The sequence below is a fragment of the Glossina fuscipes genome, unplaced genomic scaffold (genome assembly GCF_014805625.2).
Source record: "Glossina fuscipes isolate IAEA_lab_2018 unplaced genomic scaffold, Yale_Gfus_2 257, whole genome shotgun sequence".
Classification (NCBI taxonomy): Eukaryota; Metazoa; Arthropoda; class Insecta; order Diptera; family Glossinidae; genus Glossina; species Glossina fuscipes.
In genome coordinates this window covers 1,133,739-1,275,748 of record NW_023998600.1, presented here as the reverse complement: position 1 = coordinate 1,275,748, position 142,010 = coordinate 1,133,739, and the positions used below count along the sequence as shown (strand labels likewise).

Below are 142,010 nucleotides of genomic sequence, written 5' to 3'. Positions count from 1 at the left end.
CACGAGCATAGCAATTTTTACAGATATATCGCTACAGAATGCAACAAGAGAGAGGGGAAACCGTCTTCCGGCAGAATAGTGCTCAACCGCTGTTAAATTGGAACGGAACTTATTTTGGCATATATGATGATTTTTCGCAAAGACTAATTGAATTGATGTATATTAAAAACGGAACGAAGTATAGTGAACACTTGGACGTTACAATATCGCATTCATTCATGAACAGTGCAAGGAAGGCTAAGGGGACTTCTAAGAGTAGAAGGTTGTTCATGATGTTCATCTGATGGAAATGCATCAAAAAGCTAATAAAACTAGTGTTTTATAATGACAAAGCTCACACACACTCAAAAATCGCTAAGAATAGGAGAATTTTGTGGGTACCTTGTGGAGTGGTTATTTAGAATATCAAACGTATAGTAGACTGTAGCCCAGAAATTTTAGCGAAATATACCGTTGTCGCGATGTCACATTTCCCCCATCAAACTATTTCTCAGTTTCTGAACTAAGAAGAAATGAGATAAAGATTATTTATGAGTAAATAAAAAGCAGGGGAACTTAAGATGACATCGCAAAAGGCGTTTCGGCAATATATCTCGAACTTAAAAATGCGGCCACAAAAATGTATGGCATCAGATGGGCTATTTCGAAGCGAATGAAACATATGTTAAAGAAAGACACACAAGAAGAATTTTTAATTTTTATCCACTTCTTGTGTTATTTTAACTACTTAGACGACATTTGATTTTATTTTAGAAGCAAATGCTCTTCATGTCACTGTAAATAGTACAACCGATGATGTGTTCACGGTTTGAATTAAAAAGGATACCGAAATTTATATTTTAATCTTTTAGAAGAAGGCAAGTTAAAAATATTATATGTAAACTCAAAATGACTTAACTTAGCCGTAAATAAAACAAACACGTCGCATCAGTAACAGAAGGTTAAGAGGACGATGTGTTTTTAAGATAGTAAATTAGCAAAATTTGTAAAATAATTATCTGCGATTTTATATATTACCTCTTGTACCTTTTTGTGTAAAACAAAAAAATTTGTATTCATTAAAAAAAGTCGAATGTCGGGGACTGTAGATGGATTAATGCACGTATTATTGAGAAGCTACCTAGTAGTGGGGTGGTTTCTATCTTTATTGGATATAGACTACACAGACGGTTCCCCTAAAGAAATATACGCTAAAATCCTTATGAACATAGATAGATACGACGGGCTGTTCTTGTGCCCTGGGCCACTCTCTACTCTGTCCTACCTATGGGCCCCATTGACTTCCGATTTTACAAGTGGGGTCTACAAGATTGCAATTGCAACAAATGTTGCGACTTATTTAGTTGAAGTTCTATGAAAATGAAAAAAAAGCTCGTTGAAGTTCTATGAAAATGAAAAAAAGGCTGCAGTTCAGAAATCAGTAAAGGGATCTGTGTAGGGTAGGGAGACGATGCGTCCATAATTCTCTAGTGAATCCAGTGATCTATATAAAAACCTTAAAGAGACCTCTTTCATTGACAATGAACGTATGCAGGGTTTGCAGATCATGGGTTCACTTAATACATATGTGCATGCTTGGTTGTGCGGAGAAGGGTTATACTAGTTTTTATAAATGTAAGCCCGCGTTGTTGTTGTTGCTTCAAACAAATTACCGCACCAATTCTAGTTAAATTGAAATCTAACTGAATCTAGTTCGAAGATATGTTAGCATTGTGCATATGTACGACGTATGTAGCCGTAACCAACTTCCTTGCGAGTGTGAACATAAAAATTTGTTACCAATCAAAACGCAATTACATGCGAGCTTACATTTTCTCATTGTATCCACAAGCAAAAGCTATAAAGGACATAGCCATGTACATATGTGTAGTGAGAGGCGTTAATATTCGGTATTCCCCTCAACAACAAATAAACGGTCGTTAAGCTTAGTCCATTGTCCAAACACTGACTGCGTACTAATTAAGATGTAATAAAAAACAAACAAAATGTTATTTCAGTAAATGAAAAAATTACATACCGCCCCACATTGATATTCGATATTTATCATATAAGGAGCGATGCGAAGAAAAAAACAACATATTATTAAAATTTGATATCTAGCGGGGTATCCTTTTTGCTTAATGATGTCATTTAGATGGTCTGGCACTTTGTGTATAATTGTTTTCTCGTGTAGGAAGGAGGGATGTTATTCCATTCTTCTTGTAATCTATTTTCCAGATCTTTGAAGGAGGGGATTGACTATTTTCGTGAATGGTGATCTAATTCTTTCTACATATTTTTGATGGGATTCATGTCTGGTGACTGGAAGGGAGGATGAAGCATTTTGGGTCAGTTGTAAAAGAGCCACTTTTGAATTAAGCGGGACTTGTGCTTGGTGTTGTTGACTTGGGAGAACTTGAATGAATGCAAATCACCAAGTTTCTCTCCATTTTCTTTAAAATTTCCCTTGAATATCCTTAAATAGTCCTTCCTGGCCAGCATGCCATCTGTGGGCAGCAGTTTATCGACTTCAAACTATAACATGACCGGTGCCATGTTTTACGATAGGCCTCAAATTTTTTGGTCGTAGGTTTTCGCCTACTTTTCGCCTACTTTTCGCCAAGCCTTTATTCGTCCATAGAATGCAAAACTTATCGTCACCAGCAAATATAACGTAGATCCACCGGAAAATGAGCTTCGAAACGTTCTCTCTGGCAAATTCTGGTCTTAGCTTTCGATTACGTTCTTGTGCCATCATACCACTTTACGTTAAGAGTCCTTCTTATTGTGGATGCTGATATTTCCTTTTCGTAATCCTTGGTAAACTCTGCAGAAATTTCAGATGCACTTAATGGACGATTTGCTTTTATTTTGTAAAGTCGGTATATCGATAACTACATTAAGTGAAATGGTGAACCTTGGTCCGCTACAAAGTTTTCGCTAGCTATGATTATTCGCTACCAACGGACATATCACCTGACACTGAGATGAGTTCCTAGAAAAATTCTTAAGTATGGGCCAAGAATTCACTCATTGTAACAGCGGTTCTGCGGTAGTACCAAGTCAGATCTCCGGATGAAAAGTCATATGGATGCGGCATCAACGGCAAAGATAAATAGGAGAGAAACGAAAACTATATGAACTATGAAGTTGCGTTTATTGTATGTGAATGAATTAGGATGGAAATGACGAATCAATCACTTTTTCGGAGAAAACCAATACATTAGCAGCGTATGCGGTATAATAAGGAAAACGTGTGGAATTTCATGTCTAGATATGCAGATATACATATAATATATACATAAAAAAAATCTTTCCATTTTGAGCTGAAATTCAGTGCCAGACAGATATATATGGAACTAGAGTTGGCTTGGTAGAAGGTTCTAAGTAATACATAGCTTGGACATTTGGCAACAATAACTAATCGTAATACCAATCTACATCGCAGCATGAAGATATCAGTTCTAAAAACGAAGATTTCGGTTTCGGCAAGTAAAGAGCATTCGCCGACACGAATTTTTATGTACCAGAACAAAAGTCACACGTTTTTGCACCACGACGTTACCGGGGATGAAAAGCGAAGTTATTTTGAAAAACCAAATATCCAAAATTATAAGCCGTACTACACTAGTATAGACTAAAAGGCTGAATGACAGGAAGACTGTACTGGCAATATAGCAATTCGTAATCAGCGTGCAGTTCTAATTCGACTTGGCCAGGTCTGCCAGTCTGTAGGGTCTCTACCGAACGCAAAAATTCCCCCTCAACTTAGATTGAAATGTTGGAAGTTGTTGCACGTAGCATGCTATGGAAAATTAGGTAATCAAAGTGCAAGCCCACAGTAAAGCGTAAACTGAACGAACCTCTGCTAGAAGTTTTTGTTTATTATTCATAAATTAAGAATGATAGAAGAGTGAAAGTTTCGGTCACAAAAGAGAGAGTATACGACTAGAGAATGTCTTATGCAGTAATTAAAGTGTTTCAAGGAATGCATACGTCGTACCATCTTGTTGAGATCTCATGTCGATCACATCAATATCATCCGATTCAGGCAGAAAGAATTCGATTATCAGAGAGCGATATCGAGCATTAGCAACATTCAATGCTTCACCAGCCTCATTTTTGAAAGGTATGGCCAAACTTTCATTACTTTCGGAATATTTTTCAACAATGAAAACGTGTTGCTCTTTCTTTTAAAGTTCCAGTGTTACTAATCCTTTTTCTTTTGTGAAGTGCCAAATGGCCGCAAATTTATTCGTACGTAATTTTTGGGACACTGTCTATATGTAAATAGCAACTGGAAGGGAGAATTTGATTATTATACGTAAAATCGGTTAATAATTTACTTAAAACTTATAAAACTCCTGCTACTATACACTAATTTACTAATAAGTTGCAGTACTAGTGGGATAATCAGGTACGAAAAATTTTGCTTTGACTGCTGCATTCAGAAGCGAAAGCTAACCTGCAGCTGCGTGTTTACCTCCAAATTTTATACTACTATAACGTGACAGACGAATGGTGGTGGATAGGCAAGATTCGACCACAGCCGGAATAATTTTCCTATTTGCTACACACCAGTTTGGGATTTTCGCAACTAACAAGCGACAAAGTGCTCCTGGAGAGTTATTGTGTAAATATTTGCTTTGGAATACCAAATTTCACACAAAGTGACAGAAACGATGGAAAGCAATTTTGTGACCGTTGAACGATAATAACGACGGAATAAAGCTATTAGACTTATGTTCGCTTATTATTATTTGTTACATTATTATTACGTCCCATGGTAATACATTTGCTTGTAGATGTTAGCTCTTCGAGTTCTTTTTTTAGAGCATCTGGTATAATGTCTGTAGAAGGGGGCGACATTGTTAATTGTGTCATCAGTATTATTATAAATTGTTTATCGTAAAGAAATAAATTCCGTATAGAAACTATGAACTATATGTATTGGCAATACATATTGACAATATTGGCTGTTGCAATTATTCTTCTTTTGTTCGCATTTCCGCGTGAGTGATAAGACGGTTATGCCGCTTTGCAACATCTACTTTAGAGTCAATTTTATCATATCTCTTTGCCCACTTCATGGTCCGAATTAAAGATTCAAATTAAACTCAGTGTTAAGCTATTTAAACAATCCAAATGCGGTAGAAAATTGCCGATTTCGAGACAAAATAACCACCGACCCATTTTCGCACATCCTCAGCTTTTGCGAACTATGGGTTTGAAGAATACACGGAGCGCGGCAAAATTTCTGACCTTAAGTTGAAAATTATTTCCGTGTTTAGTTTCGCGGAAGACGGCCGAAAGTATGTAAATTTCATCGTTTTCACCACTAAGAATTTTTGCCCGAATTCTCGTAAATCGATTTCTGACTGCTTGGATTACTGTATATTCACTCTAAGCTCTATTTCATTCCAGTTTAAACGCAGAAAACCGCAGTGCCCTGAAAGGCACCCATCTCTTTAAACTTTGATATACACTGAACGACAGCTTGTCAACAATTGGGACATACATCATTCAAACATCAATATCTAAATTATCTATATTTGAAATTTCGGAAAAGTTAAACGCGTCAGGTGTGTTCTACGGAACGAACTCGTTCACACACCTAATATTTGCACTTTATTGCATTTCAGACCGTCTCAATGTTCAACTGAAAATTTATAGAAGCGCAAAACTAATTACTTTGAAGAGCAAAAAGCAAGAAAACTTAGGTAGAAATTGAGTGCATGTGCGAAAATACACATAATCTGCCTGCTGCGCCGAAATTCCTTTGCGTAAAAGAGTGATAGCCGTCGACATCTTCCTCTCCTATACTTTCTCGTATTTTTGTTGTTTACTATCGGATTCCAATTCCTGCCAAGGCAACATGCCCCGTATAAAATACATCATAACATAGTCTAAAGATTCCCTATCATCCTTTCGTGATAGTTCAATACCAAGATGAGCATTAAAAGCTCTTATCTGCATGGTAGATCATTCAGGGTTTTGTTTAACCTCATTACCTCGGATGAATTCCCCGTGACGTCTGGCGTACCTCAAGGTAGCCACTTGGGACCTATTTTATTTAATTTATACATCAATGATTTACCCTCCGTGATTAAATTCAGTGAGATTTTAATGTATGCTGATGATGTGAAACTGTTTTCTTCTTTTTCCGTAGAATCGCAATCACATCATCTTCAAAGTGATTTGAACAATTTGGTTGCATGTTGCTCTCTCAATTTTCTGAAACTAAATCTAAATAAATGTAAGAAGCTTTCTTTCTTAAGAAGGAAGTCGTTCAGTACTCAATACTTCATTGATTCGCACAGGTTGGAAGACGTCGATTCGTTCATAGATTTAGGCGTTCTATTCGATTATAGGTTACGTTTCAATTTACATATTGAGTCCTCGTTAAGCAAAGCTAGGTCCGCGCTTGGTTTTTAAAGAGGTGGTCAAAAAGGGCTTGATGATCCTTATATTACGAAAAGGCTTTACACGTGTTTGGTTAGACCTATACTTGAATATGCCTCTGTTGTGTGGTCTCCTTCATATAGGTGCCACGTAGATTCAATTGAATCTATACAAAAGCAATTCTTGCTGTTTGCCCTTAGGAATTTGGGTTGGGACCCGATTTCCCCTCTTCCACCCTATGAAAATAGGTTGCTTCTGCTATCCTTACCGTCACTCGAGAAACGTAGATTTGTTCTTGGGGTTTCCTTCTTAATCAAATTAATAAATGGTGCAATTGACTCGCCCGCATTACTTCGTGAGATAGGCTTTAATGCCCCTAACCGCTTCTCTAGGCACTTTATGTTGATAAAGCTTAATCAATGCAAATATAATTTTGAACTGTTTAACCCGCTCAGAGTTGTTTGCAAGAACCTAAATGACGTCTATCATTTATTCTCATTAACGGACTCTTTAAAGTCCATTAAAGCAACATTGCTTAATACGCGCGATTTACCTATGTCGTACTTAAACTGACTTAACCTTAAATATGTCATTATGAGTCGAAAATTAATTTGTTGTTAACTATTATCGGTTGCCAAGCTTATGCATGTTTGCGATGGCTTAGGGGTTCACTTGCAATTTAGTCTTGTATCAGTTGTGGGTGTGGCTCTATGCTAATTGTGTACATGCTTTTTTTTTTTTCTTTTTTTTCCTCCTTATTTGTTTTATTGTACTTATACTAAGTTTTATTATTAATTAATTTTAAGATTTACTTAAGAGTCAATTGAACCCGACTGCCATTTTGTTTTAGTTGAGTATCTTGTATAAGTGGAATAAATAAATAAATAAATAAATAAAAGAGGCGTAACGAGCTGTATCTGTTAAATTTTTGCCTGCACGAAATCTGCTTTGGGGATTACAATACCTTTTGGCTAAACCAAAATCTATTAAAAATAATTGATGAGAATGACGGTTTAACATCACGATGTGTACACCATTGAGAGTGAATAAACTCCAAGCATCCAATCATTTGCTCGACCAGCGTTAAGATAGTTTTAACAGCAATGTGACAATTGCACACATCAAACAAATGTGTTAATGATGGTCCCAACAAATCCATAACAAGAATATCAAGATTTTCTCTTCGCCATAATGACCCGTGCGTAGAATGCCCACATCACCACTTAGGATTCGATATTATCTCGCCCTATATTCAATCGTGGATGATGTGCGGAATTGCTTTCTTTATTTTAGCTCCGACTTCTTCATCATTTTGCATATGTATGCCGAAATAGAAGTCTCCGCCAGAAATGCTTCCGATTTTCCAACATAGTTGGTACTTATCATAAACTATAAGATCAAAACGTAACACAGTAAAATTTGTTGATATTGCTAATGGAAACAGTTTACTTTCTATGTCCATAAGAAATTGTATCATTGAAAAAAATTACAAATCTATTGGCTTAGTCCATCTCCACCCAACTATTCAAAAAACAAAAAAATAAAATTTTTCATTCAGATGTGCATGCTTTGTAAGAGTGGACTTGGAAATCGAATCGACTTTATTGCGTAAAGGTATAATGTGAAGTACGAAAGTTAAAAACAGAAAGAAAACAAGGCAAATTCTTGTTCACTTAATTCCTCAAGCTAATAAAAACGACTAAACATCGTCTCAAAAAAATCTAAATTTATTGCAGATTGCTTTCCTTGAAAACGGAAATGAGCGAAGCCAATCTAGAATGACTCAATTTTGTGACTTGGAAAAGGAAGCTCTACTAAGAACCGTAGGGCTACAAGACAACACATATGCAAGATTCCACCTCAGACAGGTGCTAAACTTCATAGAAACAATGAAACATTAAATTGCAGGTCTGTAAGGAAAACTCTTAAAAAAAAGGCTTTCATGGGTACCCTGCCTTTACTAGCGGCTTGTGCGTTCAAAATTTTGGTATAATAAAACTTTTTCTTGCCCAAATTGAGACAACATTACAACAGAGACTAAAAATCCTTTTGCATCATCCTCGGGTTTACAAACACTGACAATCAAGCTGGACCCGGGGTACGGGTAGAAATAGTCAAGAGGTTTAAAATGTGACTCGTACGTTTAATCCGAATTATCCGTTGTGGCAGCGCCAGTAATAACAGCAAATGTAACAGTCATACATATTTTCTCAATATATACATTCTTTGCGTTGTAGGCACACAAACCAAAAACCCTATGAAAAATTGTAACTGAAGCTGCAGAACCAAGAAAGAACTTGGCAACATTCTCACTTAGTGCGTTAAGGCAGTAGTCACAACAAGGGCATAGGATAATTCATTAGACGATGGACGCCAACTTGCCAAACAAATCCTATGAATGTGTTTAAGGATAATGTCTTTTTAGGTTCTGATGTGATGCTTCATTTTTTCCCGATAGGCAAGTCGATCTACTACGCTCTCTAGTCTTTAGCTGAAATTTATCTAGAATCTAGAGAGGTCTACAATCATTTACTACAAAATATTCTGAAGGATGGCAAGAAAATATATTATGGACATGTGTCAAAAATGGCGAACAGGCGACTGCTGTACAAGCCAGTGGTTGTGTGGACAATGAAATTGAAGTAGTTGAAGAAAATACAGCTGTTATTACTTTTGGCTCAGATTGCGATGATGCCATTAATGATGACCATTAGGCGACCTTCGATCGTCAGCCGAGCCTCTTCTTAATTCTACGGTCACTATTGACAACAATGGCAAAAATACTAGGCCAACGAAAGCAGCAGTGACACCGACACTTAATTGCTTTTGTCTCCTCTTGTATTCTTATTATGATTCCCAATTACTACATTTCTGATTCAAAAGTTATTTATCCTTATAAACCTTATAAATGCTGTCGTCAGATGTCATTTTTCTATTTTTTCAATGCTTACGTGAAAACTGGCAAACCTTTCGATAAAATGCCGATGCATGAGAAAAACGTCTACATTGAAAAAGCGTGTCAGGCTGATTATGTTTACTAATTATCCTCCTTATCCTTGTATGCGGCCTGTTCCGTCTCGTCATGACAAAGTTTGCAGGTTTAAAGGCCAAAGCGTATGCATACACAGTCGATGATGGGAACAATGAAGAAAAAGAAGTGAAAAAAGTTAAGGGGATAGAAAAATGAGTAACCGACAAATTAAAATATAGCGATCATAAACACTGCGTTATAAATAGACAATCTTTTTATGTTGAACAGAGAATTATAAGAAGCAGATCTCACAGATTGTATACAGAGATCTGCAAAAAATAGCGTTAGATTATTTAGATGATAAGCGGTGTGTTTTAGATGGTAACATTTCCACACTAGCGTGGGGAAATTATAGAGTAGGTAATCAAATAATAAATAACGATGTATAAATACTATGTATATATGAATATATGTAAAGTAATTATAAAGTAAATAACAGAAATATGTAAATGATATGTAGTTACAGTGTATGCCAGAATAAATATAAAAATTAATACGCAATGCAATTTTTTTGGATTTCCATTTTTATTTAGATTTTAATAATAATAATAATAATGGCAAACATTTTCGGTTGGTCTTATACGTATTTATCGAATTAATTGAGTTTTATTAATTCATGAATTATGAGTTTGATCAAACCCTAGCCACTTCACAAAAAATTTGTTTCCCTGTTTCTTCAATATTTTTTCCACTAAATAGGCATTTTCGTCACGAACTTTTTGCATTTCGTAGTCATAAAATGATCCTAATATTTCATTTTCCTTATAGTCTTTTAGAATGTAAGTAACAGGATTCGTCACTTTTATTCTACTGATCTGAAATATTTCGGTAATCCAGTTTTGTTCATAGCCTTTAAAAAATACTCCTTTAAATTTGCTAATTCTAACATAATCCCCAACTTTAAACTTTGGCCTTGGAAATGTTTTAAGGAAATTATGTACAGTTTGTAATATCTGCTTCTCGTTGTGTTTATTGACTTCATTCGGTTTCATTTTTATTATTCTGTGATATGTATTATTGTATTTGGCTAGTAATGTTTGCAGGTTGTTTATCCATTTGTAATTACCATTTATACTAAACATTTTCCACATTAAGTTTTTTAATGTTCTATTAAATCTTTCACATATGGAGGCTTTCATATGAGTATATGTGTGATAATGATTAATTTGATAATATTTCATCAAACTTTTAAAATCTTTATTGATAAATTCCTTTCCCTGATCAGTTTGAATATTTCTTGGAGATGTATTTCTTCTTTCCAATACCTGTTTCATCGCTTCAACTATGTCTGAAGAACTTTTAGATTTTACTGGTTCCGCGAAAACATATTTAGAAAATACATCAATTCCAACCAAAAGGTATTTATAGCCATTGTTTAGTTTATAAAATGGAATTAACTCAACTAAATCTATTTGCCATGTATCATTAATTCCTTTTTGAATAAATCGCCTTCGAACAAAATTTTTTCTGACTGGTTTGTGAATCTCATTAACAACTTGAATTTTACTCATTTTTATACATTTATTTTTTTATCATTCTCAAATGTAGCTTATGTATCTTAACATCCTGACTAATCTTTATTGACATTTTCCGAGAAAATTGAAAACATAATCTTAACAAATCAATCTCAATATCAGGGTCGATGGACATGGACATTTCAGCCAATTGAACATCAGTCTTATTTAATTCCACGCAGTTTGGTAAAAAATGATTGTAATAAAAGAACGAGATTTGCTTTTGTAATATAGTATTCCAGCATAGGAACGTTGATAAAAAAATTCCAACGCGAGTTATTAATCTCCACGTTTCAGCATCAAGTTTTATTCTACGCCCTTTTTGTTTAATAATCAAAAGACATTGTCCATCTCGATTATATTTAAAATTACACCCAATGTTGTCTAGAGTTGGATGATCTAGAATGCTCTCAGGTTCTATAAAGTCTATTTGATCCAATCTTAGTTGTATGTATTCCTTGTAGGCCATTAAATGAATCCATTGATCACGAGTCAAACTAATAAAATTACATTTATTATCTAGCAGCCATAAAAGTGTTTTAAAGTTTCTTGAGGGTGAAAAACCACATTTCATTTTAGTTTTTAAACCGACGAAATATTCCAAACCAAATATTAATTGATGGTCTTGATTTCTTTTTGGTAAACGCGGAGTTTTTTGAGCATTTGGCGATATGTGATCCATTTATTGAGACGACACAACTCGTGCTGACAGTGATATGAAATCTTTTAGAATATAAACTCAAAGATTATAGTAGTTTGGGGAAAAAGAAATCCATTATTTTTTCGGTAGATGGCTGCACTGATAGATTTCTCGTAAAGTATCGATCACACAATTTCCGATACTGTACATTTACATACTGTACATTTCGCAGTAAAAAAAATTCTTTTGCTGTTTATTGTTTGGTGCATTCAGTTGTGAGTTACAGCGTGTTAGAAATGGAAGTGAACAAAGAGAAAATTCGGTACATTTTACAGTTTTTCTTTGACAAAGGCGAAAATGCAAGCCAGGCGGCTAAAATTGTGAATGGTGTTTATGGTTCCGATACTGTAACAGCCAATTATGTGCAATTTTGGTTTCGTAGATTCCGTTCAGGAATTTTTGATGTTAAAGATGCACCTCGCACAGGTAGGCCGGTCGTCGAAAATGTCGATAAAACTGAGATATGATCGAAGTTGACCGGCATGTTAGCAGTCGTAACATAGCCCAGGAGCTAAAAATCGACCATAAAACAGTTTTAAACCATTTACACAAAGCTGGATTCAAAAAGAAGCTCGATGTTTGGGTGCCACACCAGTTAACAGAAAAAAACATGATGGATCGAATTTCCATCTGCGAAGCCTTGGCCAAACGGAATGAGATAGACATAATTTCTTAAACGGATGGTGACTGGAGATGGGAAATGGATTATATACGATAACCCTGTGCGAAAACGATCGTGGTCAAAGAGCGGTGAAGCACCTCAAACGACCAGGAAGGTTTTGCTATGCATTTGGTGGGACTGGAAGGGGATTATTTATTATGAGTTGCTTCCATATGGCCAAACGCTAAATTCTGATCTCTACTGTCAACAACTGGACCGTTTGAAGATAGCGATTGACCAGAAACGGCCAGAATTGGCCACTAGGAGAGGTGTCGTGTTCCACCAGGACAACGCTAGGCTACACACATCTACAGTGACTCGCCAGAAATTTCGGGAGCTTGGTTGGGAAGTTTTGATGCATTCGCCATACAGTCCGGACTTGGCACCAAGCGATTATCATCTTTTTCTTGCATTGCAAAATTTCTTTAATGATAAAAAATTGGAATCTCGGGAGGATTGTGAAAATCGACTACTAGAGTTTTTTGCAAATAGAGACCAGGACTTCTATGAGAGAGGCATTTTGAAGTTATCAAATCAAATCGGACAATCCGAAGCACGTTAAATAAAGTCCTGAAGTTCATATAAAAATAATGGATTTCTTTTTCCCCAAACTAATATAATTTTCGTGATTCCATTACACATACTTAAATTACTCTTCACTTTAGAAAAAAGAAACGTAATTAAAATAAACTGGTATAAACGAGAGCGCAAATAATATTTCATTCAGAAGTGTGACGGAATGACATGGAGCAAGTGTATACTTCATACTACTCTAATCAAATCGGAAGTGGATTAAGTCACATAGGATCATTATATGTGTCACCACGAGCCGTATAACATGGGCGTGGCCTTGGTTCATTCTTCGCGTCTTTTTTTAGAAATTTGAAACCGTTGTTTCTATCAGGTTTGAATGCGATTAAAGACCAGGCTATGGATACGGGCAAATCTATTCTCAATGATTTCGGTTGCAAACCACTTAGAAATATTTTGGCAGAGCAAGGCAAACAGGCTTTAAGTAATTTAACACAAAAAGCAATCAACAAGATATCGTCTAAATTTCAAAAAGGTTCTGGCAAAAGTAGTAGTCGAATCAAAAGGAAACGACGTCAGTCACAAAAGAGATCTACATCGAAATGCACGAAAAAATTCAATCTACGTAACAAAGTAAAAGACATATTTGCTTAGAAACTATGAGCACTCATATAGAATGTATGAAAAGTGAATTATGAAAAATGGTGTTAGAAAGAGATTGAAGATATAAAATTTGGTTGGTAATAGTGACTTTTGTGATGCGCTACAATGTAAAAATTTTTTGTTTGATTTGGTGTTGTTTTTTTGTGGGATGTGTCACGCCTTTTTTGTGGGATTTGGGTTGAAAAAAGGGGTGGTTCATCCGATCCGAGGGGGATTTGTGTTGAAAAGAGGTGTGGTTTATCCGACCCGAAGGGTTGAATCATGCCTATTTTGGTGTTTGCGCCCACCCGAAGACGTTCAGATGTTACCCGAATTGTATTCGTGTGAGTTTTTTTGAACCCGGAGGTCCGAGATGTATGTTCGTGTTTGGGTTCTCGGGGGTGCTGTTTTGATGGCGTTGCAAACCTATTTTAGAAACTATGTATACCCTACCCTGGTATGTAGTTAATTGTGCTGAGCGTTGTGCAGTTCGAGTCAACTTTTATACTATGAGAATATCTTGCGGTTTTGACTTGTGCATTTCTAGTTGATTTTGTACTATGGGAATATCTTGCGGTTTTGACTTGAGCATTTCGAGTTTGATTTTTTACTGACCTATCCTAACATTATGAATGGACGACCTATATATTATATATATATATATATATATATATATATTTTATACGCCTAGAACCTAAAATTTTTATATTAATTTATGTTTTATAGAATATAATTCTCATTCAATTTAAATATAATTCAATATATAATATTCAATATTCGTTTGAAATATTTAAAAATAAGGGACTCGATTCAACAAAAACAATACAATTATTTTTGATACGATATGCTGTGTTGTTGAATGTTTTGTTATAATAACAGAACCCACGAGCACTTAATCAGCCATACAATCCAAAAAATACGTCAGTAAAAAATCAACTTGCGTAGTTTACTGCGAGTATGATTCGATGTTAGAGATTGATAGAAACAGAAACGTGAAAATTACGCTTTAAAATGAATACGATACAAATAGATCAAGCACTTAAGGCAAATCAATCTACAAAGAAGTATTTTCAAGGTGTTTTCCCAGCTAATAATTTACCACGGAAAGTGAGCTCTAAACCTGCTATTATAGTAGCAAATGCAGACTACTCTAATCAGCCAGGAGAGCATTGGGTGGCGTTTTATTTTAATTCTAAGTTAGGAGCGGAATACTTCGATTCATATGGTCAACGACCATTGAAGAAAGAATTTTACAGTTTTTTAAAGAGCAACAGCGACACGTATGTATGTAATAAGCAGCAACTCCAAGGATACTTTTCAAGCACTTGCGGACATTATGCCTTGCTTTATAGCTTATATAAGAGTCAATAAACAAGTTTAAATGCTTATCTCAAACAATTTAGTAAAACTGACTGCAGCTTTATTGATAAGAAAATACTCCAACTATGTAAAAAAGAATTGTTAATAAAATAAATTAAAATTTCATTTTAGATATCGAATTCTTTATTTTCATTTGGAATAAACTCAAAAATAGGTGCATTACCTATATAGATTTGTCTCTTCCGCGAAAGATAATATGTTGGATATTATTTTCCTTTAACTTTTTATACGGATTCTTGGATGGGAATACTTGACTAAGACGCTTCGGAAGAAATATCCAGAGTAACTTTCCCTCTGGTGATTCCAAATAAAGGGCAATCTTTTCTGCATATTGTGTTGCTTTTGCCTTACATCCGACTATTTTATAGGCTGCGTCAATTGATAACTCATCTATCTTTGTATATCCTTATCCTGATGTTTTCCAGGCGTCATTCAGAGTCTGCAGAAAGGTCTATTAAAAATATTTAAACAAATTATGGAATTTTTAGAATAATTATATGAAAAATATTTCTCTTGTTTCTTGCTTCTTACCATGGCTTTTATTGTATTGATCACGTAGTTCTTTTTCCAATCACGAGTTTGAAGCTACTAACTAAAATTCAGTTTATAATTGATTTTTATAGATTTCTGGTCACATTCGCATCACAATGGCTGTAGTTATCAGAAGAATAAAAATAAAACATAAGCTTAATTGTTATTTATTTGTTTAATGCTTTATTGTAGTAAACTCTCCAAATTAATCTTAAAAATTTCATTATTGAAACTATCGTCTAAAAGTCTGTTGTAGTCCGTAGTAACTCTAGGTATACTAATATTTAACAATTGATCATCGAAACTATCGTTGAAATAATGATCAAAGCTTTTAATTGGATCAGAAAGTTTGATATCTGGGGTCGTAATTCGAAGTCTCGCTTTGAAGGAATTGGTCCATTTGATTATTCGCCGTGAAGATTGATTGGGAGACGGTTGCCTAATTAAAGTCCGACCCTCCAGAAACTTGAGCAATTTGCAGAGACGAGATTGCATTATATGTACTAGGTTGCGTTGATACACAAATTTCCAGATTGTCTTTATTATCATCAGAAAGAGAAATAATTTCGAAAGTTTGTGACGGTTAAAAGATTACAGAGTCCAATGTCATCTGAGAATCGTAAATTTCGGTCATCATCATTTCCGCAGTAGATTCGCTTGATAATATTGATAATGATGATATGATATGGTTGTTCTTTGGTTCCATTTTAATTTTTTCTATTTTTTATTTAAAGTAATTAACTCACTAACCGATTTGGTGGTTTTAGTATTTTTGAAAATAACTAAAGAGAAAACTCTGCTTATATAGGATAGAAATGTTGGTGAACTTACCTTCTAGCGTTATCTGTAAAATCCCATCTGTCTTTTATTTTTCTCTATAAATACTTTTAAGTGTGGTCATAAATACTGTTTGACCTTTTTTTTATGACTTATAGTGCACCATAATAATAGTTCTTTTTCCATTCTCAGCGTGGTATTAATACGAATGGAAATAGTGATAATTAAAAATGTAAATGAGAAAGGATCATAAGACGTATAAGTGTTCTGAAATGCGATGTGGTGAAATAAAATTCGTCACCCAGAGTGCACTTTATCTTATTTTTCGTGGAAATTTGTGTAGACATGTGTATGCACGACCGTGTCCCTTTTTTTTATATCAGAATAATAAATAATGTATGTCCTTGAAAGAATCCTTTTTCGTTTGGTCATTAAGATGTGTATAATGAAGAGAAGTGTTCGTAGAAATTTGTGTAGATTTGTGCATGCACGATCGTGTTTCCTTTTTTATATGTTTTTTTTATCAGAATCCTAAATAATGTATGTCCTTGAAGGAATCCTTTTTGGTTTGGTCATTAAGAATTGTGTAATGAAGAGAAGTGTTCGTGTGAATTTGTGTAGACATGTGCATGCACGATCGTGTTTCCTTTTTTATGTCCTTTTGTAATGGAAATCATATATAATGCAAATGCTTGAAGGAATCCTTTTTCGTTTGTTCAGGAGGATGTGTGTAATGGAGGGAAGATTTATAGGAGGTAATTGTTTGTTAGCGTGATATGAGGGAGTGTGATTCAAAAGGGACGCATGTGATGAAATGGGATCGTTCGCATTGGAAGGAATAATCCGTGTTGTGAGGGGAAAAAGAGTTTGATGTGAAATGTTTAGTAGGTATGAAGGATGGTATTATGTGGGTGTGTGTGTGGGCGGTGAGGGGTTATTGTACATCGGTGGGCATGCGTAGTTGATCGTGTGTGTGTGTGTGTGTGTATGTCGCCATGTGTGCATGCGAAACAACTGTGATGAGAAAAAAAAAAAAAGGAAAAAAGGTCCTTTTTGTTGCGGGCTAAGATTCGCGTCGACGTTCCCCATATACATACTACTCATATAGAATCATTTCTTATAGGAAACAGCGGGAGACTCTCAACTTCCTTCGATGAAACACAATAAGAGGTTATCTACCTAATAACATTTTCAAAGTAACGGAAAACAAATTGTTCATGCAAAAAGTGAACAAAGTCCTGGATCGTTACGCATATGGCAAGTAATATCAAAAAACCTCAAAAGCGTACGATCACCAATGTAAATGTGCAGTGTATATTTCTTCGTATACAATATATGGAGAAAAAGGATAAATTGTCCTTTTTATTACAGACTTACCAGTGAGGTTCCCTACAACAGCTTGTCGTTGTGGTGTGTCGGGTTTCCAAGGATCACGCCGACAATGTGTCGGGAAAATCATAAAACACTCAAAAATGTAATCGTGAGAAATGCTGACACTATAAACTAGCATTTTGTGTACAGCGTGAGCAGGTTAACCTGTCCCTTAAACGAGACGGTATTATTAAATAGATATGCGAAGATAGATACTATGTCGTAAAAGCGTCCGCCTGCATTTGCATCACAACTAAGTTCTCTTTTACGACTTATGAAAATAGGAAAGCAACGTTACTTTTTGAATTCCATCGTATGATTGAAATTTTTTCCATAATATTGTAAACTTTTAAAGAAAAATCAGTCTCGAAATCAGTTGAATGTATCACTATAATATGTATTTCCTACTTCAGGTGATCATTATTGTGTTTATGTTTTATGATTGCTTTTAAAAACACTGCAATTAATGCAGGTCATCTTTTAGTTAATCTCGCAGTCCCATCAGTAGAATTTATGGCTTCGCAAAAGCAGACAGTACTTCCGTAACTAAATGTGAATGCGTTGTTATCACACCTTGCCCTACTTCCGTTTGCATAACATCGTTAGCAGGACTGTTGAACGAAGCGGGAGGATTAAAAAAAAATTCAAATCAAAAACATATTAACACATTCGTAAAAGTTAAATGTCGGCAGTGGCATTGAAAAAAAAAATTATGTTGTTTAACATAAAATTGCTTTCCAATATGAACATTTCGATCTTACTTTGCTCTATTCAAAAACCTATAATAAATACCATGTGCGAGTTGAAGGGCAGCGATAAATATTATGATTCTATTATTATCAATTCTTTTATTCCTTTCCTCAGTACTAGTAGCAAGTGTCACATATATCGTATATGTTCTATTAAGAGTGTAAAGCTCAACATTTGCATTCAGAAAGCGTTACCTCCAAATACCTCTAACAACGCCTTTGTGCATCGGTATGTTTTTAGAGAGAGGCTTTTAAAGGCATAAATTTCAATGCAAACATCTGCCAGATACACCTAAAATTTTCACTCTCTACCTCTACTTTCGAACGCTTCTTAGCAGATACATCAGGAGATGTGAAATTTTTTTCAATTTAATTTTAGTCATGCAACAGAGTCAATTTGCTTTCAAACAATATTTTTTATAAAATTCCGCAAGCAAACATGAACGTGTGGCTTCGTCGCAGTGGCGAGAAAAATTAGTAATTAGTTTACTGACTATGCTCTTCCTTTCATGACAGATCCTTAAAAATACTATCTAACTCATCCCATTCTGACGAAATTCCTGCCACACCGGCATTATCTTAAGGTAATCACATAAAGGCTAATTTGTTTGTTCTGTACTTTTCTGTCCAATTATCCCACATCGTAAAGTGTATTGGTGATGTTAAAATATTCTCCTACGTTAACAGAGAGCCCTAACAATCTCATTTAAATAATTTCATTACATCATCAATTCCACGATATTATATCAAAAGATATATAAGAAGCTGTCTTTCGGAAGACGAAATTCCTTTTGAATATTTAGTTGTAATCATTGTTTGTACCAAGGACACGCCCACCAAGTTACAGCAAACATAATATAAAGCGATCACGAGCAAATTAATTTACTACAGCATAGCAAACACTGCGATAGTAAATCTCTCTCGTAAAATTATATTATGCCGTATATAGCAAAACCAAGACAATAAAGAGTAAATTAATTGCTAAGTGGCAAAATCTAAAGTCTACAGATGAGAGCAAAATTAAATCCGCGGAGTTCTGTGTAAGACTCCACACGTTCTACATCTAAAACTTGTTGTAACTTCTCGCTTGATATTTCTGTGCCGAATATGATACACTTTAGCGTTATTTTCCAAATTCATTACAACAAACTCCGCTTGTCTTATTAGTGGTTTACCTATTCTATACTTATAGTTTCTAGTTGCTAAGCAGTTGCAGGCATCATTTAAATTACAAATCTATCAAATGCTATACAATAACAGTGACCATGAAAAAATTTCTTCTATAACTTATTGATTAGTCCTCTACTTGATAGTGACTAATACCGAGATTCGATATTAAGCAGGCGTCGAGCAGTCAAAAGCCTCGGCCAGTTGGCCTAACCTAACTTTTATGGATTGGACTATAAGCGACCAATGCTCGATTATGGGTTGTTCTCTGCGAATTGTGGCGAATCTAATTTTAGTGATGCACAATGTGACTCGTGCGGTGGTTCGATCTAGAACAGAGAGAAAGTGCCATATTTTTTTCCTCATAATGTGATAAATCTGTGATTTTTTATCTTAGTCCTCGCTTTTAAAAAAATATAAATACACAGCAAGCAACGTTGCCTCCTCAATTCACAACATATAATAAGTGTTGGCTCAAAACGAACTTGAAACTTCGATTCTCAGAATAAGCGCCTAAAAGTAGTACACGAAATATATGCGACAAATTAAAAACATTTGAAAGCTTATGACTTGGCTCATGTGACAAAGTTCAACAATATCAGCAGAGGCATCGGTGTCTCACTTGTCACTGCTTTGGTTTTTCTTAAGAGCTGTCTTTTGTGCTATAAATAATCAGACCTTCTATGAAACGAAAACATATTGTACGTAATTTACAAGATCCACAACTCATGCACGTCACATGCTACTTAATAAGAATTCAGCGATTTCCTCAAATGTATTAAAAATGCTTGGAATGACATTATAGCGCTAAGGGAAAAGAAAGCATTAGTTAAAAAGCAAAAGACTTTGCGTATTAATAAATAAATATTTTTGAAAACACAGCTTCGGTAGAGGAATGGCCCGTGTCATCAAAATGGCTCAGTTTTATCAAGTTTAGTGAAAATATTTGGAATTATTTATATAACCTCTTAGTAACAAGGACACTAGCTAAGAAGTAAAAAATTATATTTGGTCGTGCTCAAATCTTTTATACCCATCGCCGGGATTCTACAAAAAAAAAAAAAAAAGATTCAATTGTCATATTCTATAACATTTGCAGGGTGCGGTTGATTTTTTTCCATTTTTCGAACAAAAGTGGAAATGTATATGATGGATGCGTTGCACCTTATGAGTAATAAGCAACAAACACTCGAAAACAAAGGTGTTCGCAGTTTTTCTTACATAGATATTGTGGGCGTGTTCTTTGAAAAGTGTTTGTCGTTTTCAAATTCTTTTGCAAGTTTGTGAGCGACATCTTCATTTTTTTGAAATGGAGAACGTTTACTACAGATACAACGTAGTTACGCAGAGGGACAAGTCGACAAATGAATGGATAAACATGCTTAGGTGGATTCCAAATTTGAAAATGGCCAAGAGTTTATAAAATATTTTATGATGCTTTTGAACTTTGATTTGAAAAAAAGAGCAAGTAGAGGTTTCTACAGAATATACTTTCAAATCTTTGTAAATTTATTTGTTACAATTTAGGAGTAATGAAAAAGCAAAACATTTTTATTTATTTTGAAAACAGACGTGTCCTCACTTTACGTAGTATCGCAGAGGTGTCCTTTGAACGATTTGCGCCATTTTCATTACCAGCCTGCGCGCAAAAACTTTCACTGCCCCCGCTAAATTTGAAGTCGATACCTTGATGTTTAAAACGGATATTACACAGACGGACATACTTAAGTCGATTCAAAATTTTATACTGGTCTAAAGTACATATACTTTGTGACGTCCTTCTGAGCGAAACGAAATATACCCGTTCTTTGTTTGTTTGTCAACAAAAACAAATTTTGTAAACAAAGTTTTCGGGTTAAACGCTAGGATAGGTTTTATTTGATAAGCATTACACGGGTTTTTTAAGTTTATTGAAAACATTTGGAATTATAGTAACCCCCTAGAAACAAGGGCATTAGCTAAAAACGAAATATACTTTGTTTGTTAATTTGTTTGTTACCTTTGTTGTTTATGCGTCACGACACGACAACCGCTAATTTATAGAAATACGACGGTTTTTCCGAACATATTGGAAATACCTGAAATGGGTTAAGGCCTCACAGATAATAAAGACATTACTCTAAAGGAAAAGCATAAGTTCTCTTGGGTGTGTCTTGAGTGTGTTTTTAAAGTATATTCTTCTGTAATAAATATATATTTATAGAAAAATTTCGTTGCATTTTTTTATTAAAATTTCCAGTCATGTCTGTTTACATTGACGACGTTTCTGCGTGCATTCATTCATTACTTCTCTGTTCCATGCTTCTGTGTTGTTTTAGTAGCCTAACTAAAGTAACCATAGGCAAGCTTGTCGACCAGACTTTACCCCTTGTGGTAAGTTATTATTATGCCCATAACAATAAGTCGATGTAAAAATTAATTGTGCTGAGTTTTGAACACGTGCCACAATTTTTGAACCTCTTGGGCGCAGCCGTGCTTACGAAGAGGAAGCCCTTATTTCCAAAGAGGTCTAATTTTCAACACACAATTGTGTAAGTAAGTAAGTTCATATAAAAACGGGGAATAATTTTTGTGTTCTACGGCAAAATAACAAACGTGTAGGACAATGTGGTGTAGAATAGGTACAGCCAGTGGTCGGCACAGGCCGACTACAATGTTTCAAGATGTTTCTCAATTATGATAGTGAGGAGCAAAGTGTCTGACATGTCGAACACACATTATTTTTAGCAATTTCGATGTGGACATGGTGTACAAAATAGTTTCGAAAACGAAGAAGAAGATGAATGCAATTTGTTTGCCTGCTCGAAGGATTCTAAGGTTGAATCGTTTTCTGCTAAATTCAAACAATTTTTAGAACATAAATCGGTTTATTATAAGGTTTTAAATCAACTTACAACTGTATAACCAACATTGTTTTATTAGATGTGACCAAAAGCAGTAAACAGGTAAAGCTTACCTTATGGCAAGGATTAATATAAAATTGCCCGATATTATCCTTAATTGAAATTGCTTACCTGTTGATAGCTAACAATTGGTATATAATCGAATCACTTTACTTCAGAATGACACATTTGCTCAGAAAAACTGAAAGTGTTTAACTCGCGCTTTTCCACAACGTTTGTAATTTGAAATATTTTGAAACACAGCCTCAGAAGAAGAAAATGGGGATAAAAAATAGTACTCAAAGAAAAAAAACCCTCAGAGTGAATTACTTGCAACAAATAGCAAAAGTATTTTCTCAAACCGAGAAGCAACAACACGACAGTGCCGCTTGCTCCTTTTGCAGCTCGTGTCACCCTAGCATTGATGAGTTAAGCGAGACGTTATCGAAGATGGTGCGGTGCTTAAGAGACACTAAGTGTTCGCAGTTACGACTGCAACTTTCAAGTGCCCTTTTTGCAATCTCAGCCTTATCAGAGCAGCATAGAGTATTGGTCGCTCAGTCTGGCGCCTTACCATGCCTTGTGCGTACATTATATTGTGATGATTTAAAAACATGCGAAATGGCAGCTTGGGCTTTGGCCGCTATTATCAAAAATAGTCCTCGCGAACGCGATTTGGTCGCTGCATACGGGGCCACGCTACCGTTGGCGACCCTGATGTGCAATCCTAGAGCTGAAATACAGAGAGCAGCTCTTGAGGTGTTACAGCAATTATCGCTCGGTTCATCTTCCCGTATTGGTTTGCTTCTTAAAAATAACATATTACCTAATATCCGGCTTGTGTTGTTTCAACCGCGAAGCGATCCAGATGTGCTTATCCGCACCTTCATTCTTCTCTGTTACATTATTCAAGAGGGTAATCGATCGCAAAAATTGGAAGTAATAAATGCTGATTTTCTCCCTGCTTTAATTGATGGTTTATGCCGGAGCGAAGCTCACGTGAAAAGGGTAGCCGCTGACACCATTTTTGAACTCCTTTCAGCAGCTCTTCCTTTTGTACCATGTTCAACGAAAAGAATTGCTCATGTTTTGATTCTCCTCTGTGATCATCTAGCCACCGAAGAGTTATGGGTCTTGCAAATTATTTATGATGTGCTCGTCTTGTTGGAAAAATATGCCATCGATATGAAATATGTTGTTAGATATTGTGATGGATTCAAAAAACTCGAGGAAATGCAAAGAAGCGCGAATAAGGAGATCTCTATAGGGGCCATTGAGATTGTCGAGCTTTGTAATTCAAACTTAATCTGAAACTGTTGCGAGTATCTTCCAGCACTTTTTAGAACTTGATGTAATAACTTTAGGCATTTGTATACGAATTTATTTTTGTTTTGATAAATAATTCAAATAAAGTCGGATTTTCAACACACTTTTCGTGACGTTTTGATTGTTTCCGCTTCAGTTTGAAGTCTCCCACAGTTCTTTCATGGCAGATGATAACATCAAAAACAATAAATCTTTTGGAAACATATTTATTAAAATCCTGTACAAAGCTGGGCAAGGCCGTGGTAGAATACACATATGATAATTTGTTTTTGAATAAAGACTCGCTTCTCATAGAGTCCGTATATGAAAGGCCATTATCTAAATTTAGCAAAATTAACTTTGTTTCAAAAATCTTCTTTTGTTTCTTCTTCTGTTTTTGTCATATAGTAATAATGACAAAATTATTTTCTTATTAATTTCTTCCTCATTAAAAAGCTTACTTCACATAAGAAGCCTTACAATTTGCCATACCTAGTCCAAATCTGGGACAAATATGTCAAGTTAGTGTTAAGGACGCCTATTGGTCGTACTACGTCGTAACACGAAACATGTCCTGGAGGATGGACGCAAATTCGATTGATAGACATTACGCAGAATAAATCAATAAAAAGAAGGACAGAAACGAATAAGAAGAAAGACAGGCCGGCAGATAAGCTTTTTCATTCAGAATATGATTCTGCTTCAGGATGCTATATATATGTGCATATACTTAATGCGCCATGTACCAATGTTTAATATGAACATCGTCATGTCCGACTCAATATTTTACTAGAGCGCTTCCACAGCGATTGGTGACAGTCGATTCTGAACATAAAGTATGGAAGACCGGAACATCCCGTTTCATGATGTTGCTGCGAAACTCAACTTGCTATAGCTACTACCACATGTCAATCGTAATTAAAGCAAGGTGTCCCGCCAGAGTTGAAGAGCGCTTCTTAACTACTTAGCCTGTTATAGCCCATCTAAAAGAAATCTAAATATTTGAATATCATTCAAATTGGAGATGAACATTTTAATGGACTGAATTTCCATCTGGTTTGCTTTCTTCAATCATGATATGAATGGCAGACCGTACACTTGGCAAAAAGTAAGAAACCTTAGCTAAGAAGTTTTGATCCATCTACCCTATGCCGCAGGCAAAGGGTTTATTTTGGATAATTCCGAAAAACATTTTGAACAAGCTTTTTGTCTTTTTATCTTTTAAATTAGGGATTTCTGCCGGTCCATGTTGTTGACTGGTTGTCGCAGGGGAAAACTTGTTGAATTTATTTGGAAGAAGAATACATAAATGTTAGTTGCTACTTTAAGAAAAACAATTTCTAGTTTTTGCTTTCTTGAGTATTATTGGTTGATTATATAATATTGCACCTCACACAGCTTGTGTACTTGTGTGTGGTACAAGCTGTATTGAGTTTGTGGGAACGTATGTTACACGCAGAAGCCTTAAGATTGACCTAGCTTTTATTATACCGATCGATTCAGAATTATTTTCTGAATATATAGTGGACAAATATTTTGGACAACTATGCCGCTGAAAAGTCATTTGAATGAAGGTAGTCTTCAATTTGCTTTATTTCGTTGCGGACAGTCACGCAACTTAATTGGGTTGTTTTCATTGTTAACAGGCTTTGAATTGTTTGATGATTTAAAAAGAAATTGAAAAAGTTGTAACATTTGTTAAGCCTTGCTCATCTAAATTACTTTGAATGCTATTTAATATGCGCTATTAGGGCTATTGTTGATTGTATAAGTTAAATAAGTTTTCACATTTTGAGTTTATCCTTTGGGTGTTTATTTTATTGAAACACAATTTTAATTTTATTTTATTTAACAATATCTAATTTTTATTGCGGAACTTAACGATACTGGACTTATTAATGAAGTGACTAACTTAGGAGAAACCTTTGGGTTAACCAGTAATTTACAGTCAACACTTTAGCGAAACCGGAGGAATGTTTACAGTAGGGTGCAATGCGGGACCATGGTGAGAAGTGTTTAAAACGAGTTCGAATGACGCCAGTTGTTTATGGAAATCTATATTTGTTTATTTTATTCGTTAGGATGCTTCTTGAATTGAATGGTCTCGGTTAGGATGGTCCCTAATTTACACTCATGATATGAGATTATGGTTTTCTTAGGTGGAACAATACTGGGAGCTTAAACGTTTCGAGGTGATTAATTTGACAGCAAAGGAAAATTTCGAAACATTTCAGAAGTCTTCGGTATTAAATGTAAACTTGCGGTGTTTGTGTTGGGATGAGCATACTAGTTCTACAGAAACCTAAGGGGCGTTAACTTAAGATTTTTTGCAGGGTCTTTCTTTGTTTTAGGATTTTTTTTTGCAGATCGACCAGGTTTTAGAATTAGAAGTATGGTCAACTTAGCAATTGATGCATTCTTTCTCTCGAGGACAGCCATGAGCCGTGGACCTGAGAAAGGACAAAGCGCATTTTATCTTCAACAAACATAAACAATAAATTCCCCGCGAAGCATACGCACAAAGCGCGGAGATCTAGCCGAATTTACAAAGAGAACAACATTTGCTAAAGCGTGCCATGCCATGGCGCGAATCTGTGCAGATTTTTGGCAGTAGAATTATATTCTTGCTCTTGTAAGAGAAGAGAGAAGAGTCAGCCGTAATTAGCCGTCAATATATTTTTTGGGATAATTTCAATTTCTTTTTTTTTTTTTTTGGAAAAGAAGATGTGTATATTTTTATACTATTATTGTTTAGACTGACAAGTTGGAATGGAATGTTTTTTCTTAATTGTAAAAAGAATGCTTATGCACTTGGCGTGGCGAATTCTTGCAATTCTAATTTTTCGCTTTCACTTACTTCAATACTTTATGGCCAAAGAATGTTTCGTCGATTGCTTGTTATATTCTGGGCAAAGCAAATTTCGATGCAGGGACGTTGTTTCAGTAAATATAAAGGCATCATTAACTAGTCAATTAATCAATAAATATTTCAAGGAAAAGGTAAAAGAATATTTAAAGTTTTGAACATGAGAAAATTAAACTTTTTATTTATTATCCATTTCTTTTTAAAAGTATCGGCGGACCTAAAATCGGGCTTCGAAACTTTTACGTTCTGATCTATAAATTGAAAACATGGCATTGCGAGCAAATACGTGCTCCGAGCTGCAGCTGATTTACTGCAAATACTTAATTATTTCTTCAGTTCATAGTCTCTTGATTATCAATCAAGATGGATGCTTTTGCTTCACTATTTTTCAAACCTCAAGACAATTTTTTTTCACAAATGACTACAATTCTCTTTATACGTCAAGAATCAAAGCGTACTTCGTTTGAATTTTCAAATATTGTGTTGTCAACTTTTTGCTTCAAGTAATCTTTGCTTCAATTTTTTATACGAGAAATGTTTTTTTTAATAACAAAATGTTTGAATTTGTTCAAAAGTGAATAGTTTAACTAAAGGAAGAAACGCAAATTTGAAAGCGTGCGTGCCAAAATAATAAAATAAATGTAAGGATATAATCTTTGGTTACTGTCTTAATGATAGTGGTGATATCGGGACATAAATTTTTCACCTCGAATAAAGGGGGACATTTTTTCTTTATGCTTTGTAAAATCCAATATTAGTGAAATTCCCATTCTTGCCTTAATGACTGGTTGAAGATAAATAATCATCAAAAAGCTTTAGATTTGTTTAATTCTTAATTTTCACTTTTTTATTTGTCATCATTTCGAATAGATACGATTTATAGCACTTGAATGCTGGTGCTTCCTCATTTTCTTCTGTTAATGCGTAAAAAAGACATCAATGATTGGACGGTTTAAAGAAAATAAAATCATGAAAATTAATAAGAAATGTTTTTGAATTGATTTTTAAAGGATCGCAGTTTTTTTTTTTTTATAACACTAAGGTAGTAACAAACATTGCACGGGTTGAAGTCTATTGCTATCTAACCATTATCTAAAGCAGGGGATTGATAATCTGAATTGTGCGCCACTATCATTGCATCAGTATCTAATAAGCAGATATGATTACAACCTTAATTTACTTATCTCCTTTAACAGGCAGCAGCTCTAAGAGCAGAAATTCTCTATACAAGAAATAGAAAAGAACTCGTCAACGTAACATTCTCCATACAAGAAGTAGAAAAGAAATCATCAACATAATATAGTTGATTCCATTTCGTTTATGAGGGTTTTTAAGTCTGTTACTAGAACCCGTGAAAGGCAAGTTGCAGATGGTTTTCGATATAGAAAATAAGTTCCGGAGTTTACTCAATTTTAACAAGTCTTCCAGTCCTCAATCATCGAAACCGGAAAATAAACGTAAAAGAAAATCTGAGGATTGCTCAGCCGAGTTGGATAGTTGCCATAATACTTCTCTTTTTTCTGTGCCAGAAATGGTTCATCGAGTTGTTAAAAATACTGTTTATGCCGATGTTGAGTTTTCTGATGATGACGATTTAGTTGAACCAAAATCTTCTGGCAGCATTAAAAAGGGATTCGCATCAAGATTGTTTGACATTTCAAGGCATTTGCATAGTAAAAAAGAGCCAAAGTTCCAGGATAAATTGACATCGTCTGCCACATCCTCAAAGCACATTGACAATCTTTCAATGCTTGCATTGTTGCCTGCTGAGAATATGAAACCTTCGTATGCCTACTGTCAACCGGGTGGCAATCAGAAGTTAAGCCTCCGAGCCTCTAATAGTAGTTGTAATTCTTCTGAAGTTCCAACTTTTGCTTCATTCCCTCCACTGCACGATTCAGAGTATTTACCCAACACAGGGCGACTAAGTCGTCGTTCTGTTGTGGCAGAGACCGAAAAGAGTCAACATTCAGAAAAATATGTAAGTTTATGGAAGCAAGCCGAGCCAAGTCGAACCGAGTGTGATGCACCAGCCGCTATATATGAACCTAATAACCAATCCCAAGTGAAACGTACAACGTTGTTGCCAATTTCCATTTCATCGGCCCGTGGTTTAAAAGATATGTCAATTTCATCCCTTAAGCTTCGTTGCTCGTCAAATGCAATTGCTCCAGGAACTACTAAAAATAAATCACTTTTACCTACAAAACAAAGGAACATTCGTGAGTACACTCATAGTGATGAGGAAACTCATATTCTTCGATCTCACGACGACCGTGAATTCATCAAACAAAGTCCGCAGAAGACAGAGTTGAAGTTTTTTGATCCGATTAACAATCTGCGGGATCGGGCGAATTCCTCAACAGAATATAAAGACAACTGGCATGAAAATTCCCCGTCAAAATCGTCTCTATGCCGGAATAACGTATTTTGGAAGGATCACAAAACCGACGCAGTCCGTAAACAGTCAATTAATCGGCGACCTGATCCTGAGGTAGAAATACAAGATCGCTTGCGTAACATTCAAATTGTTGAACACAAAGCACTGCTAAGCGATGATTATGAGGAGAATACTACTAAAGCCAAGTGTATAGAATTCGCAAAAGAGCATCGCGACCGTATTAATGCTGCTATATTTGGGTCAACGGATGAAATCTTGACATCAAAATTTAATCTGAATATAACCAGGCGAGATTTACGTACTTTGTATGGTTGTAATTGGCTCAACGATCAAATCATAAATTTCTATATGAATCTTCTTATCGATCGCGGTGAGCGCAATAACAGCAAATCTAACGGTCTGCCTTCGGTATACGCCATGAACACCTTCTTTTTTCCACGTCTCTTACAAGCTGGTTATGGAGGGGTTAGGCGGTGGACGCGCAAGGTGGACATTTTTACTAAAGATATTTTGCCAATTCCACTTCACCTGATTGGCATCCACTGGTGTATGGCTATTATTCACTTGAAGAACCGTAGCATAAAGTTCTACAACTCAATGGGTACTCCTTGTCCGAAGATATTAAAAGTTCTTGAACAATATCTGAAAGATGAGTCGATGGACAAGCGTAAAAAAGCATTCGACACGAGTCAGTTCACAATTGAATCGGTAAACGATCTGCCGCAACAAAAGAACGGCAGTGATTGCGGTGTGTTCAGTTGTATGTTTGCCGAGTACGTAACTCGCGATAAGAAGATCGACTTTTCGCAAGCGAATATGAAGTATTTCCGAGAAAAAATGATTTTAGAAATCATTGAAGGAAAACTGTGGCAATGAGGGCCAAGTTTAAAATTTCCGCACCAAATCTTTATGTAAAATTCCTTGTTCTTTTTAATACATTTAAAATTTTCCAAATCATAATTAGTTAATCCCTATTCCCACTATTAGTATTAGTCGGCATAAGTGTGAATCCAAGAATTGAGTTATGTGGTGCAAATTCACTACCTTTTCCCACTCCTATTATAATGACTTTGGGCCCACAAGCGAATTCTTAAAACAAACTTAGTAAGTATACGATTATCATCGTAATAATGCACACCAAACTTACTTTCTTGACAATTGACTGTGTCCTCGTTATATTTAACATTAGTTTCCCATCGGACTTATCCCCTGGCTTGCCCACATGCGAAATGACTTTCAAAAAGACTCCCCGTGAATACGAACCGAAGGGAGTTAGCTCTGATCGCTTGTTGCGAATTTAAAATGTGGAAAGAACGTTTAGGTAAAATTCTTCCTAAAGTCTGGCAAAAATTAAAACAAGTAAGAAGCCTATGGGGTAAGACGCGTATTATACATTTTTTAATGTGGGTGTACAGGCTAATCAGCTGGCAGTAATAAATAAGTTAAGAACCAGGTTAATTTGCCATTCTCAGTAAAAATTCAGTAACTTAGTCATCAGGGCATTCCCACAATTAAACATACTCAAGTTGATAGGGGCATAAGGTTAAGTTGCTATCGAATCTTTCGTTGAGTAATAATGAATCGTCTTTATGGGCACTCTCATGCGTACCTCTTGGTGCTACGAGTAGGATAAAAATTTGACTGGTTATATCAGGACTGGTTATAAAATTTAATTACTCATAACTTTATGTGTGCATGGTTGATTGTTTCCATGTTGCTTTCAGTTTACGTTCCACTGCGCGCTTCTGCTCTGGCCAATTTGGCCCATTTTCAATACCGTCCTGCGTGCACAAACTCTCAATGTTTTTATCAAATTTGAAGTCGATATCTTCATTTTTGGAGAGTGCCAACAAAACGTACAGACATAAAGACACACAAACAGAAAAACATGGCTAAATCAACTCAGAATTTCACGCTGATCAAGAAGAGTTGTACTTTGTAAGATCTCTCAGGATTCCGTCTGGGTGTTATGTACATTGTGGAAAAAACATAATTAGTATACGCCCATCTTGCAGTGGTGGGTTTGAAATAAAAAAAAAAAGAGTCATTTGCTTCCCTGGACAGGAGTATTGACTTGCTGAGTAAGTAATGCATGAATGACCTGAATGCCAAGTAATAAACTTGTATTCGGAGGTGGATGAGTCTCCTGTGTCGAATGTAGCCACCGTCTTTACTTAAAAAGAGATTCGAAGAAAATGATAGTTCAATATTCCATAATGTTGTTGTGTAGTCGTAGGCAATCTTTACCATGTTTATGCATATATTCCAAGGTCATCAATAGAACATACATGCAAATTGTCATCGTGGATGTGTTTACATGGATGCATTCTTGAGACATTGTAGACACTCTGTTCGACGAACGTGGCCCCTTTTCATTATCAACCTGCATTCGTGGACTTGCGTGTTTTTGCGACATTTAAAGCCGACATTTTAATTTTGCTTACCAAAAACAGTTACATGGATGGGTGGACAAGCAGGGCCATATCTATTCGGAATTTATTACATTACAAGATTTCTGAGGCCTACTGCAACCACTTGGACCCTCACATCCTTCAATAGTGGGTATAATGAACTATTTCATGGAAAGTATGTTGTTGAAAGGGAGAAACGTAAAGTTTGAAATGCTTTTTATATATATTGCTCTCGAATTGCAATTAAAAATTAAAATCAAATAGCGAACTGTTAGAGAAATGCAGTGATTTATCTCTGGTGATTAAGAATTCACTCTTTCAATTTTTCGACTAATCGTTACAGAGAAATGACAAAATAACTGCAAATAAAAGGCAAAATTTAAACGTGGTATGTGCGTGCAAGGGGTAGAATATTTAATATTTCTTTTCAAGGCTTTCTAAGTAGTTCGTTTATTTGCTTTCCATTCTTCACATTTTCACATGTTCGAGCATTGCGCTATTTTGTTCCATCACTATTTAGAGTCGCTAGTAGTGGCAATCAGAAGAAAACATTCGAAATTGTAGATGGAACATTGCATGTTCTCTATAGAAGAAAAGCTGCTTTCAGGAAATCAATATATCTTCCACTATTAAAGAATTCGTTAAAGATATTATTTATAAGAAGATACTGTTTTCCTGCCTGTTACTCGGGAAACTTCGTTAGAATAAACATGTTGCGCACAAATTACTAAATATAAACAGTTCTGAACACCGTGAAGACAGGGAAGCAAACATATTGAAACTGAAGATTGATTGAGATAGGTCTAGGCGATTCTATAATGTCTTTGTCCTCCATAGAGAATTCGCAATTGAAAAAATCTCATCTTTTCTGCATCAGAAATCGCTCAACAATTTTTTCAGCAAACTAGTTATGCCGATGAAGAGTTCTGTCTGACGATGATGATGATGGCTATCCTATTGGTACAGAAATCTTTAATCAAAAGCGGTATTGCATTGCCGCGCCTAAATCAGCAACAAAGCCATTCACGTTTCTGATGAACGTAGTGAACAGTGTCAAAAATTCCAGGTGAAGCAATCCCTTGGTTATCTTAATCGTTCTTATAAAGATGTTTTAACAGCTCAAATAATAAAAAGTAAAGTCATTAATAGCATTTTGCTCTTCCTGCGGCTCGAATCGCGCTCAGTTCCTGATCAGAATTTCTTAATTGTTTTTTAAGTTCTCTCATAAGGGAATGAAGAAGATAAAAACTCGAAAATATGATATTTAAAGTTTCCTTCACAAGAAGCAAATTAAGGAAAAAATAATTCAAAAATATGTCATTAAATGTGCATTCCGGCAACAAATAGTCGATAATATAAATTCAAAAAAAACAAAAAGGTATTTATATTCAGTTTGGTTTAAAAGAGAAAAGATTAATAGTTTTTGCAAATGCAAACACAGAGGAATTCATCTGTTTATTAAGTTATGCAAAAAAGCTTTTGGAATATTCTCTGCATAGAGAATAGAGAAGTACATCTATGTCGACGTATTACTTGCTTTGACATAAAACTATCAATCGACTGTCTGACACAGACCAACTTAGTTTCGTTACTACATTTTTCGTAGTTTACTAAAAAGTAAGACTTTTTACAAAGTTCTTTGCTCAAGAACAAAATTAATTCTCGATGAGCCACAGTTGTGATAAGAGTTATGATGAAAAGAAAAGCAATTGAAGAAATATGGCCTCATCCGTTATCTCTCAAGAATTCATGTCCAATGTTCGTTTATTTTTCGTCTCCAGGAAAATGTTTCTCCAATATTACGGATGTGTGTCCGTTTGTTACGTTATTGTATATTTGGTGTACATTCCCATTATTTATTATTTCCCACTCACAAAATTTTGTACTTATATATTAGTTAATAATATATAATCGTCTCCTGGACCGCTACTGTTGCGATGCCCTACAGTGGACACACGTCGATTTGTCACTTCTTCTATCGTTAAGCAAATTTGCTTGAAGTTAAACGCACAACACCCTTTCAATTCTTATCTTGCGTTAGATGTATTGATGAAAAAGAAACCGCATAAGACCTTTTTTTTTCTTCTTGCACGCATTGACATGAAATTTTATATACTAATGATTAAGAGATTGACTTCATTGGCCATGAAACATCATCTGGAAATTTCATGATTTCATGAAAGATTTTGATGAGCATTCGGCTTAAGCCTTAAAATACCATAAACTCGTTGCAATGTGTTCGTCGTCTTGAATGGTCTACGGGACTTCTTAAGTTATTCGCGAAGTTGTGATGGATTGAATATTACATTTGTTCGGTATCCGTGGATATAGAACTAACAGTTTTGATAGTATAGTGTTTAGTATCACCCGCCAAGCAGAATTTGTGGCAAGGGTTTAACGTGGGTTCCTGCCTGTAAGGCTTAACCCCACGGTGGCCCAAACCACTTTTTAAGCGTACTACGCCCCCTGGCGAGTTAGACAATCCCCACAGAGTAGGGGCCTAAACAGCACCAGAGTCCAGATCAGTTTATTGTGTATGGAACAATAAACCCCACTCTGGTGAGTGGCGAGGGCCTAGCTGCACTCGATTGTTCCACTTTGGCTTGGAACTGCCAACCACAACCACCACGAGTACTCCCCGAAGGGCCGCACCCAGTAGTCAGGACTCACCAATTGATCAACTGACTGCTTCCGCCATAAGGCTTCCACTGTGCTTGTTGATCAATTACCACCTTTACCCGCAGGCATTCATGACATGTGTTCAAAAGTAAAAATAGGTAAAAGGGGAGAACTTATTCGTCATACCCCTTTTCCATTCTTGCATGTATTAATTAATTTACCAGACATTTTCTTTCATTCGGCCAAAGGGAAAGCCGTCCATCAATTCCTTTTTGCATGTATTAATTCATTTACCAGACATTTTCTTTTATTCGGCCAGAGGGAAAGCCGTCCGTCAATTCCTTTAGCATAAATAGTGTAATTAATTTATTTATTTGTTACGACTTAAGAACAAGTCCATCATATACCCGCAGGCATACGTGGCTTAGTGAGCGAGCTTCCTGACCCCCGTGGCTCCCAGTTTATTTTGCAAAGCCTTATGGCACACTTTGGGCGTTTGTTAAAAACAACCGTACTTGCTTCGGATCCTCCATACTTTCCTGGTAGCTAACACCAATGAACTACTTTTCTTCAAGATATATAGGTCTCGGGTATTGCACTGAACATGGTAGACTAGTCTAATGCACTCTACCATGCACTCGCTAGATTACTACCCGCCAAGCACGCCAAAGACTGGGGTACAATTCGCCGACGCAGAATTCGTACTCATTAGGGACCTATAAGATACGATCTCCACGTACTTATTGCAGCCACCAACAGATGGAGCATGTATAACTTTGTTAAATGTTAGTAATACATAGAGTAAAATTTCAAAAAATTTATGTGTAATGTGTAATATGAGTTTTTTTCACAATCCCTTTTCATCTCTTTGTATTGTAAAGCAAGAAAGCAACCATTTGCTGAAAAAGAGATTGTGAAGCTCGCGCTCGTGAATGTAAAAATTTTGAGACGGCGAGAGCGATGACTGTATGGGACGGAAAGAAAGGAGGAAGGGGGAATAAATACGGTGGGTGGTGAAAACGTGTACTAAAACTTGAAAGAAGCAGTCGGGAAAATTAAATATGTTTACGATAATTAAGCGAAATACTTATTACGGATTCAAAAGCCATTATGGAATTGAAAAAAGTGCTTTAAGCGATGTATTTGTGCGATCTCGGAAATATTAAATGGTAATAATTAGTTTTGAAACTTAATCGTGAGCTTTTCTTTAATCATGCGATAATATACATATATTAAAGAAACTATAATGTCATCGGGAAGAACTAACAAGTTTCCTTATTAAATTACGTTTGCTATAATATAAAAATTTAGGGCAAGTTTGCCCTAAATCTTTTGTAGATAGAACAGCTTTACACTTTAGAGGGCTGACAGGACAAATAAATATTTATTTTATTTAAATATTACAATCGATATGGCCGCGTCCGTCGGCCTGTCTGGGTAATGTCAGTTATAAACACTCCAAACAAATCCAAAGAGACGTGCGAACTGTAAAACTCAAATCTATAAAAGATATACATACTCTATGAGGTGTTTAAAGCTTCCGTTTGAATGCTGTACGCATTTTGATAAAATGATGATACTTTCAACCCTCACCGGTAGCTATAAAAATATTCATTTGCTTGCAAACGTACAATACACGTATAATATGAATGGAACCGCTATAAATGTATGACGAAGTAAAAAGCAATAACTTTTAAATTTTGAAAATGATGTGTTCAATTTAATGGAGGCCATGTGCCTGATAAAAACTATAAGTTGCGTATGCTTTTTAGTATTATCTGCTGATCATGTTTGTATATATGCATACCGTACATTGATTTTACTGCAATTTTAGGGTTATTATTGTTCCAATTGGAATGTTATTTTTATACAACATTTAAGAAATTTTTTATCTTTTATACCTATCACCGAACGATGAGGGGTATATTCATTTTGTCAAAATGTTTGCAACATTCAGAAGGAAGTTTCAAAGATACCACGAAGTGTACATATTCTTGATCAACATCAAATTCTGAATCGATTTAATGCCTGGCTGTCCGTATATATAATGTCTACTGCTGACCGCAAAATTGAAAGTATCGACTTCACATTTGCTAAAAATATTGGAAGTGTTTGCACGCAGGTTGGTATTGAAAATGGGCCAACACGTTCGAAGGGTACGTAAAGTGAGAACACCCATGCATTAAAAAATTGGTTTATGGCCACTACTCGCAAACTACAGCGAATATATCTATAAGAATTTGGACGTATATTCTGGGAGCGATGCTACAGTACTTGTACGAAAATGGGAAAAACTGACGATGTCTACTCAATATTATGGCGCGCATAAACTTTTTTTTAAATTTCTTTATAACAGTTTCAATTTCGGAATACAACTGAACTTTTTTGTTTGCTCGTCCGTCCATCCGTCCATCTGCCCAACGGTGTTGTATCTGTGGTAAAAATTCTTCCGCATAAATGAAGGTATCGTTCAAATTAGCAAAAAATTTGAAAATGATGCTACCTGCTCAAAGAACACTCTTAGAACAACCTTGCTTCGCGTGTTTTTGGCTTCGTACTCACAAAGTACATATAAACATACATCATGTAAATTGCCCACTTTTGTTCTGAAAATAGAAAAAATCAATGTTATAGAATTTGAAAACATAGTTCTTTCTTTTTTTTTTAGAATTACTGTGATGGGTATAAAAGATTCGGTCACGACTTAATATATTTTTCTTGTCTATTATGCGTTCATATTTATGGTGTCGTCAAACTGATGACATATGACAAGTACTGCAACAAGGCAACCATTTCATTCACATATTTACAGGGCGTATACTATACATCATATCTATTATATAATCTCTATTAGTTGATTGACAGTCTCATAAAAAAGGCATGGACTGATATGTATTTATTATTACAATATATTATTATTGTAATAAAATAATATATAAAATAATAAAAGTATTGTTTATTTTTAGCAAACACATTGTACAACACATAAACAATTTTGCATTGCAACAAATATTTTCTTCACATTTACATGTTTACAGGCGCATATGACACATTTATACCCGTCAGCAAAGGACGGGAGGTACTCTCTTTTTGTCAAAACGTTTCCAAAACTCAGAAAGAAGCTTCGTACACTTCATAAAACATATATATTTTCCATTAGTGTCAAAATTTAAACCGATTTAGCTATGTCCATAAGTTCGGTTGTCTGTTTGGCTGTTAAATGCGTGTTGAGTGTCTGAAGCTTCCTGCTGGGCGTTGCAAACAAACAAACACTTTGCAAACATTGACAAAATGAGTATACCCCACATTCTTCGATAATGGGTGTAATAAATCAACACTTCTGGAATTTGCTTTGCTTTTAAAGTTTTTAAATGCTTGTCAGTTATGAGCAAATTTTTTCAAATGCTTGTGTTGCATTTGTATGTTTGTCGCATTCTTAGGTTTTCGCATTTTGCTGCTACTTGCATATATTTTGTCAAATGTTCTATAAACATGAAATCAAGTAATGATAAGCAAGAATCTTAGTAACACTTAGAACACAAATTAAGTTTTCTTTTTTATATATATGGAAAATAACAACATAATTTTAATTTTACACAAACTCTGCTTTATTTGTGTTTAAATATTTGTGTGGAAATAACATTTTTACACTCAATACCAAATCGGGATACAATGGTTTTATCCCTCCACCTGTAACATCCGGAAATGCTTCGTAGAAATAAGCCAAAGACAGCAACATTTTTGATTAAAATAAGATCATAAGTCAATTAGGCTTTGCCCATTTGCCCGCTATTGTGTTATACATCTGTCCTCCCGTCCGTCTAGACAGTCGATCATCGACTGTAATTTTACACACTCCTGTTGTACTTAATATCCATAATCGGAAGAAATGAAATTTTCGTTTTTTGCCAAAAACGTAAGGGAGATCGTCATCAATCGAAAAAAATGAAATTTGTTCGGCTTCAAATACGAACAGCAATGCAGTGTAAGCACCGCGAGGCGGTGTAGCCGTCAGCAGTAACAGCGAATAAGCTTAGCATTTGCATTCATAAACTTCAATTCATCTATACCTAGAGATTCAACATCGATGGTTTAATAAGCCGGAATAAATAATTATAAAAAGAACCTAAATTGTTTATCATGAATTTATATGCGATTGCTTAAGCTTGAACAAAAACTTTCACTAACCATTAATGACTTCATAAAGAAAGTATTACTCCCATACGGCACTGCGCCCCGCCGGCAATTCATCAAATCCTCCAAATAATTTTCAATACAATAACTCACTAGAGCGGGATGAAAGACAAAAAGTGATATAGTTTTTAAACGAAATCGATCAGCTTATTTTAAGCTCTGAAATGGAATGACAAGAGCGTTCCATAAAATATAAAAGCATTCGAAAGTAGATAGGAAAAAAAAATTAACCCATTCCTCTATCTTTATTTTATGACAAATATCAACAAATATTGCATAAAAAATATAAAAGTTAAGACCACAATAGCATAAAATTAATTTAAATATTTTTGTAAATTACAAATTTTTCCTGTTATTGTAAATACCTCTAGAACACTCTTAAACAGAAAAATCGCAAAAGAAGAAGCAATACTTACAAAATTTTAGGATCGGTTGTTTCATTGAAGATTTTTGAACGTTTCTGCTAAAGTAAAGAGAAGTTTTCAAACATTGTCCCTAAAGATAATACTTATAAAAAAAAAAATATACGAATAAATGGAGGTGAAGAGCTTAGATCACATGGCAATGATTCAAATATTAAATAGGTAAATGCTGAATGCATTAACATGAGAGGCAAAAGCATGCAAAGTTTACTAACAAAGAAAAATTGATTTTTTTTTTATTTTTCATGATATTATTATACCCCAAGGATGGTTGCATACTCAGTCTATCATAACGTTTACAACACCTAAGAGATACCATAAAACACACTTATTCTTCTGAATTGATCCAGTCATGTCTGCCCATCCATTGTCTCTCTATCTGTGCCGGTTGTGCTGTTGACACTCCCCTGGCTGCAAAATCTAAGATACCACATACAAATTTGGCAAAAACATTAGAAGTTCAAGTGTTCTTACTTTTTAAATGTTGTTATAATCTACATCACCCGTGGCGCAAAGCATATTAAGTTTTTGCGGTCGTCTGTAACACGCAGAAAGGCTTAAGATAGATTCAGCGTATATTATACTTATCGATTCAGAAAACGATTCTGAATGGATCCAAACATGTCCATCTGTCTAATTTCTGTCCATGTCATCTTGCGTTCAGGTTACGGGAACTTTCTTGAAAATGTTTTAAACCGATCCACATCTCCTCATATAACTTAATGCAATTTTCAAGACTTTCCGTCAAAGTAATAGTATTTTGATATTCTAAATTGGTGTGAAAGCTTTGGGGCAGCTGTGGCAATTTTTTGAACCCTCTCTGATGTAATACAAATTGAAGTTCATGTGACGGAAAGGCCTAATTTGCAATGCTTTATGATAATAGCAATTTTTGACAGAAAAGTCCAAGTTTTTAAAAATTAACTGTGGTGAATTTTGAACATGTACTTCAATTTTGGAACCTTTTGGACACAACCATTCTTACGGAAAGAAAGCTTTCTCTTGCAAAAAGGTCTAATTTTTAATATATATGTAAACATAAGAATTATGTTAGATAATGTGATGTAGGAAATTTAATAGTCAGACGAGACCGGCTACAATGTTTTCACTTGCTTTTTTTTTTTTCTTTTTTTTTTAAGTAGACCATGTACAAAGCTTCTTCTTTTAATAAAATTTCCTTTCATTTCTACTTATTTTGGTTTATACTCTTATTGACAGTTTACCGCACAACGGACCGTATACTTATCAAGTATTACTTTGTTATTCATTGCTTTAAGTTTGCATTCATTATTATGCTTATTTTATTTATGGTTCATCGGAGCGTATAGTTACCCCTCAGAGAAGGCTTATACAGGCAAACCTGTTTTTGTGCGGTAGATAGGGACCGCACAAAAAAAATATTCAAAAACTTCATAAATAGCTATAAGAAATAATTTTTCACAGCATATTAAAGAAAATTTTTTTTATGCGATAGAGAGGGACCGCATAAAAAAAGTCTCACTTATAAAATATGTCAAAGCTTTACGAAATAGCAAGAAAGTGCTTTCCAAACAAAATAAATAATTAAATTACACATTGAAACATTTAAAAAAATTTTAATTTCTAATTTTAAGCAAGGAGAAATTTTTAAAATGTACATAATTCAATATGTACTACTCGTCGTAGTTCAAAACGCGCATATTTTTGCGATGAACTGGTTCGTAATCGCTTTCGTCACTTGAAGATACTACAGTTGATGTATTTTTTGTTAACATGTAGTCGATGATAAGTTTTTGCGACGACAGTCGTTTGGTCAGCTGTTTGTAAACGTCACGATAGCCAGATATACACAATCGAAGCTCTTTTTGGAATTTCAAACTTCTTTGAGAATTGTTATCTATAGCTTTTCCAATTTGCTGCAAAGCTGGATCCCTGCATATATTTTATCCGCTGTAATAGATGTCCGTCTTCATGATCTGTTAAGTTATTGATAATGTCACTATCATTTACGGTTTCGTCCTCAATCATTTTATTTTTAGATTCATTTATTCTACTTGCACGTTTTCGTATTGCTCTTATAGTGGATTCACCTAATTTATATTCTTTACCAAGAGCTGTGGATCCTTCACCATCTGCTAGTCTATTTAATATTGCAATTTTAGTTTCTAATGTAATTGTCTTTCTTTTCAATTTTTTGGGGTTTCGATTATTCATTTTAAGGGAGTACTTACGACTAAAAATAAAATAAAAATCATAAAAAACTATATCTAAATAGGGAAAACAATTAATTTACCTTTAATGTCACTATAAAATTAATCCTGTCTTAATGGTTAAAAGGTCAGCAATTAACTAACGTTATTAGATGGCGCAGTATGTATTGAAATTGGCTGATGCAATATATGCATAAGAACATTGAGCATGCCTAATGAAATAGGCTGATGCAATAGGTATGAAAATGGCTGTTGCAATGTGTACATACACACCGATAGCAAAAAAAGTGATGCCAACACAGTTCAGATTGACCTAACCTCTCGGCGAAATTCAATGTGTCGATATTCATATACCGCACAAAAAAAAAATCGCACAAAAAGAATCGCACAAAAAGAACGCACAAAAAAAAAGCGCATAAAAAAATACCGCACAAAAACAGGTTTGACTGTATTGTATATCAGGTGCAGCCACAGGCTAGTTGAACGAAACTGAGTTTCGCTTTTTTTAAACAAGAAAAAAAGAAAATGTTTAATTGTAAGTTGTCTCTTACAATACGAAAAGCTACGTTTGCTACTACCTTCTGTATAGGTGTATTTTTCACAACTCATCAAAGCTCACGTATGCTTGACGATTTCTCTTCTCTTTATATATGGACAACTGGCTGGTTTAATTTTTAATAGGTTTAATTAATAAAGTTACCCAACTGTCTGTTAACCGCTTTTACATGCTTGAATTGAATTTTCCGGGAAAAATAACTTAATTTATTATCATGAGGGCTTACACTTCTACTAAGAGGATATGTTAAATTTTTGCGGAGATATGCAACACCCAGGAGGACTTGAGACAGACTTACCTTTTTTTATACCGATTAGAAAGCGATGTTGAATCTATCTAATCTTGTGTGTTCGTCTTGTTTTCTTATGTGCAACCTACTGATCGCAAATTCTCTGATGTTTAGATGGAATTTGATGCACCGATGTGCCTTGGTCTAAGGACGAACGCTATTGAAAACGGTCCAAATCGGACAACTTTTGCGACTGGTTCCCATATAATATCTTATTTTGAAAAAAGCCTTCAAAAGATTAACTGTAGGGTGGTATAGGCTATTTAACGGTAAGTCGCGACCCAATACAGTATTATTACTTATCTTATCCGTGTTACTGTTAACGCTCGAAAGGCAAATATCCAAACATTATTTTGTATGGTTTTCTGGATTAACAAAGGCGTAAAGTGAAATACGCTCACAGTGACTGTTTGATAACTTTCACGTTTTCAAAAAAAGGAGATATGACCCACAAACTTGTACAAGAGCCTGTAAATTATCTAAATGCCTACAACGCCTACAGGTCTTACAATGAAGACTCAGAACACATTCGTTTTTCGTGCCTTTTGTTCGTTGCCCCGACTCACTGGGCTTTTGCAAATATTCAGTTTATGTACATTTTTACAAGCGTATTACTATTATCTAAGTTCAAGGCTTCATTTTTAATCCATTAACCTGCTTTTCCGCTAATCGTTTTCCTCGACCGGTAGCTGCAGGACTCGTCGCGAATGTGCACTTGGCTTTTCCCTCTCTAGGCAATTTATGTTTTTGAGAAAAACAATTAGTTGGAATGAACTGGATTTGGGATTTCCGTAACATTATATGAAATGGAGCTTTTCCCTATTTTTGCTGTTGTTATTATGCCTGTAAACTCGAATGCTGATTGTTCGCTTTATTAATCAAATGTATATAGCGCACGCATATCCAAAAAGATTATACAAATGCAAAATAGCATATAGACATGATGTTGCATACCTGTATTAGGTGCTTGCAAAAATTTTTGTCAGCAACTTCTACAGGCAAAAATAATAAACAAATGGGAAATGTCAGAGAACAGTTGAGTTCGATAGTTTCGACCTTCCTCCACATAAAATAACAGTTTTCCATTTAATATTATTGATTTATTCAGCATACACCTACGCTTTCTTGCTGTTGTTTAATTTGAGAAAGTCTTCTGCCAAACGCTTTCAGAACCTTATGCTGATGATCTTCCATCATATCCCAATTTTGAATTTTGGTTTCAACGGTTTAAAGATCGTGATTTCAACCGCAAAAAAGCGCCTGGAGAACCAAAAAAGCTCGAAACAATGAATGAACGAATGAACTCATTGTACGAAACCCGACCACAAACTCTCAAAAAACATACGAACAGTGTATCAGTTGATGAATCAAATGTTTCTAGACGTTTCCATGCGATGGGAAAGGCCCAAAACAAACAAAAAATGGCTATCTCGCAAGGTGACTGAAAATGCCATGCTTTTCGCTGTTGCAAGATTGAGGAAGTCCTGCCATCCTCATCGCTCTCACCACATATGGCACCTTCTGATTACCATTTGTTGAGATCGATGCGGGATGGCTTAGCTAGTGCGTGGGCCCGCAAATTTAAAGAAGTGCGAAAATGGATTGGTGGGTGGATCGCTGTCAAACCAATATAAGCTCTTTCGACATGATATCGCCATGTTACCAAAAATGTAAATGTTGAAAAAATCTTGGTTAATATATACTACCCCGATTTTTCTCAACAAATCCCTTTTTCAAGTGGAAAAATGGCCAACATTTCTGCAACCCCTTAATTTATACGCACGTATAGCGAATTTCGACCTAAGATAGATGGAATTATTTCTACAATTCTAGTTTCTTCCAAAATCTATACACTTAGCTAGAAATTTAAATTGAGCCAAACATTGTGGTCTTCGAAAATTTCAATTCAATACAAAGTGATGTATACACAGATGGACAGAAAAATAAATGCGGGGTGTAATTTTCAATTTTATGCCATGGAAAGTGTAAAACGTAGCTTCCGTAAAGCCCGCGCAGCATTTGTACATTTCGCAACACTGTTCCAAATTAATTCCGTGTGAATTCCGAATTCCAAATGGACTTGTTGCTGCAGTAAGAACTTAATGTTGCTTTCAATGCTCTTCCCCTTTAAAGTTGCAAAAAGTAGGATATATAAATCGGAGTCTGTCATTGCGAAACATGTGTCAAAGGAGACCATAGGTAGGTTAAGGTACAGAATGGCCCAGGGTTTAGGATAAAACTTATTGGTAACTAATCTTTTGTCCGTCCGTTCATTCTTATATGGGTAAAACACGTGCATTTCTTTTAGTTGTAACTGTCTGTGAAGTGTCCGTGACACTAAAATTATAGCCCACTTCCCCCATATCTGCTGAACTAGCAGCTGAGCAATAATACGTGCGTCCATCTCTACAACCTTCGATGCTCTTCAGAGGAGCCGTAAAAATAATAGATCCAATCCACATCGATAGTCAAGCAGACAGTGAGGACTTTCAGACCTTGTTACAGAAAAGTGATATATAAATATCACTGTTTATATATATTTATACGTTTTCCATGATTCGAAGGTAGTGACGTAATCGTCCTTCTTCTTCGCTACAGTAGTTCATATCAAATTTCCTTCTCAAGTAACTATGTTGACAAGTGCGAGTTTTTCTTCTTATTTACTTCTGGAAACTATTGTCCGATGTGATGTACTTCAGTTTACTTTTTCCAGCATATATTGCAAAAAAGGCTAAAGTAGCTATTCAGTTTATTTACAAATCTTAAAATCTCTTGTGCTTTATTTATCGCGCTTATCACGTCAATGAATAAAAAGTAGAAAACATGGCAAGCTTTTGTTTACAGGAATCTATTAGATTTTTGTAAACAATAATTAATTTTCTACTACTTGTGTCTACAAAAAATATTGCAATTGCTATTCGATGCATAAAGATGTAGATTAGAACATCTGTTGGGCTATTTGTCTGTTAATTAAAATTTGTTAGTCGAAGATTAGCATATAGATAGGTTAATTTTTCTATCAAATCATCAGTCTAGCAGTTATTGGTAACTGCTGATAATGCATTCTTCCATATATATGATTGTAATTCATTGCACGGGGCGTCTACATGGCGCAAAAACAGAATACTGATAGTAAAAATGTTACGGTGACAACAACTCCGCCAAGTTCTATATGCCGATTAAATTTTATTTTATTATCTTATAGGACACGAACATAGCGCAATTGATGCATTATACCGATAGGAAGCAACGAAAACATAGACTCGCAAATAGAAGCAATACAATGGGAATTGGAAGACCAGTTGACACAACTAGCCAATAGATGCAGAGTACGGTTTGCTTTCGTTTGATCGTTTATTTCATATTGAGTTCCCGACATTTTACTGCCCCTTATTTTGAAAAATACCTTTGTATTAGTGTATTTTTCTATTGAATTTGCAGCCAACTCGGTGGAACATAAAAACAAGTAAGAAAGTTATATTCGGCTGGGGCGAATCTCGCATATCCACTACTACGCTTTTCGCATTCCACTCTCCAAACTCTTTTATTTGATACCCATATCACTGGTACTATTAAAAAAAACCTAATCACGGTGTCCATAATATTCATTTCACTATTAACCCATTTTTAGACAAATAATATATCTTCATTTGAGGAGTGTACAAAATAGTTTTAAACATTTTGTCTTGTTTGCTTTATGATAAATAAGTATTAAACCTCAAAACAGTGAAAAAAATTAATTTTAATTACTCGTTACGTTGCGTGGACACAGTCGATTGGTTTCATTTTTCAATCTAGAGAGTAAAGAGTCTCTTAAATAAAGGAGGAAAATTTCACCGTTATCGCGCAAAAATCCACAAATTTTTGTTAAAAAAAAATGAGTTGGGTTCAGTTTACGCTCCACTGCGCGCTTCTGCTCTGACCAATTTCATTCATTTTCATTACCAGCGTACGTGCAAAGATTTCCAACATTTTTGCCGAATGTGAAGTCGATATCTTCATTTTTCTGACCAAGAGAGTGCCAACAGCACACGCCACACAGACACACAAACGGACGGACAGGGTTAAATCAATTCAGAATTTTATGGTGATAAAAAATATATATACTTTATAGGGTCTCTAAAACCTTCTTTTGGGTGTTACGCATATTTTGGAAAAAAACAAAAGGAGTGTAGCCCCATCGTACTGTATAGGTATAGGTATAATCAAATAAGCGAAATGACTGCGGGAAAAAATAAGATAGGGAAACTTTTCGACGGGAAACTTTCTAACAGGACCCTAAAAAACCACCCCATGATGAGTGTCAACGCCTCTCAGTCAGGAAGAAGGACCGTGGAAGCACTTGGATGGTTTGGACGGAAATGGTTTATGGTTCCTATTTATTCTTTTTTTCGAAGCAAGCTAGGTACAACTGTAAAACAATACAGCTGAGAAATTAATTTTTGTTTTTCGAATTATATAAGAGCAAAACAAATCACAAAATTATATTGACAGCCTGTGACCAAATCTTTTGTGCCAATCACATTATTTTAAAAAAGACTGGAAAGAATGGAAAAAATTAAATTTTCATACTTTATAACATGGGATGGACATGGCTGATATCGTATATCTGGCATATTTCACGTACGATGAGAACTTCCATACTTTATACCATGGGATAGACATGATTGATATAGGATATCTAGTGTATATTACAAGCAATGAGCAAAAAACTTGGAGAGTAAAGGCAAAAAGGCTCGTAGAGAAATTATTATATACTATACTATGCTTTTTTTGGCTCTAAAATGATCTGCACAGTCCCTCGGCACATCTGCCAGTTCTGAGGATAGAAATCGTCTAGCCGTAGAAATCCCGCTTCATCTAGCATATGATATACTGGTGCACAGCGTTGACATCAATCAGAGTTGCACTGAGTTGAACTTAGCAGTCCTCTTCTGAAAACGTTCTTAGCCAACCCATTGTTTAGGACAAGTCACACCCATTGCTTTTTCCGCTTTACACTTCGTGCCCTATTTAATTCACAACTAATAATGTTAAAAACTAAAAAAAAAAAAACAAGCTGCTTAGGAAATTGAAAAAGCACAATACTTCTACTATTAATTACACTCACTACGCCTTTGTACGCAAGTGTTTATTCCAGGCAATAACTTTCTCTTCGAATTTGAAACTACTATCACGGGTTAGCGCGAGAGTGTATCTTACGCAGCCGAACGCTTACCCGTTGAACGACTGTGTAAAACAATAAAGAAGACATCGATTTTGAAATCATTACTAAACCCTACGTACAGTGAATAATAACAACAGTCCCGTTAATGATACCGATTATATGATTCTGAATGAAAATACCCTTACACCATATTTAGAAATGATACCGTGTTAATGGAGGCTACAGATTTGCTAAAGTTTCCTGAGCTGTTAATGGAGCCAAAAAAGGAGCTCAACAGAAGACCCATGAGGAAAGTAAACAGTAATAAACCGCATTTCCATTTGCATTACGAATGATCAGATCCATGTTTCAATTACATCGGTTTTAATTATTGAAATTTTATAGAGTGTTAAACTCTTGTGGATTAATATTGCAGTCCTGCCATCTAACTGATTTGTTTAGTCATTCCTTAAACGAGAGAGCAATTTGGATAATAGAGACCGCCTGCGTACTTTAACCAATATTCAGATGGCAACAGCTTCTTTGATTCAAAAATCAAAAGGCTCAAAGGATTAATTACAGACACTGCTACAGGATATTTCCAAAATATGACTTTAAACATTATTATATCCCTTATTTAACTTTTAAATATAAATATTAAATGGCTAATTGCTTTCAAGTAGTAAATTGTTATTGTAATTTATTATCTTAAGATGTAAAGAAAAACATCTGTTGAACTATTTGTCTATTAATTAAAGTTTGTAAATAGTTTTCACATAAGTAAAAAAAACAAAGGTTCACTTTGAACGTATAAATAGGTTAATTTGCCTATCAAACCCTCAGTCTTTTTTAATCTCATCGCTGATAATGCATTTGTCCGTGTACATCGCTATAATTCTTATTGTGGAGCGTTCATATGGCACACAAGCTCAAGATGTTACGGTGACACTAAATTGACGAAATCCTTTATGGCGAAGAAATTCTCAATCCATTTTTTTTATCTCGTAGAACGAGGACATTAAAAAAGAGATCGATGTGTTGAAGCTCAGCAACTCAAAGATCGAAGAGCAGTTAAATTCAACGCAATCAAAACTGGAACAGTTGGTCCCAATAGAAAAAGTGGAGCTGGAAGCAAATAAACTAGATCAGAAATTGGACAATATATGGCAGCAATTACAAGAAGCAAACAACAAATCTCTCAATCGCACTGATGACCTTCAGGGCAGTTTGCAGAATACCTCCGCCAAATTGCAAGATCAAGTCGCCGGTATAGAAGTGCAACTAAATGACACCAATATCAAATTGGACTATGCCTGGCAGCAATTGCAAGAAGCAAACCACGAATCTGTCGCTCTCAATGAAGAACTTTGGAGCAGCTTGCAGGACGTCTCCACAAAATTAGAAGATCAAGTCACCAGGATAGAAGTGAAAGTAGATGACACAAATAATAAACAGCAACAATCAGAAGAAGCAAGTAATAAAACCCTCGATCTCATTAGGGAACTTCGAGAGCGCTTACAGGATATATTCGTAAAAATTAATGAAATTGCTCAGCCAACGATCGGAATTGATAAATTTAAGCCTTTCAGGTAATAGTTGTGAATATTTCAATAAATTTGTTTTTACATGTACAGCCTCTGTCGCAAAATTTCTCCCTATGTGGACGTCGTAGGTAAAACACACATAGACCTTCTAAAATATATATATGTGTGAGCGTGGCATTTTTGAATCAACTTAACTCTGTCTGTGTGCCGGTCCGATCGTCGTCTGCCGTTGGATTGTTTACAATGACAGATATTTGGATAGAAAACTGTGCCCGGTAGACTTGATTGGTGAGACAAAATCACGTTCACAATAGGAAAAATTATAACTTCGAAAACAAAAGTGATTTCAAATTCTTATAAGAATTTCTTAAGAGTTCAAAGGAGAAAAAAATTGATTTGTCCAAAAAGACGTACACCTTACCTAGACCTTACTACACCAAAAAGTTGACTTCCAGTTCATAGCAAGTATCGGTATAAAGTTCAGTTGAAACATTTAAAAGAGGAACTCCGCCTACCAACATGCCCGCAAAGAGGGAAAATTATAATTAACGATTTGTCCTAAGGCAAATATAAGTATCCTTTTTATCTCCTTCTCATTTTTTTTTTTTTTGGGTTTTTTAACATAAGTTACAGTTATCCGGAAAGCTGTGCTGATTACAACCCCGAGTATTGCGACAATGAAACTTGTCGCACAAAGGTTCAAAATTCATCTGAGGAATTTTTGATTCCGTGTGAAAATAGTGCGAATGGAGAACGTTGGACTATAATACAAAGGCGTGAAGATGGTTCCGTGGATTTTCAGCGTAATTGGATTGACTATAAATCAGGTTTCGGTAGTGCAAATGGTGAATTCTGGATTGGTTTGGATAAATTACACGATCTCACCACCAATCAAGACCATCACGAACTATTGGTTGTATTAGAAGATTATAATGGCAATATCAGGACCGCAACTTACGATGCATTCGAAGTAGGTTCCGAATCACAACGTTACAAATTGAAATTGGGTTCGTATGAAGGCGATGCGGGCGACTCGCTACGTTATCATGAAAATGCTGGTTTTCATACCAAGGATAACGATGCCACCAGAAGGTGTGTTAAGTATCACAAGGGAGGCTGGTGGTATAAAAATTGCTTAAGAGCGTAAGTAATTGTTATAAGTTTTGTCATTATATTCAAAATTAGATAATTGCTTCACATTGACAACATATTTTTTTTTGCTCCAGCAATCCAAATGGAATTTATTATCCCTCTGAAGTAGCAGCATCGCTTGGTACAGGAATATATTGGCGATCATTTGTCGATCGCAAGTATTCCTTAAAATCAATTAAAATGATGATAAGACCTAAGTACACCCCAAGTAATAATTAACCAACTTTTCCTTTTTCATATATGTATAGTACGTTTTAATAAAGCAAAAGCAAAAAGCAATTGAAGACGAATTTATCGATATGTCATTAAATATTCCCAGTAAATGGAAAGGAATATATCGGTGCAGTGTTAACCATTTTATGACAGAATCCTGATGGGAGATTGCTATGACTATTAATATGACAATAGAGTCGACGAAGAACTAAACACAAAATCCAATCAATGATTATCTAAATGTTAATATCCCTCTTAATATTAAAGTTGCGTATATTGTACAAGTAATGAGTGAAAGGTTTTATGACGAATGTAGGGTGTACAAATTTTCAAAGTAAATTAATATCAGTTATGAAACAAAGCCAAATTATTTGTAATACGCCGCCGTGAATATGCGCCATGCCATACATATAAGTGTAAATGTACGGAAAAAAAACAAATAAAAAAATTTTATGCGATCGTGGCAGAATCTTTTATACCCATCGTCGTTGTGCCAATTTAAATGGCTTATATGTTGCGCTTTATGAGTAACAAGCAAAAAACACGGAAAAATATTCACCATTCTTGTTACACAGGTGAGTTCTTTGAAAATGTTTGCTACATATGAGAGAGATAGTTAGGCAGATGGACAAACGAGCAGACGGACATGCTTAGATGCATTTGAAATTTAAAACTAGCCAAGATTTTAAATACTTTAAATAATGGTATTGAAAAAAATTACATTTTGGTACACTATATTCACTCCAAAATTGATCTCAATCGGTTAATTAACACCGCCGCAATAGACGACTAAATTTTAATTCCAAATTATTTTCGATTTCCTATTCATTCAATATATACATTATATTTCATATGTAAACAAGTTGGAATTAAAATTTTATCGTTAATTACGGGCGTATTAGCAAACTGATCCAAAGCATTTTATTATAACTACAACGATTAAATAAATAAATACAACTCTGCTCATCCCTAAACCTAATTTAAGCAATTTGACTTGGTTTTCCAATTAGTACAGTCGAAGTCCGGCCGCTGTCTTGTCAAAGATTTCAAATTTTTATGCCACAAAACCCAGGTGTGGTCTACGTTCACTGCACCCATAGTCTGTGAAAAATCAACCTTTTGTTACCGCAATAATTTTATTTTAAAAATGTTTATTAGTTGCCGAACACCTAACCAAAAGACCTTGGCATTTTGTAGATTTCAGACAGACTGCCTATAGTAAAATCTCACTTAGCCGTTAAGATCAAATATTTGTCGCAACGTATTTTTTTTTCTAAATATGTGCCCAAACGTACATCTACAATTCCTCTTCTGCTTGCTTCGTGGCACTCATTTCCGGCAAAGTTACTTCACCATCCCAGTTGTTTTGCTTTACAAAACAAACATCGTCGTCCAAACCAATCTGCTTCCAAAGAATATACGTGAGCAAGCCGTTCTTCACCCTTCAAATGTGTCATCTCTGTTATTTAATTTCTCCGGTCAGTAGCTCAATCTGAAAACTCACCATCGCCCTCTTGACAGTTCAGAATTTGGCTATCGAATTATAAATGAAGAGTCTTCATAGATAACAATCTTACCATGAGATACTTTATTTCATATACTGATGGATACACGTTATTTCCTAACAATGACAGCAATTTGTCGATGCTAAAAGTATTCCCTACAAGATTTATTATGAATGCTATGGTCACTATAAAACGGTCAGATGTTTTTACTCCACTTACATATTTCATTGTGAGGCCTTTCGATAACGGAATCGATTAGCTTACGTTAGGTCAAAGCCAAGAAAGCGACGAGGTAGCTCCATTTTAATTCGACCTTCATCTCCTGAATTAAAAAGCTCGTATTACCGCCACCAACATACAATAAATCGATTGTTTTGCAACATATCGCTTACATCAGCATCACTAAAACGCGGCTGGGTCTTACGGAATCGTTTCGTACATTGGCATTTAACTTCATATACAACATTTGCGCAGCGGACCTAGGAAAACTGCAATGTTAGTTGAGGAAAAATTTACTTAGCCTAGCATGAAAAGCAATTGTCGAAAATGATCACGACATTGAATAGCATGTCAGAAGGTTAAGATTCAACAGCATAATTGTTCACTAATAATAAGACACGAAATCCCGGATCCGTGAATTGAACATGTAAATATAGATGTAGAACTATTATTACCCGTCAGAGGCTTTCGTTATTTTCTCTATTGTCTCTTGGATGGAAGCGTATCCAACAAAAAGCTATAGCTTCCACATTCTAATTAGATTAGTCGTTTTAGGGAGGTAAATTAAATCATCTGCTTTTAGAAACCGCACAAAACACATTTATAGACCGAAATATCGTCTAATGCTTAACGGATTCGTAGAAAGTCTGCAAATGACAATGAAAGCAGCGTTCGAATGTTACCGGATAGCGAGATTAGTGGATATTGTCATGAGACTCGTTACTTTCATTGCCGGCTGAGTATTTGTCTTTTTCTGACAAAGAAATAAAAATAAAATAAAAAGAAAAGTCCCGTCGGTTGTCTGCTGTCTGTCTGTCCACTGTATGTCAGTCGGTCGTCGTCTAGCGTCGGCCCTACATAGCCATCATATGCACACCCCTTCGTCTCAGCCACAGCGGTGGCAGCTCGCGCTTAGCCACTCATCGGGGACAAAAAAATTAAATAGACTAAAAATGACTTACAATACAAGCATCGGCGTCGGTGCAGTGTCGGCCGCGGTAGCTGCTACATCGGCAATCCCTGCTCCTCTTTCTATTAAGCCTTTTCCACTCCAATACAAACTTTAATTTCCCCTGCTGCGTGCGTAGGTGCACGCGGGTAAACGCTGTTTGCAATAATAACCTGGGATCTAATTAATTTCTCTTCCGAACAAATTTCTTAATCCGTGTAGTTTTCTTTTCTTTACTCCAATTGCGTTTACTTTGTCAAGTTGCTGTATTGGTTATTTACTTTTCCTTTCTTTTTTTTTTTTATATAAATGCTTGGCTGTTCCTTTTTATTATAAAGCATTGTTCTGCTCAAACGTTTTTTTCTTTATTTTTATATCGTTTTACAATCGTAGAATTCAATATGTATATAAATATTTTTTTATTTTTTTTTTTGTTTGTTTCAAAAGCACGCATACAAAAAGAGATTTTTTTTTCCCCTTTTTTTTTTTTATGTTATACAGAGTTGATTGGTTATATATTCTTTTACACAATTAGACACAAATATTCCGCCATTAATATTATGAAATATCGCAGCTCCTGCAAAAGAAGACATTTGTACCTCCCTTCTGCTACTAACGGTTATAAGGAGTTTCTAAATCGCACGAAGAAGTGTTTTTGCAAACCTTAGGTAAATCCACGTGAACATTGTCTCCTACCTAGGCGTCGCATCACATTTATAAACAATTCAATGCCAAATGTCAAAATTTATAAGCAATTGGTCATTAATCCTGCTGTTGTCATCAAAACCGATGCAATCAAGCGACCAATACAAGCGGCTTACAAAGAAGCATACCACCAAATTTACTATAAAAGAATTTATTAACAAAAGAGTTGCTAACGAAACATTTCAACTCATAACAAGGAATATTTTTACTCAAAATTATAATAATAAAAAACGTGATCATAAGAATAAGAAAAGAAAACAAAAGCAATAGGTAAGAAAGTTATATTCGACTGGGGCCAAATCTCTTATACCCATTACTATGCTTTTCGCATTCTGCTCTCCAAATTCTTCGTTTTGATATCCTAATCGCTGGTATTATTAAGAAAAAATTAATCGCGTTGTCTACAATATCCATTTCAAAATTAACCCATTTTTAGACAGATAATATATCTTCATTTGAGGAGTGTACAAAATAGTTTGAAATATTCTGTCTTCTGATAAATAAGCACTAAACCTCAAAGAAGTGAAAAAAATTAAATTTAATTACTTATAACTTTGTGTTGGACATGGCCGATTGGCTCCGTTATTGGTTCTAGAGAGTAAAGTGTCTCCTAAAGATGTAGAAATGTGGAAAGTTTCAGTCTTCTGATTTTAGTAATTTCCGAGGAACAAGCAAAAATCCAAAAATTTTTGTTAAAAAAACGAAGTTGCGACCCAGTTGTTGGTGCCAACAAAAAAACAGATACACAAACGGACGGACATGGCTATATTAACTCAGAATTTCACGATGATGAAGAATATATACACCTTATACGGTCTCTGAAACTTCCTTTTGGGTGTTACATATACTTTTGGAAGAAACCGAATTGTCTTTTTTGGAAAGACGCAGCTGTTACAACTCGCGACTCATTGGTCCGCTATCTTACGTGGTGTACGCATTTGCTGCATAGCGGAAAAGCAGCTCGAAGGCGAGATATTTCCAAAAAGAACGACTGTTAGTCCATTGTAAATATCGTGATGTACGGTCGTATCAGAAATGGAACTTTTCATGATCCACTTTCAGGTAAAAAGCGAATAAAAATGTTTCAGTGGACACGATTGTTTATATAACGGCTTTTCAAAATAAATCTCTTGAAAATGATTCGAAATCGATCGGAATAATGAAATTTGGGTCTATCTTAAGTTCTTCCCCAAAGCCGAATAAGCTGACTCTTGAATTTGATCTCGATAAATTGAACTAAGCTAAAAATAGTTTTGAAGTCGTAATTCGACAACGTGCTAATGTACATATTGGTTAAGAAATCAATCTTGTGAACAAGAAAGGCTTAAGAGCAAGCTCGCAAGGCCTTATTGCTAGTGTCGGATCAATGTAGCTAAATTCATATGGTATTCACTGCGACGAAAACATACGCTTTACACTTTTGCTGATACCCATTCTTAAAGCTTGCTAGCATTTGATGATATCTAACGTACTTCTTCTTTGCTGGATATTAAAAAAAACATGACAAGAGAAGTTAAGTAGACCAATAGTAGTCTATAAATGAAAAGGCTAAAAGGTCGATAACTAAATTTTCTATAAATCTTAAAATTTCATACTCCTTAGTTGGCTTATGACGTTAATGACGTAACAATGAATAGAAAGTAGAAGTTATGGAAAGCGTTTCTTTAAAAGCAAATATTGGATCTTTGCAAACAACAACTAATTTTTTGCTACTTGTTTCAACCAAAGATATTCCTGTATTTGCTTAATATCCAAAGACGTAAAGAAGAACATCTGTTACACTGTTTGTCTGCTAATTAAAGATTGTAAATAGTTTGGAGACAGTTTAAAAAAATAGTTATGTTAACTTTGAACGTATAAATAGGTTAATTTTTCTATCAATATTCAGTCAGTCTTTTATAATCATAACCGCTGATAATGCAGTTTTCTACATACGTAGGTGTAATTCTTGTCGCAGGGCTTCTATGTGACGCAGCAAACGCGGAAATTGACAGTGAAAATGATACGGTGAAACCAAATTCACGAAATCCTATAGGATGACTAAAATTTCAATCAATTCTTTTGTCTCATAGGACGTGGACTTAAAAACATGGATTGATACGGTGATACTCAGCAACGGAAAGATCCAATCGCAGTTAGAGTTAACGCAGTCGACACTAGAACATCAATTGGCCACAACAGGAAAAGTCGAAGAGGAAGTAAAATATTCAAACGAGGTATTGGAAACCATTTTACAGCAATCAGGAGAAGGAAACAAAAAATCTGACGATTTCTTTAAAGAAATTCGGGGCAACCTAGGAGAAATCTCCTCGAAAATTGACGAAATTGCTGTTGGGCCCAAATCACTTTCGCCACATTATAGAATTGGTGGGCCCAAGCCTTTCGGGTAATTTTTTTAAATATTTCGATAAGGTTGTTTTTAAATCTATACTCATAAACTATTTCCTTATGTAAAATCCATATCGGAGATCTCATTGTAAGATTTCCGAATCGACATAACTCTGTCCGTTCACCAGTTCGATCGTCGTCTGCCATTGGATTGCTTACGATTGCAAATATTTCGATAGAAAATGGCAAATTGATATATATATATAGTCTTAGTTGATGGGTATATATCAATTCCGAAGATTAGCCCAAAGGCACATCTACAATATGAGAAATTATAACTTAAGCATTATAGCACTTGCTAGTCCAAAACTTGGACAAATGTCGGAACTAAACTATAATATTGACGTGATTCACGGTAGGAAGCGATTTAAAACATTTATAAGAACTACTTAAGGCTTCAGAAAACAAAGGCGTGATGTACAAAAAACTTTTACTTACATTGCGGGAATTGAGTTAAAGCTCAGTTGAAATATTTACAATAGTAGCCTAGCCCCTAGAGGCTGTAGCTTATCAGAGATTTTGATTCTAAGAAAAAACAATTTTAGAGAGCTTGTAAAAAGCCTATATATCATTACTGTATTCTGGATAATATTACGAGGACATCACTCGCCACGAGGTATTTTTTGGTTGTGAGTTTTACGGGACTTAACAATCCTGTTTTATAATAAAACTAATATGTTTTAACCTTTCCCTCGAAATACTATAAAACGGTGACAAGACGAGACGTTCTTTTCTTTCACGACTACTGACCGATCGTAATGCCTCAATTTGAGAAGATGGATATGAAAGATTCACCCTAAGGCAAATATAACATTCCCTCTTGTTTACTTTTTTTTTGGTTTTCTCAATATAATTTGCAGTTATCCGAAAAGCTGTGCCGAGTATAGCGAGGATTACTGTGAGGATGGTACTTGCCGCATAAAGGTTCCTCGATATTCATCCGAGGAATTTGTGGTTGCTTGCGACGACAATAAGGAAGGAAATGGATGGACAATAATACAGAAACGTCAGGATGGTTCCGTAAATTTTCAGCGTAATTGGGTTGACTATAAATCCGGTTTCGGTAGTGCAAACGGTGAATATTGGATTGGTTTGGATAAATTGCATGCCCTCACCACAACTCAGGGGCGTCAAGAGCTATTGGTTATACTAGAAGATTATCATGGCAATACCAAATATGCACGCTATGATGCATTCGAAGTAGGTCCCGAATCGCAACGTTACAAACTGAAATTGGGTTCGTATAAAGGCGATGCGGGCGATTCGTTAAGTTATCATGAAAATGCTGGCTTTCACACCAAGGACAACGACGGCACCAAAAAATGTGTTAGGGATTATAAGGGCGGTTGGTGGTATAAGAATTGCTTAAGAACGTAAGTAATTGTTACTAATATTGTTTCCAGATTTCGAAAATGGTTTCATATTGAAAAACATATTTGTTTTGATAGAAATCCAAATGGAATTTATTATCGTACGGAAAAAGCAGCATTTCTTGGCAGCGGAATATATTGGAGGACGTTTGTTGATGGCAACTACTCCTTAAAATCAATTAAATTGCTGATAAGGCCTAAGGATTATTAACCACATTTTCTCTGTACATACATATATATATTGTAATAAATTTTATTAAAGCAGAAAAAAAAGCAATTCAATACACTTTTATCGAGATGCCATTAGTCCCTGGAAGGAAATTTTATCGTTGCCATCTTAAATAATTTATAACAACATGAACGAGCGTAATTGAAGACCCTAGCGAGAATTAACATAATAATAGAATCCAAGGATAATTAAAAACATACCCTAATGTAAAGATTGAAGACATTATAATATCCCTTCTAATGTAAAATATAGGCACAACCAACAATTGACGAGTGCGACAATTATCGTTATGTTAATTTTCGCAGAATTAAAGAGTAATTAAAAATATGACCCAAATTAATGATTGGAGACACAACCTATAAGAGAGGCAACTGGAGTAAGTAAGATTATTAATTTTCAGTTTGAATTGACATAAATAATGAAACGAAGCAAAGTTACATTTAAGATGTGCTCTTTGGTTTATATATACGCATACATATATGTATACTAAAGCGTGCTCGGTCTTGCAAACAGAGGTCGATTTGCAGTACTAGTTATTGAGTAAATCCGAAATCGAATTTACATTTTCGATTGATTAAGTATGAATACTTAGCTCGAAAGCAAAACAGCTATCGATATTTAAAAGAGATGTAAACTAACTTACAGCTATGAAACCACATATATGACAAAATTAGTGAGCATACAAAGAATTATAACGGGGGTACTAAAATGTTTAAAATCCCGTAATTATTTTCGAGGCTTTTACCTACTGTTGCCATAAAATTTGAAACTGTCGTTGGAAAAATTAGAAAAATGACTTGAAAAATGAACTGAATACGGAAAAAAAATCACAAATGGACAAAGAGGAACATAACATCGATGTACAAGTTATAAAAATCAAGTCAACTATTAGGCGAAAAGAACTTGGCAATTCCAACAATTAACGGTGGTATAAACAATTTATTAAACTTTTTTCTTTTATATGGTTTCTAAATTTGTCGCCAATCTTTTTAAACTTATTATCAAAGTAAAATCGACATAAATTTCCTGTTGAGAACTTTCTTTAAATATCACACAAATGCTATGTAAAGCAGCGCCCGCGATCGCAATTTTCTCAGAACAATAACAGCCCAGCCCCTCTTTCCATTATCTAAAATTTGTTTCGCCTTCCTTTCAAATTATCGATTGGCTATTCTACAATCGATCGAGCTTTGCAATGCGCCTCACAAAATATCGTTTCGCTTGTTCCATTAGCAACATTTCTATGCGGTAGAAAGTGCCGCGACTCCGGCTCATACCCGAAGTCACTTGTGCAATATTATTAAAATAATGTATATACAATAATAATCTAACAACCAACAAGTCCGACATGTGTCGCGTAAAGGGCTCCTTACGCGATCGGAGGCGTTCAGAAAATCTAAAAACTACATTTCTCTGTGAGAGAAGTGTATTAAAGGAAAGCACCGAAGGGGTTGTGACGATGCTTCCGGCAGAGGCCAGTTCTTCCACTAGCATTGATGGCTTTAAGTAATTGTAGCCGATCAGCGGTCGATGAGTCAGCTTGCGCTGGGCGGTCATGTTTCTCGTACTAGTAGATCTGACCAGGCAGGCGACGATAAAGCTCTATTCATTTCACGTTTTGCGTCGAAGACAACAGCGGATGTGATATTGAAATACATCCGGAAGAAAATGATATCAAATGCTTAGATGAAGGAAGTTCGAATTTTTAAGTTTAACCCTGATCGTCCTTTAATATTTTAACGGCGTCTTCATTGTTTAATCGGTTGTTGAATTTGTATGTCTAACCTGAGGGCTCCTCGGTGAAAGAATATTTGTTCCGCAGAAAGAGAAGTCCGCCTATTAGACTGGGGCCTTCTAAAGCACTTCTGTCGAGTATCAGAAAATATTTACTCAGGAAAACAAATAATCACGATCTTAAAAATACCCAAAGTTCAATGTTTTGGGACTTGGATTGTCATGATATCGAAAACTATATCGACTCACTTTAAATACTTGGAATATTCTGTCGTTGTGTGAGCACTTTATTGTCAACGGCAGGAGTCTATTCAGAGATATTTGGTATTCCGCTAGAAATCTTCCGCCATATGAAAACAAACTTAACCTGATACGGTTACTGTCACTGGTGAGGAGATCGTAAAGATAAGGATAGTTTTTATGGTTAAATTGATTCAGTGCTGGGTTGCGTCTTCTTATCTATTAAACGTAGTCAACCTCAATGTTACGTGTCGGTCTTTACGATGCTATATTCCTCTAAGGTTCTCTCATTACGAATAATCTACTGTTTAACCCATTCAGCTTGCTATATAGGCTTTATAACAGGAATTATTACCGCTAAAAATGATAAATAACTTACGGCGTATTTCATCTAACAGTCCCATAGTCTATTAGTATTGTTTTTTTGTCCGTTAGAATGCACCTATATATCTGTTGATCCGTTAAGTCATTGCCTATGGTTACATTCGTATGCGCACACACACTTATACTTCATCGGCGTGAAAACTATTATATATTTAGTTCATGATGTTTGCCATCTCTTGCTTTTTTATTTCTATTACTGCTTCTTAAAACTAGCACATTGCGACTGGCGATAAAATGTGGATCTATTACAACAATACCAAGCGCGAAAAGTCATAGGTTAACCCAAGGAGCCATCCACATCGAAACCGAAGCGGAATACTCATGTCCAAGAAGTTTTTTTTTTGCATGTGATGGGATGAGCAAGATGTCGTGCCTACCGACGTCAATTGAAGAAACTGAACGATGCATTGTTGCAAAAAGAACGACAATAGCGGCTAACGGGCGGTAAGTCACCATCTTGTATGACAACGTTCGGCCGCACGTGGCGAAAGTTGTCAAGCCAATACTGCGGCAACTCGAATGGGATGTCCTGCCGCACTCAACGTACTCACCAGATATAGTGTCTTCAGATCTATGCAGGCATGCGGTTTCGACATTCTGAAGAAGTATGAAAATGGTTTAATTACTGAATCGCCGCCAAACCAATATTGTTGCCAGAAAGACGGGAAAAAGTTGTTGAAAATCATGGAAAATATTTTGATTAGCATATATTGTATCAATTTATGTCGATAAATGCCTTTTCATGTGAAAAAATGGTCAAAATACATCGAAGCACCTAATATTTATAGTTGGTTTATTTATACTTCTTCATTAGCGACGAAAATGATGCGGAAACTTCTAAAATTAGATTTCGAGGTGACTAATTACAGAAACAGAAAGAAAAGATGCAGTACTTTCTGAAGCAATTAATGGATTGTATTACGCTTCAACGTCGCTCATATGGATATCGTTGGCTGATTTTAACTTTTTTTTCGCATGAATTAAAAAATGTTCCAAAAGAAGTGTAATTATTGTTATCTTTTCAATAACATATTTTTCCACGGCCGGTGAAATATGCACGGCAATACGTACATTCGCGATTCGTTCTTTTAACTCATCAATATTGACCAGAGTCTCCTCGAGAATTCTCCGCATTTCTCGAGAGCACTTCGTTTTATTTCAGCTATGGCATAAATTGTGTGCATCTTGTATTCATTTTCGAATTTCTTTTCACACTCGAAAAATAATTCTAGTATAAGATTAATACTCTTTTTCGCGTTGCATATTAATCCATCAAGATGACTGACTGATCACTGCTGACAGAAATGAGTAATATAAGGGGAAAAAAATGTCGCTGCTGGAGACTGTGTTCGAAAAAATGTCGCCATCTCCAATAGAATAACTAACTGTACCAATACAACATATAGTGTTTATTTTAATTTTCACGATCTAAATAAAAATAGGCTTACAATAATAGTTGCATAAGAACCCTAAATCTGTCTCAATAAATCACTCAATGATTGCTGTGTTCTAACGCTCGACAAATGTACTGGTAGATTACTCTTTTTTACACACACAGAGAGACGGGTGCTTTTCCAGACCGGAGAAGTTAATTATATTTGACACTGCTTCGAATGTCTCCGTTTGTACTTGATAAAAGAAACTGTATATCCAAGAACATTATAAGATTGTTAGGAGACATTTCTTTTGAGTGTATATATTGTTATGAAATTCGCTTTTTACAAGATACAGTCCGTATCACTAGATCGTGGATATATTAATCAAGATAAATGCACTTCAAAGTTCTTTTGTTTTACTACTTTGTCTTTCACAACAGTAGGAATATTTATTTACAATTTATTTTGGCCGTACTCTCAACTTCTACGTTCTTGCCAGACTAACTCTACTTTTCGCAAATATTCTACTTATATACAAATTTACTAGCATCTTACTATACCTAATTTTATGGTTTCATTTCTAATCCCAGCCTGCTTTTCCTGTAATCGTTTTCATCGGCCTGCACCTGCATGACGAGCCTGCGAATATGCACTTAGCTTTTACCTGTATGCTTTTCCGCTATTCGTTTTCATCGGCCTGCAGCTTCATGAGGCGCCTGCGAATGCTCATTTGGTTTTTCCTTCTTTAGGAAATTTATTCTTACGAAAATTACTTAGCTGACATTTACTGAATTTGGGATTTTCGTAACAATATAATATATTAAAATAACTGTGAAGAAGTTCGGCAATCGGGCTTTAGAAAACAATTCTATTTTTTAACAGAGTATTTCGAAGATCATGAGTAAGCAGAAATTTAAGAACAACAAGATTCGCTAAAATATTGGCTATAAACAAAAAATAAGATACTATGTTTATTAAGACCATTTTGTTTTTTTTTTTTTTTTTTTTTGTTAGTAAGACCAATCATTCTTCTTCTATACCTGCAAGACGGTGATAATCAGAAAAAAGAGAATAAGATATATGAAGCGGCCAGAGCCTAGTGCATGTGCATCCAATTGACGCAAAGCACCCATTATTCTAATGTAACATCTGGGCTGACGCTTGCATTTGCATTCAATTTGTGCAATAAGCTTACGAACCGCTAAATACCCTTACTGGTTGCACAGCATTGAAAAGTGACCCCGAAGATGGCAAATTCAAAGTGGCTTTAAATGCTTATCAAGCGAGAAGTATGCACGGAAATGATCAACTTTCTAGAAACGAACTAATGTATACCTCGCACATTCGCAAGAAATCTATTATTTTTTTCTTTATTTTAGTGTTGTTCACTTTCTGCGCGTTCTTGTTTTTTACTTTGTAATAACAAAGTTTAAGTGTTGTATTCTCTTTAGGTTCTTGGTTATTGCCTTATGGGTCTGAAAAGAGAGATACGAAAAAGACGTACAAGGCTGCAGACAAGAGAGTATAAAGACGCGAGTAGATAGTTATCAACCTTCAATCATCTAAAATTTTCCCATATTTAGTCGACCTAAAACACCTTTGGTCGGGAAGCTTAACAAACGTATTCGTGGACAATTTTCTTATACTATAGACACCATAGAATGTACATGTATTTATATATATATATATATATATATATACATATATATCTTTACACCGTTCGCCCGTCAATGGACAGTGTTTGTAATATAACAACAGGATTATTTACACTGTCACATCTACTGTGCTACAGAGAAAAATGAAAAAAAATTTTTTTTTAGTCACATAGATTATTTTCCTGTCAAAAATTTGCTGTAATGAAATCATTTATTTTCTGTTCGACCGTGTAAGAGGCAAAGAATCTAAAATTGTTTGTAAAGATTAAAAATTTTTAGTGAAATTTGAAATTGTTAGTGATACTTAAGCAGTTTTGCAAAATGCCGCTTATTGATGGCAAGTCCGTTTTAGAAGCATTACACGACATCGACTTTCTAGAACGCCGTCCGGCAAGCCTCATGGACATTCTCAAATATATGTGTTTCACTCATCGCGATGTTTCTACTAATCTCCTAACGGCCCTTCAGCTTACTCTAGATGCAGGCGTACGTTTCGGATACCTCGATCAGATCGATGAAAATTACTATGTCCCTTCGAACACAAGGGAGAATGTATGCAGTCGTAGCGAGGATAATGAAGCAATGGATTCCAAATATTTATATTGTCAAAGTAGTCTTGGAAATCCGGAGAACGACTTTAATGCAGATATTGAGAAGACAATTGAAGATATCAAGCCAAAATCGAATTCAAATCCTACATCTCCAACTCCATCCACATCAGTACTACCATCATCATCCCCGAAAAGTCACAGCCAGGAAAATGAATTCAAAGGTCGCAAGCAGACTGGGCGAAGAAAATCTTCAAATGTAAGTAAACCTAAACGTCGCATTATCGCCGACCGAAACCGAAAGCGCAAGATTCGACGCCGCCGTCAATAAATGTGAATGTACGAGAGAACCATAAAAATCGTTTCAATGCCAAAAAAAGTTCAATGTAAATAAAAACCAAATGAAAACCCTTCAATAAACTCGTTAGCTTCTAATAGGAAATTAAATAAAAAAAATAAAATTTCAATTATTTAAGAAAACAGCAGGGGTTCCGTTGTACGAAGAGATTCGGAGAAAATTTGGAAAAGGTTGCCAAAGAAGCTTGGAAGACATTTAGAGAGCACTTATTTGTAAGCAGCAGACTATATTTTTGGTATCGATATGGTCGGCCTAGTTTGAAATTTGATTTTGAGGCCGTTGACGCATTCGAACTTGTCGAAAGCAAAAAGTAAGCCTCTTATATCCAAGATATTTTATTAACGGTGTCATAGGCGCTATTGATGGCTAATTTGTACAAAATGCATAATCAAAAATTTTTTACTGAATTTCCTAATGCTTTGCAGACTCGAAACATTATTCTATGCTAATTATTTACGATATTTTCATTTCATAAGCCAAGCATCCCTCACTTAACTTTGTAAAGTACGTTGTCGAAACAACCCGATAGAAAATGTGGAATTATTAGAACAAGGCTTCGGCATAACAGGATTTCCAAAAATAGAATATCTACTGCAGTGGAATTTTTTTCATTTTTGCATTTATTTTAGGAAATTCCGCGACTAAGCACTTAAGACTGCTTTTAAAAACCCTTCAATTCTTTTCTTAATCTTTTTCAACCATTTTCTCTTTACAATTTTGTAAAAATAGCAAATCGCCAGTAATCTAATGTACTAATAATAATAAGACTGCAATGTCTCTTACAGCACAGTATTTAGGCAATTATAAATATATATATATGTATATAATAACTTAGTATTTTAGGTAATCACATCGAATTACTATATATTAATCTAATACCTTCACGGAAACTCTTACGTGTGTCACATCACTGTAAAGAAGAAAATAGTGCCTAGCAACAGGAAAAAAAAACGATAGAACCTCCATATTGAAGTCACGCCAATCAGATTATAACAACCATAAATCAATAGAAGAATACATTTTAGAACTAAAAGCACAATAAGCACTAGCAGCTAAGACTATTAGCTTTTATTTTTTTTTTTAGGTAGTTTAGGTTATTCTTTTTTTTTTTTTAGGTAGTTTGTATGATTAGTTCAGCAGCTTAAATAAAAATAAATTATTTAACTTAAACTTAAAACTTAATGCAAACAAATAAATTATATTTATGTTAAGTTTCAAAGGTACTTCCAAGACGTCCATAGGATTAGATGGCCCGAAAACTAATCTTCGTTCACGAAGTGTATGTTTAATAGTGAGTTGTTGTTCACAAGCGCATATCGGAGGAGTAGCATTCTTAAGGAACCATTGATGTGTTGCAATGGTATGCCCAAGTCGGATACTTGCAAAGGTTTTGATCTTCATTTTCTCGATGTATGACGAATATAAAGATGGAACGACGTTAAGATTAACATGCAAGTAGTGTCGATTTTTCCGTCAGTTTTCTCTTCAATTCTTTTCTTAAATACACCTTTACATATCGACCAATCATACAATGATCTGAACGTTATAGCAACCCTCAACTTTAATAGTTAACCTATGCACATTAACAACTGACTCGTAGCCAAAAAAAAATCATATTTTTAACTTTTTAATAAAAAGCACTCTTTTCCCAATTTTTTGGAATTTCCATCGCTAGTACGATAATCTTTATATTTACTATTTGCAAAAATTATCGGCGTCAACAACTATAAACCGACCGCCGGATTTTTTCTTTGAGAAGTGACTATATACGTTTTGTTCTTTGTGAGTTAAATTAAGAAATTTCGGTAGGACGCAGCGAAAAATTTAAAAGAGGCCTGCAAAGCTCTTTAGATCCGTATAGAGAAATCCGAAACAGGCAGGTAATTGCAACTACGTCAGGTAACTTTTGTAGTGAAAAAATAACTAATGTAGAAGAATTTCAACCGATTTTAACGAAAAAAGATATATACATTGACACTCAATTTTGATGAGAGAAATTATAAAAAACAATTTTGTTATCGAAATTATTGAATATATTTCCTATCCCTATTCTTCGAATATATTTCCCATCATCGAAGGATGAGGGATATATTCATTTTGTCAAAACGTTTGCAACGCCCACAAGCAAGCTTCAGAGACCCCCACAAACTGCATACATTCTTGATCAGCATGAAATTCTGAGTCGATTTAAGCAAGTCCGTCTGTCTGTTTATCCGTCTGTGTAATGCCTGTTGTAAGCATTCTCTTGTCAGCAAAAGTGGAGCAATCGAGTTCAAATTTAACAGAAATATTGAAACTTCTTGTTTTTAGTTTGGTATTGGAAATAGTCAAAATCAGTGAACAGACACGAGTACAGTACTGTGCAAAGTGAAGAGATGTATAAGAAGTATATAGATTTTTAGCCTCTGTCAAATTCGGAACGCACCTAAGCACGTTCGTCCGTTCATTAGTCCAGCTACCCGTCTACACGAATGTGTAGTAGTTGTGCTAAACAATATCCCATTCGGCGAACACTTTTGTTTTTCGCGCTTTTTGCTTGTTAACCATAAAGTGAACATAAATTTCTCGTTTTATTCTGAAAATAGATTAAATCGGCCGCACCTACTTCGGTGATTAGTATAAAAGATTCGTGCGCGACTAAAGCTAATTTTCTTACTTGTTGTATGTCATCATAATGTTGAATGCCATTTTTATTTCGTTTTATTTTTTTTTTATCAAGTTAACCTATTTTTCTAGGCATGAAACTAAATTAAAGCTAAGAAAAGATTTTATATTTTATATTTCAATATAACACAACACCCTTTATACTCCGGGTTTCATTACCTCCTGAACTGACAATTTGCCTCACAGATTATCTAGGATGAATCTATATGACGTCATGCCTGGATATTTTCAAATGCACATACACAATGAAATGTCTGTTTCATCTGAGTCTAAAACTGTTCACTAATAAACTTAGAGTAAGTTTCTTTAACATACATGAAGGATCTATATGTGCATACATAAATATATATATATATATTAAGCTTAATAAACCCGAACTTCTAATTCTTTTCATTCTTTCATTCTGTTTAATGTTTCGTCTACCTACTTTTTATTCCAACGTTCTTTGCGTCCGTCTACACTTCCGCTCATTTGTTCTTCTATCTGTTCGACTTCATATTCATTTACCTATCCATATACCAACCTTTTCATCTATCTGTCTCTTTATCGGCAACACAATATAAATAATTAACCGGGTTACTTAGTAAACGCCAACGGATTGACCTTTCTTTATTTATGGGTTTTAATGAAATATTGTTAGGGATTGCGAAAATAATTCAAAATCATTTATTTTGTAGAACAGTACAACAGAAATTATTTCGGAACTTGTAAGTGGAACAGAAAAAATCTGATGTAGCTAAAAGCTCAGGCAACAAACGCTGCATTATTTTCCGGTGTCTTCTAAAAGATTATGATTTCTTTCCATCCAACGGATTTGTAACGGGTTAAGAATATACGTTGTAAACATACACAGCGGACTTGACGATTGACTGGCTTAGAGGAAGAGTAGAGATTAGAACGATACATATTTCAAGGTGAATGTGGATAGAAGATATTAAAATGACACATATATAAAAGTAGTAGCATAATAATAAATTATAAAGTGTTTTGTGTTAGAGGTAGTAAGATGGTATATAAATATATAAATATATAGTTTAACATTTTTATTTAGCCACATATGTATTAGAAATTTGTTCACAATGAAGATAAAAATTTTTCAGCATCTGCTTATGTAATAGATATTCGGCAAGTTTTAGTTGCAGTAAAGCTTTCTTGGCAATTGACGAAAGCCACGCGTTCGTTAAAGGCCGCTTATAGGGTTTAAACGGATTTGTTTCAGTTTCCTCAGTCACGAAATATGTAAACGGCATATTCAATGTGTCTTGGATTGTTTCTTCAAGACTTCTGTGTGTCTTGTCATCACTTACTAGACAGTAAGCCACAAAAGTATCAAATATTCCGGACAACTTAACGTTTTGACGATGTTGTAAATGATCGACGATGCAATGACTATTATGTACAATTTTGCGAGGATATTTTGTTTCTAAAATGCGACCGAAGTCGGGGAAGACCTTACCCAGATAAAGAATATCAAAAATGTAAACATTTGTTGCAGTCGCAATTGCTATGACTGACGTTTTATTATTTCTGCAGGATTCTACGGGTTCAATTATCAACGCTATCATCGATTGATTTGTAATGTCAGCCAAAGCGTTGTGGTATTTTTTATCCGTTTGTATAATATACACGAAATCTTTCACTTGTGACTGCAACTTACTTAATTCAACGTTACTTAAACGGAGCAGAAAAGTATTCTCTCGATTACTCGTGCCTGCGTTAACAAATTCCTTATCGCTGTTACTCCGATTAGCCGCCTTTTTTATTCCATCGACTTTAACATTTTTATCATATTTATTACTTACAAATTTAACGTCAATTATATCATTATAGGCCAACGCCTGGGCACTAGCATAATTAAAGTTTGTTTTAATATCACACACATTATCCAATTCAATCCGAAAGTAAGTGGGATGCATATTTTTTAAAGTACCAAGTAAAAGCTCCTTACTAGTTTCGATCAGAAGCAGCTGCCCATTGTAGAGAAATTTAAGTCGTTCCTTTGGAAAACTCATTTTACTTTATTTAACATTGCGCGAGCTTCCTTATTAAACAAAACCAAATTACAATTTTTATAAAGGGAATTCCATTACCCAAACAAAAAACCTCGAAAGAATTATATGTAATGATTAATAATTTACGTAATGATTAAAACTTGAATTCATTTCTTTAAAATGTGCATGTCTTACAAGAAATTCTACACTTTTCACTTAATAAAATAGCTCAACATTAATTCTTTACTTTTAATGATTATAAAAGTCACTCCAGAGCCGATAGCCTGTGTTGCTAGTGCTCAATGTCTTTTTTTAGTCTAAAGAATTCATTTCATTAGTCTAAAATTAAAAAAATAATAATAATAATAATAATAAAAATTACTCTTGTTCTTCTACTCTTTCACTCACATGGAAATGTAACTGTAACCAAGCAATAGAGTTGGCAATGGTGAAGTTGCAAAGCAATTCTTCCATCCCTTACAGTTAAAAAGTCCAAATTTCGTTGTCCCTAATTAAACGACTTTTTTAAATAGATAAAGTTAAAAACCTTTTGAAGTGTAAAATTGACTTTCCTAATTAAATTGGTTAATAAATTAAAGAGCAAAGCATTCAATTTATTTACGAATTATTTATTTATGTAAAAAACAAACTGCACTCAAAAGTACTTTGGAGTAACATTAAATGGCAAAGTCTTTCTTACCCCTAAGTGTGATGCCAATTTTCTGATGCTGTTGAACAATGTTAATAATTGAAAAAAACTGAAAAATTTGTATAATTTTTAAATTTCAAAGTGCCCGTTCTTCGCACAATGTATATTCAAGGAAGTTCGCAATGAAAAATTTTCGCCACAAATTTTACATGAAAATGGAGTCTGACCGGTATGGATATGCATATGAGTTTTTAGCACGGAGGAGTACTTGAAAGTCTTTTCGCATTCGCTGCATTTGTAAGGGCGTAATTCTGAATGAACGCGCATATGCGTGCGTAATTTATCTTTGCGTTTGAATGATTTGCCACATTCTGAACAAGTGTGTGGCTTTTCATCACTGTGTGTGACCATATGATATCGTAAACTATCGGAACGTTTAAAGGACTTTTCGCAGAATTCGCACTTAAATGGACTGTCACCAATATGAGTACGAGCATGAATACTCAAATAGTATTTCTCAGCAAACGATTGGCCACAAAACGTGCAAAGATAAGACTGGCGGTATTTCTGTTTCGATTTCTGGCCAGATTTAGCCGCTTTCCTTACTGAATTCTCGCCATTAACATGCGTCTTTTTAATATGCCTCTGCAAATCATTTTTTCGACTATATCGTTTAGGACACATGGTACAGCAAAAACTTCCTTTACATACTCTACGTGGCTTGAAGTATTTGTCAACCGTTTCTGGGCCGTGTATAGTCCTTAAATGAACTTTAAAGGCTGATGTACGACTAGTTTTGAAATTGCACAAAGCGCAAGGAATTTTTTTTTCTTCAGGCATATGACTAAAAGTTTTATGAGCGGTCAAAGCTATCGCATTTTTATACACTTTATCACAGATATCGCAGCGTACTGCCAATGATTTTGGAGATAAATTAAAATCCATTAAATCGTCTTCAGCAACTGACGAGATGTCACTGGCATCACTATGCAAGTTCTCCGGACCGCAATCCCTGTAAAATAACCCCATTAATAATACTAATATATAGTTAAAGTTCTTTCTTTAAAATTTAGTACACTAAGCTATGTTCTTTTGTTTCGTGAACACTGTCATGGTTTAGCTCAGGTTTCAATGATATGCAATTTTGCTCGCTCTTATCTTCTAAAGAAGATGCCGTTGTTTCTATTATTTCAGGTTCTGACTTTATTTGCATTTCCGTTAGATTAGGCAAATCAATGGACACCTCTTGTAAGCAATCCTCAGATTTAATACCGCAAAGGTATTGTAAAAGTTCTTCGTGCCGCCTTCGAGCTTCTACTATAAATAAGTAAACATTCCTCAGTAAGTTAGCACATTTTTTGCAAATTTTTTGAGGCAGTTGATCTTCTAAAGTAGAGACGTGCTAAGCAAATGTAAGCAATATTGATTAGAGATAATGCGGCAATTTTCTTAGCTGACACTTACATCTACTCCACTTGCCACTTGCAATAGATCCTTTACTAATTCACCGTAAGTTTTCGCTTGATCCGTATCATTATTAATGACCTGTTCTAAGGATTGATAACTTGATGACGTTTTTATACATGTTCGACAACATGTATCTTTTAATTTTGCAGAATAGGAAATATCACACACCAAATTCATGTTCCTGCCCTTTAGATTGCGTGTATTTATTTATGCGAAAGTTAAAAGCGATTAATATCTTTTAGTGGTATAGTAAATAAATCTCTCTTCTTCTTTTTATGTGATACGTTGAGTTTGTAATAGCAAGCAAAACGTTAGGGTTCCCTATTGCGCTTTCAATCTTGCGTCTAATGTCAAAGTTTAAACCTTAAGAATTGACTGTTCTATGGTTGATTTTTCCGAAAAAATACTGCGATAATTAGGTAAGAGCGATCATGCTTCAACTTTGTGTTTTCTAACACGTTCCGAAAAAAAATTACAGTTTTATGTGTTAAAATTCGAGTGCAAATAATTCTTTTAGTTAATTGTGTTTTTTTTTATATAAGTTTAAAAAAATCGACAAATTATTTATACATACAAAATGATACTACATCATAAGCTCCTCTAAAATCCTCTGAAAAGAAAATGATATTTCTAAACCTAATGCCTCACCAGGCCGCAGATTTGATATATCGTAAAGAAGTATATATGGACTAACAGAGCTTTATTTTATATGACCGCTTTTGAAGCAATGTCCGTAGAGTGAAGTTCTCAGCGAGAATCTTTCACCGCAAGTTTTACATGAAAATGGCCTTTGTCCAGTATGTATATGCATGTGAGTCCTGAGTACAGATGCATATTTAAATGTTTTCTGACATTCTGTACATTTGTGAGGACGAAGTTCCGAATGCACCCGCATATGGTCGCGAAGTTTATCGGATCTTTTAAACGATTTACCACATTCAAAACATTGATGAGGCTTTTCATCGCTATGTATGACACGATGCAATTTCATATCCTGCTGCCTCATAAATGCCTTTTCACATAAATCACATTTAAAGGGTCGTTCACCGGTATGTTTCCTAGAGTGTATTTGCAAACTGCTGTACGTCGTAAACGATTGCCCGCAAAAGTTACATAAATGAAAATCTTTCCGTTTTTCTACATTTCCGCGTAGTTTTTGTTTTTCTACTCTCGAACCATTAACGTGTTTTTTCTTGACGTGTTTTTGTAGATCGTCTTTACGACAGTACTTGCGTGAGCACAGATCGCAACCAAAATTTTTTACGCGATCGTTTTTCGGTTTAATATACTTTTCCACGCATTCGGGTCCGTGTATAGTGGTCAGGTGAACTTTTAAGGAAGATATTCGACTTGTTTTAAAACCACACACAGCACAACGTAACTTTTTCTCATCAGTCATATGGGCATATGTTTTGTGGGTAGCAAAAGCCTTATAATTTATATAAATTTTATCACACAAATCGCAACGTACAGCTAAGTGTCGCTGGATCGATCCCTTGTTACCGTTAATTTCTTTAGTATCTTCCCCATCAGCAATTGCTAAGTGGCATTCTTGATTATCATCACTTTGTTGGGAATTATTCACAATATTTTTCTTGATATTATCACCTACGACTCGGGAGCTGTCAACCGGTAGATGCATTTTCAAAAAATCAGAGTTTGCTAAATAACAAATTTCTCAACCAATACCTTTTCGCCTCCCCGTTATATTCAAATTTTACAATCACGTCGCTTAGTGAGTGTTCATCAGCGTTTTTAGTTTCCTCTCCTTTTTTGACCTTTGCATTCGACTCTTCAAGTTTTACTCCGGTTTCTACGTATTCAGAATTTAGCAGATTTGTAGAGGGCTGCGGCTCCGTCTTCATGTCTACTATTATTTGTGATCCTTTTGGGAAATCAATTGGTATTTCTTGTAAACAATCTTGATTCTTCAGAACATTTTCTAAATACCATTGTTGACTTGAATATTTTTCATGTAATTTTCTCGCTTCCAAAATGAAGATGTAAACATTTTTTAATAAATTTGCACACTTGATACACAACCGTTGAGGCATAATATTTTCTGTCTCCATAGCAAGCTAACGGAAAAATTAAAAGAAAATTAATGACATACACAATCAATGAGGGAAAACGTACATTATTTTTTAATAAATTACTTAGAAGTTCCCCGTAAGTTTTTGGCGGGCCCGTATTCAAAGGTATAGAGTCATGTAAGGAATAGCGGCCAGGTTTCGCTCGTACGAAACCACATGTGCGGCATATATGATCAATTTCCTTTGGTTGCATACACGATAAGAATGATTCCATTTCCTCTTCTCAATTTTATAGTTTGAAATCAATTAAAAGAGTAGGCTTATTAACGCTGCAATGTAAATAGAAAAATAATAGAATTCAAAGCTAAAGTGTATTAATTGATTGATTTGCTTTTACTTAGCCAAATATAATAAGCTCCATGTAATCGATATGAAAAGTTTTGCCATATATGAAATTTTTTGTTTAGAAAGTGTCCCGACTTACAAAGGTTTTTGAAATTGACGCTTTAGTTGCTATTATGAAAAAATCTTTCAATTTAAATGGTCATTGGATGAAATTATGCAAAGAAGCAAGTGCAAAAAAACTCATATTGAACCGTAACTTAGCAAGGCAGAAGCGTAAGCGTCTTCAGTAATCAGCGTAAATTTGTTTAACACATTATTCTGGAAGGGTCCACTCGCCCAAAGGACACAAAAACACTCTGATTTACAATAAGACTCTTCCCTATTTCTAGAGTATAAGTAGAGCAGATTCTTTAAGGAAGTTGATGCGCAGCACAGTTGGAATCCTGAAGGAAGTTTGGAATTTTAAATATTTTTATATATTATCGATTGTAAACAAGTCTCTAAAGGCGATTGGGGAGAGTGGGAACGTTTCTACGTTCAGGGTATTGAGATGTTGTCTCAAAATATACAGCATCACATACAGTTATGAATTTGATCCTCCAATCATGCTTGCTATAACTGTATTAGTTTTCAAATAGTTTTAGGGAATAAAAGGGCTGTGCAGTTCTGTATCCATTAATGCTAAAAGCGGAGGAATTGGCGAGGACGAACGCTGAAAGAACCAGTATAGGCACTCACCTGCAAAAGTGTTTATACATTGTAATGATTTTAAAAAAACTTATTTAATTATGATCACTTCACTTACCTAATATAAGGAATATGGTTAAAGCCGCCGCATTGTTTCATTGATGGTTGATAAGGGCAGATTGATTTTATTATCAACGCGACGTGTTGTTATTTGTTAATCAGTTTTGGAAATATGATCAAACTCGGTTGTACTGATAGGAAGCCTGCGGATGGCATTACAAAATTGAAAATAATTAAATCTTTAGGGCAGAAACGAAGATAAAAGTCCAAATATATAACTTTTTTTAAGTAAACAGTTTACAAGCTATCATGCAAAATTAAAAAGTGCTGATATGTACTGCAACTGCCTTAATGAAAATCACGCACGGAAGTGAAGAGAAAAGTGGCGACAAAATCAAAATAGCGAGCTTAGAACCGCACCCTTTAAAAGTTCCAAAGGAAGTGTCTCTTTATTATCAATTATAATTTCCGTGTTGTTTACTAATTTGTGGTTATTGTGCTTTTTAATACAATTTGTGCCACAATTGAGATGTCAAGTTGTATAAATACATATGTATATATATGTAATAAAAACGTCAAACTAAGCGTCTTCCACATAAAAGCTTTGGGTGCTTATAAAGCTTAGAAATTTAAGTTAAATGCATTCAAAGCTAGAACATGCATATATAAAAACCAAATATTACCCGTTCTGACAAGTGCTTCGGTTTTGAAGTAAGGAAGCAAAGAGAAATACGCCTTTTTTTTAGTAAGAGCCCTGACACAATTATATTTTATTCCGGTTTTCCGGGTGCCTTTTTACGAGACTTTGTTAGGAATTTATAAATCATATAATTTCATATATACACGTAAAAGAAGAAGAGAAAAACAACGAAGAAGAAATAGGTACAATTGATTTTATATATAGAAGTTAAAGTAAAGTTTATTTTTGGTAATTTAAATGTTTTTTATGTTATATGAATTAAAATTTTGGTTTATACTCTATGTTATAGTATGAGGAATGAAAATCAAGCAATAAAGACAATCTGTCTTCAATTCAGAATATATTTGTCAAAGCAAGAAACGGGGCACTTGCATAAATTATGACCAAAATACAATCCAGAAACGGCGCACTTGCATAAATTATGATCAAAATACAATCCAGAAAGATGTTTAAGTAATTCGTTTATTTTGTTTAACTATATTGGTGAAGTCTACTGTAGGAATGTATTGTTTTGTGTGGTTACAAAAAAGTTAAATAAAAAAAAAAGGTAGCAGAAGGAATAAAAACGACTTATATCAAATTTATAGTTATTATTATTAATTTAACCGGAGAAATAATTTTAGGATTAAAGTCTTAAAGCACTAGCTTTTAAAGACTATCGGCTTTATTGAAAATTCTCCCGCATTTAAAATTTACGCCACGACAATTGAATTCGGCTATTCGGGCAAATTTATCTATATTATACGTTATTATGCGGTACGGTATACATAGAAGTGCATACGATTTTATTTTATGTCTTATTTCATATATTTATTTATTATCCTCTTATATTTTTTATGGAAAAACATCCTCCACGAGGAGAGTTCGGATATTGATTCCTCCCCAAAGACCTCACGTTTTCTTCGGAGGATGTAGTTAAGAGGACTCAGAAAGCGTTAACTAAAATGTTAGTAAATATTTTCGTACTATTAGAAAACAGTAATAAAAAATAGTAGAAGAGGGAAGACCAATATTTAAATATCGTACCGTGCTGTAAATATGCTTGGATTCGCTAAATTGAGTGATTGCAAGAGTCCAAATCCCTTAATATATTACTGAAATAAATGCTAAATTTTATGTTATCGATAACACTTTTGCCCACTTTTTCATCACTGTGAAAAAGTATGTATAGAGCCTTTTTAAAACGGTTATTCCCGTACTTTTATTTTATAGTTCATCTGTAATATACAACGTCAGCATTGAAATCAATCGTAAACGGCTTTGACTGTCTGTGGCTACTTGTGTAAACGTGGAGTGAATTTTTACATTTATTAAATTACTGGATAAATTAATCAAATTAAGTAAATTTTATAAATTATCTATAAATAAATTAATATAAAACGTTATAGGGCTACGAAATTTTATCAATTTAAGAAATCTTCATCAATTGTAGAGAATCATGGCATACCGTAAAACTATTATAGAAGTGCAACAGGAACTTGCTTTGACCCTTGGTTTCAACGACCAAATTATTTAGAATTTGTAAGTTACGATACTATGTGTTCATGTTATCAAGTATTATTTATTCATTTATTGACGCTTACGTAATCCCGAAGCCATTAAGGCCTATTATAATAGATTATAATGTCCAACATAGTATTAACCTTTGTATTTTAAACTAAATATATCCACACATCAGCTATTCAGCTGAGCAAAGTAATCTTTTAGAGAAAAAAATCAAAGCACTTCTACCGGATCAATCAAAGGACCAACATGTAGTTGAAAGAATGCGTGAAAATTTGTTTACAAACGTTTGGAAACAAAGTAAGATTGATTTAATATTAAATATGAGGACGACTTTTATTTAACAGTCGAAAATACTTATAGGAAAGTACAATAACGGCACTTTATATTCTTACATATTTTATGTGGCTGTTACAAACGACAAAGAACCAGAGAAAGCAATAGAATTTTCTATTCATCCCGTATTTCGAATACGAAAATGTGTTGGTGTGTGCTATTTAGCATGCTTCAAGTGATTGAGAAACAACTGATCATTCTTTCCTTTCCAGCGGAAGGTGATAGTATGGGTTGTTGTATGATTTACGTTGATGAAATTGGACGTGTTTATCAAAACTGGGAATCTTATATTAATGAGAATGTTTTACCACCGGGAATCATGGTGGCACCAAATCGTGGTGTATATAATTTTGAAAATGATGAGGTTGTATTAAGAAGTTATACAACTCCAAATGGGAAATCTAAAGTTATGTTATGGGACACGGTTCAAAAAGCCACGACGATTGCAACTTCGTGTGTATCACTGGCAGTTTCAGTTTTGCCTATATCACCACCAATCGTCACTGCAGTCAATTGCTTCGCTTATACGATGGGGACAACGTCAGTATTTTTATCTGCTACAAATTTAGTCGATCGAAGCAATCATGAACAATCTATAGACATAATAGATCGGGACGCACGTCGTAGTTGGCTTGGTATTGCATCCGGTGTGGTTGGGATAACATCGTTAGAAGCGACAAAATGTATGACAAACATGGCAACAGCTGGCAAAGTGACAACTGTAAGTACTTAAGATAATTTATTTAAGGCAGTTGATAGCAAACCGTCTTCTGTTCGTACGAAAGGGTCTTGAAATGCTGATTAATGGTATGAATGTTACGTCAATTGTACTATCAGGAAGTGGTCTGGGAATGGGTATACTAGATATAATTTTGGTAAGCATAACGAAAGCAAAACATTTAAAAGAGATAGGATAATATATTTTTTTTTTAGAAATACCGGGATGGTGATGATATCTCCAAATTGGATGTCGTTCAAATGGCAGCGTCTTTGGTGCTGTTTACGCATTCTGTTTATAATTTTCAAATGGCTTCTAGCATCGCGGAAAACGCTCGTAATGGACATATTGAGAAGTACCGTTACTCACTTTATAAACGTCAAAGGTAATTAACGAGTCCTATAAATCAGTTAAATAGTAAAAGATATACAATAACTGGAATGTTGATTCCAGCGCTTATATATAATAATTTTCATTTATCAATATTTTAAATTTTGCTCACATATCTACAATCGTAGGTACTTTTGTTTTTCTCATCACTATAAAAGAAATCTCGTAGCGTATAATGTGAGATTTTAAATAGATCCGTCCGTTTGTTTTCGCTTAAAACTAATAGTGCCAGCGTCCGAAAACGTTTTTAAAAAATGTTCCTAAATGAACATGATGTGGAATTTTAAGATTATTTTAAAAAATTTTGGCTGTTAAGATTGACATTTATATTCATCCGAATCAAATTTCGGTAATCAATGCATGTCAAGCACCCGATGCAATAAATTAGGCGCAACATTTTCTTATACCGCCATATATTGGAATATAAGTGCTGAATGAACATTTAACCCAAACCGAACAAGATTTTTCAATTTTGATTTCATCAACTTTTAATGATTTCTATGATAATTTCAGAAAAATATTTGATAAATATTTAAACGAAACCGTCCGAATACGCGGTAATACTCAAGGCAAAATTGATATTATACGTCATATTAACGATATACCCGATCGGCAATTTCTCAATAATCTGTTTAAAATTGATAAGCAGTTAAATCAAAATAAAACAGTCGCACCGAAAGTGAAGAATACCGTGTTGAAGAATAACGTTACCGTCAATGCACTTGCTCAACGACAGAGTATTAACGATAAAAATGGGCCCAATGTATCTACATCTGTAATAAAACCAAAACCAAAAGTTACGTCGACAACAACAAATACAAACTCAATTATGTCACATGACCCGGTTCCGGTTCTGAATCATAACGTTTTTCTTCTATTAGCGAATGGTTCAAAAGTTCACATTAAAGGGTTCGGCTATCAGTTTTGCAAAAATATCTACGATTGGGAAGAATGGTGTAAATTAACAGAGTTTATTGCCTCAAAATTTCCTGAAGACATTATGCGTTTCCTAATGAATTTGTCAAAGACTTTTATTGAAAGATTACATGAGTGTCGTGATATGGTTTTCCAAAAAGATATCAGTACAGAATCCATTCTTTTTCGTATACTAAAATATTGTTATGGCAAATTAGGAGAAGATCAAGATTTTTGTTATTTGGTCTCTATATCTGATGAAATTTTAGAGCATCTCGACGGGTTGATCAAATGGAGCAGAATAGCTCAATCTATTGAATTTCAACCTGTTGTAAAAAATTCGTTCAAGCCCTCTAAGTCAGATAAGAAATTTTCCGATTCCATCACAACTAAAAAGGCTCAATCAGCCGAAATTCAAACCTCTGCAGAGAATGCGCTTATGCTATCAATGCCAAATGAAGAATTGCCCGCAGAAAATGGTGCACCCATTTTCTTTAAAGATTTCGGGCTAGGATTTCTAATCAACATTCTCAATCGAAATGAATTAAATCGTATCACAGACTTTCTTTGTTCGAACTTTTCCGAGAAAACTGTACGTTTTCTGTTTGACTTGACCAAGAGATTCATTGACCATTCAAGCGAGTATCTGAAGAATTTCGAACTAAGAGTAATTGTCACTACAGAATCGATTCTCTTTCAAATATTTAAATATTGGTATATGAATATCAACGAGGATATTGAGTATGATCACAATAAAATTGACGAAGTTATAACAAACGTTCGCTGGTATTTCATAATCAAAAAGAATTATCAAAATATTAATGAGATACCTGACCGACAAAATCTGCAAGATCTATTCAAGTCTAAAAAGCAGTTAAAACTAAATGGTACTGCAAATACAGGAATTGCATCATTGGGAAGATATGACATATTGTTGAGTAACGAGTTGAATGCAGTTGAAACTGATCGTCAAAATGGCTCCAATATGTTACAATTTGAATCCACACCGGACAACACATCACCAACTGAGCATCGCAGTGCTGACTTTGAAAACGTAAATTCTTTCACTATTCAAGAAAATGGTGCAATGCTTTCCCTTAGCGAATTTGGGCCATCTTTTGACAAGCACATTATCGATTCACCTAAATTGAATGAGTTAATAGAATATCTTTGCTCAAATTTATCTGAGGAAACTGTGCGGTTCCTTCTCAATTTAACCAAGTCTTTTATTGAAACTTATGCTAAACGCATAGAAGATAAGCTTAAAATGATTTTGACAACGGAATCGGTACTATTCCATATATTTAAACATTGCCATAGTAAATATAAGGAGAACTTAAATTTTGAATATCTTCGACGTAAACGTGACGAAATTTTGATAAGCACATATTGGACTCTTCTACCAACGAATCGCCCCGACGAGCCAAAAAAAATAAAATGTCAAAATTGCAAAGGTTTTTATAGCATAAGTGATTTGTAGTTTTTTTATGTAAAGTTACATTTTTTTTATTGGGCTTTCTACCTTGATTTCTGCGACCGTAAACCTTTCGTCAATAGACGAACGAACATCTTATCGTTTTTTCGTCTTCATTTTCGATTCTTCTGTTATAAATGAACAGGAAAACCAAGGACAAATAAAATATAATTTTTTTATAAATAACGTTATAAAGGATACTTTCAAAATTTACTTGTTTATATGTGTTTATAAAAATTAATGTTACTTTTAAAAATGGTTGATGACATTTGGAAAAGTTTAAAATTTATATCTAATACATATCCAAAATAAAACTGTTTAAATCAAGTAAAAAAATGAGAAAAGTTTCATTATAAAAGAAGTGAGAAAACTGCGTATTGGCTGTTATCCAACTAAGACTCCTACGAAGATGTAAAGATTTTGAAATATTTTGTTAATTATGATCCAGTTGATCAGCCAACAAATTTGCTCTGATTTTAGAAGGAGTTCGAAAAAACCCGAAAACATCTTTACCAATTAGTTTGTAAATTTAAAAGTCTATAATTCAAAGAATATTTTAATGTCAAACCACCGCTTGGAACCTCTTTTAATGTTAACGAAAGAAAAGAAGTTTCAATGAACATTTTACCTCCTTATCTGACATATATTTGAATTTAAAAACGCATAAGCCAAAGCAAAAAAAAACAAGTATTCCAAGTAATAATGTGAATACAAGCGATTGAGGTAAGTTTTTTTTTCTTGTGGAGGTTTTGTATCTTAAAATACACCTGCAGAAAGGCGTACCAACCAAACCAAATCAGTTAAAGGTTCAAGAATACCGACCTAGCTAATCTGCGCGTTACAAGCACATGACAAAGCTAGTGCGCCTCGCAATTGATATGATGAAAATATGATGAAAAACGTTCAGGAGCAGATTTGTGTATACCAAACATTCACAATAGCATAAGTGTACTCAGTGAAACAATGAAAACACTCTTTGGAATGGAATAGGCTAAAGAAAAACAACCAGTACTATAGAAATCTCGGTAATATAAAGGTACATAAGGTACGTCAAGTGAAGCAATCATATTTACATTAATTTTTAATGGATTTTCCAATAATTGGAAGATTACAACTATAACAAATGTACCTGTATCGGCGAGTTATAATGATGTTTTTGTTGAGACAACGAAGACGTTCTTGCTGTAAATTTTGTAGGGATTTCTCCATTATGAAACGTGGACATAGTATGTCATGTAGCTGCTCCTTCAAACGATTTCTATAAACGCTTACTCCTGTATCGTCAAGGGGCTTACGACACATTACTTCATACGCAACGCATGGAAACACTACACAAACGTTCTATTGAAACCAAAAACAGTTGAAATCGGCTATATTTTTATAAGAAACAAAACCGAAGAAGTTCGATTGAAACCAAAAAAGTTGGAATCAGTTATATTTTTCTAAGAAATATTATTATTATTATTAATTTCGTCAGAGAAATAAATTCTAAGACTAAACTCTTAAAAGCACTAGCATCTAAGGCTATCGACTTTTATTAAAAACTCTACCGCACTTGAGATTCGAACCCACGACCATTGACTACTCAGGCGGATATATTATTATTATTTTTTGGCATTTTATAAGAAAAAAAAAGCAACTTTGAAAATTTCATTAAAAATTGTGTAAAAAAGTCTGTTATAAACAAAAGAAAAAATATGTCAACACAACCAGAGAATTCGTTGTACGACCAGAGAATTCGTTGCACTTGCTAGTCGAGATTCCTCGCCTTTGGCTACTCAGGCGGATTTTTTAAGAAATAATCCAAAGAAGTTCGACTGAAAAAAAAATTGAAAAAAAATTTGAAAGCCAATAGCTACTAGGACAAGGAAAGAATTTTAAAAATATTGATTTTTGTGTGATCTGTTAATATTTGAGAAAAGTTCAATTTTCGGCATAAAAACAAGGCAAGCTTTTGTTGATAAAAATAAGCTTAATATTAATTTATCCAAAATCCTTTCATTTTTATTTGATCTGGCACCATGAAAACATTCTCGCTGCCTTCGGATAACAAAATATATCTCAAATATTTCAATCGTACTTGAAATCATAGCTTTGATCGAACTGAAGCCGTCCGAAATTGCCAAGAATTTTATTTCTATTTCGAGATCATCAACGTAGAAAATAGAAATGAGATAAATTACAGCTTATAACAAAAATGAAGGACTTCCGTGTTTTCATTCCTCCACCATTTAGCTAACCAATTCCAGCGCCAACAAGACGTCATAAGTTTCCCATTGAACTCACCCTTAAGAAAAAAATGAATAAACATTTTTGCCACACAATGAATGTTTATTACTACCGAATCAACGAAACGATATTACTAAACTAATAGGCCTATCTTTCGGTGACCGGCATAAAACGTTTCCACACGCACTTGGCTTAATAGACATTTGCTTTCATTAGAAATATAATAATTTTTAGGTACGGTGAAAGCCTAGATCGCAGCGTACTACGAAACATAAACGTAGATATAGCACCGCTGCCATTCATAATATAGCGTGGAGTATGAATAATTATTCTTAATAAAATTTTATTTACGCATTGGGATTACAAATTAATTCAATCGGTTTTTTTGCAATGAAAAATGCATTTACGTCAAGACAAATTATAAATAGATTAACAAAACTATTGTTCATCGTTGGCTACTATTTTGTTTTAACTCCCAGTGATTTTTTGAATTCCATCTCGAAAAATATCGCGTTTTTTGACAAGCAATGTTAATCGGAAAGGGATTGGGGTTGCTGACAACAATGGGGACAGTAAGATATTGCAGGTTATATATATATATTATAAACATTCCCTGGGCGAGTTTTGCTATGTAAGTCCGTGTTCCGTCAAATGGAACACTCTTGACATCATGAATTTCAGCATGTCACGCCCTTTTTTTTGTTACAATTGTATTAAATATTGCTGGTAGTGTTCCTTTCTGATGGCTTTACTACACCTATCTAATCTTCTTGGAAATTTGAGCAAAAAGCTAACGCAGCAAAAATGGCCAATGAAAAGTTTGTTGTGATGTTTACAAGGTATTTCTCGATGTAACTTTTCATTCCTTTACAGCAAGAGTTCTTCGCTAATAAACTCTCCATTGGAAGCATTTAAGATGGCTTTAATATTTGTATTTATTGCCAAAGCTAACACAGTTCGTTTAGATGTTGCAGCGACTTCTCCGGTTACGAACATGTTGAGCCCGAATTTGGAAACTGGTCATATTAAACGCATCGTTTGTAGTTGTTATTTCAAATTCTAATTTTTGTTTATATTCTGAAGAATTGTTACTACTTTTGCTACTTCTATTATTTATCACAATTTATATATAAGAGTGTATATATAACTGTTTTATTGTTAAAAGTTTTGCTATCGAAAAAAAATATATTTGCTTTTTGGAATTTCACTTTTTGCATCACACCTTCTTTATTCAATACATTAATGTTATTTATTCACTTTAGTAATTAAATTATATTTATTGAAATCAAATTTATTGAAAAATGATTTCATTTCTTTGCTATAAAATTTGTTTATTTTAAATGATTTAAATATATGACCCGCAAGAGAAAGACCGACTTACACAGCAAGATGAGTTAAGGGTGTGAAGTTATATTTAAATATAATTAGCAAAGATACAAACCAAAGAACATTGACAGAGCTCTGTCAGCCATTAACAGAATTCTCTTAAATGAAGTCTCGGAGGTATTTAAATCAAAATATAGTTAAAATAGAACTTTTCGAGATTTTTTTGGCAAAATATTGTAAACAAAACATATGTTTATGTAAATTAATTAATATTTGAAAAGAAAAAATTTCTAAATACATATGTCACAAATGAGAATGATAAGGCGAAAGTTTTCTTAGCTACTGTGAAAAAATGAAACTGGGGTGCCGTGGATGTGCAGGTTATTAAGTTTCGCTTTACAACCTTCTAAAAGTTTAAATAATTTCTTAAAAATGTGGAAAATGAGAAAATGTCGATTCTTCCAATGTAATTTGGTATGTGGCCATGCGATTAGAGTTGACTTTCATGGAGTGAATTGGGGAATTTAGTTTGGCTTGATTTTAACATTATTTATCTTCGCTTATTTTGTACTTTTAGGTCGCAGACCTATTTTTTGAAATGTGTCCCTGTTATCTATTTCTTTCATGTTAATTAACACTCCGATTCATAGGTCCGATGTCAATGGTCGAAATTGCGCAATTTCAGTTAGCAATAACATGCGTTTGAAGAATACAGAAGCGGTGCTAGTCGCATTGGCTTTTCAGATGATGTTACATTAAAGGAAGGTTTCATGACTCTAGGATACTTTCTACGATTGAAACGCAGGAAAAGTTAACGTTTCATGGATATGCTTTTTGATTTGGTATAAATATTTTCGAAGGCGACAAATAAATATTTATAACAGTGTAACATTTGTATGGGATTTTCACCTTCTGCTATTCGTACCATCCATAAAAATTTATTTATATCGTCACCAGAATAACCGATAACACCACCGAATACAACTAAAACATAATCGACGTCCAGCGTTGTCATTATTTCATAGGCTTTTTCCTCGGTAGAAGACATACAAACATTGCCGACTTAAAGATTTAATGCGTCACATCGAATGGGCGGCTAATCAAGATCATACCGATGACGATTGCATTCTAGTAGCGATTTTATCACATGACGAGTTGAGATATATTTAGGCAAGAGACACTCAATACAAATTAGATAACATTTGGACTTACTTCACAGCCCAAAATTGTCCCAGCTTAGCAGGGAAATCGAAAATATGAGTTAAATATTGTTATTATCGAATATTTACATTTTTTGAGTACTTGTATTTTTTATAAATAAAATTGTTACGAAAACTTCAATATTGGTTAGTAATTTCTTTATACCTGCATAAGAATATAAGTTCACAGTTATTATTGCGTTTTCCTTTTCACCAAGAATTCATATTGAAATTCTAAAAAAAAAAAATTGGAAACAAATATGGACGCTTATTCTCAAATGTTTGGAATTATTGAGAATCATAGACGCTTACTCTCAGTTGGTGGCAAATTTGTATGCGCTTATTCTCAGAAATATTAATTCAAAAATTTAAAAAAATCAAAAAAAAATGAAGACATAGCTTTTCCGACCAAAGCTATATGCCCATTATTCCAAGTATTATTGTCGACAAAAGTAATACGATTGGCCATATCGGCAATCTGATAACCATAATCTCACCAAGACATAACTCGGGCATCGTCTGCAGTATTCTGTGACAGCCAAAAGCTTCACGGAAATCATCTAATATGTTGCGAGACCTTATATGAGAAAACGTGTGAAAATTAATTTTATATGAAAACAGAAATGTTCACCTTTTATAAATTTTTCTTACCCATCATGATTATTGTGCAACCCTAAAACAATTAAAGGACTTGAGTAGGCATTATCCATGCGCAATGTACCGCAAATGTCATTAGAATCGTTAAAATTGCCAATATTACGAAGCTTTTCAAATTAGAACCGATTCCTGTGCCTGTTCGGTGTTGCTGGGTATCATGTTTTAATTGTAATATCTGCTGCAGTCCCGGCCTATTCATTGAATTGCCTACTTCTCGTGACGTTCAATTTATTACCATTTATTGGCAACTTGCTCCTGTATTCACCCAAATGCGGATATCTCCATTTATGAGGATCATGCAGCTCTCATTTTTGACTTTGCCGAAAAGTCTAAACCCGCTTGTATAGTCATAGCGTTGAAGGATTTCAATCTGCCAGAAGGTTCTTGATGTTATAGTGATAATTCTGGCTGTATGGTCCCTGTGTGGTCTCCGCACCTTCCCAACAGTGCGGATGCCATTGAACTTGAAGCGCAGACGCTCTGTCTAAAATTGCAAGAGGACTACCACGAAAGCTGCCATCTAAAGACCAAAATGTCTGCGAGGAAAATGCCTTGGTAGAATCAGAGACTTCAGCATCCAATCCCAAGCCAAGAAATTGTTCATCAGGACTTAAAAGTTCGGAGATTTGAGTACGTACAAGCAAACCCTCACCACATGTAACGCCGACCTGAGGCGGTCGAAATGGGCTTCCTGGAGGCGGCATTGTGAAGACTTAAATAGTCTCCCTGAAGCAGTGCGACTCCAAAAATTTCTAGCTAAAGACCACAGCAATGGAGTATGCACCGTAAAGAAGCCGAGTGGAGATTACACAGACAGTCTCGAAGAAATTGGGCATCTCCTGATGAAAACCTACTTTTCGGGATGCGAGGGATGCGAGGGCGAGAGAAAGACACTTGCCACCTTCTAGGGACCATAGTCTCGCTATCAAAATCTTTTGTGTCGACCATATTTAACTGTGGTCACCCATATTTCAGACATTTGATTTTGAGAGCAACTAAGAAAGTTAAAATTAGTTTTTGTCACGAAATTACATAAGAACATTCATTTCTAATCTAAAAGAGCTTGACGCATTTGCCCGGTATGACTATATATTAGAACATATTAGAATATAAGTGTGCTGGACATTTAACCCAAACCAAATAACATATTTTAGTTAATTAATGAACGCACTCATTCATTTTTAATCATTTTTATGAATATTGAACAAGGAACGCAATTTTTAACGTCACATTGTAGGCGTGTCCTTCGATCGATATGCGCCATTTTCAATACCAGCCTCTGCCCAATAATTCCCAATGCTTCTGCCAGCTTCATTTTTGTGGCCAAGAGACAAACAAAGATTAAATAAATGGGCAGACAGCCAGCCGGACGTACATAAATTGATTTATAATTAGATGCTGATCAGCAATGTATACTCTCAAGTTTCCCTCTTGCAAACGCATCATCCTATGGTGATGGACGGAAAAATTACAAATAAGCCGTTCTCTTCGCCTTTCCGTCTGTCCGTTTGTACTTTTGTCCGTCTATCTGCCAGCCCGTCCGTCCAATGACTGCCCATATAAATTTGTGTTCAAGCTCTAGGTCGCAATAGGCACGGTAAAACTCTACGACCGATTTTGATTTATCTATAAATTCAATTATATTTCGCAAGCGTATATAACAGATGTCGGTACTCCTGAGAAATTAGAATCCTAAAAAAAAAAAAAAATTAAAATAAGTACAAATTTTTTCATTTTCACATTTTGTTTCATCTCCGTACCACTGTCAAAAGAAGTATTTAGGATGGCAATGCTTTTCAATTCTGCTATTTTTTTTTAATAACTATGTGTTTTCACATATGCAATGAAAGCTGATAACGGTTTCTGCAAATTAACAGAAATTTTGCCGACGTGCATTTCTTTCTCTCTTTCATGCAATCGGTCAGAAGACCGCGGATAAAATAAGATCGTCAAATAAGAAGTAAAAAAGTTTTTTTTTAATATTTAAAATTTTTTCAAAAATTGAATGAATAGGCTTTATTAAAGTCTTAGGAATGGAAGACCTGACGAATTCTCTCAACAAGTGAAAGATATGTGTCATAAAATCATAAAATTAAAAAACGTATGATTGGAAAGTGAGCTAGCTGTTCGCGCGTATAAATGTCCATTTTAACTGTTACTAATGTAAGCTTTCATATGCCGCATCTACTAAAGGAATTGAATAATTAAATGCAAACTATCTTTCAGCCATGGTATGATAAGATGTAAATAAGTAAGGAATGGTCAATCACGCTTTTCTAGTCTGAAACGCAACGCATTATCAAAACAACTACAACAAGATTAAGTTTTGTACGTCTCCTGAATAGTTTTATACAATTTTTATAGGCGTGGCATTCGATTTTCCCCTATTTTGAAAAATTTGATGTTAATTCTTTCCATATATTCATACAAGTGCTTGAAATATAATATATAATCTTGTATATATAAATGTATAAAAAATATGCATTCATCTCCCCTTGGACGTCTCCTGACTAGTTTTAGTAAATTTTTAGAGACCTGGCGTTCTATTGTCGACATGGATAAGAAATTCGGATAATTTCTCTCCACAGATATGTGAATATCCCCTTCTTTGTATGACCCCAGCAATAGCACCGACAGCTCAACGATTAATATCGTATATTTTTTAGTTTTTAATTGATCATATACACATATTTACTAATTTCACTTGTCTTGTGTTATCCATTTAGGAATTGTTATTGAGCGTGACATCTTTCTCTTTTACGTCTAGTACTTTTCGACGTGACGCCACGTCGAACAAAAGCGGTCTCTGAATCTGCATGGATCGTAATTTTCTGGTTGTGCGATCGCGAGGCCGCTAATAATAATAAAAAAGTTTCAAATGAAAAGGGAAGTCTTCCTCGCCCTAGCTGTGCTGAAGGAATGTCCTCGCTTCGGCGGGGTCTGCTGGTTGCCATGCTGGGCAAAAACTGCTTTTGCATGTGTGGTATCTATAATCCCTATTGTTTCTGCTAAAGATGAAGTCTGTTGTTGGCAGTCTGTTGAAAGGCAGTATTCGTGTCAAAACTGGCGGATGACACCTCTGTGAGTGACATAAAAACTTGCGAAAACCCTCTCTGTCAAAGGCATAAACATTTTCAAATTGGTTTTATGTCAACCTAGAGCTATCTCATCTTTTAAAGTGCTAATTCCGACTGAATGTATGGAAATATTGCTAAACAAACCTTTGTGGCCCGTAGGATCCTTAATTAAGGAATTTATGCCTCTTGATCGACTTCTTTTCTTAAAACTGAAATGTTTCTTCAGGCCCAGCAACTTTTCATTTACTGTTAGGGGAAAAAAATTTAAAAACTCGCCAATTTTTTACCACGAATTTCAAATGCATTAAGAAGAGTTTTGCCAAAATTTCCATTTTCTGCCTTAGTTATTGTGAACGCGCTGATCCCATAATGGCAACGAATCAAATTTACCTTTTGCAGCATCTCAAAAACGGGAGTAAGTGAAAAGCATGTTGTAAACAATTAGAAGAATTAAAAGTCGTTTCATATAAATAAAAATATCCCAACAATGCTGCAACAATCATTTCTTTAAAGATCAAAACGTAAAAAGGATGAAAATAACGTAACCGAATTAAGAAAAAATTAGGTGTACAACTATTGTTGTTGGTAGTCTCACATTCAATTCACATTCAATAATTCAGCAATGCACCAAAATAAAATGGCATGCACTGAAAAGCTACTTTGGACGAAATGGAGAAAAATAAAGCTTTCATAGGCAAAAAATTGCATATATTAAGCTATAAAATTCACTTACAAGTCAATTATAAAGTTGAAGTTGAAGCTGGAAATAAAAATGTGATGAAAACTTTGCTTTATTTTGCAAAGTACACTACAAAGTAACACAACACATGAGCCGATAGCCTGTGTTGCTAGTGCTCAATGTCTTTTTTTTTAGTCTAAGAATTCAATTCATTAGTCTAAAATTAAAATAATAATAATAATAATAACACAACACATAAATATACATAAATAATACCTTTATAATATTTTTTTTTTTTTTTAATATTCTTCGTTTAAATGTTTGTATTGATGATAAATCAGAAGGAAGATCAACTTTAGACAGACGGTCCATAAGGAAGTTGCGTGAAATGAAATTTTCTGTTTTCTTAACGGGATTGTTACAACTGTGGAATAAAATGGGAGAGCGCTGACTTTTGCCAATGGAAACGTTGGACGTGTTCCAGTTGAAAGATAAAATAGTTGAATTCGAGAAAGTTAGATCCAAGACACTGCCCGCCGTGCGACCACTCCGGTTACAGTGAAAGGTAGTATTGCCATTATTTAAGACACTGAAACTGCTGGAATTGATGGCATTTACAAGGATTTTGCCTTTGTTGGTCGAGACTTGATCGCCATACAAGCAATGTCTTGCATTGAAATCTCCAGCTAGAATCACATTTTGTTCACCGTCAAGAAAGTCACACAATCTCTGAATCTCATCACGAAAGGTTTGCACATCGAGGCTGGGTGGAAAGTAACACGATGCTATGAAAAGATTCGGTTTCATGTTCATGGTTTTGATGATGATAATGTCAACAGCAGAGTTATAGGGAACACGTCTGAAATTCACACCTTTCTTAACTAATATACTAACACAGCCATAGCCATCATTTTGGCATTTGATGGCTGAGGCATAATTCGAAACTTTAACTTCGAAACAATTTTCATCTTTCAGAAAACCTTCACTTAAGATGCAGAAATCAATCTTGTTTGAGTTTAAGTAAAAATCCAGAAAAGATAGGTTTCGTCGGACACATTGAATATTATATTGTAAAAAGGATATCATGTTGAAACTTTAGAAAGAACCCCAGCGGATTTCCTCGACAGACATTTTTTCTTCAAATTCTTTAATAAGATTGTGAGGGATCATCGGACGGATACTTTCTTGAATCGCGAGAATTAATCTTTCAAGTTCTGAAGACCGCAAATAGTTGTTTGAAATTTTCGGTCCAAGAAGGCTTGTTCCAGACGACTTGGGGGATGTATTGGTAGAAGGCTTGGTGGGTGAACTGAGAGGAGATTTGGATGGAACCGATTTCCTTTTGACGACAGCATTATATTTATTTTTGATTAAGATTTTGTTGGCGTTTTGATTATCATCCTTGGTCGAAATGCAGGCATGTTCCCCAGTGGAGGGAAATTGTCGTCATAAGTGATGTCATCGAGACATTCGAAATAATTTGCGGAAAAATTCTCTTTGACCTCTTTATACGAAAGATTTTTAATCGCCATTATCCTGTTGATGTTTGATTCAATTTCCCTATTACGGCAACACTTGTTGAGAGCGTTGTGCTCACCTGAGCCACAGGACAAGCACTTCATGGCCTCACAATTTACACACTTCGGAGAATTTCCACAGTTAAGGCACCTGCTCTACTTAGCTTTGCAGAATTTAGATACGTGACCGTATCTGCCACACTTAAAGCACTGCTTTAAAGTGGGTACAAAGTATTCGACCGGCAGATTACAATAGTTAAATTTTATTGACTTAGGGAGGGCTCTCCCTTTGAAGCCAATTTTGATGCTGGTTGTGGGAATCCACTCGTCTTTGTTGTTGGGATTTCTTCTTTGAAAACGGACAGCGGACTTAATGGGAATATCGGATATGGCGTTTTTAATTATATCATCGACACTATATGTACATGGGATGTTTCCAATGACTCCAAATCTCTCAGTGAAAGTCCTCGGTATGTACGCCTTTAAATTCTTTTTAGTAAATTCATTATTCATAACAAAATTGTTGGCATTGGCAGCAGGGCTGAAAGGCAGTTTGGCTCTGCCCCTGCTGACAACTTCCAATTTTTTTAAGCCGTACATATTGAAATCCTTCAAGTAATCATAAAAATAGAAATTGGAGTTAATATTGATTCGATTCCCTTCTTCGTCTGCGCACGTTTCGACAAAAACGACGAAATTGCAGTTCGAAAGGCAATCGTACAAATTGATCTCGAGATCTGGGGCGGTTGTGGCACCCAAATCAGAGGGCTTGTCGATAGCCTGTTTACTAGGCGCAATTAAAACGTTTGCGTTAGCTTCTCCGTTAGCAGAAAAAAGAATATTATTCTCACCCATTCTCGATCTCTTGCCCAGTGGCGTTCATGTAAAAATCTTCAAAACAGTCTCCATCAGTAGTTATAAGATTAGACCCAGTCTCCATACGGAGACGGGCTGATGTTGTTTTAGTTGTTATCACGGGGAACACAAAAAAAAAGAAAAAATCACAACGAAAAAACAAAAAATTGAATATATGTATTGCTTCTTAATTTTTAACTCATGAGAGATCCTCTTCCTTTTCTCCTTTTCTTCCTTTAAAATTGTTTTCTTTGGTTATTTTATTACTTTATTAAACCTCTTCTCCTTTTTTCAAATATTCATATATAATTTCTACTTTTATTCTGAAAACATTGTAAAGTAAGAAAGCTTAGTTCTTTCCTTTTTTTGTCGATGTTTTGTCTATTATTTTCTTACTTGTTTTCACTCGAAAGTGTTTCAGTCTTCTTAAAACAATGTTTTCTAGAAAACTACGTTCGATTTTTTCGGTAGGTTAATCTATATACAGATGAATTTTCCCGCTTCAAAATTGAATATTTTCATTCAATAATCTACTAATCACACACAAATCAATAGTTCTAAAAAATCCCACTTGCGTCTCTAAATAAAGAAATGTAAAAAAATACGTAACGGCTTTTTTCTTGAAAGGTTTAAACCAGCGGTAGCACTGCTGACAGCTCGGAAACGGCTAATGTACTTGCGAAAAAAGCATCATATGCCTTTTAATGCCACGTCGACTTCGCACAATGGCGAACAGTAAAATTGGAACGGGAAAATAATTTAAAGGTATGGAAGAAGCTATGCCAAAATTCGGTGCAGGATCGGAATATAATCGGAACTTTCTTGAAGAAGTTAGGCGCAAGAAATTCGGAATAATTGTGATATAATGTAGACCAAAAGCTCAGCCATGAATTTTGAAAGTGAGTGGTAAAAACGGTAAAAAATTTAAAGGCATACGTGATGGTGGAATTAGCGAACATGCTGCCTTTTATATGTCCACACATATGCTCCAGATGCTGCCAATGAGGCGTATTCCTCAGCTGTAAACGCAACATGTGATTTCTTTCCAACATTTACATAACTGAATTATTTTGAAAGGCGGCCGCTAGAGTTTTATTCTCACGCAGAAAGGCTACGCGTGTTAAACCATCCCACTCTGTAAAATTTACTGGTGGCGGTGGATTTTGTGGCTCTAAACATACTACACGCGATTCAACTTTGGGTGGCGGTTTAAAAACCTTTTTTCTTACTTTCATTAGCATGTCAACTCGAGCCAAAAGTTGAGTGTTAACGCTTAAACGACGATATAATATAGCAATAGATAATTTGTAGTGGCACATCTAAAAAATTTTATTTTTGGGCGTTGCAAACGTTTGGCAAATTGAATATACCCCTCAGCAAAGAATATATAATATTATACATTAAATGATCTTGTTTTATTCGAGTCAGTTACCCGTAGTTTAAACAAACACATGTTCAATTATTGAGAAGTGTAAACAAACATATACGCTTATTCTCACATGTTTGGAATTTTTATACAAATTATTGAAAATCATAAATGCTCGCTTTCTGTTTGCGGACAAAATTATCAGAAAGTACAAAGGTATAATTACTTCGCCGAAAATCTGCATTACAATTGGAAGCAGCCGTATTCCTAAACTTGCATTCGGCTGAAAACATCGAGCAAGGGCTAGTGTTGCTATTAAGTATGATTTCTGTGAAGATGAACCCCTTAGAGAGTGAGTATATTTCGCTGAATTTTTTATTTGTCTGTAACTAAAAAATATTTATCGAATTTTTTTCCCTTAAGAGATACTATTTTGAACCATGATCAAGCATTGAAAGTTTTTCCGCTATTTCCTGTGATATCGCTATAACAGAAAATTTTTACACAAATTCTTGCTCAGAACCACTTTCCAAGAAATGCAATTGATTAATAAACCGTTATTTGTACTAGGCACTAATAATGTTGCCATTAATGTTGTACAGACGGTGGCCGGATATTTCTTGGAGGTCGCGATGGTAATCTTTACGAAAGTGCCAATCAGGCAGGACCAACGTGGTTTGGATGCAAAAAAGTGAATCGTTCACAAAGCATTATCTCCCTAGCGTTTTAAAAGTAAGTATTCTTCGTTCAACTACCGTTCCTGCCAATTGCTATGTGGGCTGCTCAAGCATCTATGCTGTAAGTGGTGAGCCACCACTTTCTAATCAAATGCTTGGCGATATACCTGACGGGTTCAATAAATTGCCATATCAAAATATTTCGATGATTATGGGGCGTAAGGGAAGGTGTGGAACATAGAGAATCGCGTCATCCTTTATGTACGCTTTAATCTTTTCAATCAAATATCCTAAGAAAAAAAATTTTTTTCTCAAACTTAATAGTGGCTAATCAACCTGCAGGCAATTGCTGGAGTGGCGACATTTTTAAGTATTTTTTTAAAGCAACTCGTTACTTATAAACATATCTTACATTAGTAATATTTCCTCCCTCGGGATATTCTTTTTCTTTTTTACAAATAGGCTTGACATATTTTCAAGAATTTTTCATTATTTTCCCTTGTACGCAATTATTTATTAACCAAAAAATTATTACATGTATTTGTTTTTGCAATCAATTGATCTTTTTATCAAATCAATATAAAAAAAGTTTTATCGATAACTTTAGGGGTCACCATTTAAACAGGAGGCAATTAAGTAGGCGTGATGGCAAAGAGAATCTAATCATATTGGCAAATTTGCTGACGATTATCGCCAAATCCGCTCTCTCAGTTACGTCAAATCTGGCGACAACAAAATTGCTGTCGCTGAGAACAAATTCGCATTAACATTAAGTATAAACTAAGTTAAGTTACCGCAAATTTGCTTTTAGACTTGAGTTTGCAAAAAAGCAGCTGCAAAAGAAGAATATAAACAATTATTAGACAATGAACTATTAATTCAAAAATTTAAAAAAAAAAAAAATGAAGTGTGTCTGAAATTACATTTGCGAATTGTGAAGAAAAAGAAATATTGAAAGTGAGTACAATTTTTTTTAAATATCGAGCTTAGTTAAGTTAAATTTAGCCTAACTATATAATTCATTTTATTTTGCATGCTTGTTATTGTTTACCATATGTATGATAAATAAAACTCAATTTGGCTCTCATTTTTTACGTTTCTCTCAGTTATTAGTTAATTGTCATGGAAAATTTAAGGAAATGTATTGGAAAGCTGCTGACGATGGTGCCTAATTAGCCTCTTGGCGATAATCAATTCTCTCGCAAAAACGCAAGGAGATAATCACGCCGATGATCGCCTGCTTACATGATTACCGCTTCATTTCTGAAAGCCCAAACTATCGATAACAATACTCTCAGTTTCTCATCCCTTAAATGTATTTATTGAAAGTGTTTTTTTTTTATTAACACGGTGTTTCCCCATTTCTAGTAAATAGTTCATTTATAACATACAACGCATTACGTAACCCACATATATGTACATAAGTAAATTGTTGATTAAATCAATGATATCTCGTTACTGCTATTAAATTAAATCGAAACCTTCGAGAGCTACGAAAATGTCTCAGTCTAAGAGGAAAACTATCAGAGAAGCACAACAGGAACTTGCTTTGAGTCTTGGTTTTCGCGACCAAATCATTTGGGATTTGTAAGTTAGACTGCTACGCATATGTACTATCGACTATTAATTGCAAACATTTATATTCTAAACTAAATATATATTGCCACGTTAGCTATTCAGCCAACCAAAGTAACGTTTTAGAGAAAAAAATCGAAGCACTTCTGCCAGATCAATCAAAAGGCCAGCAGTTAGTTATAAGAATGCGTGATAATCTATTTAAAAACGTTTGGAAACAAAGTAAGGACGTTTTAATATTATTTATATTTTGTATTTTATTTAACAGTCAAAAATACCTGTAGGAAAATATCATTACGGTTCTTTATTTGCTTCCATACTCTATGTGGCTGTTACAAACGACGAAGAACCAGAGAAAGCAACAGAGTTTTCCATTCATCCCGTATTTCGAATACGAAAATGTGTTGGTGCGCGCTATTTAGTGTGCTTAAAGTGATTGAGAAACAACTGATCATTCTTTCCTTTCCAGCGGAAGGTGATAGTACAGGTTGTTGTATGATTTACGTTGATGAAATTGGACGTGTTTATCAAAACTGGGCATCTTATATTAATGAGAATGTTTTACCACCGGGAATCATGGTGGCACCAAAACGTGGTGTATATAACTTTGCAAATGGTCAGGTTATATTAACAAGTTATACCACTCCAAATGGGAGACCAGAAGCCAAATCTTTGCGAAAAACTCAAAATCGTCTATCTGCTGTGGGTTTTGGAGCTGCGTGTGTTCCGCTAGCAGCTGCAGTTTTTCCAATAGCCGCACCAGTCGTCGCTTTATCCACTGTTGTCGGCCTTGTGACGGGAACAATGTCAGCCGTTTTTTCTGCTAAAAATTTAATCGATCGAAATGATCACCAACAATCTATAGACATAACAGATCGGGACGCTCGTGGTAGCTGGCTTGGTGTTGCGTCCGGAGTAGTTGGGCCAACATCATTGGGAGCTACAAAATATATGACAAGAATGGCAACAGCTGGCAAAGCCACAACTGTAAGTTGTTAAAATGATTTATTTAAACCATTTGATAGCACTGTGTCTTTTATCCGCAAAAAAAGGGCATGGAATTTTTCGTTAATAGTATGAATGTTACGTCAATTGTATTGTCAGGAAGTGGTCTGGGAGTAGGAATATTGGATTTAATTTTGGTAAGCATAGTGAAAACAACACATTTAAGAGAGCTAGGAATCTTTTTCATATTTGTAGAAAAGCGACGATGGTGATGATATCTCAACGTTGGATGTCGTGCAATTGGCAGGCTCTTTGGTGCTGTTTACACATTCTGTTTATAATTTTCAGATGGCTTCTAGCATCGTGGACAACGCTCGTAACAGTCATATTAAAAAGTACAGTGACGCACTTAGCAATCGTCAAAGGTAATAAAAAAATTTTATTGTAATCAGTTAAAAAAGCCTAGATATGCAACTAGAATGTTGAGTTCAGTACCTATAATTATAAAAATACCGTATGTATTGCCTACATATTTATAATCTAAGCACAAGCTTTTTTGATTCCGACCAGTTGGCGGTTCATTATCTGTGTCATTAGTATAGAACAGACCGTATCGGGTATTGTTTCGAGTCCGATATCTTAAATATAGATCTGTTCGTCTATTTCGGAACAAATAGTAGAAAGACAGTCCACAGAAAACAAATAAAGTCAGCTTTCAAACTTTCCTAAAAAAAGTTTCAAAGTCTCTAAAAATATCAGACAGCTTGCAGTTTAAAACTTTGCGAAGTATTTAGTCGGCGACAGCTCGCTTTGTCATCCATGTATATTTACTTGGTCATCTTATAATCGCAACTCATATGTATTTCATGTTATTCACCTTATCTACAATAGGCATATACATGTTTATTGCTTGTGTACTTATTATATACATTATTAAACTTATGGCACTATTAGTAAAGCTATACAAATGTATGCAAGCAACATTATGAACAAATCTGAATCGTATAGAGTCAGCAGCTACGGTAAATTTCATAGTACACCCCCAATGAACAAAGCTTGCAAGTGAATGCACGTCGTTCTTACTGAACGTTGGTTACAGATTTGCAGCGCCCTGGGGAAACAAATTTATCACATTTGGTCCAATTTATGTTGGCCGTGGAATTTAAAAAAAAACAGCACTAGTATTAGTTTGCCTTAAGGGGCGAAGCCACATTAAGTTTTTCTCCTTTCTATCTAAAAGACTTTTTTTTGGGATATTCCGAAACTTTCTTCAAACGCTCTGAGAAAGCTGCCTATCTGGCAAAGTTAACACCTAATCGCTCCCAAACCAGCAATAGTAACCCTCAACTCCGAGCAACTCTACCACACTATTATTGCTAAACATTAACAATATTCTGCCCTTTGAACCTTCTTTTATATACATCTCAACACGTCCACCATCCATGTTATCACAAATGAACCGAAGCGAAATTATCGTATGGGGATATGCTTGGTTGCTTTCATTAATAGTTTAGCCGCGTACATATATACTATTATTGTATTTTTGTGCATACACACTTCTATATGTACCACAACGCATACTCACTTGCAATCGCAAAGTTGTACACCTTCTGCTTTGCAGGCAGAACTTTCCCGATATAAAGAATGGGAATGAAAGAACAAGCAATCAAACTGCTCCTCGTTATTCATAAGAGAAACAAAAAGTCCGCAGATACTCGTATGGATTCGCATTGAATTTTTACATACAGTTAGAAATGTTCCTAGTGGGTATGCGCCAGCAGACAATATGTCATGCATGATGGTCGTCTAATGCTATATGTTGGAAGGCAAACTATCTGCCTAGAAATAGTGTATTTATTATTATTATTATTATTATTATTAATTTCGCCACAGAAATAAATTCTAAGACTAAACTCTCTTACAAGCACTGGCATCTAAGGCTATCGGCTTTTATTAAAAACTCTACCGCACTTGAGATTCGAACCCACGACCATTGCCTTGCTAATCGAGATTCTTCCCCTTCGGCTACTCAGGCGGATAGAAATAGTGTAATTCTTCATAAAGCATATAATCTGTTCTCTTATTCACATTATATTCATATGATAATCAATACTCAATACCGTCTTCTGCAATCTTACCACTATTTGGTGTAAATATGCAAACGTGCTAATATATCGACTTTATTATATGTTTTGTTCTTTATTATAACTCGTGCAGATCGTGCATATCCTTTTTAGCAGAAATACACTTGCACGTTTTCACTACAAAACTCTTTTATTTGCAGTCAATTTGTTAAGGTAGGACAATTTACATTTTACTTTGGCAATACTCTCGACTTCTTAACTCGAATATTCTTTTTCGTCTCAAATGTTCTTTTCCGATTGACTCTGCCTTCCGCAAATAGTCTACTTACATACATTTTTACAAACATATTACTATTACCTAAGTTCATGGCTTCGTTTTTAATCCGTTAACCTGCTTTTCCGCTAATCGTTTTCCTCCACCGGCATCTGGCGGACGCGCCGCGAATGTTCACTTGGGTTTTCCCTTTCTAGGCAATTTATTTTTTTGGGAAAGTCAATTAGTTAAAATGAACTGGATTTGGAATTGCCGTAACAATATTAATTCTATCTTCTATTAAATGTGATCATCCATGTTATTATTACCGCATAAACAGGTAAATATCCACTTCGGGCATAAGAATAGTTTACACTTTATTATATTTTGAAGCTGCTCCCCACCGCATGAGTGATTATGCGCGATACTCAAATTTGCTCCCTTTGCTTTAAACTTAGGTTATTTTAGCTTACTATCGCATATCTGCAGGGAGATTAACTGTCACGAACTTGCGCGGGTAATTCGTTTGGGTTCAGGTTTGCGCTTCTATAGTGGTACTTTAGTGTAAATTAAGGGCGTTTAATTTATTAGGCAAATAATAATGCGCATATTAACAACGGTGGCAACTGTGTTGTCTACAGATGTCGCAGCTGTAAAGCATTAAATTAGCACATTGCCAACTGGTCAAATCGAAAATGATTAATTAGAATGTTATTAAAAGCGGATTATTGATTACCCTTCAAAACGCTTGTGCATCACACAATCAATCGCATTTTGGCAATCGACGAATTTTTTATGCCATATATTAGAACATATTAGAATATAAGTGTGCTGGACATTTAACCCAAACAAAATAACATATTTTAGTTAATTAATGAACACACTCATTCATTTTTTAATCATTTTTATAAAAATTTCAGGAAAATGTTTAACAAACTTTCTAAGGAAACCGCTCGAATACGTGGTAGTACTGAAGGAAAAATTGATATTATACGCAATATTAATGACATTCCCGACCGGCAGTATCTTAATGACCTGTTTAAAATTAACAAGCAATTAAATCAAAATAAGGTACGGCCAGCATTTGCAGCGAAAGGCCAAGGTGTTGTATTGAATAATGACGTTAAGATAGATACCCATGTTCTACGACAAAGTGTTCAACATCAAAATGGGCCTAATGTGCTTAAGTCTGTAGTAAAACCAATCCCAGAAACTATATCAGCAACAGCCAAAGTTAGTCTCACTGCACCTAACCCAATGCCGACCCCAAATCCGAACTCCGATACCTTGCTTCTATTAGTGAATGGTGCAAGAATTTGCCTTAAACTCGGGAGTCAGTTTCACAAAAATATCTACGATGTGAAAGAATGGAATGAATTAAAAGGCTTTATTGAGATGAAGTTTACCGAGAACGTTATACGTTTTCTAATGAATTTGACAAAAACATATATTGAAAGATTACCTGATTGTGAAATGGTTTCCCAAAAATGTACCAGTACAGAATCTATTCTTTTTCGTGTACTAAAATATTGTCACAACAAATTAGGAGAAGATAAAGATTTTCAGTATTTTCTGCCTAAATCGAAAGAAATTTTAAGCCATCTCGACGGGTTAATCAAATGGAGCAAAAAAATTCAATCCACCAAATTTGAACCTATTAGAAAAAAATCATTGCCGCCCTCTAAGCCAGATAAGAATTCTCCTGATTCCACTATAACTAAAAAAGCTCACTCAACCGAAATTGAACCGGATTTGCCTTCTCTACATAATCCAAATGAAGAATTTCCCGATTTCTTCATAGTTGCCGAAAATGGTGCATATATTTTCTTTAAAGAGTTCGGGGTCAAATTTTTAATTAACATTCTCGATCGAAATGCATTATATCGTATAACAGAATTTCTCTGTTTGAACTTTTCCGAGAAAACTGTTCGCTTTCTGTTTAATACGACCAGAAGATTCGTTGACCATTGTCAGAATTTGAATTTCGAAGTAAGAGTAGCTGTCACTACAGAATCGATTCTTTTTCGGATATTTAAATACTGGTATACGAACTTTAATGATGATATTGAGCACGATCCAAGTAAAATTGATGAAATTATAACAAACGTTCGCAGGTATATCACGAATAAAAAGAATTTTCAAAATATTAATGACATACCTGACAAAGAAAATCTGAAAGAACTACTTAAGTCCAAAAAGCAGTCAAAACCAAACATTAATACAAATACAGAAAGGCCGTCGTTGCGAAGAAATGACATATTGTTGAATAACGACTTGAACGTAGGTTCAGGTGGAACTGAGCGTCAAAATGGCTCCAATTCATTACAATCTATAATACAATCCACACCGGACAATGCATCGAAAATCGAGGATCACAATGCTGACTCCGAAAACACAAGTTCTTTTACTATTCAAGAAAATGGTGCAATGATTTCCCTCAGCGAATTTGGACAACACTTTAATCAGCACATTGTCGATTCACCTAAATTGACTGAATTAATAGAATATCTTTGTTCAAATTTATCTGAGGAAACTGTCCGTTTTCTACTAAGGTTGACTAACTCTTTTATTGAAAAGTACGGTGGACGGATAGAAAGTATACTTGAAATGATTTTGACAACGGAATCGGTATTATTCCATATATTTAAATATTGCCATAAGCAATATAGGGAGAACTTAAATTTTGAATATCTTCGACTTAAACGTGAAGAAATTGCGACAAAGACGTATTTCACTCTTCTGCCAACGAATCGAACCGACAGGGGGAATAAAATAAAATGTCAAAATTGTAAAGGTTTTTATAGCATAAGTCAATTATAATTTTTTTATGTAAAGTTACATTTCTTATTCAAAAGTTTTGTATGTCGTTGTATCAAGTGCCTTAAATTGATATTGTGTCGTGGAATGTGTATTCACATTGTTATTTTTTTATATATATCTCTCAACTTATGTTTCTTATAAACTTTAATAAAAATTTAAACAAGAAGTCACGTCTTGGACACCGTAAAGTATATATTAATGATTGTGGGCCCGTGAAATCACTTAGTTTGTTTAACAGCGGCGCTGAACGTTTTGATGTCTCTCATAACAATTTAAAGTAAATTAGATCAAAATGCTTTGTAGGGATTGCTTCAGATTATACTTGACAGTTTTTTGCCCATTATTGGCGTGTGAGCTGTTTCCATTTTTAAGTATAGAATGCGGTCATCAGTTAAAAATATTCATTCCGAGCGTGGGGCTTTCTACTTTAATTTCTGTGACTAAAAACTTTTCTACACTAGACAGACGATCGCGCTCCTTACGGTTTTTAATTGCTTCAGTCACACGTATTTCTATTCTTCTGTTATAGAAATAAGGAAGGACAAATAAAATATTTTTTTATGTAAATAACTTTATTTTTGATATTTTTATACCCATCACCGAAAGATTCAAAGGTTCATTTTGTCGAAATGTGTGCAACGCCCAGAAGGAAGCATCAGACACCCCACAATTTGTGTACATTCTTGATCAGCATTAAATTCTAAATCGATTTTAACATGTCCGTCTGTCCACCTATGTAAAGGCGTTCTGTAAATATTCTTCTGGCTGCAAAAATGAAGCTATCAACTTCAAATGTGGCAGAAACATTGGCAATTCTTGCACGTAGGTTTGTACTGAAAATAGGCTATTACTCATAAACTACAGCAGATAAATGTATAAACAATTGACCGTATATGCTGTGGGTGATACTGTAGTATCTGTTCAAAAATGGAAAAAATTGACCGCACCTACCCAATTTTATGGTGTATGAAAATTGAGTTCTTTTTTCAATATAAGGCAGAGAAACTTGCTTTAAAAACCGCATAAAGTATATAAAGTCTTGGTCAGTTTCAGTTTGGGAATACGCCTAAGCATGTCCGTCTGTCCATCTGTCTCTCTTCGCAATTGTGTAGTATTCCCCTTTTAACGAAAATGAAGACAACGCCTGTAATTTTCTACAACAATTTGGAAGTGACTTAAGCTTTTCGAAAGGCGCGCCTTAACGCCTACGCGCATATGCGATAGAACTTTTTATTTTGAGAACAGAAAAAATCAGCTGTGCCCACTCCATATTATAGAGCATGAAAATTTAGTTCTTTTACCTTTTTATCTTTGTTAGGATAACGTTGATGGGTATAAAAGATTAGGTTGTGACCGAATATGATTTTCATACTTGTTTAAATCTACTTATACACCTACAAGAATTAATATAATTTTTAAAAGTAATTACATATAAGAAAGTTAAAATTTGCAATTGATTTTTATAAAATAAAAATATGTACGCCGACTAACAAAAGTGAGAAATGTTTCATTATAAAACGAAAGTACATTGTAGTCGGGCAAGGTTGACCTTTCAGTACTCTACACTACTTAATAATACGTATGATTTTTATGTTAAGGCATACTTTTCACGAAATATGGAACCGTGAAAAGCTATTCATCAATCGTTAGTTATTCTTACTATTCTTACCATGCAGTTTCCATAGTAGCGATTATATGGAAGGAGATTCAAAAAACGCCCTATCTTATCCAAATTCTTCATCTCAAATTTAACATACGAAAACATTGTTAGCGGTGTTTGCTTGCGAAATTCTAAAATTTGCAATAATATTTCATATCACGAATTTTCGAAATAAGGGAAAGTGGTGCAGGAAGTGCTCCCATCCGAAACACTTTCGATAGTACTTACGACCTAACAATTGAACACAGAATACATGGATAGACATCAGGCCGGCAGATCGACCGACGAACAAGCTTAGACCTATATGGAACGTGAAAGGTCGATTCTATCGGTACAATAAAAGATGGTTCTTAAATCCTAAGTCCTTCTGGGTGTTGTATACATTTCATCAAACTTAATATATCTTGTACTACGTGGTGTGTATAACAAGTGGAAAAACTACTATCTGGCGATATCGGCCATCTCCTACCAAAATATAAAGACTTTTAAGAATTTTGTTAATTACAACAAGGCCGGTTAACCATCGTCTATATTCTGAATTTAAAAGAAAGTATTTGTATGCACCTTGTTGGCTTTTCAATAAAAAAATTTTTTATAATAGAGACTTCAAAAGTTAAGTGAAAGCTTTGAAAAAGATATGAATTCGACTATTCAAAGGAAAGAAAAAATTGGAGCATTTTAGTACTGGTTGTGGTGGGATGCACCACAATAATAGGAATGATTATAATAACACTCATATATGCTTGCTTCATTATTTGTGGAAGAAAAATTTTTTTTTTAGTAACACCGGCGCAGTTTTCGCGAGGTATCTTCGCAAGCAGGATACCTAGTGTAAATTTGATTCTAGAAATCCACATGCCTACAGGTAGTGAAATAGGGGCAGGATTTTAAAACAAATATTGAATATTGTTTGATGGTCGAATACGCAGAATTGAATGTTCTATCAAAAACCAGGCAATCTTTTTTTAAAAAATAAGCTTTTCATTGACTTATTGAAAGTCATGGCATTCTTATTTGATTTGAACTCATGAAAGCGTTTTTGCAGTCAATATTTGGAAAACAAACGTCAGCGTTCGTCAAAATATGGCGTTGTACCAAACTTCACCAATTTCAGAATTTGAACAGACAAATAGTGTGGCAGATATCAAATCAGACAAATACGTTGGACAGACAGACTTCAGAATCATCTCCTAAATCGACGGGTATAATAAGAGGTGGCTCTATCTTAAACCCTTCTATACCCTGTAACACAAGCGGTGTAGGGTATAATTTCCATTAAATATTAGTCCATTTCTACTAATAAATCCCACTACCAACAAATTCGTCATTTTTTCACTCAATTTCCAAGTGTTACGTAAAAATTTCAAAATAGCATAAATGCAAAAGAAGCCGGATTGCTTCTGTAAATAAAATTTCGTAGTATCGCTACAATTAAACAGACTTACCACAAGCGCTGAGGTTGATGGAAAACAAAAATCAGATGTAGATTATTTCAATTCTTCTCGTTTCCTAACGCATCATCACTTGGTGACCGGCTATAAGGGCAACTTGACTTTGAAAAGAACTGTCTCGATTGATATTTACTTCAGATGAAGACTATTAGCGAAAATTATCAGAACAAAAGTAAATTTCACATGTTTCTCCTACTTTCTACTTCGGCAGTGTAGGATAAATTTTCGAAAATGTACCGATAGCGTCTGTCTCTTATTACACCCCACACGATTTGCGAGGCAAGGATATATTAAGTTTGTGCGGATGCACACAACAACCGATATGATCTGAGATCGACCCATCTGTTGTTATACTGGCCGATTTGGATTGATTACAACTTTTCGGTCTGTATGTCTTGCGGTCAACCTGCATATCGCAATTTACTGACTAAATGACTACAAGTAGATATGATAAATATATAGATATAATAAATAAAATATTATTATTCATCGATTTTCAAAGGGCATATTAATTATAAAAAAAAATAAAGTTGTGTCATCTGCAAAAATGCGGCAGTAGTTGAAATGGAGGCAAGCAAAATTGCTTGAAATTGCTTTGAAAGATCTCCTAATCAAAAAATTAAATATATTAACTTATAAAATGCACTTACAAGTCAATGATGAAGTTGAAGTTAAGAATAAAAACCTAAAAAATCTTAGCCTTATAACAAAGTACAAATTTTTAACACAACACGGAAGTTTATTCTTTTATAATATTATTTTTTTTATATTTTGCTATTTTTTGTATAATTGTTTTGTATAATTCTTGTGCGGAATCACTTTTTTTATTTAACAATTTTTCTGATTTAGCAAACTTCCTCCTGCACTTGTAAAATTTCGTTTGAAACCGTTAGCTGGCTTTTTCTTTTACACCAAAATAAAAAAAAACTGTGGCAACGCGGTCGTAGCAAACTCTGTTAAAGTGGCAAAGCGGTCGTAAGAAACTCTGTTAATGGCAGAGCAGTCGTAACAATATCTGTTAAATGTCAAGACATAAAAGACATAAAAACATGCAGGTAATTGTGGCTTCAATTGTTGTTCAATGATGCTGATAAAACAGATAAAAGCAGATATTTTAATCATTGATTACCATTTTAAAATAGTTACTAATACCACTCTTTTGTAAATCTAATTAGGTAGAAATTGTCCTTAAATATAATACAAATCACAGAATCATTAACGACGTCGTAAGTTTCGGCTTTGAGTCCAGAATTTGTGACTGCTGGAAAAATACAGTGTAGCTTCAGGTGGTCGATCTTCTTCATTCGCCATATTCAAAAATGCTCCAAAATATTTATATTTTCAATTTAATCTTATCCAATTTTTTTTTTCTTCTTCTTCACATTTCTCTGTTATATATCAGAGAACAAGAAAATTATATTCGGTCCTGACCGAATCTTTCATACCCATCAGCATAATCCTAAAAAAGAATAAAAAAAATAGAAGACGAAAATTCTCATGCTCTATAATATGGAGTCAGCGGAATCTGCGTTACATAGACATTGTTTACCGTAGATTTTCGCATGTTGGATGTGCACAAGTTTTATTTTTTGTGGTCGTTTTTTAAACAGTGAGCATTTAGAGATGTCTTTAGTGAGAAACTTTCTTCGCAGGTTTTGCAAGAGAATGGCTTTTGACCAGTATGTATATGCATATGTGTTCGTAGCACGAACGCATGTTTGAAACTTTTATTACATTCTATGCATTTATAGGGACGAAGTTCTGAATGTACTCGTATATGGTCGCGAAGTTTGTCGGGTCTTTTAAAAGATTTGCCGCATTCAAAACATTGATGAGGTTTTTCATCGCTATGTATGACCCGATGCAATACCCGATGCATATCTTGTTGTCTAATGAACGCCTTCTCACCTAAATGACATTTGTAAGGTCTTTCACCGGTGTATTTACGAGAGTGCATTTGTAAGTTGTTGTGTGTTGTATACGATTGACCACAAAAATTACATAAATAAAAGTCTTTTGATTTTCCAACTCCGGTCTGAAGCTCCTGTTTTTGCGTTTTCAAATCAACGAAATGTTTTTTCTTCACATGTTTCTGTAGATCTTCTTTACGGCAATATTTCTTTGAACATAAATGGCATCCGAAATTTCTTATGCGTTCATTTTTTGGTTTAAAAGATCTTTCAGGATATTTGGGTCCATGTACAGTGGTCATGTGAATCTTTAAACAGGCTATTCGACTAGTTTTAAAGCCACATAAAGCACAACATAACTTTTCCTCATCATTAATGTGACTAAGGAACTTATGAGCAGCTAGAGTCTTAGAATTCTTGTAGATTTTATCACACAATTCGCAACGTAAAGCCACGTGCTGTTGAAACGCTGCTCTATTATCTTTAATTTCTTTATTACTATCCTGATATATATTTATATATATTTTTTTTACTTTATAAAGGTCACCTTGAGTTTGTTCTTCTAAGCCGTTCGAACTGTGAAAAGATATACGAAATGAATGATTTGTCTTGTTGAAACTCACTTTAATTCAGTACCCTTTTGCATCCTCTTCATGATCACCTCTTAATTTCCTTTTTCACATTTTCCGTTAGCTGTTCTTGCTTTGTTTCTTCTGTTAGACCATCGAAGCTTGAAAGACATTTAGATAACTGCGGTTCTGTCCCTATGCCCACAATAATCTCCGGCGGTTCTGTTTTGAAATCTGCACCAGTTTCCGGCACTAATGCCACATCAATTGGTAGTTCTTCCAAGCAGTCTTCATTTTTTATAATAATTTTTAAACTCCTTGCTTGATTCAAATATATTCCGTGCAATTTTTCCGCCTTTAAGATGAAAACGTAAATATCTTTTAGTAAATTCGCACATTTGATGCACAATCTTTGTGGCATGAAAGTTTCTTCTTCCAAAGAAGGCTTTATAGAAAACATTACATTAATCCGGATGCATAGGATTCACACAAAAAAAATACATACGTTACTTCTCAGCAAACAACTTAAAAGCTCTCCATAGGTTTTTGAAAGTTCTCTGTCCGGGGATATATGCTGATACAAGGAATGCCGACTGACTTTCGCTTTAGTACATGTCCTGCATTTATTATTAGCTGGTTTTGATTGCATGGAAGGTAAAGATGATTCCATTTTACTACTACTAGTATTGTTTATAGTTTTCTTTTTATTTGTAAAAATTTTTTGCAGACAACGATTGTTTCCCCAAAAATTGTATGAATGTGCTGCCAATTCGCAAAAAAAAGAGAGCCAGCAAAAATATCTACAGCATACCTCTTGTAACTTGGTACTCATCAAGCATAGGTACAAAATTTGAGATTATGATTTGATTTTGATATAAAGCGATTTTAAGTGTCCACAGCGGGAACTCTTTTTAAAATTTCTTTTGCCTTTGTTTTTATTTTATCTTTAATAAGAGGAGAGAGGACTTCGAAAAAAAATAATAGTTTAGATGCAATATTCAATATTATTGTTATGCGATTACACAGTATCTTTATTCGGAGTGCGTAGCATGTTGACGCCGTTCAACATGGCACACATGCCTTCGTCAAGAGCCATGGAGGCCAAAGATTAATGGATAGACTTGACAAAGAACATGGAATTCGACGTAAAGGCAGTCATTTGCGACAGATCCTCGCAAAACCGAAAAATGATGGAATGCTTCAACAACGGCATCTACTGCAAAAAGAACAAAGAGGGAAGAATAATTAAAATCCGTCTCATATACGACTATATTCATCTCGCAAAGGCCTTACAAGAATATGGAAAACAGCAAGATCTTACGACTCCAAAATTACACCAAATCAAAAAAAAAAGTTACTTTGAAGATGCAAACGCCGCGTCATGCAACTTCTGATTGATAGAGGGTTATTATCGTCGGTGGTCGCGCCTTGCTTTTATTCGGAATATATCGCCTACTACGCCGACGTGACGCCAGCATTTATAAAATTGGCTATCAACGAAGAGATAATCAGCGGTCCGATGGTGGAGCGACCATACAAGAGTATATAGGCGGCAACCAAATTATCAACGATTTTCAGAGAAAAACGATCAAAACATTAACTTGGGGGAAGCTGAAAGCCCAATTAAGAGAAGCATACAGATTCTCCATAATCAACTGCATAAAAATAATAGAAGATATACTACAGGCTAACCCTGACAGTTCTCTTGCAGGGTAAGCTAAGATATTATTGAAAGATTTGGCTGTAATATGGCTCCGCATTTTAGGAAAAGAACAAGGCCGTCAGCCGATATAGCATGTGGCACAGCGCTTGATCAGGAAACAGATAAAATACTGGAGCCAAGAACAATCTACGTTCGGCGACTGCCAACTAATTGAAACATTAGACTACCGAATCCCAAAACAGGCCAAAGAAGAGTTTCGTCCATTCGGCCTGGATGGCGTAGCTTATGAAAACATAAGAGCTCGCCGACAAACACCATAGCACACAGCATATTTCAGGCTCATGACGTGGTATACTGTAGGCAAATATATAAGGGATTACCAAAAGAAGAGCATGCAAAAAAGTAAGCGGCCGAATTGTGACGAAGAATAAATATGATAGCCGCATACTATCGTACAAATATCTCAAAGCAGATTTTTTGAAGGAAGACGTGCAGGAAACCTTTAAATCCGTGTACAAGATGATGTACAAAAGTTTTTAACTACGAATTTCAAATTCATTAAGAAAAGTTTTGGCAAAATTTCCATTATCTGCCTTAGTTCTTGTGAACATGCTGATCCCAATTAGTTGGTATCAAACAACACAGAAAGAATGCGTTTATAATCTTTATAATCACTTCTCTTATTAAACAATTTTTCCTATATCAAATTTACTGATTTGCTTCTTCCAGCACTTCAACTATATACATATATTATAAATGTAAATTTTGTGTACGTAACGCATGATGCATATGTCTAGTTATTTTGTATAGTCTTTCTTTTATATATATTCAATTCAATAAAATTCACTTACAAGTCAATTATGAAGTTGAAGTTGAAGCTAAAAATAGAAATGTTATAAAAAAAAAATTGTGTCTAGGAGAGCGTTTATTACTGACGTTACATAGGCGCTAAATTTTCAAGAAAGTTCTTTTTCAAAAAGAAGTTGTCACAAGCAGCAGCATTGACTAATGGTAAAAAAGCAAGCGTCAGGATGTCTTTAGGTGAGTGTTTATATGTTAATTTAATATAACTTCCATTAGTAAATATTTCCAAATTTTTATTACATACTGAAAAGTGAAAAAACGAGCGTGGAGAGACGATAGTATGTGACGCATTCGTCGCGGAAGGAGAGGCAATAGAAGCAAAAACGACTCCGATAATCGTAGAAATTCAAAAGTATGCAGTGCTACGCGCGTCAAAGTATCAATTTTGCATTTCAATTAATGTATTTCAATAATAATAATAATTTGAATAAACAAATTTTGTAAAGTTATTTTTATTAAGAAGATAAAATTTTCCATAAACATTAAGAAACGTTAAGATGAAATCTGACTTTAATAATAATAGCAAAGTGTTGGCTATTGGCTCAAATGTAAAAGTAAAGATTTTTATGCTGAAGTCATGCCATGGGGCTAACTTTTGGCGTACAATGGCATTATTTGTTAATTAAATGATCTTAAAGCCCGAAAAATAAGAATTCAAGTATATACATCAAATAATTTTCAATTCTTTGCAAGGCGTGCAGGACTCTAATATGTAATAATGATATGTAAACTACCATACTTATTTGGCAAAAAGTTCAAATTTGTAGTGTTTTTGTAATAAATAATTGTTGGAGGTGACTATAAATTACTACATATGATTTATATATATATTGCACATGATTCATTAAACTTTTCGTTAAGGGGTATTTGTATTATAACATACAAAAGTGAACAGAAAAATAGATGTATATGGTTTTTGTTGGTGGGTGGTATTTTTTTCCATATTGCTCCTGTTACATATGTAAATTTACTGTTCCTAAATTTCCGTATTTAAAAATTGTTTGAGTTGTATTAACTATAAACAAGAACTTAAAAGGAGTTTAGTTCCAAAAATATCACATGTTCCCAACTGGACAGTTCTTAACTTAAAAATAACGCAATATTTTGTACTAAAAGGTAATCATATTTATAGAAATAAATTCAGACAGCAAAGAGCCGTATTTAAGGACAGCTTCTATTCTTTTATGTATTCTTCTTGTATTGCTACAGGAGTGACTTGGTCATCAATTGGCATCTAAGTTACGCTCCTGATACTACGCTATCACTAAATTGGAAGAATTTTTCAGATCATTATCCTGTTAAAATTTCCATAGCAGAGGCATATTTTCTTCAGCATGCAATAACATTACAGTTCGCAACCAGTTTTTAAACACAAAACCATTTTCTGAGATGTAGCAGACCGACAACCTCCGAAGAAAAAGAGCCCCGTACCATTTGATTTCCTCCATCATGCTTTAATGTTTTTTGGTCAAAATTTCTTCACGCATCATTTGCAAACAAATTTATTTTTGTTTCGTTGTTCCAAACTATATTTCTCCACTTTCGGGAGAAGTGAAGTTTTTCTCCTTCCGCAAATTAACTGTTCTAAGCAAAAGAACCTTCAGAAAAGTTCTTCTTGGTAAATTGGTACTTAATAAAGGTCGACGAACAGTCCGAAGTGATACGACATTCCCATTCCCGCGTTCATAACCACACTCTGGCAGAAATTTTTTGCAAGTTCTCTTTTTTTTAATTGTTACATTTTATTAATCCTCATATTTTTATAATTCTTTGTTTAATGTCTTGCTAATTTAATTGCAAAATAAATGCTAACAAAGAATAAGACGACAATGGCCAGTTTCCTAATATTAGCTCGATTAACACCTTTAACCGAACGCACGACGTCACTATTGTATATAAATACATTGCGACTTTCTTCTATGAAATCTGCCTTTGTTTCCTCATCAAAATTACCGTAATGTTTGTTAAGTATGGTGCGTAATTTAGCCTTAAGATCAGAAATTTTTTCGGGAAAATATGTTGCCGCACAACCGTCAGGACATATGGGTACTTGCAAAGGCATTGGGCGCGTGGTTAAATCATCCGGATTGCTAGGCTTTTCCGAATCAATTTGCTCCTGAATATTTTCTTGCTTATCAGGCCACAATTTACGTGCCATCATACGTTTCTTTTGCAACAATTGACCGCCAGACATTAGAGCCATGTACATTTGATAAGCATAAGCAAAAAGTAATATTTTGCTTTTCTTGTTCACTTCGTGCAAATGTTCTAAATATTTTTTGACGGCTGGTCGAATTTCATAGGTGTCCCGCCAATTTTCACCAAGAAAGTAGTCGAAATCCTTCTCAAATTCTTTAACGCGATGCAATTCTTTGGGTAATAATTCTTCAGTTAAATTGTTTTCCAAAAATTTATAAATTTCGTAGAAACTTAATAGACCATCAGCCCAGACGGTATCATCAGACAGAGCTTATAAGTAAACATATACGTCGATACTTAGCAGGAAAGGAAAATGAAATTTGTTTCATTGTACCTACCAAAAGCAAATTTCGCATTAACCAGGACATCGCTTAGCTTGTGTACGTCTTTTGTAGCAGCTCTCAGTTCTTTGGTATAAACCATGTCTACGTCATCTTTATCTTCCTTAGCAGTTGCCATTGTATTGGATGCTGATAATTATTTCCTTTGTTTGCGAAATTGATTAAGTTCAAAAAAATTAAGAACGCAGTTACTGTTTCCTGCCTTAACGTATTATTTTATTATATTATTATATATTCATTTGCTTTGTTAAATCAGTGCTGAGCCTAAAAGTTATCGATAACAACTTTTTATTCTTATTCAACAAAAAAAACAACTGATTGGTTTTGATTTTTGCGGAAATTTGGCAGCATCTTCACATCATTTTGAGTAAACATTTTTTTTCTCAAAAAAATTTTTGTAAACAAAAAGAAACCTGTAAATAATATAAATAAGAAAATAAAATGGAATTATTGTCTTTACCTTCCACGCAATCTAAACAAATTCATCATAAATGCAGGACATGCATTAAAGCAAAAATCAGTAGATATTCTTTGTATCAGCGTATATCTCTGGAGACAGGACTTTCAAAGACTTATGGAGAGCTTTTAAGTAATTTGCTGAGAAGTAACGTATGTATTTTTTTATGTGAATCCTACGCATCCAAATTAATGTGATGTTTTCTATAAAGCCTTCTTTAGAAGAAGAAACTCTTATGCCACAAAGGTTGTGTATCAAGTGTGCAAATTTATTAAAAAATATTTACGTTTTCCTCTTAGAGGCGGAAAAGTTACATGAAATATATTTGAATCAAGCAAGGAATTTAAAAACTGTTGTGAAAAACGAAGACTGTTTGCAAGAACCACCAATTGATTTGCCACAAGAGACAGAAATTATTGCAGATATTAAGTCAGAGCGGCAGTTATCTAAAAGTCCTTCACACTTCGATAGTCTATCAGAAGAAACAAAGCAAGAGCAATTAATCGAAAATGTAAAAGAGGAAATTGATAAAAATGATGAGTATTACCTAAACGATGTTGGTCCACCGGGCAGTTACGAATACGCTCAGTCAGATGTTATTTTAAGATTGGATTATGATGAGGATACAAAAAGGTACTAATTCGACTAAGATATAAAAAGACAATTCATTTTATGTGTTTATGTGAATTTACAGTTCGAATGGGTTAGAAGAAAATTTTAGTCAAAGTACTTCAGATGAAACTTATAAAGAAAAAGAAAAACATATAAAGCCTACGGATGAAGATAATAATAAAGAAATTAAAGATAATAGATCAGCATTTCAACAGCACTTGGCTGTACGTTGCGAATTGTGTGATAAAATCTACAAGAATTCTAAAACCTTAGCGGCTCATAAGTTCTACACTCATATGAATGATGAGGAAAAATTGCGTTGTGCTTTATGCGGCTTTAAAACTAGTCGAATAGCTTGTTTAAAGATTCACATGACCACTATACATGGTCCCGAATACGCTGAAAGGTATATTAAACCAAAAAATGAACGCGTAAGGAATTTCGAATGCTATTTATGTTCGAGGAAATACTGTCGCAAAGAAGATCTGCAAAAACATGTAAAAAAAAAACATTCTAACGATTCGAAAACAGAAAAACAAAGGTCTCAGAACAGAGTTGCGAAATCGAAAGACTTTCATTTATGTAACTTTTGTGGTCAGTCTTTTACAACACATAGCAGCCTGCGTATGCATTCTCGAAAACACACCGGTGAAAGACCTTATAAATGCGATTTGTGTGAGAAGGCATTTATGAGACAACAGGATATGAAGTTGCATCGAGTCATACATAGTGATGAAAAACCTCATCAATGTTTTGAATGCGGTAAATCTTTTAAAAGACCCGACAAACTGCGCACACATATGCGCGTGCATTCAGAACTTCGCCCCTATAAATGTACGGAATGTGATAAAAGTTTCAAATATGCGTCCGTACTACGAACACATATGCATATACATACTGGCCAAAAGCCTTTCTCTTGTAAGACTTGCAGAGAAAGTTTCTCGCTAAGGACATCTCTAAATGCACATTGTTTAAAAAATGGGCATAATAAATAAAATTCGTGTACACCCAGCAAATATGTGCCTTGACTTTTTTATTTAGTAAAAGCGAGTTTGAATTTGTTTACAATTGAGAAAGAATAGAAAAAGCGAGTTTGAATTTGTGACTCTGAATTTGAAAGCATCTGAGATAATATATAAAAATATCATGTAAAAAAACAAACGCTTTATTATGGAAATTTTTTTAAGTACATTTGCCAAAAGAAACCATACAATTTTTACGTTTGGCTGATATGCTTTCAATAAATTGCAACGCTTCGAATTTGCGTTCAATTCTGTTAGTGTGAAAAGTTTGAGTTCGATTCAGTTTTTTAAATTGCTGCATCGAAAATCTATATTATTAAGAGGTTTTATTTCTCTGGGTGTATTGTCTTATCATAAAATTTTCAAGCTTCAACGCCGAATTTGGAATAGTTCAGTAAATATCATTATTTTAACTATTCGCCAGCAATTGTCAATTAACGTATCCATAATTCCACCATTGCTCTGATTTGAAAACAATGGTTACAGGAGCACAACCATCAGCCATCCTAATCGCATTAACTTCTAATTCTTCGTTAAACTTTTCGTTAATGTCACCACCAGTGTCATAATCTCAAAGAAAACTCGAACGGTGTAAAATATAATCAAGCTTCTGGCTCATCTAAATACTTGATAAATAGGTGTAGCCTTAGAGCAGCCGCAGGTCATTACTTTCTGCGTAATGCAAATGGAATTGGAGCCCATTCCAATTCCGAAACCATCTGGACTTGCATCAATAAGGCTTTTAGCGTACGCACGTCTATGACCAGTATAAGTCCAATAAATGGTATATATAAAAAATTTCTGAAGCATTTTAAGGCAAGACAAGGTCTCCTGGCATTTTCTGCAAATCTGGTTAATACCCGTTAGTTATTAATAATTTTCAACGGTCTTTGCGTGTTCTCATGCTTCCAGAATACCCAGAAATATCGAATTTGAGTTGAATTTGTCGTAAAAAGCTCTTGGCCAATAAAATATATATTTTTCAATTTTTAATAAACAATAATTAAGCACTTATCAGTTTGAAAGCTGGTTATATAATTAAGGGGAAAAAGTTGGCTTTTTCTTTCATTTTTGTTAACTACTACGAGGTAGTTACGGACAGATATGCGATGAATAGTGCACTATCGAACTTGACTTTATTTACAATTTAAAAAAAATCTAAATCGATCCAAATCTCCATCCCGCGCTACGGTAACCAAAATCATTTCGCTGAGTAATAAATGTTTCTTCATCATCCTATTTTTTTTAGGATAGACAGGCAAGAAAAATTAAACCTAAAAAGTTCACTTACTTTGCTGTAACTGAAAAGATATATATAATAATAAGTATTCGTTAAAGCTCGTTACCTTCGTGTTTATACAGTTGACATTGACATAAGACACGTTTGGCTTTTGACTTTTTAAAATTTCTAATGTATAGATAGATAGATAGTCCCAATTTTTGCTTTTGCTATATTGCCATCCCAATCTAGACGAACAATCGTAGAACGTTTCGGAATCATAAAAGAGACACTTTCGCCGTGGCCAATGAAGTGCACAAAACGTTGCGAAAACCTGTTCGGGTAAATATTATTGAATGCACGAAATAGCGCCTCGAACAAGTATAAGATACGAGTCAAAAATAAACGCAAATTAGGGAGTTTCGAGAAGATGGCAGAAAGACTAGGATTCTGGCTGTCCACAGAGAGAATTAACGGAACCCAAATTCCATCTTCGTTTGGCGTTAAATTGTCCGGCAATGAAGGCAAACCTTCGGCAAAGACCTCGCCTTTACCAGCATTGTTACCTTGAAGATGGTATTTCATTAAGCTGTCTTTATAGACTACAAGACAAAACCTTTACCTTCGTTTGATTACTTTTTATTGTCACCTATTAGAGCAATGCAGTGGCAAATATCATAAACGTAAGGATTGCTTGGAGAGACCACGTAAAGTTCTTGCAAGATAGGCGAATTCTTTAGTCGTTCACGATGAACATATTGTGCAAGATGAAGCCGTAAATTATGATGAGAAAAGAGATCGTTGGAGTAGTTACGATCCCGCAAATCATCGCGAAATTATAGAAGAATATGAGAAGGTGGAAGAAACTAAACGGCAATTAAAACCCGAAAAATTAAAGAATGGTTAGTAGAAACCTCCGAAACTTTTATTCCTATATACATTGCCAAAAACTGTTTATTAAATTAGATCCTGATGCAGAAATATCTGATGATGATGGGAACTAGGATAAATAAGTTGACGAAGTGAACATACCAGGAACTAAAGTGGATTCAAAACAACGTATTACAGTACGCAACTTACGTATACGTGAAGATACCGTCAAGTACCTCCGTAACTTGGATCCTAATTCGGCCTATTATGATTCCAAAACCAGATCCACGCGGGACAATCCAAACCCACAAGTATCAGCAGAAGAGTAAGTATTAAAGTATTAAAGTATTATTATGATTATAAATGCAGTATGGCCTTTAAACAAGCATATAACGCAATTCCAGGTCAGAGTTTGACGGTGAAAATTTTGTTCGCTTTACCGGAGACAACACAAAACACGCTGGTGCTCAATTGTTCGCATGAGAGGCTCATGGTAAGGGGGTCGATGTTCATTTATTGACTGAGCCTACTAAGCTGGAGCTGTTACAAAAGGAATACGAGAAAAAGAAGGAACAATTCAAATCAAGTGTAAGAATCGAAGGTCAATTTAGTTTATTCAATCACAACGTAGCGGCTTTTGGAGTTTGTTTTGGAAAATCTCCTACTAACCTTATGGGATCCAAAAAATATAATAACGAATATATTAGCCATTGGGATGTTCTCTCAAAAACAGTGCCTCTACTAGTGCTATATGACTTTATTCTTTTTATCTTAAAAATTTGTATCGTTGTACAGCTTTGTTTTACCGTGCAATTATTTTTTTTCAGACGAAGGAACATATTGTGGAAAAGTATGGCGGTGAAACATTTGCAAGCACCACTTAAATCGCTACTGTTGGCCCAAACCGAAGATTATATAGAGTATTCGCGTAGCGGCAAAGTCATTAAAGGAATGGAAAAACCCAAAGCTCGTAGTATAAATGAGGAGGATATTTATCTTAGTAATATATAAACTGGGATTATCTGGGGAAAATGAAAATCTCATATTAATTCTTTCCCTATATTCATACAAGTTCTTGAAATATAATATATAATCTTGTATATATAAATGTATAAAAAATATGCATTCATCTCCCCTTGTACGTCGCCTGAATAGTTTTATACAATTTTTATAGGCGTGGCATTGGCTGAAAGAAACTTCGGAGAACCTATAAAATGTGCACGTATTATTGATCAACACCAAATTTCGAATCCATCTTGCCATATTTATCTGTCCTAAACTGCTTCAAATTTGGCAGAAACACTAAAAACTGCTACCTGCAGTTTGGTGCTGAAAATGGGCCAAATCGGTCAAAGGCCATGTCCACCAGACAAAGAGTAGACAAGAGTGTGAATATCTCGGTTTAAATCCCATATAAGCTGCAATAGATATTCGCACGTTCTATTTTAAAATATAGATGACGGATATTAAAGATTCGGGTAAAGCTCAATATAATTTTGTAATCTGCCGTTATTATAAAAGAAATTTAGAATGAAATTAATTTATTTAATGCAAACGAATTTGGAAATGCGTTTAGTGTTAAAGAAGATATATAGATATATATATATAGATTAAAGTTGCTTACTAATGCAACTGACCTCTATAACCACTTTATAAAATTTATGTAAACCCGTATCTCAAAAGATTTCCGAAACTTTTTTTTAACGAGGAGTATGGAAAAATTTTTCGTTTGCGCAACGAAAATTTGAAACCTTTACCGAATCGTTTTCTAGTCAATTTACTGCCTACATGTTTGCATCTGCTCTTAGAAATGCCATATGAGAAATTCTTTAGCGATTTAGCTCAATTGGTAATGCAATTCTATGTCGGCGCCAGTAATCTATCATTGCAATGCAAATTACAATGCGATAATGTTGTCCAGCTTGTAAATTTTTGCGGTAATATTATCGCCGCAAGCGATGAATCTTTCAAAGATGGCCTATGGCGTAGACGTGAATGGCAAAGCAAGATAGCAGCAAGTTTGGAAGTATGTGTTTACATATATCAAAAAAAATGAAAAAAAAAAAATATTTAATTATTTCCAGATACTCTCGCTGTACGCTTTCATACCGACAGCGCTTTACGAAAAGCTACAGACTTCGAGTAAAATTAAACCGAAAAAGAAATCAAATTCCGAGACTGAATTAGTGATTAGCGAAAAGGAACGCTGCCAAATGCTTATAGAATTAATGAGACTTTTGAAAAGAGAATTCCAACGCTGTGATAAACTAATAAGTAAGTATTTTATCAATAACAATAAGCGAAAACATTGACTGATTCCTGGAATCGAAGCATCAAGATCCCGGAATAATTAATTAAACTTTCAACTTATCTATTTTCAATCTCAGTGACCATTCTAAGCTATACATTTTTTTTAAATGACGCTTAACAAAATTTTCCAAACAGTTCTGCTTAAGTGGCGAGTTTCCAATTTTCTGCCATCGAAATATTTGAAGATTTTTATAATCATAGTATCCTAATAAAACAGTTGGAAACTTTGTCGAACCTATAATTGATATTGTTTTTCTTTTTTTCTCTTTTCTTAGATGATTGGCATTGCCTCGTGATTTAAATTCGTTTATGGCAGATATGTCACTAAAACCTGAAGTAGAAGCCACTTTAATTGGTGACGTGGCCTCTGTATTTAAAGAATCGCATGAATTACTGGTGACAGCGTTAAAAAATCTGATAAAGGATAAAATACGCCTGATCTCCAAGTAAAAACAAGAATCCGTGATTGCATTTTAACTGTAATAAAATGTAATTCTCGTTGTACGACCAGAGAATTCGTTGTACGACCAGAGAATTCGTTGTACGACCAGAAAAGTTTGTTGTACGACCAGAGAATTCGTTGTAAGACCAGAGAATTCGTTGTACGACCAGAGAATTCGTTGTACGACCATTTTTTTTCACCTAAATTAAAAACATTTATTTGCTTATTCATCGACGCATTACTTACACGCCTAGCTTACCTTTTGATAAACCGATCAGCATGGTCATAGTGAAAAGCTAACGTGTTTTTTTGGACTTGCATCCTTTTTTCCGCTATCATTCTTGTCCTGAGCGTTTGTGTTAACTTAATTTTTTTTAAGGCTTTTGCAATGTGTACTAGTTTGAACGTGTGGTGACCATTTCGATTCAATCTATCGAAATTTGAAATAAATATTAAAAAGTTTGAATATACGGATATAATTTTTTGCATTTCAGGAAAATATAAGAAACTGATTAATATTAAATTTTTAAAGCGAAGGTTTTCTTGCTCTTTTACCTTTTTACATTTTTCACTATGAAAGTAACGAAACCCGTGCACAATGTCACTGTGTTTTCTATTTACAAGCCAATCCCACGACTTTAATTAATTAATACGTAATGACTTCGATTTGACAACAAGTTTCATGTACATAAGTCTATGATTCCACTCTCGTCTGTCGACTTTCATTATGATTTTTTGTTTTTGATTTCTCTAAACATCTATAATCTTTAATCGCGGTCTCTCTTTCTCTTTTTCTCCCAATGGTGCTTGTTGGTAATGACGATATGTTTAAGCACACAACAGTAATATCTCATTGGTCTCGCTACTTAAATTTAATAAAGAAATCAATTTTATACCCACCACCCAAGGAACAGGGCTACATTCATCTTACAACGTCCAGAAGAAAACTTTATAGACCACCTAAAGTATGTATATTGTTGATCAATATAAAATTCGGAGACAATTTAAGCATGTTCCTCTGCCCGTCTGTATAGTGCCTATTGCAGACATTCTCCCTGCCGCGACAATGGAGCTATTGACTTCAAATTTAGCAGAAAGATTGGATGTTCTTGCACGCAAGCTGGTCTTGAAAGTGGGTCAAAGCGATCGAAGGGCACTTCTACGTAAAGTAAGAATGTCTCTGTTTTTCAAAAGGATTAAAAAATTGATCTCTTGCCCATTACTCATAAAGCACATTAGATAAACCTATAAAACGAACGTATGTTCTTCGGCGATCCTGTGGTATCTGCACAAAAATGAGAAAAATTAAATATGCCTACCTATTATTATAGTGTTATAACAGGCAGGAGCAAGCTTCAAAAACCTCATGAAATATATAATTTCTTGGCCAGTTTCAAGTTCTGACTGCATCTAAACACGTCCGTCTGCCCAATTGTGTAGTATTTATTGTAAACATTCTTTTGTTCGCAAAAATGAAGACATCGCCTACAAATTTGCAAAAGTATCTGAGAATAGTCCAAAGCTGTTAAGGACATGCCTGCAATGGTCATAGGATTATGCAACAAAAACTGTGAACACCTTTATTTTTCGCCATTTTTGCTTTTTACTCAAAAGGTACAACGCAAACGGTTTCTAGCAGACATGCCAACTTATAATTTTGAGAAAAATACACTAGATGTTGAAAACTTGTCTTCACACGTTTATTTGTTAAAGAGTAGAGACTTTTGACTTTAAATATTTTTTTGTAAACAGCCGGGTAAATCATTTGAACCACTGCATTGTGGAAATGGCTTTCAAAAATCTTTACAGCTCCCTTTTTCCATTAATTATCACATGTAACCCGGATAGTTATGAATCCGTTGCGTACAAATCATTTTCTCGTCCCCTTTAAAATATTCAGGCCACCCGGCCGATAGAAATGAATTGAGCAATATCTTACCTTTTAGAGCATAAAATTGATTAATAAATGTAATAAGAAAAAAGACAAAGAAAAACAAAAGCAAGGCAAGAACATGAGGATTGACTAAAGTTACACGTAAAAGAAATAAGCTATAAAAAAAGCTATAAACTTATGCCACGAGCCGGAAGTAGAAAGAGGAAAAAGCATCAGTAGTATTTTCTTTCCCCAAAGTGATGAAGACATATAGCGTCATTGCCGACATGGATAAGAAATTCGGATAATTTCTCTCCACAGATATGTGAATATCCCCTTCTTTGTATGACCCCAGGTATTCACTTGAAGAATTGTTCATAATAATAATTTCACATACCGATTCTGGACAGAGTAAGCCTATTTTTTGAATTCCAATGCAAGCGAAGAATTTGTATGCCAAAAAAAACCGCAAAGAATGTAGAAAAGTAATGGCGATATATAATATAAATTAATATGGCGGCACACATACCTATTGTTATAATGTCGCCCATATGAATTCTCATTATATGTTGTAAAATGCTTTTTTTTATTCTGGACCTGCTAATTCTATTATTATTATTATTATTATTACTAGCAAATAAGGAGACACCAACAAAATTCCCAGGAAAAGTTTGTGAATCTCTGAAGGGCCTCTTCGGCAATAAATGAAATATATGAAATTGTAAATGCATTTACCAGTCAATGATAAAGTTAAAGTTAAGGCAGATTTTAATGCACTAAATTTCGTAAAAACTAAGCAAGATTTTAATATGATAAATATGATGTGATATATATTTTACAATTTTTGGGCTCTTTTTATTAAACACTATGCTTATTCTTCATATAATTTTATGTATAATAAATTCATTTCTTTTTATTTCATTTCAGTTTAAAAAAAAATAAAAACGTCTGCACTATTGCTTCAGTACAATGAAAGACTGCCATAGGCCAAACGGTAAGTTCGCGATCAATTTTATATATAAAATTTAGTTATTACATTATTTTTCTTCCGCAGATCAAGATGTTAATAGCAACCGCACAGCAGCCATCGTATTTACTTTTTATTTAGATCACAGATACATACACTTATTATGTATTTATGTATTATGTAAGTATATTATGTATAAATGAAGATTTTATTTATTTATCGTCATTATTTTATAGTTTTAAGTTAAGTTTATAACGGTGTAGGCGAACCATTTAAAATAATTGGCAACGGTGATGTGGAAAACCGCGAGATTTAAGTTTTGGTGCTTGTCGAATATAAACTCTTCCATAAGAAACCGGTTCTTTAGACAATATTTCTTCTGCTAAATATAAAGAATGTATTTTACGCAGTATAGGACTACATCCTCCTCCCTGTTCAAGTAAGGCATTCTTGGATGCTTCTATTTGTGTTTGAATACATTTCATTCAAATCTGTTGGCAATTAAATTGCACTTAACTCTAGAAGACATACTCTATGCTTGACACATGTTAACTTCAGGCACAGCCGTACAATCCTCTTCTCCCAATAAACGTTGAGTTCATCCGTCTGGCATGACTATATATCGTCCGTCACATTGAGTCAATCCAGCTATAGGAGCTCCTCCATCGATTTCGAAGCTTTTTAAAAAACTTTGCGTGTTTATTATGAATAAAAAAGTAAACACTGGAACTTCTCGAAGAGAACAACTGATGGAAAAAATATACAAAAAGAAGAAATCTCCGTTTTTACGTTAATTAAGGAATCCCTTTATTGAAAGTATGCAATCCAACCACCGTCGTTAAACTCTCAATGGTCTAACTATTTTTGTTATTATCTGTGCTACAAAGCTTTATTGTGAAAATGCAAAAAGAGAGATATACAAATATAAACCTGAAATGCATCCGCATGCTCGTGATAGCCGATGAGGAACCTCGTACAAATTTGCTGTCAAACTCGCCAGAGGTGAATAATTGTTCTAAATGCGGCAGATCTGGAGCCATATATAAATGTAGATTTCGTCAAGCTGAATGCTCCACTTGTTTTCCGTTATACACTTGTCATAAATTCAGAGCCGCTCTAGTATCAAAGCGAAAATTTACCCTGAATCCATAGTATTGTTGGACATTTAACATTATGCTCACAGTCAAGGCATTTTCAAACGCTCATGTTATTCTGTCATAGTCTTATACGTAGACGAGCTTGCTTTGATCTTTGGTAAGGCTACGGAACTTGTTGGCACCGAGATTTTTTTAAAGACGATGTAACTGTTTCTTGCTAGCTATAAGGAATTTCAATGTTGCATAGTGACTTTTGTAAAAAATGAAAAGGATGTCGCAAAATCAATATGCCAGTGTAGTGAAATCAATGTTAAATATTTGAAACGAGATGTGACGGCAGAGAAAAAATTTGTAATGTCCATAGTTTGTCTTAAGATTTTTCCCCAACGGCTTCTCTTTTTTCTAAAATTCAATTATAGAAACCAAAGGCGACGCTTCCATTTCTTTGCTTTTTTCTTTTTTGCTTGAAAGATGAATCTCTTTACAGAGAGTGTAACAAGACAAGGTGTAAATTTTGTTTATAAGGAAAGAATGCCATGAATGTTCTTCTCTAAAACGAATAGTCGCTTAAATAAAATCTTGCATAGAAAAATGTTCCAATAGATAAAACGCTTCCGGATCTATTTTCATGATTATTGTATTCGTGTGTTGTGTTCATCTGTCACTCAAGTATGTATACGCACTAGTACTTAGGCCGCATGTTAGTTTTTCTTATTTTTTTTTTCTTTTATTATTATTTTCATTTTCATTTTATTTGGTTATAACATAAATAAACTGCTTTCCTTTTATTACTTTAAGTTTTTCACATATATATTTATAAATTATTGTATATAAGAGAATCATAAACATGTAAATCATTTTTTTTTTTTTTTTATATTTAATAAATTTTTATAAATACTTAAATGTTTTTAATACTTCTGCGTGCTGAACGAGATTCTTTTGCTTATTTTTTAGATAAAAATAAAAACACATACAAATATGTACAAAAAACATTCCTAGCAAGCCAGATAGATATATTGAAATCATATGCTCTTATAACTAGCCAACCACGAAATGTATTAAAAAACTAAAGAAAAATTTTTCCAGACCAGAATATCTATCCTTAATGTTTGGTTCACTTAGCGGATAATCTTGTCATGGTGGTGATCTTAACAAAGCTCTAAACCCTAAACAATTACGACCAGAAATATTTCCTGAATTAAATATTCCCAATTTAAAACTTAATCGTGGCGGCAATATACGGTTTAAATTTGCCGTCTATCGTCCCATTATCATTAAGGCGAAATAAAAAGATCACCACAGATCCGTAGATAATGTGAGCGGTTCAGATCTGGGAAGCACAAGCGGCCTAATGTCACATGAAATTTTAATAGCTAAGAGAAGACTTTTCGGCCCGCTATTCAATGAGAAACGAATAATTCCATTAAGCAGTGATTATTACCTCAGAATATGAAAACTTCAAGAAAACGGAAAATATAATTTTAAAAATTGCTCTAAACACGTGGACTTAAGCCATAATTGAACAAAATACTTTTCGTCCTTGTGTTTTTGTAGTTCGACGCATTATTCAATGGGAAATAAAAGAGCGGAGAATTAAACATTCCTGTATATAAATTTAAACTTAAAAATTATTTGCCACTATTTTTAAACATTCACATAATTCCCAGGTTAAGTTGCTTTTATAACTCGTTATGCGTGCGACATGTACAATTCTCTCTGCCAATCATACAACATATAAAGGCCTTAAAAATCCCAATAGCAGTCATATGATAGGCCATGTTAATTAAAACCACTATGAACTCAAACAATGCAAAAATTGTGTAAACTGCAAAAGAGAAAGTATATTAGGACAAAATGCACGTTCAACCTTCAAGCACAGTCCTACTGACCTCCACTTTCACATTTTGTGTTATGTCTTATAAAACAATAAGCGGCAAGAGAAAATGCTAAAATATTAATTGTGAAGAACAGGCCTTTATATCGCAACGATTTTTTCCTCCGTTTCCGTTAAACTAAGCTTACGGGATTTACGATTCAGAAAGTATACAATAAGCATATAAATCTCACCGCATGCTATAAATGTTATAAATGACGTCTTGTGCACTTCATAATCATCCGCCGACGTCCACAAGGATAAACAAACCTCTTGCATGACAAAGCAATTTGCACAAGCTGCATATGCTGTCAAGGATACGCTACTGCAGCTCGAATATGAAATTCTGCTGCATCCAGCGTACTGACCAGTCGTAGCGCCTTCTGATTACCGCCTGTTCAGATCGATGTATCAAGGCTTGGCGGGCCCGCCAATGTTGAAAAAATGCGAAAATGGGTAATGGGTTGATCGCTGTCAAACCAATGTCGCTCTAGAGACCTGGGAACTGAAATATCTGAATGAGAACTGCACTATATATAGAAATAATGAAATATTTCCACAGAAATTCTTTAGTTCCATGTTTGCGGTCACAAGTAAATAGAAATGAAGAGTCCATTTTAAAAAACGAGGCATTTTCATAGGTTTGCGTTACTTCTTAGCTTATAAGACTAGAATACCACTTTTCATTCTTCAAAAATCTAGAAATATGGTGTTCTTATTATTCAGAATAAAAATATAAGTGAACGAAACAAAATCAAAACGGTAACCGAAAAAAAAACCAGAAGAACAAATCCATCATAAAGGCACGAAGCAAGAATCATCATAGAGATGAGTTTCAGAAAATTTAAGCTTAAAGGTCCGTTATAAAAAGTGGTTATGTAAAACCAGTAAAATGTAATGCAATAAAAAAAAATTTAGAATAAATGCTATAATGTGATAATAGAATTCTATATCTATATCTATATCGATTAGTTCTGAAAGAAATATGCAATGGATGAAACAAATGTAAAATTTGAAATAATTATATTTTTTAAATGCTGTGCAAAACCGTCATTGTTACTGACAGTTTGTCTGTATTACAAGCTACCCGGAACCCTTCGGCTTCGAGATGGAGCACCATCAACAAATTAAGGAATATAATTACTACACCCGACGGAAAAATTAAAATGTTATGGGTACCAAGTCACATCGGTTTACTGGGAAATGAGCAGGCTGATCGAGCGGCAAAGTATGCTGCTTCTGCTCCTCTAATTATGGATGATGTCATGGAAAAGTTGGATTTTCAAAGATGCATTGAAAGAAAAGTTAAAGAGAAAATTGCAGAAGGAAATTTACAATACCATCATCAACACTACTGTTGCATTAACCCTCAATTAACTCCACCTCTATATCCAACAAATGTTGAGAAAACCAAGATCCAAACATTTTCGAGAATTCGCCTTGGTCATACAATTGCAACTCACCAATGGATCCTGAAGAAGTCTTCTCCCCCAATCTGCTGTTGTGGACAAACTCTTACTATAAAGCACATTCTCTGCGACTGCCTCAACTTTTCCTTGGCTAGAAGTATTGCATTTGGAACGATTAACCCTTTGAACATTCTACAATCAGCTTCAGAACAGAATATCAATTCAATATTTTACTTTATTAATACTACTAAGCTTATTATCTAATATCCATTTATTTAAATTAGAGCCGATAGCCTGTGTTGCTAGTGCTCAATGTCTCTTTTTTTAGTCTAAGAATTCAATTCATTAGTCTAAAATTAAAATAATAATAATAATAAATGCTGTGCAATTCTAAAAGACGCAATTCATCTCGGATGAGTGAACATTTATACTGTATTGAATCCGAAATATAGGATAAACTTCAATGGTGACCACCTCAAAAGGAGCAAACAACGTCCGATGCACCATAAGGAAGGAAAAAGGAATAAATTGATTAACAGCAATCAACGAAAAAGCAAACTTGAAAAATCACAAAAAATATCAATTACCGAGGAATCGATGAGCTCTTCAAAATTTTAATCGATAGACAAAAGTAACTCCCTGGAGAGAAGTAAGATCTCATGTGTGCTTAAGAATATTTTCAAAATAGAAAATAATATCGAGAGATCATAAAATAATTATTAGCATTAAAGACAGAACACATCTCAAGGACTTTTGACGTTTCTGTTAACGGGATATGCTGTTGCTTTGTTAACATTTGAAACTATGATGGGCTCATGCTATCTTTTGCTTTGAGAATGTTCTTGTTATTTTGCGCCTTTGTCGTGTTCAGCATCAACTGGACAACAACGATGTGGCAATAACAGCACATCAATAACAGCAATAATAAAAGCAACAACAAGACTTGCAGTATTGTAACTGCAATGAGAAATCACATTAATGGTCAGAGCTCCAGAAAAACGAAGAAAGCATTCAGCAATAAATATGTAACGTTTTTTTTCTCTTTTTTTTTTATTCGCATGTTTTCCGGCCTGGCTCGTCGGATGGGATGGGTCCAAATAAAATGCATTCAGATTCTTGTTTCGCAACAATATTTCATTATTTTAATTAAAATATGCTTACTAAAAATTTTGAAATTTTTGAATAATATAAATCTATGCCCTAACCATACTACTTTCCCCTCGCCCCTCCGTCACCACCAGGAAGTCTTACCAGTATTTTAACATTTAATAATAATACATTTCCTTTTTTTATTTTTCCAAAGAAAGTGTTGTAATGAATTATTTCAATATTACAAAACAAAATTTTCAAAATTAACAACGGTTATTAAACAATTTTATAAAAAAAAAACTTAGCAAAACTAACAAGCACGTCGATGCGCATCGCCGCAGCTAAAAAAATTTTTAACAAATTATAGGTTTTAAAATACAAAAAAAAAAAAAAAATGTTTAATGTTAAGGAAAAATAACACAAAAGAAATGTCAATTATTGATTCACCAATATCTAAGCAAACTCTGTTCCATATGCAATTCCATCCAAGTTTTACACATTTATTAATAGTATGTGGATGGTCTCATAATCTTTAATGCGCTAGGTGGATATTAGAGATTTCGCTCAGAGAAGATTCGGATGCACAGAAAGTTTACACAGTGTTGCTTGTAAACCAGTAGGAGAAGTAGAAGAAAAATAGCGATATATGTGAAAAGTATTACAAATTGTGCGATGGAAAAAGGGCATCAGTAAGTGGCCATTAGAAGGAGATTCTTCCTTGAAGTATTAATGTCGTCTCATTTTTCTTAGCGAATAAAAATGAACATCGCAGCTTATGTTACAACGAATGTGATCCATTAGCGGATATATTCATAATTAATAAGATTTGAGAAATATTGGGCAGACATGATCCAGAAATTAATGCGTTAGCAATAGAACTAAGGATACGCTTTCTGATCTTGCGTTTGAGCGTGGAAAAGCTCGTAATCTGCTTTATGACCAACTGATTTTCTGTACTATAATGGAATTAAAAGAAAAAGTCTTTCTTTTTTAAACGAACTCTCTGGGATCGGCGAAGAAGGAAGAGTGTTGCCGAAGTATACCGAAGGCGAAAGAAAAAGAAAAGAAAAAAAGGGTTTGCAGAAGTTTTTAAAAAAACTGTCAATAAATAAAAAAAATTTGCTTTTTTTTTGGAGGAGAAGAAAAAAAATTTGCCGCGAATTAAAAATTGGTAAAAGTGCAACAAAAACTCTTTTTTAGAAGCGGCATTATGAAGAAAAAAAAAACCAACACGTCAGAGAAGAGGAGAATTTTATTATATGGGACCTACCGGATTTTCTGTAAATGTAGATAAATCAATGTAACATCTTTTTTTAATATATATGTATTTATCCTAATTATACCCTACACCACCTATGATAAACAGTATATTCAGTTAGTGCGATCGTACATAATACGCAGAAGGGCTTAAGATAAGCACATCTCTTTTTATATCGATCGACCCGAAATCATAATCTGAGTTAATCTAAGCCTGTCTGCCCAAATGTCCGCCTATCTTTCTGATGTCCAGGCATGTAAATTTGTATTCAAGCTATAGGTCGCATTTGATGAAATTTAGTACAGTGACGTGTTTTGACTCAAGGACGGACGCTACTGAAAATGGTTCGGGAATGTTCACTTTTTCGACCACTCCTCATATAATGAAAACTTAATTAAAAAATTGCAATTTGAAAATTTGTCAGCAAAAGTGAGTAAGTAGCAGTATATGGGAATTCTAAATTGGTATGGAAACTTTGGCAATTTTTGAATACCTTCGTATAACGAAACCAAAGTGTCATGAAAAAAATTATACCATAATAGTAATTTAACATAAAAAAATCAACTGTTCTAGATTTGGACCTCCTCGGCCTTCTTTTTGAATCCCAATAAGGATTTTCACGAAAATTTACCCTCTGTAGAGCAGAAAAGTCGAAGTCCTGCCTTTGCAAGGATTAAATTTGTACTACATAAATTGCGTTTATTGCTTCCGTATAAATACGCACATGAAATATATTCCTATATATAGAACACAAAAATTATATGTTCTATAATAAAAATAAAAATCATCTAAGACAATGTGGTGTAAGGTATGTAATGGTCGGCCTTGCCCGATGATAATGTTCTTACTTGTTTTTTTGTTGTGGTCACAAATTTTAAGTTAGATGATGCCCGCGAGTAAAATATTAATTTTTTTTTTTTACACCCAATCCGACCGTCCAGACTGGTGTATCGGATGAAATTAAATTTGAAACAAAATTATGCAATAATCCCGTAAATATACTACATTTCCCAAACTCTAACCTTATTTTTTCGCTGTGTAACCCACAGCCGCAATTATTACTTACGATAAGCTTACAAATATCCTCTGCGGACCACCAAAAAATATCCTTTACATGCGATGAACAGGACGTCAATTAGATTTCTTTGAAAGAAAATCTCGTCTATTGTTCCGTGGTAGATTACAGAAATCAAGAGACTAATATGTACTCACTCGAAACACAAAGTACACACAGCAGAAATCTTATAAGTTTACAGCCTAGTCAATAATAAAGTTGTGAAGGTCACAAAATCGCATTAGAAACGACTCGTAGTGGTCACAATATTCATGAAGGATTGATATCCTTAATCGACTTTTGGAAATAATAGTGCAATAAATAATAAAATATATATGCGTTAATCAGTCTTGTCTCTATATACAATCGAATGCGATTGATCTTACCGGATCCCATACTTGTTTAAAGTTCGTGAACGCTTTGTCGTCAAACGCTAAAAGATATCCTTGATAATGTACTCAACAGAATTTCAGATACAGCGCATTTCCGTCAACAGTCTACTTAATGTTTGTGAAATCCATAACTTCTGATACGGTTTAGTATCTAAAGCTTCTGATACGGTATAGTTATAAACGAAATTTAACTAAAATAAAGTAACAGTCGAATTCAATAGACTTTTCGAAGTAAATCTTATGCAAAGTATTATTATTAGTTTTTAAAAAGTATATAAAGAAATGTAAAGAAACAAAAATGAAGAAAAAGAAAAAAGAAATAGAAAAGTTATATTCAGCTGCAAACGGATCTCGCATACCCACCACCACTAAAACCTTTACGCTTTTATTTACGGTCATTAAAAAGTAAATGGAATAAAATACATCTTTCACCTCTTAGTTCCCTAAAAGACATTGTTAAGGAAAATTAATTTATTTTAGAATTAACGCATTATTGCTGATATATATCTTCATTTCAAGAATGTACAAAATAATTTTAGGCATTTTGTCTTGTTTAGCTTATAAAACATCAAGAAAGTGAAAAAAGAACAATTTAATCACCAATAACTTTCTGTGGGCATGGCCGGTTTCCTCCAATTCGCTCATACATACTAGAATTTTTCGTAAACTAAGTGTAGAAGATTTTAGCCTTCTATCTTTCATAATTTGTGAGCAATGAGCAAAAACCCAAAAACCGAGGAACAAAGTTGTGTTCACTTTATTCTTTGCTGCGATCGCGTGCTCTGACCAATTTTTCCCGTATCAACATGCGTGCAGAAACTTTCAACGTTTCTACCAAAATTGAAGTAGATATATCCATAGGCGGACAGACGTGGATTAATTGTCGCACAAATTCACGTCGATCAAAAATATGTCTATTTTATAGAGTTTTTAAAATTTTCTTTTGAATGTTGCATATGCTAAAGCAAATGGAGCGTACCGTGCATCCTTTGGCGAGTATAAAAAAGGCACAGACGCACACCCGCAAGTTAGAGTTTGAAGTCAACCCCTAAACCATTGCAAATATGCAAAACTTTGGCAACAAATATAATTCAATTTCGGAATCGTACTAAGATGCGAAGAGATATTTACGTCGGTGAAAAGATCCCTCAAGAAGAAGGCTACGAAGGTTTCAAAAAGGCAAAATACCCATTTACATAGGCAAGCAAGCGATAGTTTTTGTCCCTACTCGAGCTAGGTCCGGATAATAAGGATATTGGATTCGGGACTTTGGCCAATAAATCTAAGTACGTACTTAAAGACTGTTTACGTGGAAAGACCATGTGTATCATGATGTTAAAAAAGCTGCAATGGTTTGGTGCAAAAATTGTGTCATTCTAGCAAAACATTTATTCTACGTCGGCATTGCTGTATGTATACCTATAAAATTTTCGAGCGTTCTTCAAATAAGCAAAAACTAAATATTCCAACACCCAGTATGTCCTTGACACTAAAAAATTGTCGAGCCCCTTTATGGAATATGTTTGCTAATACACTACGGAGATTCAATCCTTTTATACGAAGCTGCATATACGGGAGGGCCAGACTTGCTTAATCGACTTCAGGATACAAACAAAAATTCGGTTCTGTCTTCGTTCCGATAATTTTTCTATAAATACTACATAGTTTTAGAATATCTCATATCCTGAGCGCCGAAAAACGTTTTGAAACATCTATCAATAGTCACATAGAAAATATTTAAATATTTTTGCTAACGTTTTCCTTTTTTTGCAGGGCTATCAATTCAAAGAAATGGATTAATATATTATTATTATTATTATTATTATAAATTTAGCCAGAGAATAAATTCTAAGACTAAAGTCTTAAAGCACTAGCATCTAGGGCTATCGGCTTTTTATTAAAAATTCTACCGCACTTGAGGTTTGAACCCACGACTATTGAGTTACTAGTCGAGACTCTTGCCTACTCGGCCACTCAGGCGGATGGGATTAATATATACATATATACATACTTATTTTTTTTAATTGTAAAAATTTTTTTTTTTTTAAAATACTTGGAAATATAGAAAAAGGAAAAACATCTGATTAATTTACTGATTGTCAAAGTCGGATGTTCTTTGTTTACTTGTTTCGCAAACGTCAAAAGGGCCGTTGGGCTTCGAAGTTTATTCTATTGTATAAAATAAGCTTTCGCTCAGTTGATGTAAAAATTTCTTTTGCTCTCAGAAATTTCTTTGACTACTTGGCACTATTGAGGTATTGCTAGCTTTGTTATTGTAAAATTTTGTTTGCTCTGGGAGAGTTTCTTTAAATTATTATTAGTGTTGTTATTGTAATTTTCTTTTGCGAGAGAAAGAAATGGAGAGAATTTTGAATATAAATCTAAACATTTTCTTGATTTTTTCAGTTGCTTTAGTGCTTCAGTGCTTTTTTTTCTCGCTCGTTTCTCCAAAGGTGTTTTGGCTTAGTAAAAAAACGTGCTTCTGACTTATCTTTTATATCTGACAAATATTTCTGATGTTACTTTGATGTTTTTTCTAACGGTTATTATTAAACAGCCAATATTTATTAAATTACAATAAAAGCAAAACAGAATTGTAGGTGCGTAGTACATTTTCGCTCCATTGACTAAGGTGTATGTGCATGCTGGTGTATGTAAATCGTATATTTGTTAAAAATTAAATATTTACTAACGATTCTACGTTCTAGGAATTTCATGTGCCAAAGTTTTCGTTTTCCTGTAAAATATAATTGAAACCCTAAAAGCCAATATGTCATATTCAACAGCGGACAGAAATGGATTTGAAAGTACTCTTACTGAAGAAGATAACCTACGAGACGGTTTGTCTTGTGATGAATTGTTCGCCAATACGGACGGTCTGACATATAAGTGAGTTTGTATATCATTAGCATGGAAACTAGAATTAATTTGCCATTTTTTCTTCAGCGATTTTCTAGTATTGCCGGGCTATATAAATTTTGCTGCCGATGAGGTTGATCTTACTTCACCGTTAACAAAGCAGATTCATTTAAAAGCTCCCTTGGTATCATCTCCAATGGATACTGTAACTGAATCCGATATGGCTATAGCCATGGCTGTAAGTATCTAGAGCTAAAAAGAAATTTTTCTTTATACATAACATCTACAAACGCACTTTATTAGATTTGGCGCCGCACTATATAAATTAGGAACAGTAAACTCGCAAATTTAATTTTGTCCGTTCGTCCGTTCCTGTTGTTATAGGGATTAGTATGTCTTTTCCAAAAAGAACGAGAAGGAAACAAACGACAAAATATAGACACGACTCGTTTGCACAACATGTGAAGTGTGACTAGGAAATTGTAAGAAATATTGATCAGGAGTCTAATGTAAACAACTAAAAAGCCAATAAAAAATGGTTTCTATCAACCAATTTACAGGCCCGCGCCTCATAGGTTATAAGCGGTTTATATTAACCAGTCTTTATATAAGACAGGCCGTAAAAGAAAGATAATTTCCTTATTTACCTTTGCTTACTTTATTTCTACGTATACATGCATTATGCGTTTTTAGTTATGTGGCGGTATTGGCATTTTGCATCATAATTGTACACCGGAATATCAGGCCAATGAAGTACAAAAAGTTAAGAAGTACAAGCACGGGTTTATACGTGATCCTTTTGTAATGTCACCGGAAAATACTCTTGGTGATGTGCTGGAAGCAAGACGCAAAAACGGTTTCACCGGATACCCCATCACCGATAATGGCAAATTGGGAGGAAAACTATTGGGCATTGTTACCTCGCGGGATATAGATTTTCGCGAAAATCAGACAGACACAAAATTGAGCGCTATAATGACCACAGATCTTATCACTGCTTCAAATGACATTAATCTTTTGAAAGCTAATGAAATTTTAGAAAATAGTAAAAAAGGCAAGTTACCTATCATTAATCAAGATGGCGAATTAGTGGCTCTCATTGCGCGCACGGATTTGAAGAAGGCTCGTTCGTATCCTAGTGCTTCAAAAGACAGTAACAAGCAGTTATTAGTTGGCGCAGCTATCGGAACCCGCCCGGACGACAAAGACCGTTTGGAATTATTAGTAGCCAGCGGAGTTGACGTAATTGTATTAGATTCTTCACAAGGCAACTCTGTTTACCAAATTGAAATGATCAAATACATTAAAAACACTTATCAAGATTTGCAGATAATAGCAGGAAACGGTATGTTTGTCTTTTGCGTTAAAATATTTTGGAAATTTTGATATAATTTATTGGATTTGTAGTGGTAACACGTGCACAAGCCAAAAACCTCATTGATGCTGGTGCAGATGGTTTGCGAGTTGGAATGGGCTCGGGTTCCATTTGCATAACGCAAGAAGTAATGGCGTGTGGCTGTCCTCAGGCCACTGCTGTTTATCAGGTATCTAGATTTGCCAGAAAATTCGGGGTACCCGTCATTGCTGATGGTGGAATCCAATCTATAGGTCATATTGTTAAGGCTTTGTCTTTAGGTGCTAGCGCCGTTATGATGGGTTCACTTTTAGCAGGAACCTCTGAGGCACCTGGTGAGTATTTCTTTTCTGACGGAGTTCGGTTAAAGAAATACCGGGGCATGGGCTCTGTAGAAGCTATGGAAAGACATGATGGCAAAGGTGCCGCAATGTCTCGTTATTATCACAATGATATAGACAAATTAAAAATAGCACAAGGCGTTAGTGGGTGCATCGTAGATAAAGGTTCCATTCTACGGTATCTACCTTACCTCGAGGTGGGATTGCAGCACAGCTTGCAGGACATAGGTGTACCATCTGTTAGTGCACTAAGGTGAGTTCCTTATGAAAATCATCACATAATTCTAAAAATAAAATGACCATTTTTCTAGAGCATCGATTTATAATGGGAAGCTTCGTTTTATGAAACGTACACATTCCGCCCAAGTAGAGGGCAACGTACATGGTCTTTTTTCTTACGAAAAGCGACTCTTTTAAACACAATTGTAACGAAGCATAATAAACACACTACGGAACGGATGCCAACCGACGGACGCATAAATACATTTTATTATATTAGAAAATAGCATAGCATTACCCATATATGGGCTCCTGGGCTCTTCACTTATATTATGCCATATTCTATATGAGATTAATTAACTAAATGTTATTGAAAATTATAAAGAAGTTCTATACATAAATAAGATTTACAGTTTAAATTATTTACATTGTCAGCTGATTATTCATACGGTATGTTCATTTCTTTCAAAATTTGTAGAGTTGCGTTGACTTCGATTTTTACCCTTTATAATGTAAATTAGTTAACAAAAGTTGTTTTTTAACAAAATACAAAATTTTTGTATGTAAGCCTTGTCCTATATAATATATAAAATTAAATTTGCTACTTCATTTCAAACCTTCTCGTAAGGGGTATCTCTTCAAATTATAATCTAACTTTTAAATGTAACTTCTTTATAGTTTCACCTTTTGCACTTGAAAAAATTTTATTATAGTATTACCATTTTCGAATGCAAACTTTGCCGAAGGAAGTGTTACCCTTTTGTAAGCGTTTCTGTACTCGTATTCCATTCTGCTAATATTTTGAATGAAAAGCAGTTAATAAAAATGAAAATTTACAATCAAGGTGTTAGAAGTTGCATATTGTACATTTATCAATGCTATGTCGCCCTGCCAATTATTGGAAGTGCTTATGTCAATGTAATTTAAATTGGCTTATCTGATGAAATATTCTTATAAGTGGGAATATATTACCATTGTAGAACAAACGTGATATTTTCGTTGAGAATAAAGTTGCGTATTATAGAAAATTCTTGCATTACAATGTGGTTTTGAGCTAAGATTACCATTAAGTTGTGGACATTTGCTCGTTCTGTAAAAGGAATATTCGGCTAAGCTTTACTTTTAAATTTTCTTTTTCGTATTCACGATAGGTGCAATATAATCTTCTTCTTATCTATCATGTCAGGCGAAAGCAAATTAACTCATGTTTCGCGTTAGTACTGATCGGTCAGAGTTACATTTGTAAGAAAAAACCGCTGTAATTGAAAATGCGCAACAAAGTAAATTTTACTCTGAGAAATAGAATTTTATTCTCAATGAAGCCAAAAGTCACTCCCCGGTATCCACAAGAAACATAACGCAAAGTAAATTTTACTCTGAGAAATGGAATCTCGGCAAATCCAATAAAAAAGTTTCAAACTAAACATTCTTCACAAAATTGAAAAGCAAACTTATATTTTTTCTTTATTTTCGCTATCAAAAGTTGGTTTGGTGCACATTTTAAAGAATAATCACACTTGTGGGCAAATTCCGAAAGAAGCCAAATTCAACGACAATATTTTAAAAATTAATATTTCGTATATGAGCTTTTTAAAAGCATTTTCGGTAAATGTTCCTCGTTCAACTGCACTTCCTGCGAAGTTATTTTGATTTTTTTTTTTAAGGAAATTCATTCTATTGTGCATTTGGCTATCGATGGTGGCGAATTGCCGTGTTCTAACCAAAAAAGGTTCTATCGAAGTTTGCGATGTGGGTAGAGATTGCGACATCAATCATGCATGGATTATAATAAATGTTTGTATTTATTATTTCTGAGAGCATAATCGAAAATTCCATTAAAATACATTTTGCAACGGTGTATTTGTACTTCAAAGTATTGAATATGTTTACCGGATCAATTTGTTCTTGATCCAAATATAGAAGCGATAATCACACGAAAATGTGGGTTTTCTTTTAATAACACAAGTAACGATCACGCAAAACGCTTTCTTGTATAGGGTCAACCTTCCGATGTGCTGGGTAAAATATTCTTTCGAACATTGACAAATGTATTCCTTGCCGAAAATCAGCAATTGGAACATATTAGTCTTTCTGATCAATATTGGCATTCCAATAGCATATACCTTATATAAAAAAAGATTCTAATCGCAATGTTTTATGCTTGCTATGTATGTCGTCCGTTCCAGTAAACACTTTTTAAATGGCAGCTGTACTCGGAATTTTATTCCCAGTTCTCCCCTCCGTTTCATTAGTGCTTTTTATCGTTTTGCCTGAATCACCTTCTTTTTTAATGATGAAAATGCCCCTAAAATAAAAAATAGAGAGTAATAAATTATTTTATAAGGATATAAAGTTTTTGAAGTGTTCAATTGCATTTTTGAAATTTGTTTTTTCTTTTTTTTTTGGGATATTGAGTTAAGATGGCGAACCCAATAAATTTGTGGCTTATATGACCAGATAATGAACAGTCGTAATTATTGGTAAGAATTAAAAGGAATTTTATCGCAATAGAAAATGATTGAATGCAAAAAATAATTTAAAGCCATAAATTCGCTTTTCTAATAAAGCAAGTTAGTTTCCCACATTTTTTGCTACAAATAGATCGAGGAGACCATCATATAACTTAAAGAAGGTAAAACAACCTCTAATACTACCAAGTCTGTGACACATGAAAATTAAATGCTCAACAGACTCGATAATATTGCAAACTTCACAAATATCACATGGTGTAGCATGAATCATTTTTAACTATTCTTTTGAGCCGATAGCCTGTGTTGCTAGTGCTCAATGTCTTTTTTTTAGTCTAAGAATTCAATTCATTAGTCTAAAATTAAAATAATAATAATAATAATAACTATACTTTATTATATTTGTGACCACTCCTGAGTCTATAAAGAATTTTAATTTTCCAGGAATTAAAGGAAACCTTTGGTAAAGGCTGAAACTGAAAAGTGGGATATATATTTTGGAAAAGGCGATTGGATTTAACATGCGCAATCTTTTTAAATTCATCATTTACTTGTTGAAAGATGTAGTTGCGAATTGCCCGTGTTGCTTCATTGCGAGTACAAGATTGGTGGACAAGATTGTCCCATCAACTTGGGCCCTCTTTGGTTGAAAGCTGGCTTTTTCATTTAAAAAAAAAAAAAAGCGGCAGTGAGCAGGTATCCAAACAAGGTACCAGTTATCCATTTGAGTTTCAGATAACATCCTGTGTTTATCAAACTCATAATGATTCTCTGCATCTCTTTTATTTAGTAGAAGTAGAGCTGACTTCCTATCCGAAAAAATAACAATTCTTTTGATACCATCAGTAATCGCCACCTTAATAGCATGTCTGATGGCAAGCAATTCAATAAAAGTCGAGGAAACTTCCTCGGCCACTTTGACTTTATCTACTATTTTAGATAGATGCTTCACTACCAAAAAGCTAGATACATTATGTCCGACGGAACCTTCAGTGGTATACATAAAAATTTTAGAGAGGAATTGAATTTATCTTGTCAAAAACATAGCGCAGTTGTTCGTAACAAAATGTGTAGCTGTAACGGACAGCATCACTGAGAGATAACTTCCTGAAAAAAGGAAGGATTCATTATGTTGACTTTAATTAACTCCTTGGCCATCACAAAAAGTTTGTACATTAAGACGGGGTGGAAAGCAGCATGATGCTATGAAAAGATTCAGTTTAAGATTCTTTGGTTTTGATGATGACAATGTAACCAGCAGAATTGTGGGGGATATGTCTGAAATGGACGTCCTTTTTAACTAGAATACTAACAAAACGATAAATTTTATCTCGGCATTTGGTGTCTGAAGTATAATTGCAACCTTTGACTTCAAAAAAAATATCATCTCTCGGAAATGCTTCACTTAAGATGCAGAAATCAATATTATTCGAGTTCAAGTAAAAATCCAAAAGGGATAAGTTACGTCTTATATTGTAAAAACGAAATCATGCTTTAAATAGAAACGGAGCTCCAGCGGAATTACTCGTGTTATTGTACGCTTGATCGTATTGAGTATTAGCGCAATTAGACATTTTTTCTTCAAAATACTTGATAAGATTCATAGGGATCGGGATAGGGACCGAGATATTCTTTAATCGCAGATTAATCTATCGACTTCAGAAGAACGCATATTGTTGTTCGAAACTATTGGCCGCTGAGATCTTTGTGGGGCGAGTTGAGATAAGGTTTGGGGGTGTAATGGGGGAAGGTTTGAATTTCCTTTTAACGGCCATATTGAATTTTTTCTTTTAAATTTTTAAAAATTTGGTTTTCTTTTTCAAACTTTTTTTTTTTAATTTTTCCTTCATCCTAAATTCACTTTTTTTCACTAACACCGATAAAAGACGATAAAAAAATTTTTCAACTACCCAGAAGATTATAAGAATGGCATCAAAAGATACAATATAAAAAAATTTGTTTAATTTCACTTTATAAGTCAAATGTTTATTTTCTTCCAGGGTTTCATACCTACTACTATGTAAGAATTTTCGGTTGGGCTCAAAATGCATGAATATTACAGGCGTGTTTTTCTTGAGGGAGTGTTTAGGTAGCTTAAGAAGTTGGGATATGTAAGACCAACACCGTTGAAAACGTCCGTCTAATAGGGAAAAAGCGGATGAGCTAGATTGGATGGGTTAGTTTTGGATAGTTAGTAGCCTCACTAAAATAAAGCTGCCGTAAATTGATTACATTTACATTTTACTTCAAATTTTACAGGCGAAGGCGTTCAGAGGATTCTGTACGTTTTTTACTAATTATATATAATTATAGTTGTTTAGACGTTTTGAGCATATTGCAGAATTTACTTCCTAAATAGTTTAGCCTCATACTAGGTTGTTTTGTAGTCAAACGGTACGTACTTTTTTTGTGCCGTACATGGTCACCACTATATCTTATATATTCGCCTTAGTTTCCGTCGTGGTTTGCGATTGTTTACTATTATCTTCTAAAACACGAAGTCAATTTATTAAAATATTTTATTTAGTTTACATACTATAACGTATGAATAAACGAAACCAAAATGTATTAACAACACATTTGTTCTTTCTTCTTACTTTCTATTTCTTTGCTCATTGCAAGTCGTGATTCGTTTATATTTAATAAGAGCAAGATTTTTGAATGATTTTACGTTTTACTTTGCAATAAGCGCAATAATTTTTGGTGATATAATTTTATGTTTCAATACGCAAAGAGCGCGAAGTTACAGGGTGTTTTAAGTGTTTCATTTTCTGCTTGTTTTCCGTTTGGTAACTTCGCTTTACATTATTTATTAACAAAGTGAATATATTTCAGTGCGTTCTCCGCATTTTTGTTAAATTGTCAATCTTTTTTTCGGACGGACATCATCTACAGAAGGTTAAGGATCTTTAAAAATCCATTGTAAATATTGTGTATTTTATCTATTAAAATTGTTATACGACGATTCTGTATACACTGCACTAAATCACTTATTTACATATAAACATAAACCGCATAAGCCATTACGCTTAATATCTCTTTTATTTAAAATTTCTATTTTTTTTAATTGAAAACCTATTGAATCTTACAGCTTATTTTCAATCACAAGACACTCCAACAACTCTGGTCCTTTTGTAAACACCATTACCGCTTTTCTCGTCCTATGTTTACACTTTCCTTTTAACTATACTGGGAACTGGTAAAACCGTATGTCCAGCGTTTCATTACGGCCTTATTTCTTTATTTTGTTTTATAAGCGCTATTACGGGCATTGTTTTTCTTCTTGTTCTGTGTTAATTTCCTAAGAATATACAAATTTTTTGAGATTAAAAAGACGATTTTGGTTATTTTGTATTGAAAGAGTACCGTTTGAGATATTGAACATAAAAATGTGCGATATTTTTAATAAATTCGACAGCAACGGAGCTGGGGGTGACGATTCAGAAGACATTATGGCTTCACCATCACAGAACAGTCCTATGGCGAATGTTAATACCAATTCTGTGCCTTCAAATGTCGGCAATTCATCGAATAGCGGAACAAATACTTTAGCAAGTAATAACAATAACAGTAACAGTAGCAATAACGGGGCTGGAAGTTCAAGTAACACTTCCGCCACTAGTAAACCTGCAACAGCAGCTGAAAGTCAGCCGGTAAGTCAGTTAGAAAGAATACTTGAAAGTAAACATAAAGAATTCCTTTTATTTTTTCGTCTACAGATTTTAACAAAACCTCGCTTATTGGAGTTGGTGCGCGAAGTTGATGTTTCTGCTCAGCTGGATGAAGACGTTGAAGAGCTTTTACTACAGATAGCTGATGATTTTGTAGAGGATGCCGTAAAGGCAACTTGTGCATTTGCTAAACATCGTAAGGCACCCAAGGTTGAGGTACGCGATGTTCAGTTACATTTAGAACGCAAATGGAATATGTGGATTCCCGGTTTTGGTACTGACGAATTAAGACCTTATAAGCGTGCTGCCATCACAGAAGCCCATAAGCAACGGTTGGCTTTAATTAGGAAAACTATTAAAAAATATTAAATTCTTTTCTTTTTTTGTTTCAAATTACAAACTATGTAACCGTGGGCGACTGGGTACTTGAAAAGTGCCCATATTTATAATATTTATTTATAATATTTATAAAAATTTAGAAAAAGTAATCTTACGTTGTGGGTTAATTCTTAAAAAAAATAAAAATGAAATATTTTATGTAAGTTTTAAAAAAATTTCTCTAAGAGGAGATTTATTGATTATTAATTTTTACTTCGTTTTCTTAATTAAAAAAAAAATTAAGAAAATTATATTCGGCTACATTTTTAAACCCATTACGATAAAAGGCAAAAACAGGAAAAAATTGCTCCAAAATAGTGAGTGGACGCAACTGGTTTTTTCTATTTTCAAAATAATAGTTGTTTTCGTATAGGCGAGTGGATGTTGAGGACGAGTCCTCCCTCCCAAGTTCTTTTCTAAATTTGGCGGCGATATTTTCGCTACCGAGGGAGTGTTTACCACATATACAACACAGTTGCACAGACACACATGTAAACAGACGGACATGTTTAAGTATATTCCATATTTGAAAGAATTTATATACTTTGTGGAGTTTTTGAAGTTTGTTTCTGACCTTTTCAAAGGTATTGAAAAAAAAAATTGAATTTTAATACTTGCTAATAGAGTAGGCGTGGCGAATTTTTTTGATTTTTGTAAAGGTTTTACAACATCGTCCATAGAGTATGTGTTCACATTTTTTTTCATTCATCTGTTTATAAACACAAAACTGGAGGGATCAGTTTTTGTCAAATTTGAATTCGATAGCTTCATTTTTGCAGCCAGGAGAATGTTTACAACAGACATTGCACAGAAAGACAGGCAGACGCACATGCTTAGATCGATTTAGAAATTGATGCTGGTCAAGCATATATATATCCTTTGTGGGGTTTCTGATGCTGCCTTCTGGGCGCTGTAAACGTTTTGGCAAAATGAATAATCCTTCGTTGGTGGCTATAAAAATATTCCTGTCTTTAGAATATTATGATGTGTAAACGGCGAGTCAAGTTGATCAATAATTCGCTGGTGTACATCTTTGTAACGTCCTTGAATGAGAGAGGAAGCGTGTAAATGTTTTTAAGAAAACTTTCACAAACGATCTGCTATTTTAGAGGAGATCACATTTCCTATTTGAAGTTTTGAGTTTGTGTCTTGATATTTGGTTTTGAAGTTACTGTTGCCGTATTTTTCTTTGCAAAAACTCCAAGTACTTGTAAAAACACCAAAGACTTACTTGCAACTAACGCAAGTGCGGGTGTTAAGAGAAATCAAGATTGGCAAGCAAGAACCGGTAGACAATATATATAATATTTTTTTTGCTTTGTTTTTCTAAGTGTTTTGTCGATTAAGCATGTCCAAGCATTTATTATTAATATTATTGAGATTTGAAACCACGACCATTGAGTTGCTAGTCGAGACTCTTAGCTGCTCGGCCACTCAGGCGGATCCCAAGCATTTAACTTTTGTTCTTTGTCTGAAAGATATTTTACGTACGTTGCTAAATAGAAGCGGGGGTGCCTTAAAGTTTCTGCAAGGGGAAGAAGTTGGAAGGATGGTTTCAAGTTATTTTCGCCCACAGTTATGCTCAACGTGTGGTTATTTTAAATTGGCCAAGAGTGAATGCATCTGCAAAGTTCACATAAGTAC

The 142,010-nt window shown here is 34.5% G+C and overlaps 14 protein-coding genes, 1 long non-coding RNA gene and 2 pseudogenes across 20 annotated transcripts; 11 read left to right on the top strand and 6 right to left on the bottom strand.

The window, feature by feature from the left end:
• Positions 1 to 4,719: 4,719 nt before the first annotated feature.
• Positions 4,720 to 7,843, bottom strand: LOC119642749 (annotated as a pseudogene).
• Positions 7,844 to 22,596: 14,753 nt separating this feature from the next.
• Positions 22,597 to 23,628, top strand: LOC119642748 (importin subunit alpha-1-like). The gene has a single exon (XM_038042015.1). It carries the CDS (start codon positions 22,597 to 22,599, stop codon positions 23,626 to 23,628), a length of 1,032 nt encoding a protein of 343 aa, XP_037897943.1.
• A 4,229-nt stretch (positions 23,629 to 27,857) lies between these two features.
• Positions 27,858 to 29,765, top strand: LOC119642747 (sentrin-specific protease 1-like). The gene has a single exon (XM_038042014.1). The coding sequence runs from the start codon at positions 27,858 to 27,860 to the stop codon at positions 29,763 to 29,765; it is 1,908 nt and encodes a 635-aa protein (XP_037897942.1).
• A 17,777-nt stretch (positions 29,766 to 47,542) lies between these two features.
• On the top strand, positions 47,543 to 49,845 carry LOC119642806 (fibrinogen-like protein 1). 2 transcript variants are annotated; one of them, XM_038042086.1, is made up of 4 exons: positions 47,543 to 47,657; positions 47,724 to 48,304; positions 48,893 to 49,402; positions 49,486 to 49,845. In XM_038042086.1, exons 1-4 carry the CDS (start codon positions 47,583 to 47,585, stop codon positions 49,628 to 49,630), a joined length of 1,311 nt encoding a protein of 436 aa, XP_037898014.1. In that variant the 5' UTR covers positions 47,543 to 47,582; the 3' UTR covers positions 49,631 to 49,845. The 2 variants fall into 2 exon arrangements, with proteins under 2 accessions (XP_037898014.1, XP_037898013.1); XM_038042085.1 differs by having other exon boundaries at positions 48,887 to 49,402.
• A 5,021-nt stretch (positions 49,846 to 54,866) lies between these two features.
• On the top strand, positions 54,867 to 57,033 carry LOC119642780 (angiopoietin-related protein 6-like). Its single transcript, XM_038042050.1, has 4 exons — positions 54,867 to 55,009; positions 55,075 to 55,388; positions 56,251 to 56,763; positions 56,839 to 57,033. The coding sequence occupies exons 1-4, from the start codon at positions 54,920 to 54,922 to the stop codon at positions 56,969 to 56,971; spliced, it is 1,050 nt and encodes a 349-aa protein (XP_037897978.1). The 5' UTR covers positions 54,867 to 54,919; the 3' UTR covers positions 56,972 to 57,033.
• Positions 57,034 to 62,454: 5,421 nt separating this feature from the next.
• LOC119642746 lies at positions 62,455 to 63,257 on the top strand. The gene has a single exon (XM_038042013.1). The coding sequence runs from the start codon at positions 62,700 to 62,702 to the stop codon at positions 63,255 to 63,257; it is 558 nt and encodes a 185-aa protein (XP_037897941.1). The 5' UTR covers positions 62,455 to 62,699.
• A 3,734-nt stretch (positions 63,258 to 66,991) lies between these two features.
• Positions 66,992 to 67,864, bottom strand: LOC119642745 (protein Exd1 homolog). The gene has a single exon (XM_038042012.1). It carries the CDS (start codon positions 67,862 to 67,864, stop codon positions 66,992 to 66,994), a length of 873 nt encoding a protein of 290 aa, XP_037897940.1.
• A 772-nt stretch (positions 67,865 to 68,636) lies between these two features.
• Positions 68,637 to 73,705, bottom strand: LOC119642744 (gastrula zinc finger protein xFG20-1). The gene is made up of 7 exons (XM_038042011.1): positions 73,239 to 73,705; positions 72,192 to 72,417; positions 71,745 to 72,133; positions 70,759 to 71,677; positions 70,053 to 70,256; positions 69,665 to 69,990; positions 68,637 to 69,600 (listed from the first exon to the last, which is right to left on the bottom strand). Exons 2-7 carry the CDS (start codon positions 72,360 to 72,362, stop codon positions 68,718 to 68,720), a joined length of 2,892 nt encoding a protein of 963 aa, XP_037897939.1. The 5' UTR covers positions 72,363 to 72,417; positions 73,239 to 73,705; the 3' UTR covers positions 68,637 to 68,717.
• A 1,375-nt stretch (positions 73,706 to 75,080) lies between these two features.
• Positions 75,081 to 79,400, top strand: LOC119642788. Its single transcript, XM_038042059.1, has 8 exons — positions 75,081 to 75,220; positions 75,313 to 75,401; positions 75,559 to 75,683; positions 75,747 to 75,869; positions 75,932 to 76,440; positions 76,505 to 76,594; positions 76,653 to 76,822; positions 77,341 to 79,400. Exons 3-8 carry the CDS (start codon positions 75,647 to 75,649, stop codon positions 79,220 to 79,222), a joined length of 2,811 nt encoding a protein of 936 aa, XP_037897987.1. The 5' UTR covers positions 75,081 to 75,220; positions 75,313 to 75,401; positions 75,559 to 75,646; the 3' UTR covers positions 79,223 to 79,400.
• Positions 79,401 to 94,195: 14,795 nt separating this feature from the next.
• LOC119642765 lies at positions 94,196 to 101,092 on the top strand. Its single transcript, XM_038042034.1, has 7 exons — positions 94,196 to 94,385; positions 94,471 to 94,595; positions 94,658 to 94,780; positions 94,843 to 95,360; positions 95,426 to 95,515; positions 95,574 to 95,743; positions 98,576 to 101,092. The coding sequence occupies exons 1-7, from the start codon at positions 94,297 to 94,299 to the stop codon at positions 100,473 to 100,475; spliced, it is 3,015 nt and encodes a 1,004-aa protein (XP_037897962.1). The 5' UTR covers positions 94,196 to 94,296; the 3' UTR covers positions 100,476 to 101,092.
• A 3,558-nt stretch (positions 101,093 to 104,650) lies between these two features.
• On the bottom strand, positions 104,651 to 106,525 carry LOC119642743 (zinc finger protein 502-like). Its single transcript, XM_038042009.1, has 3 exons — positions 106,158 to 106,525; positions 106,030 to 106,072; positions 104,651 to 105,954 (listed from the first exon to the last, which is right to left on the bottom strand). Exons 1-3 carry the CDS (start codon positions 106,523 to 106,525, stop codon positions 105,169 to 105,171), a joined length of 1,197 nt encoding a protein of 398 aa, XP_037897937.1. The 3' UTR covers positions 104,651 to 105,168.
• Positions 106,526 to 109,230: 2,705 nt separating this feature from the next.
• Positions 109,231 to 111,342, bottom strand: LOC119642805 (heme oxygenase 1). The gene is made up of 2 exons (XM_038042084.1): positions 111,130 to 111,342; positions 109,231 to 111,061 (listed from the first exon to the last, which is right to left on the bottom strand). Exons 1-2 carry the CDS (start codon positions 111,248 to 111,250, stop codon positions 110,367 to 110,369), a joined length of 816 nt encoding a protein of 271 aa, XP_037898012.1. The 5' UTR covers positions 111,251 to 111,342; the 3' UTR covers positions 109,231 to 110,366.
• Positions 111,343 to 111,474: 132 nt separating this feature from the next.
• On the top strand, positions 111,475 to 113,196 carry LOC119642742 (zinc finger protein 154-like). The gene is made up of 3 exons (XM_038042008.1): positions 111,475 to 111,741; positions 111,801 to 112,222; positions 112,284 to 113,196. The coding sequence occupies exons 1-3, from the start codon at positions 111,574 to 111,576 to the stop codon at positions 113,194 to 113,196; spliced, it is 1,503 nt and encodes a 500-aa protein (XP_037897936.1). The 5' UTR covers positions 111,475 to 111,573.
• Positions 113,197 to 118,609: 5,413 nt separating this feature from the next.
• On the top strand, positions 118,610 to 121,096 carry LOC119642807. Its single transcript, XR_005248127.1, has 3 exons — positions 118,610 to 119,232; positions 120,865 to 120,931; positions 120,992 to 121,096. It is a non-coding gene; the product is annotated as an uncharacterized LOC119642807 (long non-coding RNA).
• A 2,274-nt stretch (positions 121,097 to 123,370) lies between these two features.
• Positions 123,371 to 124,938, bottom strand: LOC119642789 (annotated as a pseudogene).
• A 6,540-nt stretch (positions 124,939 to 131,478) lies between these two features.
• Positions 131,479 to 134,253, top strand: LOC119642799 (inosine-5'-monophosphate dehydrogenase-like). Of its 3 annotated transcripts, XM_038042077.1 has the most exons (7): positions 131,479 to 131,726; positions 131,785 to 131,965; positions 132,023 to 132,173; positions 132,629 to 133,280; positions 133,343 to 133,479; positions 133,558 to 133,883; positions 133,942 to 134,253. In XM_038042077.1, exons 2-7 carry the CDS (start codon positions 131,847 to 131,849, stop codon positions 134,045 to 134,047), a joined length of 1,491 nt encoding a protein of 496 aa, XP_037898005.1. In that variant the 5' UTR covers positions 131,479 to 131,726; positions 131,785 to 131,846; the 3' UTR covers positions 134,048 to 134,253. The 3 variants fall into 3 exon arrangements, with proteins under 3 accessions (XP_037898005.1, XP_037898004.1, XP_037898003.1); XM_038042076.1 differs by having other exon boundaries at positions 131,479 to 131,676; positions 133,343 to 133,883; XM_038042075.1 differs by having other exon boundaries at positions 133,343 to 133,883.
• A 4,892-nt stretch (positions 134,254 to 139,145) lies between these two features.
• LOC119642790 (transcription initiation factor TFIID subunit 12) lies at positions 139,146 to 140,452 on the top strand. 3 transcript variants are annotated; one of them, XM_038042062.1, is made up of 3 exons: positions 139,146 to 139,215; positions 139,736 to 139,970; positions 140,037 to 140,452. In XM_038042062.1, the coding sequence occupies exons 2-3, from the start codon at positions 139,770 to 139,772 to the stop codon at positions 140,355 to 140,357; spliced, it is 522 nt and encodes a 173-aa protein (XP_037897990.1). In that variant the 5' UTR covers positions 139,146 to 139,215; positions 139,736 to 139,769; the 3' UTR covers positions 140,358 to 140,452. The 3 variants fall into 3 exon arrangements, with proteins under 3 accessions (XP_037897990.1, XP_037897991.1, XP_037897989.1); XM_038042063.1 differs by having other exon boundaries at positions 139,159 to 139,239; XM_038042061.1 differs by having other exon boundaries at positions 139,168 to 139,239; positions 139,409 to 139,970.
• The last annotated feature ends 1,558 nt before the right edge of the window (positions 140,453 to 142,010 follow it).

What these genes read in the sequence shown, in the direction of transcription:
- LOC119642748 (XM_038042015.1), top strand. Translation starts at nt 22,597, where the DNA reads ATGGGGATAAAAAATAGTACTCAAAGAAAAAAAACCCTCAGAGTGAAT.
- LOC119642747 (XM_038042014.1), top strand. Translation starts at nt 27,858, where the DNA reads ATGGTTTTCGATATAGAAAATAAGTTCCGGAGTTTACTCAATTTTAAC.
- LOC119642806 (XM_038042085.1), top strand. Translation starts at nt 47,583, where the DNA reads ATGCATTTGTCCGTGTACATCGCTATAATTCTTATTGTGGAGCGTTCA. An exon ending in CACAAGCTCAAGATGTTACG is followed by an intron (nt 47,658 to 47,723) that starts GTGACACTAAAT and finishes TTTATCTCGTAG; the next exon opens with AACGAGGACATTAAAAAAGA. An exon ending in TATAAAAATTGCTTAAGAGC is followed by an intron (nt 49,403 to 49,485) that starts GTAAGTAATTGT and finishes TTTTTGCTCCAG; the next exon opens with CAATCCAAATGGAATTTATT.
- LOC119642780 (XM_038042050.1), top strand. Translation starts at nt 54,920, where the DNA reads ATGCAGTTTTCTACATACGTAGGTGTAATTCTTGTCGCAGGGCTTCTA. An exon ending in TTGACAGTGAAAATGATACG is followed by an intron (nt 55,010 to 55,074) that starts GTGAAACCAAAT and finishes TTTGTCTCATAG; the next exon opens with GACGTGGACTTAAAAACATG. An exon ending in TATAAGAATTGCTTAAGAAC is followed by an intron (nt 56,764 to 56,838) that starts GTAAGTAATTGT and finishes TTGTTTTGATAG; the next exon opens with AAATCCAAATGGAATTTATT.
- LOC119642746 (XM_038042013.1), top strand. Translation starts at nt 62,700, where the DNA reads ATGCCGCTTATTGATGGCAAGTCCGTTTTAGAAGCATTACACGACATC.
- LOC119642745 (XM_038042012.1), bottom strand. Translation starts at nt 67,864, where the DNA reads ATGCATCCCACTTACTTTCGGATTGAATTGGATAATGTGTGTGATATT.
- LOC119642744 (XM_038042011.1), bottom strand. Translation starts at nt 72,362, where the DNA reads ATGGAATCATTCTTATCGTGTATGCAACCAAAGGAAATTGATCATATA. An exon ending in TCAAAAGCGGTCATATAAAA is followed by an intron (nt 70,257 to 70,758) that starts TAAAGCTCTGTT and finishes GCATAAATAAAT; the next exon opens with ACACGCAATCTAAAGGGCAG. An exon ending in AAGTGGCAAGTGGAGTAGAT is followed by an intron (nt 69,991 to 70,052) that starts GTAAGTGTCAGC and finishes ACATTTGCTTAG; the next exon opens with CACGTCTCTACTTTAGAAGA.
- LOC119642788 (XM_038042059.1), top strand. Translation starts at nt 75,647, where the DNA reads ATGCGTGAAAATTTGTTTACAAACGTTTGGAAACAAA. An exon ending in GTATACTAGATATAATTTTG is followed by an intron (nt 76,595 to 76,652) that starts GTAAGCATAACG and finishes TTTTTTTTTTAG; the next exon opens with AAATACCGGGATGGTGATGA. An exon ending in TCACTTTATAAACGTCAAAG is followed by an intron (nt 76,823 to 77,340) that starts GTAATTAACGAG and finishes TGATAATTTCAG; the next exon opens with AAAAATATTTGATAAATATT.
- LOC119642765 (XM_038042034.1), top strand. Translation starts at nt 94,297, where the DNA reads ATGTCTCAGTCTAAGAGGAAAACTATCAGAGAAGCACAACAGGAACTT. An exon ending in GACCAAATCATTTGGGATTT is followed by an intron (nt 94,386 to 94,470) that starts GTAAGTTAGACT and finishes TTGCCACGTTAG; the next exon opens with CTATTCAGCCAACCAAAGTA. An exon ending in CAGCTGGCAAAGCCACAACT is followed by an intron (nt 95,361 to 95,425) that starts GTAAGTTGTTAA and finishes CCGCAAAAAAAG; the next exon opens with GGCATGGAATTTTTCGTTAA.
- LOC119642743 (XM_038042009.1), bottom strand. Translation starts at nt 106,525, where the DNA reads ATGTTTTCTATAAAGCCTTCTTTGGAAGAAGAAACTTTCATGCCACAA. An exon ending in GTGAAAAAGGAAATTAAGAG is followed by an intron (nt 106,073 to 106,157) that starts GTGATCATGAAG and finishes ATCTTTTCACAG; the next exon opens with TTCGAACGGCTTAGAAGAAC. An exon ending in CTCAAGGTGACCTTTATAAA is followed by an intron (nt 105,955 to 106,029) that starts GTAAAAAAAATA and finishes GCGTTTCAACAG; the next exon opens with CACGTGGCTTTACGTTGCGA.
- LOC119642805 (XM_038042084.1), bottom strand. Translation starts at nt 111,250, where the DNA reads ATGGCAACTGCTAAGGAAGATAAAGATGACGTAGACATGGTTTATACC. An exon ending in TAATGCGAAATTTGCTTTTG is followed by an intron (nt 111,062 to 111,129) that starts GTAGGTACAATG and finishes TTTACTTATAAG; the next exon opens with CTCTGTCTGATGATACCGTC.
- LOC119642742 (XM_038042008.1), top strand. Translation starts at nt 111,574, where the DNA reads ATGGAATTATTGTCTTTACCTTCCACGCAATCTAAACAAATTCATCAT. An exon ending in GTAATTTGCTGAGAAGTAAC is followed by an intron (nt 111,742 to 111,800) that starts GTATGTATTTTT and finishes TTTTCTATAAAG; the next exon opens with CCTTCTTTAGAAGAAGAAAC. An exon ending in TATGATGAGGATACAAAAAG is followed by an intron (nt 112,223 to 112,283) that starts GTACTAATTCGA and finishes GTGAATTTACAG; the next exon opens with TTCGAATGGGTTAGAAGAAA.
- LOC119642799 (XM_038042076.1), top strand. Translation starts at nt 131,847, where the DNA reads ATGTCATATTCAACAGCGGACAGAAATGGATTTGAAAGTACTCTTACT. An exon ending in ACGGACGGTCTGACATATAA is followed by an intron (nt 131,966 to 132,022) that starts GTGAGTTTGTAT and finishes TTTTTTCTTCAG; the next exon opens with CGATTTTCTAGTATTGCCGG. An exon ending in ATATGGCTATAGCCATGGCT is followed by an intron (nt 132,174 to 132,628) that starts GTAAGTATCTAG and finishes ATGCGTTTTTAG; the next exon opens with TTATGTGGCGGTATTGGCAT.
- LOC119642790 (XM_038042061.1), top strand. Translation starts at nt 139,707, where the DNA reads ATGTGCGATATTTTTAATAAATTCGACAGCAACGGAGCTGGGGGTGAC. An exon ending in CAGCAGCTGAAAGTCAGCCG is followed by an intron (nt 139,971 to 140,036) that starts GTAAGTCAGTTA and finishes TTTCGTCTACAG; the next exon opens with ATTTTAACAAAACCTCGCTT.